This window comes from Aulonocara sp. 'chitande type north' Nkhata Bay, linkage group LG9 (genome assembly GCF_057382095.1).
Source record: "Aulonocara sp. 'chitande type north' Nkhata Bay isolate Kocher_YH1m ecotype deep benthic linkage group LG9, A_spYH_male_GT1.1, whole genome shotgun sequence".
NCBI lineage: Eukaryota > Metazoa > Chordata > Actinopteri > Cichliformes > Cichlidae > Aulonocara > Aulonocara sp. 'chitande type north' Nkhata Bay.
In genome coordinates, this window is record NC_141352.1 from 6,959,217 (window position 1) to 7,062,088 (window position 102,872).

General features: G+C 42.9%; 4 protein-coding genes across 10 annotated transcripts; 2 read left to right on the forward strand and 2 right to left on the reverse strand.

Moving 5' to 3' along the window:
• Window positions 1-11,639: 11,639 nt before the first annotated feature.
• Window positions 11,640-67,467, reverse strand: LOC147321506 (protein NLRC3-like). Of its 7 annotated transcripts, none has more exons than XM_086305496.1 (12): window positions 67,269-67,465; window positions 60,846-62,080; window positions 57,734-57,763; window positions 56,935-57,068; window positions 29,104-29,285; window positions 27,180-29,016; window positions 17,929-18,102; window positions 15,579-15,752; window positions 14,108-14,281; window positions 13,676-13,849; window positions 13,197-13,372; window positions 11,640-13,061 (listed from the first exon to the last, which is right to left on the reverse strand). In XM_086305496.1, the coding sequence occupies exons 4-11, from the start codon at window positions 57,051-57,053 to the stop codon at window positions 13,210-13,212; spliced, it is 2,997 nt and encodes a 998-aa protein (XP_086161622.1). In that variant the 5' UTR covers window positions 57,054-57,068; window positions 57,734-57,763; window positions 60,846-62,080; window positions 67,269-67,465; the 3' UTR covers window positions 11,640-13,061; window positions 13,197-13,209. The 7 variants fall into 7 exon arrangements, 6 of the variants coding, with proteins under 6 accessions (XP_086161622.1, XP_086161626.1, XP_086161624.1 ...); XM_086305500.1 differs by having other exon boundaries at window positions 27,180-29,013; window positions 67,269-67,464; XM_086305498.1 differs by lacking the exon at window positions 67,269-67,465 and having other exon boundaries at window positions 60,846-62,151.
• LOC147321507 (uncharacterized) lies at window positions 42,454-56,532 on the forward strand. Its single transcript, XM_086305539.1, has 18 exons — window positions 42,454-42,673; window positions 42,757-42,919; window positions 43,038-43,230; window positions 44,552-44,653; window positions 45,539-45,610; window positions 45,779-45,880; window positions 46,750-46,821; window positions 46,990-47,091; window positions 47,969-48,040; window positions 48,209-48,310; window positions 49,188-49,259; window positions 49,428-49,529; window positions 50,401-50,472; window positions 50,641-50,742; window positions 50,952-51,057; window positions 55,182-55,340; window positions 55,419-55,475; window positions 55,905-56,532. Exons 1-18 carry the CDS (start codon window positions 42,571-42,573, stop codon window positions 56,150-56,152), a joined length of 2,001 nt encoding a protein of 666 aa, XP_086161665.1. The 5' UTR covers window positions 42,454-42,570; the 3' UTR covers window positions 56,153-56,532.
• Window positions 50,930-55,156, forward strand: LOC147321508 (uncharacterized). Its single transcript, XM_086305531.1, has one exon. It carries the CDS (start codon window positions 53,221-53,223, stop codon window positions 54,892-54,894), a length of 1,674 nt encoding a protein of 557 aa, XP_086161657.1. The 5' UTR covers window positions 50,930-53,220; the 3' UTR covers window positions 54,895-55,156.
• Window positions 67,468-67,796: 329 nt separating the features above from the next.
• On the reverse strand, window positions 67,797-86,819 carry LOC147321509 (uncharacterized). Its single transcript, XM_086305547.1, has 8 exons — window positions 86,703-86,819; window positions 85,932-86,451; window positions 75,905-76,036; window positions 73,910-74,023; window positions 71,932-72,066; window positions 71,652-71,785; window positions 71,513-71,561; window positions 67,797-68,800 (listed from the first exon to the last, which is right to left on the reverse strand). Exons 2-8 carry the CDS (start codon window positions 86,082-86,084, stop codon window positions 68,651-68,653), a joined length of 867 nt encoding a protein of 288 aa, XP_086161673.1. The 5' UTR covers window positions 86,085-86,451; window positions 86,703-86,819; the 3' UTR covers window positions 67,797-68,650.
• Between the last annotated feature and the right edge of the window lie 16,053 nt (window positions 86,820-102,872).

A 102,872-nucleotide genomic window follows, 5' to 3' on the forward strand; every position in this document is an offset into this window, starting at 1 on the left:
TCAAGGATTTTTGATATGAAAGGAAGGTTGGAGATTGGCCTATAATTAGCTAAGACTGCTGGGTCTAGAGATGGCTTTTTGAGTAAAAGTTTAACTACAGCTAGCTTGAAGGCCTGTGGTACATAGCCGATCATTAGAGATAGGTTGATCATATTTAAGATCGAAGAATTAATTAATGGCAGGACTTCTTTGAGCAGTTTTGTAGGAATGGGGTCTAAAAGACACATTGATGGTTTGGAGGAAGTAATTATTGAAGTTAACTCAGAAAGATCAATTGGAGAAAAAGAGTCTAACTTAATATCAATGGTACTAAGAGTACCTGTAGATAATATTACATCTGTGGGATGATTACTGGTAATTTTTTCTCTAATGATAAAAATTTTATTTGTGAAGAAGTTCATGAAGTCATTACTAGTTAACGTTAAAGGGATTGTTGGCTCAACAGAGCTCTGACTTTTTGTCAGCCTGGCTACAGTGCTCAAGAGAAACCTGGGGTTGTTCTTATTTTCTTCAATCAGTGATGAATAGTAAGATGTTCTGGCTTTGCGGAGGGCTTTCTTATAAAGCAGCAAACTATTTCTCCAGGCTAAATGATGATCCTCTAAATTTGTGACACGCCATTTCCTCTCCAGATTACGAGTCATCTGCTTTAGGGTACGTGTTTGAGAATTATACCACGGAGTCAGGTACTTCTGATTAGAGACCTTAGTTTTCACAGGAGCTACAGTATCCAGAGTCGTACGTAGTGAGGAGGTGAAATTATTAACAAGATAATCGACCGCTGTTGGAGCAGCGTTCAGATAGCTGCTCTGCTCTATGTTGGTACAGGGCATTGAAGATGATAACAGTGGGTGGATTACAGCGCTTTCAGAAAGACATCTACTTTGATAAAGTCTACTCTTCACCGCTGTGTAATCAATTATTGTAAATGTAAATGTTATCAGGAAATGATCAGACAGGAGAGGGTTTTCAGGAAACACTGTTAAATGTTCAGTTTCTATGCCATATGTTATGCATATATGCAGTGAACAGGACTGTTCAGCTCCTCATCACAGCAAACAGATGTAGGATCTCTGAGAAAAAACAGCACCAATAAGTTAACAGCAAGGGGAGTAAACAGAATTTATTGCCTTCCAGTAAGAGGAGCGGCTTCAGCTCTTTTTTTTTTTTTTTTTTTTTTTTTTTTAAAAGCTCTGACTGTTAATAATAAACTTGTACTGAAAAAGTTTCTAGACAGATTTCTTTGTGTAGCAAACTAAGAAATCATTCTTAAAAACAAATAGTGCTCTAATCTGGTCAGGAACTGATGTAAGTTTCAAGCACTGAATACTAAATTGAATCATTATTAGAATTTTAACATAGTGGTGTTTGGTAAAGAAAAGATTTTATTGCACCTTAGAGAAAACCTTTGCTCAGTATCATTAGAGGACCTACGTCATGATGAATGTTAAAAAAGTGAAAAAGTAAAAAAGCACGCACGTGCCAATCTCGTGCGTGCGAAAAAAGGTTTTTATTAAAAGTTTTACTTCTTTATTACAGTTGATAATTGTTTTCTTTAAGCTGTTGTCAATTTGTTAACTTTTCAAGCTAACATGCATTTTGTATTTTGTGCAAAAATACTTTTGAGTAAACTATATTTTGAGTCTCAATCGAAGTCATATTCCAAGTCTTGATTTAGTGCTTCTAAGCTTCTGTAAGCTGGCGTACAGCGTAAACCTTCTCAATTAATTTAGGTCCTCCTGCAGTTAGTGGACACCACGCTCCATTGTTATTTAGAAGGAAGTAATATTGCACCACATACTTGTTAATTGAGTGATAACGTTGTTTAATCAATCAATCAATCAATCAATCAATCAATCAATCAATCAATCAATCAGTCTTTATTAATAAAGCACTTTTCATACAAAAAATGTAGCACAAAGTGCTTTACATAGTTAAAAGCAGCCCACCCCACCCTCCAACTCACTCTCCACACTCTCATTAACATAAATGATGTGAATACACACATATCCCCCCCCCCCCCACACACACACACACACACACACACACGCGCACACTTAAAGAGTAAAAATTGGGCTGGGTTCGCATGAGCCAAGTGAGGAAACACTATAACAGGGAGCCATCTGCACCAGGAGCCGGTCACAGACCGCAGCCTCCAGGCTGGGCACACAGCAGGAGGGAGGCAAAGGAGCCCCCCAGCCAAGCTGAGAGGACCCCCAGAGACCCAGCAGCCACGGTCGATCACAGCCCCGGTGCAGAGAGCGCCCTACGAGGAAACACTGGAGATATGCCACAATAGGATATATACAGGGTAAAATGATAAAATAAATAAGAACGGGATACAATATAAATATAAATATAAATAGAGTAAGAAGATTAAAAAATGAATAAGAATAAAATCAATAAATATTAGGTAAAGCCTAAATTAATAATAGAATAACAGGATAGAATAAATAAGCATAAAATAAATAAACACTAAGTAAAAGCTAAATTAAAAAGGTGGGTCTTGAGCCTGTTCTTAAAAACATGTACGTTCTCTGCGGCCCTGAGGTCCTCCGGCAGGCTGTTCCACAGACGAGGACCATACCACTGAAACGCTGCCTCTCCGTGAGTATGTGTCCTGACTTTAGGGACAATCAAAAGGCCAGTACCAGAGGACCTCTAGGTCCGCGAGGGTTCATATGGTAAAAGCAGATCTGAGAGATAAGAAGGCCCAAGACCATTAAGACATTTAAAAACCAATAAAATAACTTTAAAATTGATCCTGAAACACACGGGGAGCCAATGCAGCGATTCTAAAACCGGTGTAATGTGGGCCCGCAAAGCGGAAAACAAAAGCGGTCATTGTTGACTTCAGGAGGCACAGCACTGACATAGCCCCCCTTTACATCAACGGGGAGTGTGGAGAGGGTCCACTTTCTGGTTCCTTGGCATCAATAAAACGTGAAAATAAAAGGCATTGTATTATATTCATTGAGGAATTGGACCACGATGCAGCAGCTACACACAGCACATCTTGATGCATGTCAGGGTTCCTGGGTGTTCACCCAGGGTTTTCAGTTTCATGTTCAGTTTATTCACCTGTTCACATTTCCTGTTTTCATGTTTGCTTCCTGTGTGTTATTAGTTCAGTTATTTTCAGCTTTCTTCTCACCGGTCCCTAATCATCATAATTTGCCAGTGTATTTAAACCGTCGGTTTCTCTCTGTTCAGCGTCGTGTCATTGATGTTGATATTAATGTGGTCTACTTGTGTTCGATTCAGCCAGTCATCCTATGTTCGGTTCACCTGCTCATGATAATAAACACCAGCCTTCACCTACCTGTGAGTCCAGCATTTGCGTCCTCCTTTTCTCACCCACATAGCAACCACTGACCCCGTGTTGTGGACCCAGCGGACTCGGAACATTTTGAGCGGCAGGAGGCAGCGCTCCTTTGCTGGACAAAGGAGCTTAGGGCAAAACAGCAGCTCTTTGTGAGCCCGTCTTCGCAGGGACTCGTCTGGCTCTGGGCGGGCCTCGGGGACGCCGCATTCTTCCGCCCGCTGCCTCTCCTGCATCGGAGCATTCGCCGCGGAGAGTGGGCGTCACTGGCCAATCTTCGGCCGCTCACTCTCTCGCCTCTTCGCTCCTCGCTTGCCCGCCATCCGCTTCACTCCCCAGCCTCTCCGCCATTGCACAGCAACTCTGCCTCCCCCCTCGGCTCAACGGAGGCTCCCGTGCCAGAGGCTCAGCTGTTTACCCCGCCCGCTTCTTCTTCCCAGAGAAAGCGGCGCTGACACCGCCATAAACTGGACTCTGCTGACCAAATCCCCATGGTGAGTGAAGACTGTTTTTCTCCCGCTTCGCTGAACATTAAAAACAATACACTCACCGCCGATCCCTTCGGTTCTTCTCTACTGGACGATGACATAGACTGGGAAAACTGTTTCTGTTCAGCTCCCTCTGAGCTGGGATTTATGAAGAACAATCACTGTACTTCAACACCTCCAAAGACTGTTAAGTTAAAGACTGCGGCAGAAGGGCCAAAACAATTTCCTTTAAATCTGTTATTACGGTTCCTGTGTATGTAAACCCTAGGTCTGCTCATTCCAAGACTGTTTTATCTGAGCCTGCTCTTTCATTGCCCGGTGTTCCTGCTCCAAGGGCAGCTCAGGCCCGGCTTTTCTCCGCACTCGTTTCAGTTCCTCGGGTGGGGAAAGCTGAGGTTCAGCTGGTCCCTATTCGGGCTCCCAGGCTGGCTGAGGCACTGTCAGTACATGCACCCGTACCAGCTCCTCGGGTGGGGACGGAAGCTCCCCAGCCATTGTCGGTGCCTTTTCCAGCTTCCAGGATGAGGGCAGCTGGGACCCAGTCTAACCCCACACCCGTTCTTGTTTCTCGGGTGGGGATGACTGGTGTCCAGCCACCTCCCTTGCCTGTCCCAGCACCCAGGATGAGGGCAGCCAGAATTCAGCCTGACCTCCCTAGAGGCTCAGCTGAGGCTCTCCAGCCGCTGGCCTCACGCTCTGAAGGCTCGGAAGAGCTAGCCTGTCCACCCTCCAGTTCACCATCTTATCCACTCCCTCATCCACCTTTCCACGCCCTAGCATAATCTTTAGTTAGGCTAGCCGACCTAGTTCCAGCTCAAGCACCAGGTTTTCTAGCCCAGGCTGTAGCTTTGTCCCCTTCATTAACCCAGTCTTCAGCTCAGCCATTAGCCTCACCAACCTCTGCTCAGCCATTAGCCTCAGCCGCAGTCCAGTCAATTCAGTCACCTGCTGTTCAGCTTCCAGTCCAGTCAGTCCAGTCCCCTGTAGCTCAGTTTCCCGTTCTCGCCTGTGGTTCAGTCTCCTCCTGTCCAGTCTCCTGTAATCCAGTCTGTCACCCAGTCTTCTCCTGTCCAGTCTCCTGTCCTCCAGTCAGTCCAGTCTCTGTCCCAGTCCTGGGTGTTCACCCAGGGTTTTCAGTTTCATGTTCAGTTTATTCACCTGTTCACATTTCCTGTTTTCATGTTTGCTTCCTGTGTGTTATTAGTTCAGTTATGTTCAGCTTTGTTCTCACTGTTCCCTAATCATCATCATTAGCCAGTGTATTTAAACCGTCGGTTTCTCTCTGTTCAGCGTCATGTCATTGATGTTACACGCCTCTCTGCAGCTTCTCTCCTCCTGCTACCCCCCAAAAACCCATCTCCATAGAGACTGTGTCAGCTCCTAAACAGACAAAAAACAAACTAAAAACCAGCAACAAACAACTTAAACATAAACAATTACAAAGAAAGAACAATAAAGTATCCACATCTGAACCAAAGAGTAAAACAGTGAAATATGGATTATTAAATATTAGGTCTCTCTCCTCCAAGTCTCTGTTAGTACATGACTTAATAATTGATCAACAAATTGATTTACTCTGCCTTACAGAAACCTGGTTGCAGCAGGATGATTATGTTAGTTTAAATGAATCAACACCCCCGAGTCATTCTAACTACCAGAAATCTCGAAGAACAGGCCGAGGGGGCGGTGTGGCAGCAATTTTTCACACCAGCCTATTAATTAATGAAAGACCCAGACAGACTTTTAATTCATTTGAAAGCCTGATGCTTAGCCTCGTCCACCCCAGCTGTAAAACTCAGAAACCAGTCTTACTTGTTATCATCTATCGTCCACCTGGGCCTTACACAGAGTTTCTGTCTGATTTCTCAGACTTTATATCTAATTTAGTTCTGAGCTCAGATAAAAAAATTATTGTGGGTGATTTTAACATCCATGTAGATGCTAAAAATGACAGCCTCAACATGGCATTTAATCTGTTATTAGACTCAATTGGTTTCTCTCAAAATGTAAAAGAACCCACCCACCACTTTAATCACACTCTAGATCTTGTTTTAACATATGGCATAGAAACTGAACATTTAACAGTGTTTCCTGAAAACCCTCTCCTGTCTGATCATTTCCTGATAACATTTACACTTACAATAATTGATTACACAGCGGTGAAGAGTAGACTTTATCAAAGTAGATGTCTTTCTGAAAGCGCTGTAACTAAGTTTAAGAATATAATCCACCCACTGTTATCATCTTCAATGCCCTGTACCAACATAGAGCAGAGCAGCTATCTGAACGCTACTCCAACAGAGGTCGATTATCTTGTTAATAATTTCACCTCCTCACTACGTACGACTCTGGATACTGTAGCTCCTGTGAAAACTAAGGTCTCTAATCAAAAGTACCTGACTCCGTGGTATAATTCTCAAACACGTACCCTAAAGCAGATGACTCGTAATCTGGAGAGGAAATGGCATGTTACAAATCTAGAGGATCATCATTTAGCCTGGAGAAATAGTTTGCTGCTTTATAAGAAAGCCCTCCGCAAAGCCAGAACATCTTACTATTCATCACTGATTGAAGAAAATAAGAACAACCCCAGGTTTCTCTTGAGCACTGTAGCCAGGCTGACAAAAAGTCAGAGCTCTGTTGAGCCAACCATCCCTTTAACGTTAACTAGTAATGACTTCATGAACTTCTTCACAAATAAAATTTTTATCATTAGAGAAAAAAATTACCAGTAATCATCCCACAGATGTAATATTATCTACAGCTACTCTTAGTACCATCGATGTTAAGTTAGACTCTTTTTCTCCAATTGATCTTTCTGAGTTAGCTTCAATAATTACTTCCTCCAAACCATCAACGTGTCTTTTAGACCCCATTCCTACAAAACTGCTCAAAGAAGTCCTGCCATTAATTAATTCTTCGATCTTAAATATGATCAACCTATCTCTAATGATCGGCTATGTACCACAGGCCTTCAAGCTAGCTGTAGTTAAACCTTTACTCAAAAAGCCATGTCTAGACCCAGCAGTCTTAGCTAATTATAGGCCAATCTCCAACCTTCCTTTCATATCAAAAATCCTTGAAAGAGTAGTTGTCAAACAGCTAACAGATCATCTGCAGAGGAATGGTTTATTTGAAGAGTTTCAGTCAGATTTCAGAGCTCATCACAGCACAGAAACAGCTTTAGTGAAGGTTACAAATGATCTTCTTATGGCCTCTGACAGTGGACTCATCTCTGTGCTTGTCCTGCTAGACCTTAGTGCAGCATTCGATACTGTCGACCATAATATCCTATTAGAGCGATTAGAACATGCTGTAGGTATTACAGGTACTGCACTGCAGTGGTTTGTATCATATCTATCTAATAGACTCCAATTTGTTCATGTAAATGGAGAGTCCTCTTCACACACTGAGGTTAATTATGGAGTTCCACAAGGTTCAGTGCTAGGACCAATTCTGTTTACATTATACATGCTTCCCTTAGGCAGCATCATTAGAAGACATAGCATACATTTTCACTGCTATGCAGATGACACCCAGCTCTATCTGTCCATGAAGCCAGATAACACACACCAATGAGTTAAACTGCAGGAATGTCTTAAAGACATAAAGACCTGGATGGCCGCTAACTTTCTGCTTCTTAATTCAGATAAAACTGAGGTTATTGTACTCGGCCCTGAAAAGCCTAGAAATATGGTATCTAACCAGATTCTTACTCTGGATGGCATTACCTTGGCCTCCAGTAACGCTGTGAGGAACCTTGGAGTCATTTTTGACCAGGACATGTCCTTCAATGCACATATTAAACAAATATGTAAGACTGCGTTCTTCCATTTGCGCAACATCTCTAAAATGAGAAATATCCTGTCTCAGAGTGACGCTGAAAAACTAGTTCATGCATTTATTACTTCCAGGCTGGACTACTGTAATTCATTATTATCAGGATGTCCAAAAAACTCACTGAAAAGCCTTCAGCTAATCCAAAATGCTGCAGCAAGAGTACTGACAGGGACTAGAAAGAGAGAGCATATTTCTCCTGTTTTGGCTTCCCATCATTGGCTTCCTGTTAAATCCAGAATTGAATTCAAAATCCTGCTCCTCACATACAAGGTCTTAAATAATCAGGCCCCATCTTATCTTAATGACCTTGTAGTACCATATCACCCTATTAGAGCACTTCGCTCTCGCTCTGCAGGCCTACTTGTTGTTCCTAGAGTATTTAAAAGTAGAATGGGAGGGAGAGCCTTCAGTTTTCAGGCCCCTCTTCTGTGGAACCAGCTTCCAGTTTGGATTCAGGAGACAGACACTATCTCTACTTTTAAGATTAGGCTTAAAACTTTCCTTTTTGCTAAAGCATATAGTTAGGGCTGGACCAGGTGACCCTGAATCCTCCCTTAGTTATGCTGCAATAGACATAGGCTGCCGGGGGATTCCCATGATGCATTGAGTTTTTCCTTTCCAGTCACCTTTCTCACTCACTATGTATTAACAGACCTCTCTGCATTGAATCATATCTGTTATTAACCTCTGTCTCTCTTCCACAGCATGTCTTTTATCCTGTCTTCCTTCTCTCACCCCAACCGGTCGCAGCAGATGGCCGCCCCTCCCTAAGCCTGGTTCTGCCGGAGGTTTCTTCCTGTTAAAAGGGAGTTTTTCCTTCCCACTGTTGCCAAAGTGCTTGCTCATAGGCAGTGTTGGGGAGTAACGGAATACATGTACCGCCGTTACGTATTTAGAATACAAAATATGAGTAACTGTATTCCGTTACAGTTACCGTTTAAAAAGGTGGCATTCAGAATACAGTTACTTTGTTGAAATAAATGGAATACACTGGGGTACTTTCCTGTTTCATTTTGTCGCGGGTCAGGACTGTTTGGGTTTTGTTTGACAGCTACGTTCTTTTGTTCCAGGCGGCAGCGTTACGGTTGCCATGGTTACAGGGCGACGCTCTCTCTCTCTGCGACTGTGTTTCCTGGGTGAGAGAGCGCCTTTTCGTTGTTGTTGTTGTTGTGCTAAGCTAACAGGCAGAATGCTACAAGCATAGCTCTAAAGAATGTAGCATCATGTTCAGTGTAGTCCGTGCTGCTGGGAGAATGGACTGCCATACACGTTATGTGTCTGTGAGCGCTAGGAGGGAGAAAAAGGGGAGTGGAAAGGAACGAGCAGTCATCGAGCATGTAAATATAATAATAACCACTGCAGCCAAGAAGAGTGCCTGACGAGCCCAGTTGTAAGTAAGCTATTAAGACTCGACTGTACACTGTGTTCGTGTTTTCCTCCGAAAACAACAAGTTCCGTTGGAGCAGCCTTTCAACGCCTCTCTCTGTCTGTCGCAAGAAAAGTTGACCCACACAACAAAGTAGAGCTATTTTTCGGCTACCAGCCGACAGGGACCCCGCCGTATTATGCTGGGCTTACACTGTGCGATTTTTTCAGTCACGCGATTCAGCTCCTGCTCAAACTGTACGATTGACTCGCAGGGGTTAGAAGTTCATAGGTCACGATGCAGGGTCTCACACTATACGGCCTGATGCTCTGATGCGACCTGAGTGCTCACACTGTGCGTCCATAAAAATGAAGGTTATAACAGAAATTCTGTCGCTCGCTCTCCCTCTCCGTCTTTCACTCACACAGACACACCACCACCATCAACTTTGCTAAATTGCTAATGAAAAACATTGGTCAGGCAGCTGTGATTGAGCAGCAGTGTCGATCCAACTATTTTCACGGTTGTTGTGGTCGTGATAATTTTGTGAGGCCACATCGAAAGGGCTCGGATGGTTCTACAGGTTGTGCCTCCATCGCTTGTGTCCAGATCACACGCTGCACTGCCGTGCTACGCCGTCTTTTTCGCTGACATTTGTGTTTGCGCGTGCGCAGTGTGGCAAACTGCGGTGACACCCTCACGACCAAGCGATTGATGATCGGGAGCTGGTCGTGAGGTGTCAATCGCTTCTCGTTACCCCACGTATACTACACGATGCACGACGCACGATGAAGGCCAAAATCGGGCCGATCGCCAAAACGATCGCACGACTCAAAAATCGGCTCAAAATGGGCCAAAAATCGCACAGTGTGAGCCCAGCATTAGTCAGAGGTCCCTTTACTACAGTTCGGAGTCGCGGACCTTCAGTAATAGCAATAAATCACACAGCAACAGTACATTCACGTTGTTGTAAAAAGCATGATAATATTGTAGCGGGTCAGGGCTGTACAGTTATGTTTTGTGTATGTTGCCATGGTGACGGGTGACGCCCTCTCGCTGCGACGGTGTGTCCTTCCGGGGTCAGAGGGCGCCCTATGTGTGTTGTGGTTGCCGCGCTGAGCAGTTAGCTAGTGGCAGTGTGTTCTTCTGCAAATGTAATAAACGGCTGTGCTCCCTGGCTAGCTCACGGGAAGCAAGACCAAACGATACCTCCGTCTCCTCCTTGTCTGAACTCGCCACAATATATTAAGTAATCCAAAGTATTCAGAATACGTTACTGTCATTGAGTAACGTAACGGAATAGGTTACAGAATACATTTTGGGGCATGTATTCTGTATTCTGTAATGGAATACATTTTAAAAGTAACCTTCCCAACACTGCTCATAGGGGGTCATATGATTGTTGGGTTTTTCTCTGTATCTATGAAGCGCCTTGAGGCAACTTATGTTGTGATTTGGCGCTATATAAATAAAATTGAATTGAATTGAAGTTGATGTTAATGTGGTCTACTCTGTACTTGTGTTCGGTTCAGCCAGTCATTTCAGTTCAGCCAGTCATCCTATGTTCGGTTCAGCTGCTCGTGATAATAAACACCAGCCTTCACCTACCTGTGAGTCCAGCGTTTGGGTCCTCCTTTCCTCACCCACACAGTACCCACTGACAATTCATCCTCAAGCATCCAGGTAAGTAAATCTCCAAAGGTTGATTCTGCTTATCTGGATGTAGCGTTTTCAGTGGGAGAAACATTTTGTCACTCATCCAAGTGACCTCTTCAGTCTCAGCTGACTGCAAGCTTAACCAATCTTATAAACAGTACATTTGCATAATGACTGAAACCAGCCCAGTGAAGGAACAATGGGCTGGGAGGTCAGTTCCTTCATCAGAATTATGCAAATTCTCATGAGAGCAACAGGACCACTCTCAGCATCGACCAGGTGTGTTTGCTTTTGGAACTGTGTCTTCATTCCACCTACTTCACATACAAGGGTCAGTACTACAGGCAGAAACATGGGTGTGCCATGGGCTCCCTAGTTTCACCCATTGTGGCCAATTTGTACATGGAAGAAGTGGGAAAGAGGGCTTTGTTATCCTACCCTGAAACAACACCAAGCCATTGGTTCAGGCATGTGGATGACACCTGGGTGCATTTTTAAATACATATTTGGCCTTGTATGATAAACATTGTCCATTGGTATCATTTAAGTATAAGAAAAAGAATAAGAATATGAAACCTTGGATAACTAAGGGTCTTGCAAATGCATGTAAAAAGAAAAATAATTTGTATAGGAATTATATAACACAGAGAACTAAGAATGCGGAAATGAAATATAAAGTTTATAAAAATAAGTTGGTATTAATATTGAGGAAAGCCAAGAAAGACTACTATAATAAACTTTTTCAGGAAAACAAGAATAATATTAAGGGCATTTGGAATATTTTTAAGGAGGTATTGGGTAACAAGAACACACCCTTAGATCGGCCTAATTATTTTATTAAGAATAATCAAGTTGTCGAAGACAAGACTGAAGTAGTAAACGAATTCAATTCCTTTTTTCTAAATGTTGGACCTAAAGGTCGTTCTACAAAGTATTGACTCAGGGGGCTGAATAATTACGCACACCCCACTTTGTAGTTATTTATTTATAAAACATGTTTGGAATCATGTATGATTTTCATTCCACTTCTCACCTGTACACCACTTTGTATTGGTCTTTCACATTGAATTCCAATAAAATTGATTCATCTTTGTGGCTGTAATGTGACAAAATGTGGAAAAGTTCAAGGTGGCCGAATACTTTTAACATCCATGTAGATGCTAAAAATGACACATTCCAGATCTTGTTTTAACATATGGCATAGAAAATGAACATTTAAGAATTTTTCTTGAAAACCCTCTCTTGTCTAGTAATTTCCAGATAACATTTAAATTGCCTTGGTAAATCATGCACTTGATGGTGACCTGTGTAATCGGCTTGAAGTTGTTCTGCATTGTTGTTAACAACATTACCACTGAATTCCTGATGAAAGCTCTTAGGGTCCTGTTGATGTTGTATAGTTCTACGCATTCCACTATCGATCTGCATGGTGTTGAGTTTTCCACTCTGGTGTTTCTGCTAATTTCTATCTCTGCCTTTATTGAGCCATATGCCTGTTCATCTTAGCCACTATGATGCCCGACAGGAGCTTCCACGTGGTACTGAAAATCTGAGGCAGGTTATTGGCTGGTAGTTGGATTGGACAGATCCCTTCTGAGGACCCTTGGGGATCAGGACTGCCCACTGTTCAATTAGCTTTTATGGTTGCGTTTAACCATTAGCAGCTACTCTGTGTTGGATGTCTACAACTGTGATGTTACTGGATCCTGTTCAGGGACCTTGCTGTAATCTTCTCCCAGCTCTGCTAGCCACAGGTTGCATCCTTCTCCCATTAGGTCTTCCAGTATTGTTCTGTCTCCAGCCTTGGTGGGGCTTTTCTCATATTGTTCATCTGACACTGAGAGTACACCTTGGATGGTTCAGTGGAGAACATCTTGTTTGTTATAATGGCTTCTATCTCTCTGGTTTACCATTTCAAGTGAATGAGTCTTTGCTTGGCAGTTTCTAAGGCCTCAGGTATTGGCAGCTTGCTGTACCTAGCATTCCTTTTTACATCACATCTTTGTGCAGCTCTGATAGTTGGCTAACTGCCCTCCATGCTACATTGATCTTGGCCTCTAGTTTCATTCTCCATTAAAAGTACTGCTTTTTATCTTGTAGCCAAGCATAGTAGTGATCCCTGCCAACAAGGTGTAGGGTGTAGTTGGTCACGGTAGGGATTTCCCATAATGGTGCATTCACATCTTCTTATAGACCTTACGACTGTAGTTCACTGAATCAAATGAAAGCCTTTATATAAATTTAAATAAAGACATCAAATGACTATCTAAGGGAAGGAAGACAAAATAAAATAATAAGTAATTCTAGGATGTTTGAATATGAACTCAGGGTGGTGATAGGCAGCTTAATGAAGGATGTCTCCTCCTCCATACTCCAGGTTCATGTAAACCTGCATGGATCAAAACAACAAATTACTTTTGGGTCAACTCAGAAATTATTCAAAATAAACATTTGACAAACGACTTTCTGTTGGTGGCTAGTTTTGAAATCTGTCCAAAATAGGCAAGTCTATTACTTTACTGACCTGACCAGAGTCTTTAATGAAGTGCCTTCAGAGACCAAAACATCAGCTTCAGTTCTTCATCAGTTTTCTTTAACTTGTTCAAACTCAGGTCAAGCACTCTTAGGGGACATTGGGTCGAGTTAAGAGCTAAGGACAGATAATCGCAGCCTTTATCTGTAATCTGACAGTTCTTTATCCTGTAGAAGGAAAGATTTTTATTTAACAGTGACTGCTGTTTTTTATAGTCTCCACATAGGGAAAATAGATATTATACCTTAGAGTCTTAAGTCTAAAGTTTTATATATATATATATATATATATATATATATATATATATATATATATGTGTGTGTGTGTGTGTGTGTGTGTGTGTGTGTGTGTGTGAGTGTGTGTGTGTGTGTATATGTGTGTGTGTATGTATGTATATATATGTATATATATATGCAAAATAATTATTCCTGGGATTCAGACTCTGCAAAAGGAGAAATTTGATTTTTTACCTTAAAGTCGTCAGGCTACAATTTCGATTCTCCAGCCCAGCAGACAGAAGTTTTACTCCGGAGTCATGCAATTTGTTGTGGCTCAAGTCTAGCTCTGTCAGACAGGAAGAGACTGACTTCAGAACTGAGCCCAGAAATGTACAGCAGCTTCCTGGTAGTTCACAGTGAGTAAGTCTGAAATTACAGTACATTTATTTACAATTCAGTCACAAAATTTTGCTCGTCATGTAATGTTACTGGCAGTAGTCCTGACTTTTTTAATTGTCTGGTGAGTCTGAGAATAGACAAGTCACTACAGAACAATTTGAAGAATTATTATTAATTCTTTACATTTAGAATTATTGAATAAAGGTTACTATAAAGGAGACCTTTATAGTAAACCTAGATTACTTTGGATGAGATTATAGATATGTGACACTGTCAAACACAGACCTCAAGGTTTCCAGTCTACATTTTGGACTTTCTAGTCCAGCTGAAAGCTGCTCCACTCCTGATTCCTGTAGCTCGTTTTGACTCAGGTCCAACTCTTTCAGATAGCACAAATTGTACTTCAGAGCTGAACCTAAATGAACACAGCTGATCTCTGACAAACTGCAGGACCTTAGTCTGAGTTTATAAAAGAAAAAAAAGGAAAAAATATCAAAAACACAACAACAAATTTTTCTAAGTAAATATTTTTCAAAAAGGTTCTTTTGACATTAAATCTCACCAGATATCGATAACAACGCATCCAATTCACACATGAAAAGATACCAAAACTGAAAATCTTAGAAATATGGTATCTAACTAGAGTCTTACTCTGGATGGCATTACCTGTGCCTCCAGTAATGCTATGAGGAACCTTGGATTCATTTTTGACCAGGATATGTCCTTCAACGCACATACTAAACAAATATTTAGGACTGCTTTCTTAACAGGCCCCTTATTTTATCTTAATGACCTTATATTACCATATCAACCTATTAGAGCACTCCGCTCTCACACTGCAGGCTTACTTGTTGTTCATAGAGTATTTAAAAGTAGAATGGGAGGCAGAGCCTTCAGTTTTCAGGCCCCTCTTCTGTGGAACCAGCTTCCAGTTTGGATTCAGGAGACAGACACTATCTCTACTTTTAAGATTAGGCTTCAAAATTTCCTTTGTTTTCCTTTTGCTAAAGCATATAGTTAGAGCTGGATCAGGTGACCCTGAATCCTCCATTAGTTATGCTGCAATAGGTGTAGGCTGTTGGAGGATTTCCATGCTGCACTGGGTGTTTCTTCTGGACTCACCCTTCTCTCTCCCAATATGTGTTAATAGACCTATCGGCATTGAATAATTAGTTTTTATAAATTTCTGTCTCTCTTCCACAGCATGTCTGTAAAGTCTTTCTTCCCTTTCCCCAACCAGTTGCAGAAGATGATTCTTTTGCTGTTGAAAGGGACTTTTTCGTTTATACTGTCACCAACGTGTTTGTTTAGGGGGTTATATGATCGTTGGGGTTTTTTCCCCTCTGCATGTATTATTGTAGCTTCTAGCTTACAATATAAAACTCTTGTTTTGATTTGGTGCTGTGTAAATAAAAGTGCATTGAATTGAATTGCATGTGTTTATTATTATTTGTTTGTTTATTTATTTATGTTAAGGTTAAATCTTGCTTTTTTCCGCCTTTCTTCTTGTTTGATGCTTTTGGGCAATTTGAAGAAACTGTGAATAATATTTTACATTTTAAAGCCAGCCAGCTATTGTCAACTAATACATTCATATGATAGAGTCTTCCAAAAAGACACAAACTTTTGCCAGCATGTGCATCAAATTCCAGGCTTTTGGTTTTGGGTATACAGTACCTCTTAGTTACCATTTTAGAAATCAAATAAAATTATTTCATGCATATCATTAAAAAAATATCTAAATATTGTTTCAGACCTCAAAGTCTCTAGTCTCCAGTCAGGACTCTGTAATCCAGCAGAAAGTCCTGCCACTCCTACATCATGCAGGTTGTTTCTGCTCAGGTCCAGTTCTCTCAGGTGGGAGGGGTTAGACTTCAGCGCTGAGACCAGAGAATCACAACTGATCTCTGTTAGTCCACAGTTAGCAAGTCTGTTGTTACAGAATAATACCAAGCAGAAAAGGTTAACATTATTATCATGTAAAATTACTCAAATATGCTTCACTGATCAGTAATAGAAGTTGATCTATATATTGTAACAAATGTACAACAAATAAATTGAGGACTTTTTTTGTATATTTGCCTGCACAATTTCAAGAAGAATACTACTCACAGCACAAAAAGTAATGTACTTTCAAACCAAAACTAGAAACTATTAAAAGTAATTTGAAGTGCATCCAGAAAATATTCACAGGGCTTTACTTTTTCCAGCAGTGCAGTCGGTTTTGGGGGAATTGCCAGGAGAGGATGATAGACAGCTGGTAACCTTGGTTTAATCATGCCTGCCCTATTTAAGCAGTACGTCGGGACTCAAATGAGTGGAGAGTTGGAGGAGAGAACCAGCAGCAGCAATGACAGCAACAATGTGCTGGTGGTGGCAACATCACCTGGCAGCCACCCACACAGTGGTTGCTGCAGCTGTTGCCCTTGCCGGTGGGAGTGGGCCCAGGTAGCAGCTCTCAGCTTCCCTGTGACACCGAGGATATCCTTTGAGTAAGTGTACTGAGCAAGGATGATCAAGGGAGGTCAAGAGCTAGTAACCATTGTTCAATCATGCCTTCCCTGTTTAAGCAGCACGCCAAGACTCAGAAGTAGACGAGCAGCAGCAGCAATGACAGCAACAACAACGTGCCGGTTGTGGAAACATCATGTTTTCGAAATTTCTGTGGTTTTTCTGCAGCAATGGCTACATTGCTGCTGGATTATAATCAATTAACCTATCCCCACAAGCTGCATGTCTTTGGACGGTGGGAGGAAGCCGGAGTACCCGGAGAGAACCCACGCAAACACGGGGAGAACATGCAAACTCCACACAGAAAGACCCCGGCCTGATGGTGGAATTGAACTCAGGACCTTCTTGCTGTGCGGCAACAGTGCTAACCACCGTGCCACCGTGCTGCCCTGTATACAGTTTATTTATTTTATTTAATTTAATTTACACAATAAAAAATAAATAAACTGTATACAGTTTATTTATTTTTTATTGTGTAAATTAAATTTTTGTAAAACTAAGGTTCCATGTGTCACTGTTGAAGTGGGGCATTAATCAGTGTGATGCCACTTGTAAACATGTTGCATGTGTGGGGTTTCCCAGCCAGAGCTGCATGGACTCCACACTGGTGAGGCACACTTTCTGTAGCTCCTCTCCCTGTACTAAATTGTACATTTAAATTTGTTGTATTTTTCTTTGCTAAGTATTAGTTCTTATGGCTAAAAGCTCCCAAAGTGTTTTTGATTGCTTTGAACGAGACAAATAGTAATTGGAACTTCATTTTATCTGTTACACCATCCGTTTATGTGGTCCTTACTTGTGCTAAACAGGGATGAGGAGAGGCCTGCTGTTGCTGTGTGACACTGATTTTGCTGCTGCACTTTGTCTTGTATAGTAAATGTATAGGTTTTGTTTTATGTGTATAATGAGTTCATGACCTGAGGCTGCACACTGAATAGTATTTTCAGCCATGTTGAGAAAAGTTAAAGTTGTTTGAATATGTATTGTGTAATTGATCCATCTTAGTGGGGATTTAAATATTACAAGTTATTATTAGTGGCTTCATATTTGTCTCTGTTTTACCCCACTATAACATTTGATTTTAAAGTGGCTGTTGGGAGAATCCACACCGTTGTTTTGATAGATTGTATTTTCTTTTATATATTGTAAGCAGAGCTGCATGGACTCCACACTGGGATGAGGAGAGGCCTGCTGTTGCTGAGTGACACTGATTTTGCTGCTGCACTTTGTCTTTTAGAAATAAATCCAGTTTCCAGCCAGTCTGTGTCTGTCGTCACAACGCAGTCAACCATTTGAAATCTGCTACCCCAAGCTTGTAACATTATACCCAAGAGGGCCTGAGGCTGTAATTGCTGCCAAAGGTGCTTCAACAAAGTATATAGAATTTTGAGGTGAAAAAATGAATTTAATCACTTTTGGAATGTAAGATGACAAAATGTGCAAGTGAAGCACTGTGAATACTTTCTGGATACACTATGTTTTAAACTTGAAAGTCGTAAACACAGGTTTCCACACAGCCCCAAATCACCACTAAAAAGTTATTTGTGACTAAAAGTTGTGATTTATGAGGTTCAAAAGGCAAAAATTAAACTAACACCAGTGTTTTAAGTCGACAGTTTGAACTCTCCAGTCCAGTAGACAGCTGCTTCAGTCTTGAATCCTGCAGTTTACTTCCTGTCAGGTCAAGCTCCGTCAGGTGGGAGGGGTCAGACTTCAGGGCAGAGGCCACAACTTTGTAGTGAGTCTCTGACAGCCAACATTCAGAAAGTCTGAGATTGAAGAAACAATGGAAGTCAGGGATTTATCCTAAATACTAAGGACAGAAAACAAAAATGGCAATCACTGTAAATGGAAAGTTAAAAAAGTGCACTGTGGAGCACTCATAGCTGTTGAGTCATATTTATCTCATGGAAGACCAAAGTGAGTGGATGTCAACGGACACCTACCTACCCACTGTGGCCTCTCACGGTCATGTTTGTTAGTACATTAATAATAAAAAATACACATTATAAAGGATAAGTGGAAGAGAATGAATGGATGGAACATCATAAAGGTAATTGAGCTATAGAAGAATAAATACGTTATCCCACAATGAACAGCAATTAAAGGTACAGTGCCACAAGTGGCTGGTAAGGGCCTTATACTACAATAGAATAGAATAGAATAGAATAGAATAGAATAGAATAGCCAACTTATTATCATTTAGTGCATACACCGGTTACTGCAGGTTAGAACGAAATTTCAGTGCATTTATGTGCAATTAATAGCATGCACAGCAACTATGAAATCGTGATGAAAAACAAAGAAGAGTAAATAAGTTATGAAATAACGAAGTTTGTTAAAAATCAGTCAAAGGAAAGCAGACATTGTGAAGGATTTGTCTTGGGACACATGAGGCTGAGAGAATCTTTTTACTGTCATATGCTAAAAATACAATAAGTATTATATGCTGTCCCTTTCAGTGAAAATAAAGCAATCTAACTATTCACACAGACAGACACCATGTCCAGCTGGTTAGCCACAGGATCTCTGGTCGTCATTCGCAACCACCTTTGGGGATGTATCCCATTTTGAACTCAGAACTTGCCAAGCAAAGACTTCAAAGACCAAGTAAAGACTAAGGCCTCAGGTATGGGAAGCTTGCTATACTTCTTAGGCATCCCTGTCTTCATCACACCTTTCTGCAGCACTAGTAGTTGGCTAACTTCCCTTTGTGTTGCCTTTATCTTGGCCTCTAGTCTCTTACTCCATGGAGGGTACCGCTCGTTGTGGCTGTTGATCTTGTAGCCAAGCATCTCAGTGATCACTGCTGCCGTGGTGTAGATTAACTGGTTGGTTTTGGTGATGGTCGCTGTAGGATTTTTTAGTAGACCTTCAAAGGACACTTCCTACAGTCTTGGTAATCAGCCATGGAGGGCCCAGGTTTCCAGCTTAGTTATAATCCTGCTCTCACACTCAACACCTTCAATGCCCAGATGTTCTTGGGACTTGGTACCCAATCTCAGAGGGTGGGGATAATGACATCGCCCCGCTTACTTGACATCCTGGCTCCCCCTTGCCAGGTGTTAAAGATTCCATGGGTCCCACATACTCTTCATGTTATATCTTCCTATTCTCATTCCTTGACCCCTTTATGCTTACTTGTTCCAGTAGCCAGGACACCAGGACACCTGACATGTAATTTGTTAACCCAGACAATATCCAAGCCTGGCTTCAGTTATATATATCTCACACATATCCGAGATAGGCATGGGAATTAGAGGGGCCTAGCCTGGGGACCCTTACTGGATACATATGCTCTAGTCAAGAGTGCGACCCCCACTGCTTTATTTAATTATTTTTCTTAATCAGAATCAGAAAAAGAATACTTTATTTATCCCAAAGGATTTTAAAGGTTACAGCAGGGAGCTCGCTAATGGCGCATGCACACTTACAAAGGAACCTTCTGACCAAGCTTTACTCAAACATCACATTGGGAAGACATGTCAGAGAGGTAGGCTAATAGGAAAAAACAACAAAAATACATAACATGAGGTCAGAAGAGAAGAAAAAAAAAACTCCACTAAGACTGAGCTCCTAATGGGAGAACAGTTTGAGAACAGAAACGGTGCGTTGGTGGTTCTTTGTGTCTGGGGGTGGGCGTCCGGGTACACACCGGCTCACTCCTTGGCGGCCGCTTATCGGGGCCTGGAGCCTGGGGCTCGCTCGGGCCACTTCGGAGGTGGGGTGCCCCCGGCCTCTCGGCCTGGGGCTCGGTCACTCAGGCACAGCTGGCTGCCGGCGGAGCTCACGGGCGCGTCACTGCAACTCCCCCTGGCTTCTGCTCCGCGGCTGCTGAGTGACCCCTCATCTGGGACTCTCCTCAGCTCTTACTGGGACAGTGGCGCGGCTGCCCCTCTGTTGGTCTTCCTTGGTCTCTTGTGTTCTGGGGGCCTCTGGATGTCTGGAGTTTTGATCTCCTCCATACCTGCTTCATACCCTGGAGGACGGGGCTGTGGCTCCCCACACTCCCTAGCAGATCGTTACATGGAGAAACCTTTGGAATGCAAGCATGCTGATCCACACAGGTATGCACACAGGTGTACCAACGGGTATTCACAGACGCGGACTACAGCTTTCTTGGCTGCTGCCTCAAAGCACATTGTGCGCTGTCTATCTTGCGCGCTGCACAATATCGTTTATTATTTAGTATCTACTGATATCTACTGCTAGCTAGTTTATTGTGATGCTGCCATTTTTTTTTTAGTATGTTGCTCTTTGTTGTTTGCTTTCTCTTCTGTTTTTTTTCTCCATACAGGTGACCCAGGTGTTTTGTTTTCTTTGTTTGTTTGTTTTTTGTTTTGTTTTTTCTTTCTTCCCCCCCTTCTCACCGTCTCTTCTCCCCTTTGGTTTTCTTTCTCTCCCTCTCTTTCTTTCATTCTTTCCCCCTGTCCTATCCCACAGTCATGTCTGTCCCGTTTGTAGCAACTGAAAATAAAATAAATTCATAATTATAATAAAGGTCAATCAAATGGACCAATATGGCAAGGCCATGATGATCCACTTGGTAAAATAAATCCGCTTGGCATCTTTCTTGGCCTTAAGACAACAATTCTGATGGCTAAAGATCCAAACGGGACACAAAAAAAAAAAAAAAAAAAAAGAGAACAGAAAAAAAACACCCCAGCACAAAAAGCACCTAACTGTCAATACACCATAGAAACACAAGACGGGCAACAGGAGTGGGTAAGGGTAAGAGACAGCCAGTGTAGACAGTGCATCCGGTCCTGCAGCATGTCTGCACTGGTCCAGTTGACCTGCCATCTGCCCCGGGAGGGAACCAAAGCATGGGAGGAGGCGTTAGATTCGGGGGAGTGGGGGTGATAGTGAGGGTGTATCAGTATCAGTGTACATGTTTTGTGCGTGTGCGTGTATCCCATGCTCAGCTGAGAGAAAGTGTCACCACGCCCGGTTAAGCGAAGGTCAACAGTCTCCAGTGGACCCAGGTGGCCTTGAAGGAGGTACAAAGAGTTCTGACAACAATCCTGTTATCATGGAGAATTTTGTTGTTCTAGTCAGCTTCGACCATGGCAAGCCTTCAGCTGGCGCCACTGGGATAGTTGCATGAGCGAAGATGGTGAATGTTTGGGTTTAGTGCGAACAACTGCATCCAATTTTTTACAGTTGGTCTAATGTCCATCACTGGTCCCCAATTCTCTCAATTCCCATTGTTCTTCTCCAAGATCTTATCCATATTGCATTCAAAACACAGTCTGAGTACTCACAGCCCTGCCAATCGTCTATCATGTTGGCCAGCCTTATGGGATTTTGAACAGCTGTAGCCGCTTCTTGTTCTTCAATAAGCCAGGTCCGAGCCAGCTCCAGTCAGCCAGAAATCTGTTATTGTGGTTCCGCATTGGTAGATGTCCTCCATCGAAAGTGTCACCAGACACACGACGCAACCGACCATTGAGTATCCGGCAGCAAACGTGTCTGCAGGACAATCGGACTCTCCCAAGCCCAGGAGAGTGTCAATTCTGTTACGGGACCAGTTGATCAAATCCATAATTATTTAGATTTTAGAGAACAACACTGAGAAACTCCTTCAGGGATATAGTTAGACTGGAACCCATCGCCAGATCGTCCTGTCTCAGGAAAACCAGGGCCATCACATATGTCCCCTTACATCCCGCCCATCACCTGTTTGACCCACTGGCCTTTGGTCAGCGCTTCCAGACTCACAAACAGCTTCTTCCCCTGGCCCATTCGGACTGTAAACAACACTACTAAAGAAAACTTCACAGAGCAAAGCACAACATTCAACTACTCGTTAGCCTCAAGACAAAAACAAAAAACATAACAAGTAATTTACAAAAACAAATTAATGGAAAGGCTGATCAATTCTAAAACAACATTCTTTGAACACATGAAAGTCAGATCAACCTCCAAGATAATGGATGGAAGAACAAAAGATGGAGCGGACACCTCTAAATGTCAAAAATGACACCACAACAGAACTGTCAGATAGAGCAGGGCGATATGGCCAAAAATATTTATCACGATATATATTTGACAATTTGCGATAATGATATAACTGACAATATAATTGATGCGAGACAAAATACAACTCCACAACTTTACTAGCGCAAAAAAAACCCCATCCATTTATTTTCACTTAAACAAGCAGCTGTTTTTTTTATGTGCATTAAAGCTATATAAAAATTTAACAGTGAAAATGCATATTCCTTGCTGAAAGTTTAACCAAAAGGCATTTCCAGTAGAAATGGGCTGACATATCCTGAGCATAACCATATATAATGTCCACTGAAGTTAAAAAGAGGTGCTTTGCTACATTAAACTGCAGTGTGCCAAATAAAAAAGGTCAAATATGTATTTTTCGGACCATAGGGTGCACGGAATTATAAGACACATTAAGCGAAACAAAGCAGTCAGATAAATCAAACTTTATTGAACTCATTCTTCTTGCTTCCTCCACTTCTGTACTATTGATTCATTAATGCTGTATTCTATCACAGCTGCTCTATTCCCATGTTGCAGTATATTAATGGCTAACTTCGTAATGTGGATGGATTATCTCAGTTGTTCTCCTGACTGAAGTTTGGTCCGTTTACAGCATCCTGCCGTGCAATTGCATTTGTCCCTAACCACCAGGAACCCTCACGTTAACTTTTATCGAGGGGAAAAGTGTTAGCGTTGATTCCTCCAGCTTCACTGTTTATATTATGCTAACATAGCTGCTAACATAGCTGTGTCGCTAGCGATCACGTAGCACATCATTATATACCAGCTAGCCCAACTTCAGTAACCCTACAAACGTCACTGCTGTTTAGTTTCCTGTCTTCATGTATGTTGGAAGTGATAGCAGAGCAGTACGTTTGAATTTTTTCAGAAATCTCTCAGTCAGAACATGCTTTATCATGCTTAGGTAACTAGCGAAACTAGCGAGCTAACTTCCGCTAGCTTCCTGCTAACTTCTAACTTCGTTAAATGTAATAAATTCTTTTTTCATGGATGCCTGGATGTAGAGCTGGGCGATAGAACGATAACAATATGTATCGCGATATAACTTTTACTCGATAGAGAAATTAAGCTATCGCGATAGACCTCGCTGCGCTTGTCCTCTTAAAAAAAAAAAAGGTCAGCCAATCCAAATTAAGTAGCGCAGAGCCGAACCAATCACAGCCGCAGCGTCACGTCGCGTGACTTGTTACGTACAGCACAAGTGCCAAGCCGCACGTGTGTTTGTTTGGGAAGCAGCCAGCGGGTAATGGAGCCAGCGCGTAATGGAGGAAATGAGTGTGCCGACTAGAAAAATCAACCGAGCGTGACCTTAAGAGAAAACAGATGATGGTTCCAATGCCGGAGAGATTGTCGAACGGAAGAGCCATAGAAGCTCCGTAGTGTGAAGGTATTTTGGCTATTTCAAGTCTGACAAAAAATAGAGTAGCGTGCACTGTAAATTGTGCCGAAAACAAGTCTGGAAATACAATAAACTGGTGCATGCGTCACACTGTGCGCCACGTTATTGTTTCGGTGAAATGAATTTCTACAATACTGTTACTGTTAATTCTACTCTCTGCAGTGTTTTAAATGCTTACATATATACACAGTTACTGTCCCTCCACACATACGACTCGGTTCTGCTTCTATGCCCCAGCTTTGTTTACTTTTTCCCACCGAGGCTTCTAGACTTCTGATTGGCCAACATTTCTGCACGGTTAGGAATCTAGCGCCACCTGCTGCTTTGGCATGTTCATAGCAGCGTTTTCCTTCATTTCTGCCTTTATGTGTGGACGGGATTATTTTTTAAAACGAAAACGGAAAATCTCAGTTTTCAAAAATACCCGTGTACGTGTGGACGTAGCCTCAGTCTCTGACTGGAAGCGCTGATTCGTCATTCGGCTTTTGTCAGACTAAAGTAACTGTTAAAACTGTTTGAAAAGATAAGCTATACAACAAGGAGAGATTGAGAATTTCCTTTTAGTTCTCAGTTTATTTGATATTGACAAAAGTTAGTCAGTTTTGTCTGTTCTTCTGTAAAACAAACTAAGATTTATTTTTAGAATTAATATTTTGTTTCTAAGTGGATTTGACAATTTAGTCTGTTTCGTTTGTTCTATTTTGAAACTTAAACGCTTTAGCAGCTGCCTTTTGTGTAGTTTGCAATATTTGCCTTTATTTATCTGAAAAAGTCTCATGTTCCTTAAGTACATCTACCCTGTTGAACTTATTATGAGAAATAAATATTTAAATCAAAACAAGCTGCTGATTATTTCACATTTTACTTGTGAGCAACGGCACATTTAAATCTTACAAATATAGTTATTTGGCTTATATCGTGATAGATATCGTTATCGACTGAAATGAAAAAAACATATCGTGATATGAAAAAATCTCATATCGCCCAGCTCTACCTGGATGTCAAACTTCATAGTTACACCTGGTAAAGCAGCAATGCTGATCGTTTTATTAAAGACGAAAGAATTTAGACAGTTTTTAGCTCTCTCAGCTCTCAGCGAAGGCGGTCGCACTTCTCCTCTCCTCCTCACCCTTATCTTCCCTGCTTGCCTCTATGTCCTCGTCTTGTCTTGCGTGCATTACTTTCCCTGGAACAGTCTCTCACTGTCGTTCTCTAAACCTAAAAGACAATTATGGATTTGATCAACTGGTCTCTGAGTGCTATTGACACCCTTTTCTCAACGAGAAGTCGGGGCTCGGGAGAGCCTGAGTGCCCTGGAGGGACTTTCCCTGCCGGTTACACGATGGACGGGTGGCAGAACTGGAGGACTGTGTGCCTGGCGGGACTGTCGATCGAGGACGCTGAAGATATCTACCTATTCGGAACCATGATAACAGGGTTCATGCTGATCGGCGTTGGCCTAGCCCTGCTTTATCAGAGAAATAAGAGAGCGGAACCGGCTGTTCAAACCCCCACATGGCTGCCCGCTGGATTCGAAGCGCCGGGACGAGGTGCGACCTCTCACAGCGAACGTAATATGGTCAACACCTTGGAGACGCTTACTGCTGCTGTGAAGGCTCAAAACAACACCATTGAGCGTATGAGGGGAAACATCAGAGAGAGGCCTGCTCAAAATGACACCCTTGAGCGACAGTTGGAAAACATCGCAGAACGGATCACTGCAGTTGTGAAGTCTCAGAATCAAAAGACTGACAACACCTTGGAACTGAAGTTTGATACCATCATGGGGAGGCTCGCGGCTCTCCAACGCGAAGTTGAGGGACCAGTCTCAGAGTGCTAAAATTCGAGCTGCTCACAAAACAGAAATCAACAATATTCAACATTCGGACACCACGGCGCCAGCTGCAGGCCCAAGGCTGGAGCCCACCAAAACAACTCCCTGATAACGACTGTGTGATGACTATTCTTCCCGTCCCATGAAGGCCACCTGGGTTGGCTGGCAGACTGTTTACTTAGCCTGATAGTGCGAAGGACACTGTCTCCGCTGAACTCTGGACACACACACACACACACTTACACTGACAAGCACTCACTCATCCCCCTCCCTTTCCAACGCCTTCGATGCTTGTGCCCTACCGGGGAAGATAGCAGTCAACTGGACCAGCGCAGATGCTGCAGGACCGGATGCGCTGTCTACGCCGGCTCTCTCTTACCCTTTACCCGCCCCTGTTGCTTGTCTCGTGTTTCTATGGTGTATTGATAGTCATGTGCTTTTGTGCTGAGGTGTTTTTTCTGTTATCAAACTGTTCTCCCACCAGGAGCTCAGTCTGAGTGGAGTTTTTTTTTCTTCTCCTCTTACCTCATGTAGTGTATTTTCGTTGTTTTTTCCTATCAGCCTACCTTTCTGACATGTCTCCCCAATGTGATGTTTGTGTAAAGTTGGTCAGAAGGTTCCTTTGTGAGTGCGCATGCGCCATTAGCGTGCTGCCTGCTGTAACCCCTAATTTCCCTCGGGATGAATAAAGTATTCTGATTCTGATTCTGATTTTAACTCTCAGTGATGCTGCAGTGTTCGTTTGACTTTGGAACCTGAAGGGAAAGGAGTTTAGGACCCAGATCACTCCCAGATTTACGAGCACCTTAGTCCGACAAATACGGCAATAACGACGGCCCGCTTGCGTGTTCTACAAAGAAAAATGTGCTTTGGTGGGTATCTGATGGACAAACACCAAATCACTTCCACATCACTGAAGTTTCACCATTTTTACAAACCAATTCTGGTTCATCTGTTTCACTCAATCGGCCATGTGCGTATGAAAACAAAGGCGCGTTTTACCCATATTCTATCGCGATATTTCATTTTCTTATCGTTGCCTAACATTGTATCGGTATTACCGTGAACGGTACAATATGGCCCAGCCCTACTGTCAGATGTACAGGAAGATATTACTCTCCCAGTCACTAACATGTACCAAAGCTTCACAAGACACATAGACAGTGATCTAAAATATTGTGTAAACTCAACAGACCCAGGAGGAATATAAAACCCGTTTATGTGAAGCCTATGCAGCTGCATGTCACGGCTGAAGAGCAAACCAAAGGCAGGAGGAAATCCATTCTATACTCCACAGGTTCAGATTTCAATTATTCCAAAGAGCTTTAACAAAATTCCTTATTTACCATTAAGAAAAGAAGATTTTGTATGAAAATGACCAAAAAAAACCTTTTCAACGTTTTTGTTGAAACTTCAAATTAAAGCTCAGAATCTGAAATTATCACACTATTTTCATTTTAAATAAATTTAGTGTGAAGAGAACAAACTATAAAGTTGTGTCACCATTCACATACTTCTAGACCTTAGAGTATATATCAGACAGCTGATGGCATCTTTACAGTTTTTAGGATGATATTAACATCTGGACTCACCGAGCCTTCCTGCAGTTTCTCACAGCCGGAATAAGCCTTAGTCTACCCTCCCATGATGTGTTGTATTCATCCAGGTCAAACTCATCCAGAACCTCCTCTGTCATCTGTAGCATGTAGGCCAGAGCTGAGCAGTGGATCTCAGAGAGTTTCTTCTCTGATCTGTTCTCTGACTTTAGGAAATCCAAGATTTCCTGATGTACTGAGAGGTCATTCATCTCCATCAGACAGTGGAAGATGTTGATGATTCTGTCAGGAGAAATAAACTTAGCTTTCATCTCCTTCAAGTTGTTAATGATTCTCTCAATAACTTCTGGACTGTTCTCTGTCTGACCCAGCAGACCACATAATATTATTTGGTTGGACTCCAGACATAGGCCATACAGGAAGCGGACAAACAGGTCCAGGTGGCCATTTTTACTCTGAAGAGATTTGTTTAGGCCCATGTGCAAAAAGTCAGCTACAGATGTGTAATACAAGTCTTCATCATAATCCTCATCATCATCTTCCTCCTCTTCATTCATTTCATCTTCCAGGAAGTCCTCCAGCACCTCCGTCTTCCTGTTAGTGAAACAGTGGAACATGTAGACAGCAGCCAGAAACTCCTGAATGCTCAGATGAACAAAGCAGTAGACTGGTTTCTGGAAGATCACACACTCTCTTTTGAAGATCTCTGTACAAACTCCTGAGTACACCGAGGCCTCTGTCACATCCAGACCACACTGCTCCAGGTCTTCTTGGTAGAACATGATGTTTCCTTTCTCCAGATGTTCAAACGCCAGCCTCCCCAGCTTCAGAAGAACTTCCCTGTCAGCCTCCGTCAGCTCCTGTGGACTCGTCTCATGTCCCTCGGGGTACTTGTTCTTCTTCCTCTTTGTCTGAACCAGCAGGAAGTGTGAGTACATGTCAGTCAGGGTCTTGGGCAGCTCTCCTCTCTGCTCTGTAGTCAACATGTGCTCCAGAACTGTAGCAGTGATCCAGCAGAAGACTGGGATTCTACACATGATGTGGAGGCTCCTGGATGTCTTCATGTGGGAGATGATTCTGCTGGACAGCTCTTCATCACTGAATCTCCTCCTGAAGTACTCCTCCTTCTGGGCGTCAGTGAAGCCTCGTACTTCTGTTAGCCTGTCAACACATGTAGGAGGGATCTGATTGGCTGCTGCAGGTCGGGAAGTTATCCAGACGAGAGCCGAGGGAAGCAGATTCCCCTGGATGAGGTTTGTCAGCAGCTGGCTGACTGATGACTTCTGTGTGACATCAGACAGCAGCTTCCTGTTGGTGAAATCCAATGAAAGTCTGCTTTCATCCAGGCCGTCAAAGATGAACAAAAGCTGAGAGACAGCCAGCTTCTCTGCTGTGACCTTCTGTAATGTTGGATGGAAAACATGGAGCAGCTCCAGAAGACTGTACTGCTCATCTCTGATCAGGTTCAGCTCCCTGAATGAAAGCAGAACCACCACACTGACATGTTGGTTCTCCAAGCCCTTTGCCCAGTCCAGAGTGAACTTCTGCACTGCAAAGGTTTTTCCAACACCAGCCACGCCGTTGGTCAGAACCACTCTGATGGGTCTCTGTTGGTCAGGTAAGGCTTTAAAGATGTCCTGGCACCTGATTGGAGCGTCATGGAGGGCGTCCATCTTGGAAGCTGTCTCCAGCTGCCTCACCTCATGTTGGGTATGAACCTCTTCACTCTGTCCCTCTGTGATGTAGAGCTCAGTGTAGATGGTGTTGAGGAGGGTTCTACTTCCTGTTTCATCACTTCCTTCAGTCACACATTCACATCTCCTCCTCAGACTGATCTTATGTTTATCTAAAGCCTCCTGCAGATCAACATCTGCTGAAAGACATGATAATATTTAAGACCAAAAAGGAAGAAAACTTCAATGTTTGAAAAATCTATTAGTAGACAGATGTTCAATCTTACTATGTATACAGCTCCTCTGTCCAGTTGACTGCAGTCCATTGCTCGATCTTTCTCCATTATGGGGACAGGAGTCATCTTCTGTGTGTCCACAGCTAGTAGAAACGGGATGTTTCAGGACATCCTGACACAAAGCACACATAGGCAGCTGCTGACCCCCACCATCAGGACTCCTGTTATTGTCTCTGTGAAAATTCAGGAAAAATAAAAACTATGTCCAGATGAACAGAATCAAATTTTAGGGATTGGCTTACCTGGATGATGAGCATGCATCAGTATGTTTTATATAGTATTGCCAAATGTAATAATGCACTTTTATTTAATCTAAGATAGCACACATAAGCTCTGATGTATTTAAGTGATTCTCACAATAGTTACTATTCTTCAATCAGTCCAGGGCTGACTGGAAGCTCTTGGTGGCACTGTCACTTGGGGTTCGCTCTCTGCAGTAGAGTGTCACTTCCTGTTCCACCCACTGGGGTCAAACTCTTGTAATTGCCGATTCTGTTCTCAGACATGTGAAGCTAGAGACACCAGCAACCATAGACAATTGTCTTCCAGGGGCCAGAGCAGGCAACATTGAGGAAAATTTAAAACTGCTGGCTAAGGGTAAACGTAAATTCAGTAAAATTATGATTCACGGCGGCAATAATGACACCTGGATGTGGGCTCCATAGATAATTGGCAAACCTTCTGGATGAAACCTGCTCTTGTTAGGAGAGACGGCATCCATCCCACTTTGGATGGAGCAGCTCTCATTTCTAGAAATATGGACAAATTTATTAAACCCACCATTTGATTGAACATGAAAAAAAAAAATCACAAAGAGAGAACAATACAGTATCCACATCTGAACCAAAGAGTAAAACAGTGAAATGTGGATTATTAGATTAGATTAGATTAGATTAGATTAGATTAGATTAGATTAGATTAGATTAGATTAGATGAAACTTTATTAGTCCCTCGGGTGGGTTCCTCCGGGAAATTCAGTTTCCAGTAGCAAAGCACCGAAAGAAGTTGCATGTTACAGATACATTAAGGGGAATGAGAGTAAGGATATAAGTATAAATACACCATATATACACATATACACATATATAGATACAGAATATACAATATGGATAAATAGGATTGCTCATTTGAGTGAGTATATTGCACAGTGATTATTGGACAGTCAAATATAAGAAAAAAGACAAAACAAAAACAAAAAACAAATATTGCAAATATTGCACAGTGTAGAGAAGCACCTACAGCTCAGTTGTTCCCGCCCTTCCTTGTCCCCCTGTCTCCCCTCCCTCTCCCCTCCAGTGAGGAGTTAAACAGTCTGATGGCGTGTGGGACAAAGGAGTTTTTAAGTCTGTTGGTTTTTGACTTTGGGAGAAGCAGCCTGTCGCTGAATAGGCTCCTCTGATTGTTTACGACCGTGTGCAGAGGATGCCCGGCATTGTTCATAATGTCAAATCCTTCCCAAATCAAAAACCCTGGATTAACGGAAATGTTCGCGCGGCACGGAACACCGCCTTTGCCTCCGCGAACACATCGGACTACAAACACGCACATTACCAACTCCGGAAGACGATCAAAGCAGCCAAACGTGAGTACAGGGACAGGGTGGAGCAACAGTTTGACAACCCTCGGAGTATGTGGCAGGGACTAAACACGATCACAGACTTTAGAGGGAAAACCAGCACACCGCAGACCACGGCCTCTCTGTGTGAGGATCTAAACGTATTCTACGCTAGATTCGACACAGCGAACACCATGAGACCGGACAGTGTGCGCACCGCGGATGACGTCAGTGCGCACACTGTGTCTGAGGAGGATGTGCGGAAGTGCTTCAGGAAGGCGAACGCACGCAAAGCTACTGGTCCGGACGGGATTCCCGGCCGCGTCCTCAAGTCATGCGCGGCTCAGCTGGCTGGAGTGTTCACGCACATCTTCAACCTTTCCCTCTCTCTGTCTGTAGTCCCAGCCTGCTTCAAAATGGCCACCATCGTCCCTGTACCCAAATCCTCCACCATCTCCTCATTGAACGACTGGCGACCTGTAGCCCTGACCCCCATCGTAAGCAAATGCTTCGAGAAGCTGGTCAGGGACTTCATCTGCTCTGCACTACCCGACTCACTGGACCCTCTACAGTTTGCATACCGCCACAACAGGTCCACTGATGATGCCATAGCCCTGACACTACACACTGCCCTGTCACACCTGGAGAAGAGAGACACGTATGTGATGATGCTGTTTGTAGATTACAGCTCAGCATTCAATACCATCGTTCCCTCGAAGCTGGACAGGAAACTGCAGGATCTAGGACTGAGCAGCTCCCTCTGCAGCTGGATCCTTAGCTTCCTGTCTGACAGACGCCAGGTGGTCAGACTGGGCAGCATCACCTCATCCCCCATCACACTGAACACTGGTGCTCCACAGGGGTGTGTACTGAGCCCTCTCCTGTACTCACTCTACACCTACGACTGCACAGCCACTAACAGCTCCAACATCATTGTGAAGTTTGCGGACGACACTACAGTGGTGGGTCTTATCACCAACGGTGATGAGACGGCTTACAGGGAGGAGGTCAGCGCCCTGACCCACTGGTGTCAAGACAACCATCTCACCCTCAACGTCGCAAAGACAAAGGAGTTGATAGTGGACTTCCGGAGGTGCAGAGAAGTACACACCCCCATCACCATCAACGGCGCTGCTGTGGAGAGAGTGAGCAGCTTCCGGTTCCTTGGTGTACATCTGGCTGAGGATCTTACGTGGTCAGTACACACAAACAAAACAGTGAAGAAGGCGCAGCAGCGCCTCTTCTTTCTCAGGAGACTGAAAAGATTCGGCATGAGCCCCCGCATCCTCAGGACCTTCTATCACTGTGCCATTGAGAGCATCCTCACTGGATGCATCACCACCTGGTATGGCAACAGCACCGCCTACAACTGCAAAGCTCTCCAGCGAGTAGTGCGGTGCTCTGAACGGATAATTGGAGGTGAGCTTCCCTCCCTCCAAGACATCTACAGGAAGCGGTGCCTGAGGAAAGCGGGGAGGATCATCAAGGACTCCAGTCACCCCAGCCATAAACTGTTCAGACTGCTTCCATCAGGAAGGAGGTTCTGCAGCATCCGGTCCCGTACCAGCAGACTGAGAGACAGCTTTTTCCATCAGGCCATCAGACTGCTGAACACGTCATAGACACCTCAGCTTCACTACTGGAACTTCAACATTATGCACTCCACACTGTATATAAATGCCACTTGTTTTGCACATATTCAACTCTGTATATTTTATATATTTTATTATTATTATTATTATTTATTTTAATTTCTTTTTACTATTTAATTTGTAAAAATGTGTATACACACACACACACACACACACACACACGTAGGAAAATATTTAGTATACACATCCAGAAATGCATACACTATTATATATTGTACATATATTTATTAGTTTCAGGTTGGCCATTCTTGTATTTTGCTCGTTTGTGTTGTTGTGTTTGCACATCTCTGTTGCTTGTGGGGCTCGCACACAAGAATTTCACTCGCATGTGCTGTGCCAGTGTGCCTGCACATGTGATGTGACAATAAAAGTGATTTGATTTGATTTGATTTGATTAATGTCCATCAGTTTCTTTAAGGTCCTCTTCTCTGCCACTGTCACCAGAGTGTCCAGCTTCATGCCGACCACAGAGCCAGCCTTCCTGATCAGTCTCTCCAGCCTGCATGAGTCCTTCTTTGCTGTGCTGCTCCCCCAGCACACCACAGCATAGAAAAGTACTCCAGCAACCACTGACTGGTAAAACATCCTCAGGAGCTTCCTGCAGATGTTGAAAGACCTCGGCCTCCTGAGGAAGTACAGTTGGCTTTGGCCTTTTTTATACAGGTGCTGCGTGTTGCATGACCAGTCCAGTTTGTTGTCCACCCACAGCCCGAGGTACTTGTATGTGTTGACCACCTCCACCTCCTCTCCCTCTATCTGAACTGGCAGTGGACCTAGGGCTGCTCGATTATGGCAAAAATGATAATCACGATTATTTTCACTGAAATTGAGATCACGATTATTTGACGATATTTATTTAACCCTTTAAGATCTACCATAGAACCAAGTCCGCCACAGCTTTTAATATTTTTTTTACATGCTGTAGTGCCATTTGTGGGAGCATTTCAAGTTGCTATACATCAATACAACTGTTATAGCCCATATTTTAAAAATGTGTATGTATTAAGTCCATAGTAACTACATTAATTGCAAAAAAGTGCAATAAACTACAAAAAAATTGAAAATCGTTTTTGTTTTTTTTACATATATTTCTACTTGGAGAAATTTAAGAGGCTTATCCCTCAAAACTTTAAATACAAAAAAGTTGCAAAAAATAGTTTACAACAACAGGAAATTTATTTTGAGTGTCTTCATAGTTTTATTTTTGGAGATACAGCAATTTTTATATACACTGCAGGAAAAACAAAAAAACAATCCTATGATGCAAATTTGCAAAGAATGTGCATGTGCATCAAAATAAACTATTTCCAGCAGTGCAATTCAAGTTCTAAGGCCTACAAGTAAAAAACTACATTTTCCGCGAAAATGACGTCACTTGCGATAGTTCGCGTTGACGTCTTTTTCAATGTGGGAAGTGTTAAGAACAGCTGATCGGATCGGCAAAGCGTGTTTCTGGAATATTATGTTTTTGTTCCTGCAAGCGCTTTTTATGCAATTTTTGCAAAGCTATATGTGGAAGGAAACCGTGACCTAGGATAAGCTGATGGCATAAGATGTAAGTACAACTCCTCTGGTTTCATATGGAAAAAAATTTATTGTGCTAGCTTAGCGGTTCAGGTTCTACAGGGATTTAAAAATAGTTATACAAAACGAGCATGCTGCTCTGACCGGCTTTAAAGGGTTAACAATAACAATGTATTGAATAATTACTTTAAAAAATAATATAAAATAGTGTGCAAATACTGATAACAGTGCAAATGTTTGCAATAAAATAAATAAATAAATAAATAAATATTGTACTATTCTTAGTTAGCGTATTGTCTGTCTTGTCTTAATGTTGGTTTAAAATGGAGCACTGTAACAAAAAATAATTTCCCCTAGGGATCAATAAAGTATTCTGATTCTGATTCTGATTCTGATGATTCTGAAATGAAAAATGTAAACTTTGCAGTGTTGTTCTGTGGTGCAGCTACGACACCATAGCAAAGTTTACACACTGTGTCTACTTGATCCACGTCTGACTCCACGAACCCATAATGTTTCCACACCACTGAAGTTTTTTTTTTTTTTTACCTCTCTTTTCAACCAACGGCAGTCCACTCCTTTCCAAATAACTTCTGCTTAGCTTTCCGAGCTTCCCTCGGGTCCTCTTAATTGTTGTGACGCGTGTTCGAAATGCAGAGCAGTGCGCTTGATTTGCCACACGGAGCAGCGCGAGAGTAAAGCATGAGGGAGGGGCTAATAATCGGCTCAGTCATTTTTAATGATCGTTGAAAGCCCAGATCGTAATCGTGATTAAAATTCGATTAATTGAGCAGCCCTAAGTGGACCTGGTCTGGACCTCCCGAAATCCACAACCAGTTCCTTGGTCTTTGAAGTGTTGAGTTGCAGGTGGTTTGTGTGACTCCATGTGACAAAGTTCCTCACCAGGCTCCTGTACTCCTCTTCCTGGTCATCTCAGATGATGGGGTCCACCTGCATCCTGTTTAGTTTCTCCTGGAGCAGACAGGGCCGGAGGAATCTGCCTGGATGATATCAAGGAACCAGGCTCCACGGCGCCAAAACAGCAGAGACTAGCAATGTGGGAGAGGGCCGGCGCAGATCGCCGCAGACAGGGAGTGGACCAGCGGCGGATAAGAGAGAAGCTACGGAGCTTCCATCGGGCCCCACCGGGGAGCATCCAACTCTTGTGACTGAAATCAAGAGGGTCATTACGTCTCCACTGGAGCTTTAAAGTGAGGCATCCTGCTCTCATGCAGAGAGGAGGACTTCATATTACTCCTTAGTAAATCTACCAAGAATTTGAAAACTGTTTTGCTCAGGATTGTATAAGCTGAATTCTATATTTAAGAATTAAATATTTTATTGTTACTATTTCAACCAGTTCATCAAGCACTCCAATTATGAGCCTGCCTAAAGTGATTATTTTACTTTTATTTTTACCTGAGAAGGAATACACTTAGGCTTTTTACTTCTCAAATGACATGTGTTCCTCTGCTCTCCATGTATTCTGTGAAGAGTCTTTTTGCAATTACTCCCTGAGCTTGTTAAAGAAGGAACTTTATACCGGTTGGGTAACCCTGGCTTCAAAGAAGGATACTGGTGCTGGGTATTTTCCCTGACACTGATGAGAGGCCCTCGACTGGCACGAGGATTTCCTCTCAACTTGAGGTTTCACCTGAACTTCGGATTTGGAAGTCTTTGGTTTTGTTTTTTCGGTTTACTTGTTCATTGTTCTTGTTCATTTTCTGGTTAGCATGGGTGATGTTGCACAAAGGTACACAGACTGAAAAAGTTATATGCATCATCAGGAAAATAAAATAATGACGCTAAATGTAAAAGGGCTACATAATCCGATTAAAAGGAGTAAAATAATAGCTAAAATGAAACGTGAGAAGCTGCAGGTAATCTTTTGGCAGGAGACACATCTATCTTCTTTAGAACATGAAAAATTAAAAAATTTGGTTTCCAAACTACCTATTACTTGTCTCATAAATCAGGCCACAAAAGAGGAGTAGCCATACTGATCCCCAATGCTGTTAACTTTGAATTCTATTTAGAGGTAAAGGACAAAGAAGGGAGGTTCATTTTGGAAAAGGGTAAATTAGAAGAGGAGGAAGTAACATTATTCAATGTATATGCCCCGCCAGGAAGCTCCAAATCTTTTTATGAGAAGTTATTCGATTTAGTGGTCTTGAAAACACGAGGAGTTCTTATTTTTGGTGGCGACCTTAATGTTCAACTCCAACCAAAACTGGATGCATCCAACCACCGGCAAAAGAAAAGTTCGAATGCCATTAGGGTCCAACATGCTTACAGAACTGGGTTTGATTGATTTGTGGAGAGCCTCTCATCCAGGTGAAAAACAATTTACCGTAATTGTCGGGCTATAAGCCGCTACTTTTTGCACAAGCTTTGAACCCTGCGGCTTTTAGTCAGGTGCGGCTTTTCTATGGATTATCCATGATTTTTGTCATATCGTAAGACGATTTGTTTTGTTTGTTCCGCTGTTGTACGGCACTACGTTGCCTGGCGGAAGGGCATGTGATCAGACACACAGTATCGGGGTTCAAGAGTGGTATGTTGGTCACATGTCCATCCGCCAGGCAACATAGTGCCGTACAAGTAGCGCGAAAAACAAACTTCAAAGTAGCGCCACGCGTTCAGCGGGAGGCGTGGATGACGAGCGGCAATAAACTTGCGAAAAGCAAGTTATGCTCAACTCCACCGGTGGAATCTGACAGCGTGGAAAAGTGTGAAAACATTCATGATCACCAACGGATTTCGAAGGGCTGGACTGCTGCATGATGGAGAGGACACCGCCACGGCCCTTCTGAGGGTGTTCGACTCTGACACTGACAACGACGATTTGTTTGGTTTTGAAAGTGACAACGAAGGAAAGAAGCTGACAGTGGATGACGAAGCCATCCTGAGCCTGTTCGTATCCGACACTGGAGAAGAGGACTTTGGTGGTTTTAGTGCGCAGGAAGATGGTGGTGAATGACTGACTTTTCTTGAGCCTAAAAGGTAGTCCGAATCTATTTTTCCGGTGTGCTGTAGGTTATTGTTATGTACTACATTTGTTACTCATTTATGAAGCACAGTACATGTTTCGTACTTGTAATTACCGCTACTTTTACATATACCTAAAAAGTTGTGCAAATATGTACCCATAACTTGTTTTTCAAAATATTAATAAAAGGGGTGTGTCTCCAAACAGCCATCTCTTTCCTGACAATTCCCTTTGTGCATATTCTCTTACATATGATAAGTCAACATTGAAACACCTGCGGCTTTTAGTCAGGTGCGGCTAATGTATGTACAAAACAGGATTTTCCCCTGATTTTAGCTTGTGCGGCTAATATTCAGGTGCGCTTTGTAGTCCGGGAAATACGGTACCTATTATTTTGCTCACTGTTCTGTATATACTCGAATTGACTACTTTTACCTCTCTGGGGACATCTCAGGCCCTCCAAGGTTTGGAGGCCTATCTCCCCCTACCACCACTTCCCCTGCCAGTGGCGGACTCCCTCAGACATCGGTGCGTTGGTGGTTCTTTGTGTCCGGGGATGGGCGTCCGGGTACACACCGGCTCACTCCTTGGCGGCCGCTTATCGGGGCCTGGAGCCTGGGGCTCGCTCGGGCCACTTCGGAGGTGGGGTGCCCCCGGCCTCTCGGCCTGGCGCTCGGTCACTCAGGCACGGCTGGCTGCCGGCGGAGCTCACGGGCCCGTCACTGCAACCCCCCCTGGCTTCTGCTCCGCGGCTGCTGAGTGACCCCTCATCTGGGACTCTCCTCAGCTCTTTCTGGGACAGTGGCGCGGCTGCCCCTCTGTTGGTCTTCCTTGGTCTCTTGTGTTCTGGGGGCCTCTGGATGTCTGGAGTTTTGATCTCCTCCATACCTGCTTCATGCCCTGGAGGACGGGGCTGTGGCTCCCCACACCCTCTAGCAGATCATTACATGAAGGAACCTTTTAAAAACAAGCGCGTCCATGCTCACAGGTGTACACACGGGTGATCACACCCACAAACTACACCCTTTTTGGCTCCTACCTCAAAGCACACTGTGTTCTGTTGATCTTATGTGCTGCACAATAATGTTTAATATTTAGTATTTACTGTCATATTCCCATATATCATTGTGATGTTGTTTATTCTATTACTCTTGTTCTCTTCTGCTTGTTTTCTTTTTTCTTTCTCAGCAGGTGATCCAGGTGATTGATAGATGCATTTTATTTTCTTTTTCTTTTTTTTTTTCTGCCCGTTCTGTTGGTTTTTGTTTTTTGCCCTTCTCCCCCGTCCCTCTTCTCAGCTGTTTCTCTTTCCCTCTTTCTTTCTCCCCTTCTTTCCCCCAGTCAAGTCTGTCCCATATTCAGTAAGTGAAAATAAAATAAACAATAAAAGGTGAATCAAATGGACCATTACGGCAAGGCTGGGATGGTCAATTTGGTAAAGTAAATCCGTTGGGCATCTTTCTTTACCTTTAGACAACAATTCTGATGGCAAAAGAGCCAAACGGGACAGGCAAAAAAAAAAAAGAAAAAAAAAAAAAAGAATTGACTACTTTTTTATGTATAAATCATACTGGCATAAGGTTGAAGATTGTAAAATAGTGGTCAGAGATTTATCTGATCATTCACGTGTGTACCTAACCCTGCACCGTACTCGGACTAAACAACGGAAAAATACACTTTGGAGACTCAACACCAGTATTTTGAATGAGAAATCAGTACTAACACAAATCCAACAGGAATTTGTGCGTATATCTCCATTTTTTGGATGGGAAATTGCTCGGCTTACTACCGTTAGAGGGACACACAGCTGGCGAAATAATGTTTGAGAAGATTTCAGCTCTTTTTGAGGAAAATGGTCTGGATATGAAGCGTGTCTGTATACTTGTGACGGAGGAGGCTTCATCCATGGCAGGAAAAGTGAGTGGTCAGCGAAATATTTATTTTAATTTGAAAGGGAATTATCAAAATGTTTTTTTGTTATTATTATTATTATTTCAAATGTGCAAAAAATAGTTCAGTTATAGCTCCCTTTTTTTTAAATGGACCTTTTGGTGTGCATTTGTGATTTACAGGGGAAAAAGAATAAAAAAATTACTTGTTTTTCAGTACAGTTGTGTGGGTTTGAAATTGATCATGATCTGCTGCTTACTGGCTTCAAAAAAAAATATCTGGCCCAGATAAATTCCTCGGTTTGAAAATCTGGCCCAACTAACTTCGTAGTTGAATAGCCATGATATAGGCCAATATCCGTCCTTAATGTGGACTATAAATTATTTGCTTCAATATTATCTAAGAGACTGGAATCAATTATTCCGGAGCTGATAGACTTAGATCAGACAGGCTTTGTTTCAAATAGACAGACTCAAGATAACTTAAGGAGAACATTACAAGTGATGAACCACATAACATAGGAAATATTAGTGCAATGTTGATTAGCTTAGATGCCGAAAAGGCTTTTGACTTGGTGGGTTGGGAATATCTATTTAGGGTACTAGCAAGAGATGGCTTCATTAAATGCCTATGTTGGAGAGGCTGTGGCTCGCCCATGGCAAACCATTTCCATGTCTTCTGGGCCTGCCCAAGAATCCAGCCATATTGGGGGGAGGTGGCCATTGAGATAAACAAAATAATCAGGATAAAAATGGACTATTCATTTGTTACCTTGTATCTTGGCAAGATACCTAAGACACTTCCACATAAAGATAATTATTTATTGAAAATACTTTTGGCTAGCAGCAGAAAGGCCATAACCCGAAGATGGCTAAAGGCCAATCTTCCAACTCTGGCCCAGTGGCATGGGATAGTGAAAGAAATTTTTGGAATGGAGATGCTTACGTTTGTCCTTAGACTGGAGCTGGAGAAATTCAAGAAGCTCTGGGAAAAATGGATTGTGTATACCCTTTGTACGGAATAATTATAAATGACTGTATTCTCATACTGTAAATAAATAAATAGAAAGTAAAAAAAAACAAACTTAAATACTGATCCGTATGTGTAGGTTTACGGTACATATCAGCTTTTAGATGTCCCCCATTACTGATGGAAATCTCACAGTCTAAGAAGGCTAACCTGACACTTTTCATATCCTCCCTGGTGAATTTGATGTGTCGGTCAACCCTGAAATGTGGTACGTCCTGAGATTTGATTTTCAGCCAGGTGTCATCCACAAATCTGAACCAATGGCTTGGTGGTGTTCCAGGGTGGGATAGCAAAGCCCTCTTTTCCACTTCTTCCATGTACAAGTTGGCCCCAACGTTATGCCCTTGTATATGGAATATGTGGAATTAAGACACAGTTCCTAAAGCAAACACACTTGGTCGATGCTGAGAGTGGTCCTGTTGCTGAGATTGGGGTCATCCAGTAATCTCTTACTAACTCCCTCCAACGCGGAAGTGAAGAGAGATGTAACGTCGTACGAGACCATGGTTTCATGTGCCTCCATGACATCTCTCACCTTCTCAACAAAATCCAAAGTGTTCTGGATGTGGTGCTCAGAGCTGCCCACCCACGGGTTGAGGATCGAAGCCAGAAAGCCATTGTTTCCTCTTAGAGATGTTATAGGTGACTAAGTTGATCATACAGACAATCGGGCTTAAAGGTATATGTATATATGTAGATATATATGTATCGTCGGTAAACCATACAAACTTGGTGTAGCTTCCCCTGCGTATAACCTGTGGTATGAGATCAATCAATAGGATTGTCTTGTTCTAACTGCTTCAGACAGTCTATCACCCTCTTCCTGTAACCACTTCCTGGGTCTCGTTTCAGGGGCTCTTAAGTATTTTTGTCTCTGAGCAGTGACAACGTTTTCTCATGATAGTCTTTCTGGTTTACGCACACCGCATGGGTGTAATTAGTTGCTGATTGCATATTATTTTCAACATTTTCCATAGTTACCGACTCTGTCACGGTTCTGGGTCCGTTGGACCCAGTATTTTGAGTTTATTATATTTCGGTTTAATTCTGCTTCATGGATTGTTTTCTTATTCTCGTAGTGATGATGATTATTATTAGTTTCTTGTTTCTGTTTATCCGTGCTTAAGGATTTGTTCTCAGTTATATCTCACGTTTAGTTTAGTTCAGGTTCCATGTGTCATTCTGTCTGTCTGTCTCTCAGTGTAAAGTCTGCATGCTTGTTTAGTAATCCATGTTTCCTGGTTTATTGTGAAAGTCTTTGTCTTATGTTAGTGTGTGCAGCTTGGTTCCCCCCGTCTCGTTAACCCTGATCTCTCCCAGCTGTGTCTCCCTCCTGTTGCCCATTCGCTGATTACCACCCTGTGTATATTAGCCCTGTGTTTTCCTGTGCTCAGTGTCGCATCGTACCCTCAGATCCTGCCTGTGTGTTCCAGTTAGTGTTTTCATGTTTGGTTTCTGATTTGTTGGTGCCAGCAATAAAGCTGTGGTTTTCAGTTATATTTCCGTCTGAGAGTCCTGCACTTGGATCCACATCTCCACCTGCCCGCACACAGAGCCCTGACAGACTCGGGTTTTTACAAATGTTCAGGATGTTGACAATTAATACAGGATAATACAGAGAGGCTTATGATGAAATTCACTTGTCAAATTCAGTCTGAACTTTCTGATTTGGACTTGAACAGCAGGATCAATGCCTTTTCTCTAAGCAGTGCCAGAAGAAAGTAAATGCTTTAGGTTGAACTTTTTTCGCTGCAGTTAAATTTTGATTAATATGTTCATATTGTAATTTACAGTATGAAATTCATATGTTCTGTTTTTGGAAGCCACTTTGCTTTTCTGTTTGACTAAATTCTACTTTCTTAGGACAGGCGTTTGCAACCCTAACGCTCGTGTGAATACATAAGTGCTTCTGCAGCCATGACAAAAAGGGTTTCAAATTTCCATCACTGCTAATAGCAGCTGCAGCCAGAAAATACCTTTGACCCCACAGAATCAGTGATTGAACCTTTTTTTTTTTCCTTTTTTTTTTTCACAAAACGACAAAAGATGATGTATGCACAGTGTTTGGGAGTAACGGAATGCATCAACCGGCGTTACGTATTTAGAATGCAAAATATGAGTAACTGTATTCCATTACAGTTACCATTTTAAAAGGTGCTATTCAGAATACAGTTCCTTTGTTGAAATAAATGGATTATGCTTTATGGACTGTTAGTGAGTCTTTGAAGAAGTAAAACGGCCCCAGCGTTTGTCATTGAGTAAATAAAATAGGGCTGACGACTAACCGCGTCAACGCGATAAAGCGGGCTAACCCGTGTTAGGATTTACTCGGTGTTAAAGCATTATTGTGGCTTAAACGTGTTAATGCCGACATCGCGACTAACGCGATTAACAATTAAACCAGCGCAGTCTGAGTCAAAATCCCTGATGTCGCTGTTAGCTAATTTCGGGCAGTTTGTCCAATGTCTGTCATTCTGCTGACAGCCCTAAAATAAAAGCAAGGGTATAAGTGTATTTAGTCGTGTATTTATTTATATGCCTGAAGAAAAAACTTCTTACAGTTTTGATGCCTAAGCTTTCTCAGTACTTGTATCACTCTCTGCAGTCGCCATTACAGAAATGTCACATGTCGCCATTTTGAGTACTAGGCCTTTAACATTTTAAAAGAAGGCATAAATTAGCACTATGAATAAGTCAGCTGTGTTTATGCTGTAAACTACACTACTGCTAGTTCTGCTACTACTGATGATGATGACAATGATGACGATAATCGTAATACTTTATATGCTTTGGTAATACAGCCAATCGTACAGGAGAACATGCGAAGGAGACGCATTCCTCCACGGGAGGATGCAGTCTGTCATGTTTCTGCTGGAAGGGACAAACTGGGACTTGATATCCACTACATAAATGCCTTCAAAGGTAAGTTGGTCTTTAGTTTGGATTAGATTTGGAGTTTGTCACTTTGTCTTTTGTCACTCACTTGGTATGCCTCTGCAATTCAGGTCGGGGCATTTTCACGACTGTTCCATTCCAAAAAGGAGACTTTCTTTTGGAATACAGAGGTAAACTCATAACAAAAGAAGAATGTGAGCGGAGACACAGAGTTTATCATGACAGCCTGAAGGTGTTCATGTTTGAATTCAAGTTTGATGGAAAACTCTGGTGGTGCGTATTATATCAGTGTAGTTTGATTAAGATTAAATGACACATTGCTTTTGATTTATGAAAAAAAAAGCTTCCTAACTAACTAGTTAAGCTAATACTTTTTTGCCTAACCCCACAGTGTGGATGCATCTCAAGAAGATGGGTCATTAGGCAGACTTGTCAACGACAACCACATCAGTCCAAGTGCTAAGATGAAAATATTAAATATCAATGGAAAGCCCCATCTATGCTTATTTGCAAGCAGAGACATAAGTCCAGGCGAAGAAATAGACTATAATTATGGTGACTCGGATTGGCTCTGGAGATGCAAGGTATTTCTACAATTGTACTTTTTGGAACTGATAAATTGCATACCCTAAGCCATTTTTACATTTGTACCTACTCAAATTGGCTTAACGTGACTTAGGGCATCTAGTTTTTCACTGAAATTGAGTATCACCTACTGTGCCTGGGGTAACTATAGCAATGCAGCCGAGCATCCAGTGATATAAATGCCACAGCAAGCATGGACGTCAAGGTGACAAAATGCCTGCTGCTCAGTCTATACTTTAGTGTTCAATTCAGGGATCACGCTGTTAATTTTGGTCGCTATTTCAAACATTTCAGAGTTTCAAAAATGATGGCTTGGATTTTCACGAAGGAGGCGCACTCATAACTTATCGAGTGACACCATTGACCAGCCACCTGGTGGCATTCAGTCTATGTCAAATTTTCTGATCACTTTGGATCACTTGGAACCTTGGTGCAGTAGTTACTGAAAAACTACATGGTACTATAACCTACTGGAAAAACAGGGGTAGGTACTAATGGAAAACAGGCAATTGTGATGGCTGCCACATCAAAGCCCTCTAAAAGCACTAAAAAAATATCAGCAGGTATGCAGAAATAAAAAATGGCTTTCGGTTTCTAAATTTTAACAGTGATTGATGTTTAATGTGATTCTACACAGCAAAATCTCCAGTGTTAAATTAACACTGGAGAGTGTCTATAAGGGTCCACACCTCTGAGTGTTAAATACAACACTGTTGAGTGTTAAATTAACACTTTTGACAGTGTTATATGTTTAAAAGTAACCTAGTCAGTTTTGAAGATTAACAATGGCTAACACTGAGCAGTGCTGATTTTCTAACACTGGAAAATAACTCAAAATGTTAGAAATATTCCAGTGTTAGAAAATCAGCACTGCTCAGTGTTAGTCTTTGTTAATCTTCAAAACTGACTAGGTTACTTTTAAACATATAACACTGTCAAAAGTGTTAATTCAACACTCAACAGTGTTGTGTGGACCCATATAGACACTCTCTAGTGTTAATTTAACACTGGAGATTTTGCTGTGTAGCCTCTTTAGTTAGATTCATTTTAAATTTTGTCCCTTGAAGATAAATGGGCCCTAGTGACAGTTCGTTGCTGCTACAGGTGATTGTTTTACTCCTTTAGCAATGGCTTAAAAAATAAAGAAATCACACTGACTATTTGTCTCTTAATCATAGGGCCTTAAATTCTCTATACATGACAGTGAATATTTTAAAGACAATAGCTTGAAACTTATCTTTCTCATACAGTTTATTTAATGTTTCAAAAGCCTCTTCAAAAATGCACTGTATATTCATTCTCTATCTGTTACACACGAAGACTGAGACCAGCCAGATTCAGAAGACTGTGAGCTGCCTAAAGCCGCAACCAAACAGCTTTCCAAACAATGATCTGGACCTGAAACATCCAGAGCCTGAAAGGGTAAATATAATCCAGTGTACCACTTAATGAACTAATAATTTAATCTATCATCATTCTTTATGGATGCTGTGTGTGTGTGTGTTTGGCAGTCACCTGGGTGTGATGTGATTTACATGGACCGTGGCTTGTAGGTCCTTTTCATTGTTTCAAAGTGCAAGTCTGGATAACATCTGAGTGTGTGTGTGTGTGTGTGTGTTAACCACCCAAATGTGACTTAGGAGGACCACACTGTTATTGGGGGACTCCGTCAAAGTTTGCTTCATGGTGACATCACTCTGGTTTTAGGAGGGGTCTTCTCGTATGTCTTGACAGTTTGACCTACAGCATGCAGAGCTGACTGCATGTGCTTTGTTTCTATGTTGAAATTTTTTGAAACTCAGGCTTGAACATTAAGATAGATAGTACTATACAACTTCTTAACTTGTTTTAGGCACTTTTTACTGCTGTAATGCATGGGCTCTCTCTGGCTGTGTACTCTGGCTTCTTCCCACAGTCCAAAGATGTAGCTTATGGGGTTAGGTTAACTGGTGATTCTAAACTGCCCTTTGGTGTGAATGCAAATGCTTGTCCTTCCATGTTAGACTGGCGATCTGTCCAGGTTGTACTGCCCTATGGTAGCTGGTATAGGCCCCAAAACTGCTACCCCACAATCCTGATAAGGATAAGTGGAAGAGGATGGATGATTGCAAAGGAATCAGTTGTTAATTATTGTAGCCAGTATTTTTTTCAGAAGAAAACATTTCTTGAGTGGAAAGCCGCCCCCCCCCCCCCACACACACACACACACACACACATGCAAATTAAAGACAGAAGCACAGGACTGCCCAGTACAGTTGCAAGAAGAGCACTTGGTCTAATCTTTGTGCCATCTTTTCTTTGTTGCAGGATCTTGATGAAGAAATGCCTCAGCAAGGCTCAGAAGCCATGCATTCTTCTTCAGTGCAAGATTTTGAAGAGGTAACATTGACCTAGGACAGATTTTAATGAATGTTTCTCATGCACGATGTGTACCTTACGCTATTTGCCGATAGTGAAATGGTCTATTCATCCTCTTGAGTGATGCATTTTTAGTAACTGTCAGATTACTGTTCTTTTGTCTTCATTCTCTATCTGTTACACACGAAGACTGAGACCAGCCAGATTCAGAAGACTGTGAGCTGCCTAAAGCCGCAACCAAACAGCTTTCCAAACAATGATCTGGACCTGAAACATCCAGAGCCTGAAAGGGTAAATATAATCCAGTGTACCACTTAATGAACTAATAATTTAATCTATCATCATTCTTTATGGATGCCGTGTGTGTGTGTGTTTGGCAGTCACCTGGGTGTGATGTGATTTACATGGACCGTGGCTTGTAGGTCCTTTTCATTGTTTCAAAGTGCAAGTCTGGATAACATCTGAGTGTGTGTGTGTGTGTGTGTTAACCACCCAAATGTGACTTAGGAGGACCACACTGTTATTGGGGGACTCCGTCAAAGTTTGCTTCATGGTGACATCACTCTGGTTTTAGGAGGGGTCTTCTCGTATGTCTTGACAGTTTGACCTACAGCATGCAGAGCTGACTGCATGTGCTTTGTTTCTATGTTGAAATTTTTTGAAACTCAGGCTTGAACATTAAGATAGATAGTACTATACAACTTCTTAACTTGTTTTAGGCACTTTTTACTGCTGTAATGCATGGGCTCTCTCTGGCTGTGTACTCTGGCTTCTTCCCACAGTCCAAAGATGTAGCTTATGGGGTTAGGTTAACTGGTGATTCAAAACTGCCCTTTGGTGTGAATGCAAATGCTTGTCCTTCCATGTTAGACTGGCGATCTGTCCAGGTTGTACTGCCCTATGGTAGCTGGTATAGGCCCCAAAACTGCTACCCCACAATCCTGATAAGGATAAGTGGAAGAGGATGGATGATTGCAAAGGAATCAGTTGTTAACTATTGTAGCCAGTATTTTTTTCAGAAGAAAACATTTCTTGAGTGGAAAGCCCCCCCCCCCCACACACACACACATGCAAATTAAAGACAGAAGCACAGGCCTGCCCAGTACAGTTGCAAGAAGAGCACTTGGTCTAATCTTTGTGCCATCTTTTCTTTGTTGCAGGATCTTGATGAAGAAATGCCTCAGCAAGGCTCAGAAGCCATGCATTCTTCTTCAGTGCAAGATTTTGAAGAGGTAACATTGACCTAGGACAGATTTTAATGAATGTTTCTCATGCACGATGTGTACCTTACGCTATTTGCCGATAGTGAAATGGTCTATTCATCCTCTTGAGTGATGCATTTTTAGTAACTGTCAGATTACTGTTCTTTTGTCTTCATTCTCTATCTGTTACACACGAAGACTGAGACCAGCCAGATTCAGAAGACTGTGAGCTGCCTAAAGCCGCAACCAAACAGCTTTCCAAACAATGATCTGGACCTGAAACATCCAGAGCCTGAAAGGGTAAATATAATCCAGTGTACCACTTAATGAACTAATAATTTAATCTATCATCATTCTTTATGGATGCTGTGTGTGTGTGTGTTTGGCAGTCACCTGGGTGTGATGTGATTTACATGGACCGTGGCTTGTAGGTCCTTTTCATTGTTTCAAAGTGCAAGTCTGGATAACATCTGAGTGTGTGTGTGTGTGTGTGTGTTAACCACCCAAATGTGACTTAGGAGGACCACACTGTTATTGGGGGACTCCGTCAAAGTTTGCTTCATGGTGACATCACTCTGGTTTTAGGAGGGGTCTTCTCGTATGTCTTGACAGTTTGACCTACAGCATGCAGAGCTGACTGCATGTGCTTTGTTTCTATGTTGAAATTTTTTGAAACTCAGGCTTGAACATTAAGATAGATAGTACTATACAACTTCTTAACTTGTTTTAGGCACTTTTTACTGCTGTAATGCATGGGCTCTCTCTGGCTGTGTACTCTGGCTTCTTCCCACAGTCCAAAGATGTAGCTTATGGGGTTAGGTTAACTGGTGATTCAAAACTGCCCTTTGGTGTGAATGCAAATGCTTGTCCTTCCATGTTAGACTGGCGATCTGTCCAGGTTGTACTGCCCTATGGTAGCTGGTATAGGCCCCAAAACTGCTACCCCACAATCCTGATAAGGATAAGTGGAAGAGGATGGATGATTGCAAAGGAATCAGTTGTTAATTATTGTAGCCAGTATTTTTTTCAGAAGAAAACATTTCTTGAGTGGAAAGCCCCCCCCCCACACACACACACACACACACATGCAAATTAAAGACAGAAGCACAGGACTGCCCAGTACAGTTGCAAGAAGAGCACTTGGTCTAATCTTTGTGCCATCTTTTCTTTGTTGCAGGATCTTGATGAAGAAATGCCTCAGCAAGGCTCAGAAGCCATGCATTCTTCTTCAGTGCAAGATTTTGAAGAGGTAACATTGACCTAGGACAGATTTTAATGAATGTTTCTCATGCACGATGTGTACCTTACGCTATTTGCCAATAGTGAAATGGTCTATTCATCCTCTTGAGTGATGCATTTTTAGTAACTGTCAGATTACTGTTCTTTTGTCTTCATTCTCTATCTGTTACACACGAAGACTGAGACCAGCCAGATTCAGAAGACTGTGAGCTGCCTAAAGCCACAACCAAACAGCTTTCCAAACAATGATCTGGACCTGAAACATCCAGAGCCTGAAAGGGTAAATATAATCCAGTGTACCACTTAATGAACTAATAATTTAATCTATCATCATTCTTTATGGATGCTGTGTGTGTGTGTGTTTGGCAGTCACCTGGGTGTGATGTGATTTACATGGACCGTGGCTTGTAGGTCCTTTTCATTGTTTCAAAGTGCAAGTCTGGATAACATCTGAGTGTGTGTGTGTGTGTGTGTGTGTTAACCACCCAAATGTGACTTAGGAGGACCACACTGTTATTGGGGGACTCCGTCAAAGTTTGCTTCATGGTGACATCACTCTGGTTTTAGGAGGGGTCTTCTCGTATGTCTTGACAGTTTGACCTACAGCATGCAGAGCTGACTGCATGTGCTTTGTTTCTATGTTGAAATTTTTTGAAACTCAGGCTTGAACATTAAGATAGATAGTACTATACAACTTCTTAACTTGTTTTAGGCACTTTTTACTGCTGTAATGCATGGGCTCTCTCTGGCTGTGTACTCTGGCTTCTTCCCACAGTCCAAAGATGTAGCTTATGGGGTTAGGTTAACTGGTGATTCAAAACTGCCCTTTGGTGTGAATGCAAATGCTTGTCCTTCCATGTTAGACTGGCGATCTGTCCAGGTTGTACTGCCCTATGGTAGCTGGTATAGGCCCCAAAACTGCTACCCCACAATCCTGATAAGGATAAGTGGAAGAGGATGGATGATTGCAAAGGAATCAGTTGTTAATTATTGTAGCCAGTATTTTTTTCAGAAGAAAACATTTCTTGAGTGGAAAGCCCCCCCCACACACACACACACACACACATGCAAATTAAAGACAGAAGCACAGGACTGCCCAGTACAGTTGCAAGAAGAGCACTTGGTCTAATCTTTGTGCCATCTTTTCTTTGTTGCAGGATCTTGATGAAGAAATGCCTCAGCAAGGCTCAGAAGCCATGCATTCTTCTTCAGTGCAAGATTTTGAAGAGGTAACATTGACCTAGGACAGATTTTAATGAATGTTTCTCATGCACGATGTGTACCTTACGCTATTTGCCGATAGTGAAATGGTCTATTCATCCTCTTGAGTGATGCATTTTTAGTAACTGTCAGATTACTGTTCTTTTGTCTTCATTCTCTATCTGTTACACACGAAGACTGAGACCAGCCAGATTCAGAAGACTGTGAGCTGCCTAAAGCCGCAACCAAACAGCTTTCCAAACAATGATCTGGACCTGAAACATCCAGAGCCTGAAAGGGTAAATATAATCCAGTGTACCACTTAATGAACTAATAATTTAATCTATCATCATTCTTTATGGATGCTGTGTGTGTGTTTGTGTTTGGCAGTCACCTGGGTGTGATGTGATTTACATGGACTGTGGCTTGTAGGTCCTTTTCATTGTTTCAAAGTGCAAGTCTGGATAACATCTGAGTGTGTGTGTGTGTGTGTGTGTGTTAACCACCCAAATGTGACTTAGGAGGACCACACTGTTATTGGGAGACTCTGTCAAAGTTTGCTTCATGGTGACATCACTCTGGTTTTAGGAGGGGTCTTCTCGTATTTCTTGACAGTTTGACCTACAGCATGCAGAACTGACTACATGTGCTTTGTTTCTATGTGGTTTGAAACTCAGGCTTGAACATTAAGATAGATAGTACTATACAACTTAACTTGTTTTAGGCACTTTTTACTGCTGGTAGTGCATGGGCTCTCTCGCTGTGTACTCTGGCTTCTTCCCACAGTCCAAAGATGTAGCTTATGGGGTTAGGTTAACTGGTGATTCAAAACTGCCCTTTGGTGTGAATGCAAATGCTTGTCCTTCCATGTTAGACTGGTGATCTGTCCAGGTTGTACTGCCCTATGGTAGCTGGTATAGGCCCCAAAACTGCTACCCCACAATCCTGATAAGGATAAGTGGAAGAGGATGGATGATTGCAAAGGAATCAGTTGTTAACTATTGTAGCCAGTATTTTTTTCAGAAGAAAACATTTCTTGAGTGGAAAGCCCCCCCCCCACACACACACACACACACACATGCAAATTAAAGACAGAAGCACAGGACTGCCCAGTACAGTTGCAAGAAGAGCACTTGGTCTAATCTTTGTGCCATCTTTTCTTTGTTGCAGGATCTTGATGAAGAAATGCCTCAGCAAGGCTCAGAAGCCATGCATTCTTCTTCAGTGCAAGATTTTGAAGAGGTAACATTGACCTAGGACAGATTTTAATGAATGTTTCTCATGCACGATGTGTACCTTACGCTATTTGCCAATAGTGAAATGGTCTATTCATCCTCTTGAGTGATGCATTTTTAGTAACTGTCAGATTACTGTTCTTTTGTCTTCATTCTCTATCTGTTACACACGAAGACTGAGACCAGCCAGATTCAGAAGACTGTGAGCTGCCTAAAGCCACAACCAAACAGCTTTCCAAACAATGATCTGGACCTGAAACATCCAGAGCCTGAAAGGGTAAATATAATCCAGTGTACCACTTAATGAACTAATAATTTAATCTATCATCATTCTTTATGGATGCTGTGTGTGTGTGTGTTTGGCAGTCACCTGGGTGTGATGTGATTTACATGGACGAAGTTTATTAGTTGATATCTGCAACTGAATTGAAAACACACCTTTCCAACTGTCCAAAACAAATAAATGTTGCAATATTTTGCTAACAGTGTCACAATCATCGTCTGGTGTGCACAACAATATCATCTTTGGACAAGTGCATTCAGTGTGTGGGACCGGTTTCCTCCCTCAAGTGGCTTGGCTTTAAGTGCAAAGGTGAGACATTTAGTGAATAGGTACAGTGTATAGTAAAAAGCATTAATAGAGTTCAACAAGTTAAGACGTGCTGAAATGAACACTGCTCCCTTTTTAATTAATGGGTGGTCACGTCTAATTAAAGAAATGCAGTATTACCTCATTGGTGCAGGACCTTGTAAAAATGGTATACTTGGGATTGTCCTCAATTCCCCATTCCATAACATAAACTGCTCAAAATAATAAAGGGAACACTTAAACAATGCGATGTTACTCCAAGTCAGTCACACTTCTGTGAAATCAAACTGTTCACTTAGGAAGTAACACTGACAACCAGTTTCACATGCTGTTTTGCAAATAGAGTAGACAACAAGTGGAAATTATAGTCAATTCACCATAATAAAGGACTGGTTCTGCAGGTGGTGACCACAGACCACTTCTCAGCACCTATGCTTTCTGGCTGATGTTATGGTCACTTTTGAATGCTGGCGGTGATTTCATTTTAGTGGTAGCATGAGACAGTCTACAACCCACACAAGGGGCTCAGGTAGTGCAGCTCATCTAGCGTAGCACATCAATGTGAGCTGTGGCAAGAAGGTTTGCTGTGTCTGTTAGTGTAGTGTCCAGAGCATGGAGGTGCTACCTGGATGTGGAGTAGGCCATAGGAGGGCAACAACCCAGCAGCAGGACCGCTACCTCCACCTTTGTGCAAGGAGGAACAAGAGGAGCCCTGCAAAATGACCTCAAACAGGCCACAAATGTGCATCTGTCTGCTCAAATGGTCAGAAACTGACTTCATGAGGGTGACTTGAGGGTCCAGCATCCACAGGTGGGGATTGAGCTTGCAGTCCAACACCATGCAGGATGTTTGGCATTTGCCAGAAAACACAAAGTTTGGCAACTTCAGCACGGGCACCCTATGCTCCTCACAGCTGAAAGGAGGTTCAAACTGAGCACGTGACAGTCTGGAGATGCCGTGGGGAATGTTCTGCTGCCTGCAACATCCTCCAGCATGATCATATTGGCAGTGGGTCAGTAATGGTGAGGGGTGGCATTTCTGTGCCTGCCAGAGAGCCTGACTGTCATTGGGTAACAAGATGAGGTCCTCGGACCCTTTGTGAGACCACATGCTGGTGCATTTGGCCCTGGGGTCCACCTAATGCGAGACGACACTGGGCCTCATGTGGCTGGAGTATGTCAGCAGTTCCTCCATGACAAAGGCATTGATGCTATGGACTGGCCCGCCTGTTCCCCAGACCTGAATCCAATTGAGCACATCTGGGACATCATGTCTCACTCCATCCACCACAAACTGTCCAGGGGTTGGCAGATGCTTTAGTCCAGGTCTTGGAGGAGATCCTTCAGGAGACCATCCGCCACCTCATCCCGAGCATGCCCAGGCATTGTAGGGAAGTCGTACAGGCATCTGGAGGCCACACACATTCAACTACACACTTTCATGCCACTCAACTACCTAAAGAACAAAGTATTTAATAAGAATAATTCCTTCATTCACATCTGGGATGTCCTTTTTTGGGGGGGGGAGGGGGATTAGCAGTGTATGTGTAGTCATTAAAATATCCTTAATGTGAACAGTTTTGTTTTTTTTTGTTTTTTCAGCATTTGACATTACTGCAATGCTTTGACAAAAAACTACTTCACTTAAATAGAACTGCAAAGCTAAATTAAGTCTATCAAAATGTGTTTCAGTTTGTTTAGGGGTCTGGCACAAATCTTGCCTTGCAAAATTGGCAAATCAGAATTGCCACCAGTCAACACAGGTGTGTATCCCATTCATATTTGGCTTGACTTTTTTTCAGTTTATTTTTTACCTGTCTAAAGTATTGATCAATTAAAAAAACTTTTGTTCTTACATTCCAGAAAGAAGAAATTTCTGAATATTCAGGGGAGGATGGATTGCCACATTCAGTTCTGGATCAAATATCAAGCGATGATGATGGCAACCACAGCATATCAGAAGAAGAATATGTGCCAGATTCAGAGTCATATGATGAAGATTCAGATGAAGACATCTCATTATTGCCAAGCACATCAAAAGGTCTGCTATGCCAAGATGACATCTCCAAAGCGCATGAACAATCAGATTCAACGAATTTAATCCACAACTTGACAAAGGACAAGCCACAAGATAAAAGTGAGCTTTGCGAAACTGAATCAGAAAAAATGACTTTAAGTAAAAGAAATTACTGCTATTTTTGTGGCAAACCACAAGCTAAAATTTCCCGCCACCTGAAAACGCACAAAACGGCTCCTGATGTTGTGCATGCATTTTCCCTGCCTAGAGACTCAAACGAGCGTAAAAGTCTGTTAGAGAAATTGAGAAATAAGGGAAATTTTAAGCATAATGCTGCAGTTTTGCATGGTGGAGTGGGACCACTGAAAGTGAAGAGAAGACCCAAGATTAAAGCAGTAGAGGGAAAGTTTGCTCATTGCTTTTATTGTCAAGGGATGTATGTTCGCAAGGATCTTTGGAGACATGTCCGCAGATGTCCTAACAAACCAAAAGATGACACGGATAAAGAACCTGGAAGAACCAAAGTACTCGGCCTGGCTTTAACTCTGGAGTCTCAGTGTTATCCGCAGGTGTCAAGTGGAGTCTGGAAGGTTCTTGCTGTTATGAAACAAGATGAGATTGCCTCAGCTGTGCGAAATGACTTTACTGTTATTCAGTTTGCCCAGTCCCTCTACAATAAACATGGACAAGACCCTACAAAGTATGATTATATACGACAGAAGCTTCGTGAAGCGGGACGTTTGTTGTTGTGTCTGCGCACAGAATTCTCAGTGCATAACATGGAAGAAGCTATTAAGCCTGCTAATTTCCAGAGAGTTGTGCAAGCAGTAAAGAAAGTTTCAGGTTTTGATGAAGAGACACTGTCATACAAAACTCCAAGCCTTGCGCTGAAACTGGGACATACACTGCATAAAATGTCTGACATTATCCATTGTCGTGCCCTCATGACAGAGGATGAAGCCCTAATCAAGTCCACTGATGCGTTCAAGAAGTTGTATGTCTCCAAATGGTCTGAGATGGTGTCTCACCGTGCCTTGAACACATTGAGTGAGGCAAAGTTTAACAAGCCATCAACATTGCCCTTTACAGAAGATGTTCGGATTCTCCATCACTACCTTCAAAAATCTGCAGAAAGTGCCTTTTGCAGCTTGGAGAACGAAGCCACAGCTCAGAATTATGCCCAACTTGCACAAGTTACACTCTCACAAATCATTGTGTTCAACCGAAGACGTTCTGGAGAGGTTTCAAAGATGCGCCTCAAAAGTTTTCTTGAAAGAGACAAAACAGCACTCCACACAGATGTTGCCATGGGGCTCTCAGAAATGGAACAGAGACTCTGTAACTATTTCTGTAGAATAGAAATAATGGGAAAAAGGGACAGAAATGTTCCAGTTCTGCTAACACCAAGCATGCTGGATGCTCTGTCACTACTGGTTAGTAGGAGGCCTGACTGTGGTATTTGTGCCACTAATATCTACCTCTTTGCAAGACCCCGATCAATGAGTCATTACAGAGGAATGGACTCCTTGCGTGTTCATGCACACCAGTGTGGAGCAAAGCAGCCTGAGTATCTAAGATCGACACAGCTCAGAAAACATGTTGCCACACTCTCACAAGTCCTTAATTTGAAAAACAACGAACTTGATCAGGTTGCAGATTTCCTGGGTCATGATATCCGCGTTCACCGCGAATTCTACAGATTACCAGTTCCCACAACACAGCTGGCCAAGATTTCCAAACTGCTTTTAACACTGGAAAAAGGACAACTTTCCCAGATCCAGGGGAAATCACTGGATGAGATCAAAATAGAAGGTTTGTATTGAAAGGAGCAAATATTAGGGCAGTAGTTGAATATTATGCTTTATCAACCGAATTAAAACCTAAAAGCACAGACCATTCTGTTAAATGTCCATGATTTAAGGTTCTTGAAGTCTATTGTTTCATCACTTTGCAACATTTGGCAAACTGCAGAGTGGTGGCCTTAAATAGTAAAACTATGTACTATAATTTCCAGTATTTGTTCTGTATTTTGTCATATCTCGTTGTTAATGTGAGGTTTTTGGGGGGTTTGTGTTTGGTTTTTTGGGGGGGTTTTCCCACAATTTCTCAGATGAAATTGCATTAAGTGATGCTGAAACAAAGGACAGTGAAAGTGAATCAGATGATGATGACACAGCACTCACAATGTTGGCGTGTGGCACCAGTGAGCCTGTACATGCAGTAGCTGATTCCACAAACACAGCGCAGCTCCAAGACACTGTAGATTGTGGTAAGTTACCACTAGCTTGGTTTCTGTGGATAAAATGTTTGTTACAAATATTAAAACTTAATCAAATTGTGTAATCAGCAGATGAAGGACCACTCACAATGCCTGCAGCAAGTGAGACTGCTGCTCCCTCTGAAGGTAAGGGGTGCAGTTGGTTCTCTAAGCTTATTATTGTTTCATCACTTTGCAACATATGGCAAACTGCAGAGTGGTGGCAAAAAGTCACTTGGATGAGTGACAAAATGTTTCTCCCACTGAAAACGCTACGTCCAGATTAACAGAATCAACGTTTTGGGATTTACTTACCTGGATGATTGAGCATGCATCAAGAGACTTTTATTCAACTTTTTATTCAGTCTTTTATTCACAGCGGAACACTAAATGTCTCATTTTAGAAATTTGATAAATTTTCAAAGAGAATTTTAGCTCGTTTTGATATTGATGGTAGCAACACATTTCAGAAGTTAGTACAGGGTAGCATCCATTCTTTTAACCACCAAATGTTTTTTGTTTTTTTTGTTTGGTTTTTTGTTTGTTTTAACTACTACTACTTTATATATCTTCCAGAGAAAAATGCTGCTCAATCCCACAATTCCCGAAGAGCTCCCAAAAACATGTGGTCCAAGGCTGAGGTTGCTGCAGTGATGAGGCATTTTAAAGACCACATAAACGAAGGGAAACTAGCCACCAAAAATGAATGCAGTCATTGCAAATTGGTAGAAGATCCGGTGTTGGCAGGAAGAACAGTTCAAAACATAAGAGATTTTGTAAGAAACAGAGGATTAACTGCAAAAAGGCAGAAAAAAATGAACTAAAATAACTGTTTAGAGAGCTGTGGTTTTACATCTTGGTCAGATTGCCAATTGTTGTTAACACTGATGTTCTGTTTAAAGAAAAAAAAGTTCTTGTTAAATACAGAAGTAGTTTGTATTTCATAATTTTTACATTTAATTTATTTAGGGTTTTTTTTGACGGGTTATATTTAAAATAAAAAATTATAAATGCATATTTTCTCCCCTTAATATTTACCTTTAAACTATTAAAATTCATTTTAAATGTTTTTAATTTTTCTGTTTTCTATATTTTTATATTTCTGTGGGAAGCGTGGGCATTTTTGTCCATAGATTTCTTTTTTTATTTATGGTTAAAATTAATGTTCAGATCCAAGAACACTAATAAAATGATGTTCCAGTAATCCTGTGTCCTGTCAGATGTGTATTCATGGTAATGATGAGCTATTTACATATTACATCATTGTCCCTTTAAAGACCCAATATTGTTTTTTTTGGACCTCATAAAACACATTGTTGTCAAGTGGACAATGTCTCCAGAAAACACAATAGAGTCTGGTTGGTGTGTATCAGTGTATCTAGACTTCTATAGGGAGTGTATGAGGTCTGAAGTGACCCAAATTTTTTTCAGATTTTTTCGAACACTTTAACCTCGCTCCCTTGGCTCTAAGTCCTTTCAAAAGGGTAGTCCACTTAAACCACCACCGGGCGGATTGACGTAGTATAGTCCCGCCATACCACATAGACCCGTATGTGTGTGTGTGTGTGTGTGTGTGTGTGTGTGTGTGTGTGTCAAAAACACTTACTTTGGTTCAGCACTGAAGTATGGAGATTCTTCTTTGGAACAATCACTCTTCACTGCAACATAGCTGCATCCTGGAAACTCTGCTGGTCCCTCCTCTTTCTTCACATCATTTCTTTTCATCTTCCCTGAGTCAGCCTGAGAGGGAAACCGACTGTGAGTGCCAAACAGAAAGTCTCTGACGCTAACAGGTGGGGCTCTGTGATTGGTCCACTTGAAGTGACTGAACCAATGAATAAAGAGCAGGGTTTGTTTATCTTCACCCAACAGCTGCCTGTCTCCTGTCCAATCACTGATGCAGGATTCCTCAGCCCACTGAGATCTTTGTGAATACAGAAACTGTCATCTGTTTCACTAAACAAGTTTTAGCCCCTCCCCTTTTTTAGAAAGCTTTCTTCTAATTGGCTGATCTCACAGAGGGGTTAAACACAAAGTGCACTGACGATATACGTCTGTCGCCTCTGCGTGACACTAAACATATGAAAGACTGTGAGTCTGTAAAGCAGTCTGATCTTTGAGCTCACAGGCAATCCTGGGTTTTCTTACTGATTACGTATAACACTGAGCTCCTTATTAGAAGCTCTGGACATGTTTGATATGAACAGAAAACAGGAGAAGAACAGATCCACAGAGACTCACAGTCAAGTTTGATGTTGGTGCCAGGAGCTGACGACATCACTGATAAAAATCTGCTGTTAAACATGAGCGAAGGAGGGGTGTGATATCGACGGGGTGTGTGTGTGTGTGTGTGTGTGTGTGTGTGTGTGTGAGTGAAATAAAAAGAAAGCTGAGAAAACACTAACCTGCGTCCTCTAAGCTCATGTGGCAGCTCCCTTTAGTCCAGGAAGTGATTCAAACATGTGTTCAAACAGTTAGAGCATGGGGGAGGGGCCATCAACAGCAGGAGGAGGCGGAGGTAACCAGGCAGTGTTTGTATTAGTGGCACAGACAGACTCGAGCATTCCTTCAAAGGCTGACGGTTATCAATAAAATGCAGACTTATTTTACTTACTTTTATTCACCCACTCGTATAACCAAACACCAACAAAGTACAAAACATGGGAATAAACACATTAAACCTCATCTTTATATAAATTAGTATAAACAATTTGTGATCATTTGCATAATGAATGCATATTTGTTTCATGAGTACCATCACCACAGGAGAAGAAGAATGGAAAGGCATTAAAGAAGAAAAAAAATAATAGAAAGTACACAAAAAAGATGTACACGCCCTGTACTACCATTGTTTTTGTCAATGGTGACCATTCATCCATAAATCTGTTTAGCAGTAATTTTTCCCATAATTCCCAATCTTCCCTCAACCTCTCCAACAAACAGCACCGAGCAGGGCAGAGATGATAGAGACACATAACAAAACGTACCTCAACGTTTATAAAATATATACACTTCACGCAACAAACACAGCAGTACTGTTCATCCAAAATACTTTACCTGTTCATCTGTTTAGAGGCAGTCACCCTCTACAAAGTAGGCAATAGAAAGAACATATATGTCTTTGTATTTTCCATCTTTTCTACAGATATTAAAAAGTTTGTACAGAGTGTCTGTACCTTTGCCAACTCTGCTCTGATGAAATTTCAGATTAATTTTTCAGATGTGACAGTGGGATTGTGAAAAAACCTTGGATATCAATGAAGCTCCGCCTCCTACAGTTTCCTGTACTTCAGGTTAGTCGAACAGAGCGCCTGTTGCTTGTTGAGGAGTCATCAAGATCAGGTATGTAAAGAAGAGTTTTTTTCATTGTCATCAGAGAGTTTTATGCTAACAGTCACAGTTAACATTTGAAAAGACAAATGTTCATTTACATTGAACTTGTTTTCATAATCTAGCTGAATAGATGTTCATTTTCATGGTTCAACTGTAGAACATGTCCTTTAGTGTTGGTGAAAGATGTTTGGGATGAAGATTAGAGGACATAACATTAAACTGAAGCTATAAAATCCTAACATGTGAAAAAGTATATATCATGTGTGTAAGAACACTTATCGAGACATTATACTTTGTAAGTATTTCAAAATCTGCCATGAAACTGTTGGAAAAACCACAAAAGTGTATTTAAAAAAAGTATTTATATAGTCTTTTTTTTTTCTTGCCTGTTCCGTTTGGCTCTTTTGCATCAGAATTATTGTCTAAAGGCGAAGAAAGCTGCCCAACGGATTTACTTTACCAAATGGACCGTCCCAGCCTTGCTGTAATGGTCTATTTGATTCACCTTTTATTGTTTATTTTATTTTATTTTCACTTGTTAAATGCAGACTTGACTGGTGAAAAGAAAGGGAAGAAAGAAAGGGAAAGAAAAACAGCAGGTAAGAGGGATGGGGATAAAGTGCAAATAACAAAAAACAACAAAATAAGCAGACATAAAATACATATATCAATCACCTGGATCACCTGTTGAGAAAGAAAAAAGAGAAAGCAAGCAGAAGAAAAAAAAAAGAGCAACATAATAAACAACATCACGATGATCTCTGGGAATGTAACAGTAAATATTAAATATTAAAGATTATTGTGCAGCACGTAAGATCGATTGCGCACAGTGTGCTTTGAGGTAGGAGCCAAAAAGGGTGTAGTTTGTGTGTGAGAGTCCCCGTGTGTACACCTGTGAGCATGGATGCGCTTGTATTTAAAAGGTTCCTTCATGTAATGATCTGCTAGGGGGTGTGGGGCACCACAGCCCCGTCCTCCAGGGCATGAAGCCGGTATGGAGGAGATCAAGACTCCAGACATCCAGAACACCTCAGACCCTCAGAACACAAGACACCAAGGAAGACCAACAGAGGGGCAGCCGCGCCACTATCCCAGAAAGAGCTGAGGAGAGTCCCAGATGAGGGCTCACTTGGAGGGCCTGAGATGTCCCTAGAGAGGTGGCGTCTGATACCCAACCTGACATATAGACACAGACATATAGGCACACACAGATACAAACATCCATTCCCACCCTCATGCTCTCATATGCAATTACTCAACACTCACCCAACATGGAGACAGACATAAAGAGACACTGTACACACAATCACACTCCGCAAGCGTACTCTAAGCCCCAGGTCTACGTACCCTTGCCCCCCGGGGGGGGGAACTGCACCTAGACCCAGGTGGTGTTACCCTTTTTCCTGGGGTGGAGAGAAGCAGACCCCGATCGGGCGGCCATCTCCTCCTCCTAGCCCCCCGCTCCAGCAGGCCGCAGAGAACGGGGGTGTGTGAAGACTCCAAACCTCCCTCAGCCCGCTCAAATGTAGTGTTGATGCATGTGTGTTCTAAGGTGCATTTAAAACCCAGGAGGGCTTGGAGCCACCTGCCAGAGAGCAGCAGGTAAGCGCATAGCCCCTCCTGATAGCCCTCGATGTCTACATGTATTTAAAATTGAGAGGTGGGCAATGACGCCAGGGGTCAGGTTGTAAACCCTGATGGTCTTTTGGATACCCTGCAGTGTGCCCACCCCAAGATCCTATATGTATGTGTTATGAGAGTGTGAGTAATGTGAATGTCTAAGTTGTGAGATAAAATTGAGGCAGAGAAAGCCAAAAGGGGACAGAGGGGGGGATGCCTCTCCTGCACCCTGGTGACACACCTTTACCCCAAGGCCCTGCATGTGTGGGTGATTGTGGTGGAGCGGGAAGAGGGAGGCAGCTGGAGATGGGGAGGGAAGGGAGGGGCACAGAGCCCGGGACAGCCCACCCGACCCCACCACAGAAAAAACTGCACCCACCCCATCATCCACTCATCTTCCAGACTACACAGGACAATAGATGCCCGGGCTGAGATCTTCCTCCACCTCTCCTATATCTCCCGAAGAGAGGAGACCTCCTGCAACATGTAACAGCCTCCCCCACCAGTTGAAGAGTCCCCCAGGTGGCTAGATGCACAGATGTGAGAAAAAAGTATATTCCTTACTGTTGGGGGGAAGGGAGCGCCATGCATCGCAAAGACCAAAGTCGCTCATATACTGTTTGATTATATTTGTGGACTGCCAATTACACTGAGTTCCCGCTGTATTGAGCCTATCCATTTCTTCATTAGTCGAAGGTTGAGGTCGCCTCCAAGAACAAGTGTGCCATCTAAGTGTTCAGAGAGTGCACTGAAAAAAACGTGAAAGAATGAGGGACCATCAACATCTGGACCATATACACTTGCAATACATAGCTTTTTTATCAAGTATAGATAGTTTAATGATTAAGAATCTGCCCTCTGGATCTATAACTGTATCGAGTACCATGAAATTAATATTTTTATGTATTAAAATTGCTACTCCCCTTTGTCTAGAATTATAACAAGCTGAGAACACATTGGGAAACTCAGGTGTTTTAAGTTCATTCGAACCTCTAAGAGGTCTGTGGGTCTCTTGTAAAAGGACAACATCTGCCTGTAGTTTTTTGAGTTGGTTAAATATTTTTAACCTCTTTTCTCTGGAGCCAGCTCCATTTATATTCCATGTAATGAACCTCAGTGCACCCATAGATGTGTGTGTATAACTAGGGATGTACGCTTTGTGTGTCGCTTAGACAGGTGGAAAGAATACATCACTTGTTCATAAATAAAGAGAAGGAGAGAGAGAAAAAAATGTGTGGCGAGATGCTCCCTGAGTCTGACTACGAGTCTGACTAGAGTGACGGTGTAAATTCTGCTATGATATCACACTTAAGATGCGATTTGATACTGGTAAGTTAAACAGATGTTAATGCAAGTTAGTGTGAGTGGATAGGGAAAGGGTGTAGCGGATTCTTATCTGGTGTGAGGTTAATACAGCCACGGAGTGATGTTGGGGTCTCGGTGGAGCTGTCCGTCCACGTACAGCCGGTCCACAGCGATGACAGCGCGGGAGCCCTTCTGGATGAAGCCGCGTCGGATTGGGAAGAGGACCCTGCGTCGCTCCAGGATCTCTTTTGGGAACTAGTTGTTTACGCTGAAGTCCGTTCCTTTTAATTCCCTGCCACGACTTTTCACCTGTTCCTTTTGTTTGAAGTGGCTGAATTTGGCCACAATAGGACGTGGTCTCCCGGTCGCAGCCCGCATGGGGCCGATGCGATGTACCCTATCGAAGGCGATGTTCTTCACCATGTCCTCCGGCAGCTTTAGGTGGGTTTTGATGAAGCTTTTCACCGTGGTCTCCGTGTCTTCTCCAGCGGCTTCTGGAATACCAGAAAATACAAGATTATCATGCATGCCACAAGCTGGTAGATCAATAGCTGTCTCTTTTATTTATTTATTTTTTCTGTTTAGCTGGGTAACATTGTCTGTGAGACATTTCACCGACTCCCTTAGCGTGGCATTTTCAGCAGCGAGGGTTTCCACCTGCTGCTGGCTGAACTCCAGGGATTCTCACAAGGATTTAAATTCCTGGTGAAGAATCTCCACCAAGGACAGGCTTGCATCAAAACTGGACAATCGCTTGTCGATTTACTCCAGTATGTTGGCAATATCTTTGTCTGCTGGCGATGTTGTGCCGGGGGAATCTGCCGGGCGACATTTTTTCGACGACGGCGTCTCAGATTTGGCCAGGGAAGATGCACTCTGAGCCTTCTTCATTACGAGATCCTGGAAGCACTGATTGATGTCATCTTGGAGAGCCTCTAAACTCTCCCCGCTGTTCTCCAGGGTGTTGGAGATGATTTAGACAAGTATTGTAAGTTATAAGACAATTGATAAGTGTATTTGGTAATACTGAGGCTTAAAGGAATTTGTTCAATTCTAAACTACCATTCGCTTTAATTTTCTGCCAAAATCTCCGGCGTCTGACGTCAGTTACAACATGAGTCGCTTACCTTGTCCGTCACTTACCTCAGGATCTCACTCCCTTCCATTCCTAAATATGTGTGCGACTGAGAGTTTGGAAAAATGTGACTGAAATATGTGAATTGTTTTTCTGTATTTGTTTGTGACTGTATTGTGAAAAGATGGCGCCGGTGAGGTCGGCTGCCGTCACGACTGCTCCGACCACCTTTTCTTTGTTTTTGTTTTTCAAGTTAGTTTTCAGAGTTTTTAAATCGGCAAAATCATCACCATTGGGTACATTAGGTATGACAGTGACACTCTTGTTTCTATTGGTATACAATGTACTTACAATTCGAAGTTTTTAACTCTGGATCCGAGCTGGCCGAGTGAGATCTTGAGGGAGAACAAAGGACAAGACGCGAAGTGGCGGCCGCGAGGGAAACGAGCCGGCGTCAGGAACAGGCTGAGAACTCGTGCACACCGCACACCTCTGCCTAGCATCCTGCTTGCCGCGTTACAGGACGCACTCGACGACGCAGACTGGGGCATGTTCAGGAACAGCTCCGATGATGACGTCAACGTGTTTACGGAAGCGGTTGTGGGATTCATCGGGAAACTAGCGGATGATACCGTGGAGACAAAGACTATCACAACGTTTCCCAACCAGAAGCCGTGGGTGGATAAAACCATCCGCGACGCTCTGAGAACCCGCACCGCTGCTTACAACACGGGACTCACGACGGGGGACATGGACCCGTACAAAACCGCATCATGGCCCCCCCACACCCTCTAGCAGATCATTACATGAAGGAACCTTTTAAAAAAAAAACAAAAAAAAAAACAAGCGCGTCCATGCTCACAGGTGTACACACGGGTGATCACACCCTCAAACTACACCCTTTTTGGCTCCTACCTCAAAGCACACTGTGTTCTGTTGATCTTATGTGCTGCACAATAATGTTTAACATTTAGTATTTACTGTCATATTCCCATATATCATTGTGATGTTGTTTATTCTATTACTCTTGTTCTCTTCTGCTTGTTTTCTTTTTTTCTTTCTCAGCAGGCGATCCAGGTGATTGATATATGCATTTTTTTTCTGCCCGTTCTGATGGTTTTTGTCTTTTGCCCTTCTCCCCTGTCCCTCTTTCCCTCTTTCTTTCTCCCCTTCTTTCCCCCAGTCAAGTCTGTCCCGTATTCAGTAAGTGAAAATAAAATAAACAATAAAAGGTGAATCAAATGGACCATTACGGCAAGGCTGGGATGGTCAGTTTGGTAAAGTAAATCTGTTGGGCATCTTTCTTTGCCTTTAGACAACAATTCTGATGGCAAAAGAGCCAAACGGGACAGGCAAAAAAAAAAACAAAAAAAAAAAAAACAGCGTCATATGATGTGCGGAAGGCGGTGAAAGAGGCGAAGCAGCGCTACGGGAGGAAACTAGAGTCACAACTCCAACAGAGTGACTCTAGGAGCCTGTGGCGGGGACTAAGGACAATAACGGACTATAAAGCACCAACAACCGGTATGACGAACGCGGCCGTGACTCTGGCAGACGAGCTGAACACTTTCTATGCTCGCTTCGAGGCTGCAGCTAAGGACTCCAACGATGCTAGTGCTAGCGGCGCTAACGGCTGCAGACAGGAAGATACTGCCAACACCGGAAACGTGCTCGTCATCTCCGAGCATGAAGTAAGGAAAGCCTTCAAGAGAGTGGAGGAGTCCAAACCGTCATCAAACAGCTCTACAGACACAAAAACGTGAAAATATAAACAACCAGACTATCAGCAGTGATTTAAGTACTTTAAGACCTGTGTGAAAATCATTTACAGTATATATCACAGAATTTAAGGCCTTTATAATCACAGAGCATACAGAGAAAAGTACTAAACTGAATCAATTTCAGCTTTTGTTTCTCATGATGTATATTGCATCAATAATTAAATTTCATTATCTGTATCTTTACCACACATGTGCCACACATCGGACTACAAACACGCACATTACCAACTCCGGAAGACGATCAAAGCAGCCAAACGTGAGTACAGGGACAGGGTGGAGCAACAGTTTGACAACCCTCGGAGTATGTGGCAGGGACTAAACACGATCACAGACTTTAGAGGGAAAACCAGCACACCGCAGACCACAGCCTCTCTGTGTGAGGATCTAAACGTATTCTACGTTAGATTCGACACAGCGAACACCATGAGACCAGATAGTGTGCGCACCGCGGATGACGTCAGTGCGCACACTGTGTCTGAGGAGGATGTGCGGAAGTGCTCCAGGAAAGTGAACGCACGCAAAGCTACTGGTCCGGACGGGATTCCCGGCCACGTCCTCAAGTCCTCAGGCTCAGCTGGCTGGAGTGTTCACACACATCTTCAACCTTTCCCTCTCTCTGTCTGTAGTCCCAGCCTGCTTCAAAATGGCCACCGTCGTCCCTGTACCCAAATCCTCCACCATCTCCTCATTGAACGACTGGCAACCTGTAGCCCTGACCCCCATCGTAAGCAAATGCTTCGAGAAGCTGGTCAGGGACTTCATCTGCTCTGCACTACCCGACTCACTGGGCCCTCTACAGTTCGCATACCGCCACAACAGGTCCACTGATGATGCCATAGCCCTGACACTACATACTGCCCTGTCACACCTGGAGAAGAGAGACACGTATGTGAGAATGCTGTTTGTAGATTACAGCTCAGCATTCAATACCATCGTTCCCTCAAAGCTGGACAGGAAACTGCAGGATCTAGGACTGAGCAGCTCCCTCTGCAGCTGGATCCTTAGCTTCCTGTCTGACAGACGCCAGGTGGTCAGACTGGGCAGCATCACCTCATCCCCCATCACACTGAACACTGGTGCTCCACAGGGATGTGTACTGAGCCCTCTCCTGTACTCACTCTACACCTACGACTAGCCACTAACAACTCCAACATCATTGTGAAGTTTGCGGACGACACTACAGTGGTGGGTCTTATCACCAACGGTGATGAGACGGCTTACAGGGAGGAGGTCAGCGCCCTGACCCACTGGTGTCAAGACAACCATCTCACCCTCAACGTCGCGAAGACAAAGAAGTTGATAGTGGACTTCCGGAGGTGCAGAGAAGTACACACCCCCATCACCATCAACGGCGCTGCTGTGGAGAGAGTGAGCAGCTTCCGGTTCCTTGGTGTACATCTGGCTGAGGATCTTACGTGGTCAGTACACACAAACAAAACAGTGAAGAAGGCGCAGCAGCGCCTCTTCTTTCTCAGGAGACTGAAAAGATTCGGCATGAACCCCCGCATCCTCAGGACCTTCTATCACTGTGCCATTGAGAGCATCCTCACTGGATGCATCACCACCTGGTACGGCAACAGCACCGCCTACAACCGCAAAGCTCTCCAGCGAGTAGTGCAGTGCTCTGAACGGATAATTGGAGGTGAGCTTCCCTCCCTCCAAGACATCTACAGGAAGCGGTGCCTGAGGAAAGCGGGGAGGATCATCAAGGACTCCAGTCACCCCAGCCATAAACTGTTCAGACTGCTTCCATCAGGAAGGAGGTTCTGCAGCATCCGGTCCCGTACCAGCAGACTGAGAGACAGCTTCTTCCACCAGGCCATCAGACTGCTGAACACGTCATAGACACCTCAGCTTCACTACTGGAACTTCAACATTATGCACTCCACACTGTATATAAATGCCACTGTTTTGCACATGTCTCACTCTGTATATTTTATTTTATTTTATTTATTGTTGACTCTATTTAATTTGTAAAATATGTGTATACACACACACACACACACACACACACACACACACACACACGTAGAAAAACATTTAGTATACACATCCAGAAATTTTTTTTTGCATATACTATTATATATTGTACATATATTTATTAGTTTCAGATTTAGCCATTCGTATATTTTGCCTGTTAATGTTATTGTATTTTGCACAACTGTTGCTTGTGAAGCTCGCACACAAGAATTTCACTCGCATGTGCTGTACCAATGTACCTGCACATGTGATGTGACAATAAAAGTGATTTGAGATACTGTAGGTTCAGTGAATGCTTACATTTCACTGATTAGAATATACTGGACATTCAAAGCTAAGATTCAGCGCACTGTGTTTAGAGGCTGGGATTGGATGAACTCATCATATATACAACCTTTGATCATCATTTATGTCCAGTTGAGAATTAATCTGTGCACTCACATATTAAATGAACTGAAATCAGTAGTGTGATCTCCAGTCTTGATATATTGAATGAGAGAACTGACAGCTGTTATTTTAATCAGCCTGTCTCAGTTGTTTTAACTCTTAAGTATCACAAAATAATGTGGTAACATCTGGACTGACGAGTTTACTGTCAGCATTTTAATCCTAGTTTAAAGGCTGTAGGCTGCAGCCGTTGCTCTAACACTGTATGAATGTAACAGGGCTCAGTGCTGGTTCTAATAGCCTGACCTGCTTCCAGCTTTATTTGTGAAGAGCACAGCAGCTTACAAAACACGTAGCTAGCTCGTACAGCTGCGACGTAAAATTTTCATAAGCTAAAATGACCTTAAAATAACGGGGCTACATGCGGTGATGCTAGCGTTAGCCATGTTAGCACGTTACCTTCACAGGTGGTCAGACTGCCTAAACAGGCACTCAGTCAGAGGTTGGGCTCTCTGTTTCGCTGCAGGGTCCCTTCATCCTTCACATATCCGTGTCGAGCCGAATGTAAATCCCGAGGCTGAACGGCCTTTGTACAAGCACACAGGCTTCTCAGCAGGGCAAAGCTATGAGCTAGAAAAATCCAGGCTGGCAGGCAGCCAACATCTGTCCAACCAATCAGAGAGTTCCTTACATCCCACAGTGTGGCTAATTTGAATAGCAGCAGGATTTTTAAAATGAAGTTGTTAATCCAACTGCTAATCCACATGTTAATCCCTGAGCGAACAGGGAAATGGATTTTGAAATGCAGTTTATTAAAGTGCAATTCGAAAAAGATTTTTGAAATGAAGTTTATCAAAGTGGAATTTGAAAATGTTTTTGAAATGAAGACTTAAAAAGCATTTTAAAAATCAGTTTATTAAATTGGAATTCAAAAATGAATTTACAAATGCAGATTTTGTTCTACAATTCATTATTTAAGCACAGAATTCTTTATTTCGATGCGCGCGGCTCTTGTGGTCCTCCATAGTAGAAATGTGAGATAACAAGAAACTAAAACAATCTTCTACTTTGTTTTTCTGAACTTGTAGAAATGTCACATGCATATGTGGTTATGCAGGTATAGATTTACTTAAATATAACCAGTCCATATATTGGTCAACTGTGACAGTTGAACTCTATCTCACTGAGTAAGGAGACTAGTTAGAACCTGAGCAGAGGGTTAACATATGATGTCAGTATTATCTAAAGGTCTTTGGAAGAGCTATAAAAGGGGTAAATGCAGTGCCAAGTTCTGCATAATCAATACAGTTAAAAGAAATATCCAGTTCAATAAATTCAGATGAGCAGAAATATGACAGGAAGTGTCAGTGAATGAGTCCTAAGCACAGGGATAAGAACCACTAGCTGATCGTATTCATCTGGATCTTGTTTGATGATGTAAGATCAGAACATGAGGACTGACTGGGCTGAGCCTGTTTCCTGGGGAAACTGGTCGGAGGGTTAATAGGTGCTGGACCATACTGTCCAGTCCACTTATCAGTGCTGGCAGTCATGTGTGAACCTCTTCAGGGATTCAAAGTTACTTCTCTTTAAGAAAAATTTTACTAGTCTACATACATCCATTTGGACACATGCTCAGTCATCTCAGTCACCTGCCCCTGTTCCAAGCCCACAGGTTGTTTAAGAACAACAAAAGCCCCGCCTCGCACAAATCACTGGGGTGGCTATAAGTCCATTCTGCAGCTCTAATGTAGTTTAAAAACTCCTGCTCCCTATTCAACACTTTAAGTAGTTAAAATGTATTGAAAAAGTTCTAAATCCATTTCTTATGTTGTTACAAGCTACCCTGCTCTCAGGTAGTTAAAAAGTGCACCGAGCCCGCCCTCCAGCACCTCCTTCACTGGTTTTAGCAGCGGGTTGTGGACAATGTGAAGTCCTTTATCCAGAGGATGGCAAGCAAGCTTCTCCAGCCGGGACAGCTGGTGCATCTCCTGAAAGTAACCATTGTGTTTATCACCAATAAAGTCATCACTATTATCATTATCATCATCAGTATCATCGAAGTCATCACCATGCTTCCAGCACCACTATCACCATTATTAGTAATATTATCACAGAATTGTGAAAGAGACTGAAGGTTATGGAGAGACAGATAGACATACATCTTATGCTTCATTATACCTAACCCTTTACATGGTGTTAGGGTCCAGGTTTAATATTGGAAAGAAATAGCTGCGCAGTGTTAGCAGTGCCATGAATACGTCCATTTAAAAATCTGCATCTTGCATTTATTCAGGTTACCTTTGTCTAATATTAACATTTGTTTAAATAAACACGTCAGTGTGTCCTTAAAAAGGTGGGGAAATAAAGAACGGAGCAAATACGTTTTTCATGGCATTGAACTTGAAATACATGTGAGAATTAAGCGTTAGCGTGAGAAATGCTGTTGTGTGAATGTGGATATGTATACAGACTAGAGATGGCATGATACCACTTTTTTATGTCCGATACCGATATCATAAATTTGGATATCTTCCGATACTGATATGAATCCAATATAGTGTTTTTTTTAATCAATAAAACTGTTTTTTTAATATCTTGCTGCATTTTGTATAAGTTCATACTTGTTAGGGGTTGCTGAGTGGATGTGGAGAGGAGGACTCAAATGCAGGAGTCACGGTGAAGATGCAGGGTGTTTATTGTGAGGGAGGAATGACGAAAACAGGAGATGGCTGGCTGGCTGGCTGGCTGAACGGCTGACTGATCTGGACTTGGAAGGCAAACAAGGTGCATAGACAGCAGTGACAACATTAATGACACAACGCCGACCCGGAGAGAACTGAGGACTTAAATACACTGGCTGAACAATGACTGATAGGTGACAGGTGAGTGAGCAGCTGAACACAACTGAACTAACGATGCATGGAATAAGAACTAGAACATAATGCACACAGAGTAACGTAACACAAAACAGGAAGTGGAACGTACAGAGGATAAACAGTGGGCATGAACTGAAAATACTGGGTCAACGACCCAGAAACCCTGACAATACTCAAGTTTAAAAAACAAAACACTAAAGCCATTCTGTTATACCTGTATGCAAAAAATACACTGCACCCAAAATATTTCATAGTCCAGCAACACTGATCAACTCAATAAACTTAAACCTGCACCATCCTCCCTATTCTGGTATTTTAAAGAGTACTTAGCAGAAATATTAAACAACCTAACTAATAGGGTTGCAAACTCCTAGCAAAAAAATATAGGGAACTACCCCCCACCCTCAGCCTCGTGATGCTTAATTGATGTAATCAACTTTAATTTAATGCACGTGTAAAAAAAAAATGCACAGAAATCAATTATTTTTCTACAATAATTAAATAGATTCAACATCTTTCTTCAACAGAATTGCAGACTGCACAGATGGTACCTTCCCAAAGGAAAAAGTACTATAGCTTAATAGGGTATATTAGACTTAACAGTTACTATATACAGTAATGGACTTCTATTCATTTTACATCAGATTAAAACTTTGGGTGTAAGAGTCAGATAATTATTTAATAAAAGCAAGACATTTTAAATGAGAATAAGAAAGGAAAGTATGTCTTTGTGCCCCCCTTTCCCTGTTAATGCCCTACCTATCCATCTGGCTAAACCTTGCTAGACCCGCCCCTGCACAGTTACCAGCTGTCATCTACGTAGAAAAAGATCCTGGTGGAGAAAGTAATATTAAATAAATTCTATCAACAGCTTATCAAGCTTAAACGTGCTGCTGTTGTTCAAATGCTGGTTTCCTCTTTCTGGTGCAAAGTGGGCCAAAAACAAAGAAGAGAGACGGACTCGACAGAAAAGCCGATCAGCTGATCATTGATCAGTTTCATGATTGAAGTAGCAGCAGGAGAGCGAGAGAGAATGAGAGGCAGTCGCTCCATATATCGGTTGATAAGCTTAAGGTGGGAATGCTTTACATGTTTGTTTACATGTTTGGTAGCGAGACTCCAAATACTCAACCAGACCACTGACAGGTCTCACACGCCACAGCTGCTCTATCACGTTACGCATACTGCTCCGACGTGCTATGGTTATGAGCTGAGTTACGGCATGTCGCAAGTTTTGTGAGGTGCTTTTTTGATATTTAATGGTTCAGATTACATTTTTTGTTTCTCTCCAATATCCGATCCAGTAATTTAGGTCAGTATCGGACCGATACCAATACGTAATATCGGACGGATACCGATGTAATATCGGATCGGCCCATCTCTAATAGAGACACGCTTGAAAGCTTTTGCTGTTGAAGTAGAGTGGACCAAAAAGTTGACACAACATGCAGAGAGTCTTTTTCCTTTTTCTGAGAAAGACTGCCTGTGAGCTCACCTTTCACGTAGCCATGCTTCATACAGTTCTAGGGTAATGCGCACAGGGCAGGGTGAAATAAACTAGAGTTAGAATAAATTAATGGTGAAAGTGTTGAACTAATTTTCATTGATAATTTCTGTTAGCATCTGTTAGCAGGTTTAAAGACAGGCAGGCTGATCACAAAGCTTTAATGTGAAGCCTGGATTGGAGCCCTGTACTGGAGATGCCAGGGCACCAGTTGTCATCAATATCATAATCACCATCATCTCTGAAGATATCGATGACCATTACTATCAAAATGATTAGTGTCATCATCATCATCATCCTTCACCAGTGGAGCTGTTTACCTGTGGAACATCCTTGATGTCGTTAAAGTCGAGATTCAGTAACTCCAACCTGAAATCAAATCAAATACAAATGTGATACACACACGCCACTCCAGTGGGGCGGAGTTACGTGGATTTGGTTACCTGGTGATGTGGTTACCTGGTGAGGCAGCAGAGGGCCTTGGGCAGTGAGTGGATGCTGTTTCCCTCCACAATGAGAATTCTGAGCTCCACCAGAGCCTGAATGTTCTCTGCCAGGTTCTCTAGACGGTTAAAGGCCAAGTGAAGGAACACCTGGGGATTTTAAACATATTAACTAATCCTCTCTGAATCTTCTACAGGTAGTTGTACTGAATAACCAGACTACTTATTCCAGAGTTTAGCACACGTAAACATACACAGTATTTCGAATTTGTGATATTAGCCCCACATGAACATACCAGAGCCTTCATGTTGTAGACACAGCCCGGGATGTGAGTGATGAGGTTGTGACTGAGGTTGAGCTTCCTCAATTGGGTCAGATTAGAGAGAGAAGCCGGCAGCGATGACAGCTGGTTGTTGGCTAAACTCAGCACCTAGAACAGGTGGTTTAGATAACCACATATATTACTCCTGTTTTCCACTGCAAATCCAGTAAACCTCAGAATAAGTGGATCAAAAATACCGTTGTCTTATTTTTAGGTGTATCCAAAATCTTGTGTTGCACTGTTTAGCTCCAAACCAAAAGCAAAGCAAACTTTGTGCTATTTTAAGGGAAAAGACTTGCTGGAAAATATAGTGTATAGTGTATGATAGTTAAGGACCTTTAACTGACAATCATCTGTTCTGTTGTTTCCTAAAGGTCTCTTTATTCTTTTGTATTCAGTGGCATTGTTTCTGTTTATGCCATGGTTTCGGACATATTGGGTTTGTTTTGTTTTTAATTTCCTTTCTTCCTTATTAAGGACGAAACCATCTAGGTCAGGAGGAGTTCAGGACCAGCAGGATGGTAAGCATGCAGGAGCAGAGTGGCATGGACAAAATGAGAAAGAGCAAGAAGCTGAGATGATAGCTGGCACTTCAGCACATTCATTTCATGTGCCAAGCTGCATATGATGTGCTACCCAGTCCAGCAAATCTGCACATCTGTGACAAGAGTGAGCACCAACATGTCTTCTATGCCCAAAGGAGAATATCCTAAAAAGCCTTTTAGGAGGGCCACTGCCTCCGGCCAATGCCAGGACCAGTTGCTGAAGTGTGTGGTAAATGCATTTTCAGTGCAGATCTGCAGCCAAAGGAAAATCTCCTTTGTTAGGGCTGGAGAGAAGCCTCAGTTAAACTCTTGACCATAGGGGATGAACTCCAGTCCTCGAGAGCCAGTATCCTGAAACTTTTCCACGTGTCCCTGCTGCAACGCACCTCAATAAAATTGGTAGGTCATTAGCAAGACCCTAGCAAGACACTATAGACCTCTCTAAAGTACCAAGAACATGTAAATCAGTGCCAGTGGAGCAGCTTGAGAACAAACAAAGTGGTAGGCCATCACTTCTGCCACTGAAGCCGCAGAAAGAGCCTGCAGGTAGATTTGGATCAAAAGGATGGGTCCTCACTTCATGACCTCAGGAAACATCACTGATGATGTGTCCCCTGTGTATGCATCTACAAACCACTTCTCCGTCATTTTGGATGTGTGACAATCCAGGATCAAGTGAATGAGACCCAAGTCACACAGACCTAGAAACTATTCTATGGCAATCATCTGTTGTGAGGGAAAATGAGTATTCCCCACATGTTTGGCAAAAATATCTGCATAATACCCACAATTTAAATGGAAATGAGAGACTTGTCCGCAAATACTGTCCAGGTATTCTTCAACCAATCGTGGAACAGACACAAAATGGAAAATAGGGTCCCCTTCTAAGTAAAAGTTACCCCTTTTTTAAATATAGTGGCTGCAGTTCTGACAAACAACTTTTATTTTGAAGGCAAACGTTCCCCATTTCTGGTTGAAAATTATGCACTACTGAGTATTTGCAGGCAACAAAGAAAACTACAGACAACTGTAGCAACCAGAGCAAAACATGAGGAGCTTTTTGTATCAGCCACACTATAAATGTGGCCAACCTTTCCTCCAGTTGCTGAACAGAAACCACACCCCACAAACACCAGCTGAACCCAAACTATTTAGTGCATCTTAGTGCATAAAGTGCATCAAGTGACGAAACGTTTCTCCCACTGAAAACGCTTCGTCCAGATGAACAGAATCAACTTTTGGAGATTTATTTACCTGGATGAATGAGCATGCATGAAAACGTCAAGCATATTTACCTGCTAAAATAAAACCTGCACAACATTTTAAAGAGCTGTTTTCAGGAGCAGTGATCACAGTAGCAATGTCAGTAGCACTAAAGTGAGAAGCTGAAGAATTTTCAGCAGTACCTCCAGCTGTGTGCAGGCGCCCAGCTCTTCAGGAACCTCTTTAAGTCTGTTTCTGTAGGCAAATAAAACTCGGAGTTTCCTCAGCTGACCGATCTCTGGTGGCAAATTGCTCAGCTGCACACACACAACACACAAATAACACCAGGAACAAGCATCTTACCATAAATATAAGGAAACAGATATAAGAGAAGCCATTCCAGGAAATAAAGTGAAAGATGTTAGAATTAAACTCTTCACAAAGTGCCCTGAAATCCAGATTGAAATATAGAATAATTATAGACACAGGGTGTCACGGTTCTGGGTCAGTTTGACCCAGTATTTTGAGTTGTTATGTTTTGGTGTGTTTTTGCATTTTGGATTCTTTTCTTATTATGATGATAATGATGATTATGACTCTATGTTTCAGTTATTCTTGTTTAGGGATTAGTCCGTAGGTTTTGTGTTCTCATGCTTATTGCAGGTTTAGTTCAGTGTCTAGTCTGTCTCTCAGTGTCGTGTCTGCGTCTTTGTTTAGTGGTGTCTTGTTTCCTGTTTTACTCTGAAGGTTCATGTTCCTGTCTTATGTCAGTGTTTCTAGCGTTGTTCCCCCTGTCTCATTAGGTCTTATTCCTCCCAGCTGTGTTCCCCTTCTGTCTCTAATTCCTTGATGACTTCCTCAGTGTTTTTAAGCCCAGTGTGTCTTCGTGTCAGTGTCGTGTTGTCTGTTAACATTCCTGTCATTCTAGCTACACGTCATGAGTCATAGTTTTTCAGTCTCTCTTCTGGTCATGTTCTCATAGCCTTTCATGTACCAGTCCAGAAGACTGTCTTTTGCTTTTTCATGTCATGTGCGTACCTCTTAGTTACAGTCCAAGTCAGTCTTAGTTTTTCTTAGTCTTTAGTTGTTTCCCAGTTTAGGCCCTTTGTTTAGGTCATTGCCATAGTTTATGTTTGGTTCTTTTTGCTTTACTGTTTACCGGCCCTAATAAAGGCTCACTTTAAGTTCAGTAAACGTTTTGCCTCCTTCGTCTGTGTCCGCACCTGGGTCCTCCAAACACCCTCCTCACAGTCTGCCCTCGCAGACCGTGACACAGGGAAAATAAAACTCTGAATAAGAGACTTTATCAAGTGTTGAGGGCTGAAAATTTCCTGTTTACAAAACATTTCACAAACAGGTTTAGCTTACAGGTTAAGCAAGGCTAACAGCATATGACAGAAACAGCCTGCCATGCATGCTGGCACTACTCAGGGCTCATTATGCTGCTGAAGGTTGAAGGAGGGTGGAGGCAGAAACTGGATCCTGGTAGATTTCAGTGGGGATTAGAACTTTTATTTATCCAGGACACTGAGCAGCTGCACAGGAGGAGGAGGCAGAAGGAGGGATTGAAGGAGGTCAGTACCTCATTCATAGGTACATTACATGACTTTTACTTTAAATTAAACACATGAACATCAATATGCTCTCACTGGTGAGCTCGTGAAAACACCTGGATAACACCTCCTATTACTGAATAAAAGATTTGGATGTTTATCAGGCTTCAGCAAGAGACTCTCATGGTCCATCATGGGAAATGTAGGATCTAGTGTTTGTGGAATAGTATGTCTGTCCTCTCCCCTGCAACACCTGTTCTCTAATAAGATGATATAATTTCATGGAAGAGCTGTTTTTAAAATCACCGCATTAAACGGTTTAACAGGGTTCATGAGTGTTTCCTTAGTTTTTTTGTACAATAAAGGGTTACTGTTGATCAACATGAGGGATAAATATCTATGTGTGTGTCGTGTTACATGAGTGTTTTCTTGTGTAACTTTGTATTTGCTTTCATTTCCATCCTCATATGTTCTACCATAAAATAAACATCTGGTTTATAAAAATTTTAGCATCAAACGTTTGAATTATTCTGTAACCATGTGGGAGTCAGTCTTTGAATGAATCCTGACAAACTCCTGCGATGTCATATGTTAAAACTAAAATGGTTCAGTGGAGGAGGAATGTCAGGTATCAGGTGTGTTTACCTGGTTACCCCACAGATTGAGGACCACCAGGTTAGACAGCAGAGCCAGCTGAGAAGGAAGAACAGTCAGGCTGTTGAGAGACAAATTCAGCTTGTCCAACTCCAACAACTCCCACAGTTCATCTGGAACCTCCTGTAGAGTGAAACAGAAAAGGAAGCTGCTGCTTTCCACTCAGAATTCACCACACAGCTGGAAAAGTTCTCACAGCACTGTTCTTTAGTGTACATATTTAATTTTTTTACATCACAAAAGACAGAAAATGCAGCTGACATGTGGAAAGCCTGATGTTTGAATGCTCCTAAATGTTGCTCGATAAAACAGCTTAATCATTTAAAATAATAATTAATATTTCAACCAGTTACCAATAATATGGCCTAAATGTGTCACGGCCAGGCGAATCAGCTGCACGCTGATCAGCCCTCTCTGTTTCTCTCCCTCTCTTCCTCTTCTCTCTCGCCGGGGCGGAACTCACTGTGGGTTCACGCCCTCGGGAGATGAGACACCTGGGTCTCATTAAGGGGAGCAGCATTTAAGCCAGGAGGTGACTGCTGTTCGTCGCTGGATCGATGTCTACCACGCGTTAGTGAAGTCAAGCTACAGCAAGTTTAGTTAAGAGTGTTTCCCTCTGTGCGTCGTTCTTAACCCTGTCTCCCTGTCCACAGAGCTTCCTGGATTTTTCCCCCGTGTGATTCCCGTGTGGCAGTGTCGGAGTGTGAGCCTGTGATCGTGTGAGTGGATATTCTGAAGAACGCGTCCTTTCCCTTGGACTTCCCTGGAGACCCCTTCTCCCCCCACTCCGCTGTATATAACCCCCCCCTGCACATTCTTGTATATACACCTGGTGACTTGTAAATAAACCCTTCTTGTGAGCATCAGAACCGGAGTCCTGCGCTTGAGTCCTCCTCCAAACCGTAACAATAACGATCCAGCCATCATGGACTCAGCGGACTCAAATCCCACCCAGCAACCCGTCCTCACCCCGGAGGCAATTCTGGAACGCCACGAGCACATGCTTCGGCACATAAATCAACAACTGGCCGCACTCACTCAAGCCCTCGCTCAACGTCTACCGTCGGTAAGCCCACCCTCACCCCCTCCGTCTGTTTCTCCTGAGCTATCGGCTCCAAATCCATCTGCAGCCGCTCCGCCTGTTTCCCCCACGCCGGCTTCCACAGAACCTCCAGAGAGATCGTTACCAGCGCTGGAGCCTTTCTCGGGTGAGTTCAATAAATGTGGTGGATTTTTGACTCAGATCACCCTACAATTCCGTCAGTTACGAAGAACATATGAGACAGATGGGGCCAAAATCGCCTTTATGGTTCAATTGTTACATGGGCCGGCATTAAACTGGGCGCAAGCTGTTGTAAGAACAGCCCCAGACATTTCTTACGAGGACTTCCTCACCAAATTTAAAAGTGTTTTTGAAAGAGGCACCGGAGCGGAGGCGGCTGCCCACAGACTGTTAAATTTGAAGCAGGAGAGGCGGTGTATGGCGGATTTTTCGGTCGAATTCTGGACCTTGGCCGAAGAAACTGGCTGGGGGCAGTCGGCATTGATACAGTGGGGCAAAAAAGTATTTAGTCAGCCACCAATTGTGCAAGTTCCCCCACTTAAAATGATGACAGAGGTCAGTAATTTGCACCAGAGGTACACTTCAACTGTGAGAGACAGAATGTGAAAAAAAAATCCATGAATTCACATGGTAGGATTTGTAAAGAATTTATTCGTAAATCTGGGTGGAAAATAAGTATTTGGTCACCTCAAACATGGAAAATCTCTGGCTCTCACAGACCTGTAACGTCTTCTGTAAGACGCTTTTCTGTCCCCCACTCGTTACCTGTATGAATGGCACCTGTTTGAACTCATCATCTGTATAAAAGACACCTGTCCACAGCCTCAAACAGTCAGACTCCAAACTCCGCCATGGCCAAGACCAAAGAGCTTTCGAAGGACACCAGGAAAAGTATTGTAGACCTGCACCAGACTGGGAAGAGTGAATCTACAATAGGCAAGCAGCTTGGTGTGAAAAAATCAACTGTGGGAGCAATCATCAGAAAATGGAAGACATACAAGACCACTGATAATCTCCCTCGATCTGGGGGCTCCACGCAAGATCTCATCCCGTGGGGTCAAAATGATCATGAGAACGGTGAGCAAAGATCCCAGAACCACACGGGGGGACCTGGTGAATGACCTGCAGAGAGCTGGGACCAAAGTAACAAAGGTCACCATCAGTAACACACTACAACGGCAGGGAATCAAATCCCGCAGTGCCAGACGTGTTCCGCTGCTGAAGCCAGTGCATGTCCAGGCCCGTCTGAAGTTTGCCAGAGAGCACATGGATGATACAGCAGAGGATTGGGAGAATGTCATGTGGTCAGATGAAACCAAAGAAGAACATTCTGGTATAAACTCAACTCGTCGTGTTTGGAGGAAGAAGAATACTGAGTTGCATCCCAAGAACACCATACCTACTGTGAAGCATGGGGGTGGAAACATCATGCTATGGGGCTGTTTTTCTGCCAAGGGGACCGGACGACTGATCCGTGTTAAGGACAGAATGAATGGGGCCATGTATCGTGAGATTTTGAGCCAAAACCTCCTTCCATCAGTGAGAACTTTGAAGATGAAACGAGGCTGGGTCTTCCAACATGACAATGATCCAAAACACACCGCCCGGGCAACAAAGGAGTGGCTCCGTAAGAAGCATTTGAAAGTCCTGGAGTGGCCTAGCCAGTCTCCAGACCTCAACCCCATAGAAAATCTGTGGCAGGAGTTGAAAGTCCGTGTTGCTCGGCGACAGCCCCAAAACATCACTGCTCTCGAGAAGATCTGCATGGAGGAATGGGCCAAAATACCAGCTACTGTGTGTGCAAACCTGGTAAAGACCTATAGTAAACGTTTGACCTCTGTTATTGCCAACAAAGGTTATGTTACAAAGTATTGAGTTGTATTTTTGTTATTGACCAAATACTTATTTTCCACCCTGATTTACGAATAAATTCTTTACAAATCCTACCATGTGAATTCATGGATTTTTTTTTTCACATTCTGTTTCTCACAGTTGAAGTGTACCTCTGGTGCAAATTACTGACCTCTGTCATCATTTTAGGTGGGGGAACTTGCACAATCGGTGGCTGACTAAATACTTTTTTGCCCCACTGTAAGTACTCTCTTGAATAATATTTGTAATGAGTTAAAGAGAGAGTTGTTGATGAGAGATGTTCCTAAGACCCTGTCTGATGTGATTACACTATGTGTGAAGCTGGATGAGCACCTACGGGCGCGTCGGGGAACCGGAAACTACATTTCCCAGAGGCCCCCGGGGCGCATGGAGACGTCAGGTGGGGGCACGCCTAGCGGCAGTCACTCATTGGACAGCATGGAAGAAAGTGAACAGCCCATGCAACTGGGCCGCTCCAGACTGTCGTCCGAGGAGCGGTATCGTCGCTGGAGAGCTGGTGAGTGCTTTTATTGTGGCCGCAAGGGCCATATTGCCATGGATTGCCAGGCGCGGCCAAAAGACAGCGCCCGCCAGTAGCGAGGAGTGTACGGGTGGGCGAGGTCACCTGTTCTCAGTCTCCTCCTCGTCTCATGATTGCGGCTAAGCAAACGGTTCGTCTCAAGACTCATTCTCTCGACGCTCTGATCGATTCCTGGGCAGAACAGAATTTTATTGATTCCTCGCTGGCGCTAAAATTAGGTTTTAGCACGGAGCCTCTGTCTCATTCACTCAAAGTCACAGCCCTTAGTGGCCAGCGTCTTCCAGACATTACTCATGTCACAGAACCGATTTCCCTGTCTCTTTCTGGCAATCATGTTGAAACCATACAGTTGTACGTCTTTAAAGCCCCATTCACACCACTAGTCTTGGGCTATCCCTGGCTATGTCAACATAACCCTGTGATTGATTGGAGGAAAGAAAGTATTTCGGGGTGGGGGGAGGAGTGTCACATGTCCTGTTTAAAAGCCGCCACCCCCGCCATGAGCCTACCACCCAATAAAACTATTTCAAAACCGCCTGATCTGTCCTCCATACCGTCTGTTTATCACGACCTGGCGCAAGTGTTTGGTAAAGATAAGGCACGCTCCCTTCCCCCTCACCGGCCGTACGATTGTGGGATTGACTTCCTCCCAGGCGCGCCGCTCCCGACCAGTAGGTTGTATAGCCTGTCTCGACCGGAGCGGGAAAGCATGGAAAAGTACATCAATGAGTCATTTGCCCCTGGTCTCATTCGCCCCTCGTCCTCACCTGTTGCCGCTGGTTTCTTTTTTGTCACCAAGAAAGATAAAAGTTTACGGCCCTCTATTGACTATCGCGGCCTCAATGCCATCACAGTTAAAAACAAGTATCCCCTCCCTCTGCTGAGTTCCGCGTTCGAGCTTCTCCAGGGTGCCACCATCTTCACAAAGTTGGACCTGCGCAACGCCTACCATCTGGTGAGGATTAGGGAGGGAGACGAGTGGAAGACTGCTTTCAATACTCACCTGGGCCATTTCGAATATCTTGTGATGCCTTTCGGTCTCACCAATGCTCCAGCTGTGTTTCAGGCTCTCGTGAATGATGTGCTCCGAGATTTCATCGACCATTTCGTTTTCATTTACTTGGATGACATCCTCATCTTCTCCCGATCTGCAGTGTTGGGGAGTAACGGAATACATGTACCGCCGTTACGTATTTAAAATACAAACTATGAGTAACTGTATTCCGTTACAGTTACCGTTTAAAAAGGTGGTATTCAGAATACAGTTACTTTGTTGAATTAAATGGATTACACTGCGGTACTTTCCTGTTTCATATTGTCGCGGGTCAGGACTGTTTGGGTTTTGTTTGACAGCTACGTTCTGTTGTTCCAGGCGGCAGCGTTACGGTTGCCATGGTTACAGGGCGACGCTCTCTCTCTCTCTCTGCGACTGTGTGTTTCCTGGGTGAGAGAGCGCCTTTTCGTTGTTGTTGTTGTTGCTGTGCTAAGCTAACAGGCAGAATGCTACAAGCATAGCTCTAAAGAATTTTATGGATTTTATGGATTTTATGGAATTTTATGAATTTCATGGGCAGTGTAGTCCGTGTTGCAGGGAGAATGGACTGCCATACACGTTATGGGTCTGTGAGCGCGAGGAGGGAGAAAAAGGGGAGTGGAAAAGTACGAGCTGTCACTGAGCAAAAACGGGAGCTGGAAGCATGTAAATATAATAATAACCACTGCAGCCAAGAAGAGTGCCTGACGAGCCCAGTTGTAAGTAAGCTATTAAGACTCGACTGTACACCGTGTTCGTGTTTTCCTCCGAAAACAATAAGTTCCGTTGGAGCAGCCTTTCAACGCCTCTCTCTGTCTCTCGCGAGAAAAGTTGACCCAGACAACAAAGTAAAGCTATTTTTCGGCTACGAGCCGACAGGGACCCCGCCGTATTAGTCAGAGGTCCCTTTACTACAGTTCGGAGCCGCGGACCTTCAGTAACAGTAATAAATCACACAGCAATAGTACATTCACGTTGTTGTAAAAAGCATGATAATATATTAAGTAATCCAAAGTATTCAGAATACGTTACTGTCATTGAGTAATGTAATGGAATACGTTACAGAATACATTTTGGGGCATGTATTCTGTATTCTGTAATGGAATACATTTTAAAAGTAACCTTCCCAACACTGCCGATCTGTCGCCGACCACAAACGCCATGTCAGCAAGTCCTTCAGCGTCTCCTCGAAAATCGTCTCTTTGTTAAAGGGGAGAAGTGTGAGTTTCATGTCTCAACTGTTTCCTTCTTGGGCCATGTCATCGATCGGGGTAACCTCAAGACTGATCCCGCAAAGGTTCAAGCCGTTGTCGCCTGGCCAACCCCTTCCAACCGTAGACAGCTTCAAAGCTTTCTGGGGTTCGCGAACATGTATCGGCGCTTCGTTCGCAACTACAGTAAACTGGCCCTGGCTCTGACCCGTCTTACTTCTCCCAAGGTTCCCTTCTGCTGGGATGAGCTGGCTCAACGAGCATTTGCCCATCTGAAGGACCACTTTGCCTCGGCGCCCATTCTCGTCCAACCCGATCTCGACCGGCAGTTCATTGTGGAGGTGGACGCCTCGGACGCTGGAGTGGGGGCGGTGCTTTCCCAGCAGCAAGGAGGTAAGCTGCATCCCTGTGCCTACTTTTCACGCCGTCTCACCTCTGCAGAGAGCAACTATGATGTGGGAGATCGAGAGCTACTAGCCATCAAGCTAGCCCTGGAGGAGTGGCGCCATTGGCTAGAGGGCGCTGCCCAGCCATTTGTGGTCTGGACCGATCACAAGAACCTGGAGTACATTCAATCGGCAAAACGCCTCAACGCCACGCAAGCCAGGTGGGCCCTGTTTTTTACTAGATTCCAGTTTACAATCACTTACAGACCCGGTTCCCGTAATGTCAAGCCAGACGCCCTCTCACGCCAATTCGCCGCCTCCGAAGACGCAACTCGGGACTCTCCCATTCTACCGCCCACCTGTGTAATCGGGGCCCTGACCTGGGAGATCGAGTCGGCTATTCGAGAGGCTCAGCGGACAGAACCAGACCCTGGAACGGGACCTCCAGGGTTGCTCTTTGTCCCCTCCTCAGTAAGGTCACGAGTGTTACATTGGGCTCATACTGCCAGATTCACCTGCCACCCGGGGGTCCACCGCACTATTACCTTCCTCCAACATTTCGCCTGGTGGCCTTCCCTTGCCAAAGACGTCCGCGAGTACATTTCCGCATGCTCGACCTGCGCTCAAAACAAGAGCGTCCATCAACCACCCTCTGGCCTCCTTCACCCTCTGCTGACTCCGAGTCGCCCTTGGTCGCACATCGCTGTTGACTTTATCACTGGTCTGCCCGTCTCGTCAGGTAACTCTGTTATTCTCACCATTGTGGACCGCTTCTCCAAAGCTGCTCATTTTGTCGCCCTCCCTAAGCTCCCCACTGCTCTAGAGACCGCCCGGCTGCTAGCTGACCACGTGTTTCGCCTCCATGGAATCCCCACGGACATTGTGTCAGACAGAGGACCGCAGTTCACGTCACGTGTCTGGAAGGAGTTCTGCAGTGCCCTCGGAGCTCAGGTCAGTCTCTCCTCTGGTTTCCACCCACAGACAAATGGCCAAACGGAGCGTGCTAACCAGGCGCTCGAAGCAGCTCTCCGGTGCCTGGTCTCCACTAACCAGTCAACTTGGAGCGAGCAACTGTCATGGATTGAGTATGCTCATAACAGCCTTACCTCCTCTGCCACCAGTGTGTCCCCTTTCGAGGCGTCCTTGGGCTATCAACCGCCACTCTTCCCAGCCGTCGAGGGTGAGCACTTTGTTCCCTCTGTCCAACAGCATCTTCGGAGGTGTCGGCGCGCCTGGAGAGCGACTCGGGCCTCCCTTCTCCGCACAGTGGAACGCAATAAGCGCCTGGCGGATCGCCACCGGACCCCTGCTCCCACCTACACACCTGGACAAAAGGTTTGGCTGTCTACCAGATTCATCCCACTCAGGTCTGAATCCAAGAAACTGTCTCCCACTTTCATCGGTCCCTTTGAAGTCGACTCTGTGATTGACCCTGTCTCTGTCCGCCTTAAACTTCCCCGGAATATGAAGATCCATAACGCCTTCCACGTGTCGCAGGTGAAGCCGTGTCTCTCTAGTCCTCTGTGCCCTCCTTCCGGATCCCCTCCACCCGCCCGGGTCATTGATGGCCACCCGGCTTTCACCGTTTCGAGGATCATGGATGTCCGGCGCCGGGGGCGCGGTCTGCAGTATCTCGTGGATTGGGAGGGCTACGGGATGGAGGAGCGTTCTTGGATCCCGCGGGCGGCCCTCTTGGATCGGGGTATGGTGCGGGCGTTCCATGCGGCTCACCCTGACAAGCCTGGGGGTCGCCGGGAGGCTCCCGTCAGGGGGGGGTACTGTCACGGCCAGGCGAATCAGCTGCACGCTGATCAGCCCTCTCTGTTTCTCTCCCTCTCTTCCTCTTCTCTCTCGCCGGGGCGGAACTCACTGTGGTTTCACGCCCTCGGGAGATGAGACACCTGGGTCTCATTAAGGGGAGCAGCATTTAAGCCAGGAGGTGACTGCTGTTCGTCGCTGGATCGATCTCTACCACGCGTTAGTGAAGTCAAGCTACAGCAAGTTTAGTTAAGAGTGTTTCCCTCTGTGCGTCGTTCTTAACCCTGTCTCCCTGTCCACAGAGCTTCCTGGATTTTTCCCCCGTGTGATTCCCGTGTGGCAGTGTCGGAGTGTGAGCCTGTGATCGTGTGAGTGGATATTCTGAAGAACGCGTCCTTTCCCTTGGACTTCCCTGGAGACCCCTTCTCCCCCCACTCCGCTGTATATAACAATATAACACCCCCCCCCCCCCGCACATTCTTGCATATACACCTGATGACTTGTAAATAAACCCTTCTTGTGAGCATCAGAACCGGAGTCCTGCGCTTGAGTCCTCCTCCATACCGTAACAAAATGTCCTCTCCTGTTGAAGCCAGCTCATATTTTCATTGTTTTAAAGTCATCAGTATTTATTAACACGAGCCCAAAACATACTGTGCTGTACTGTGTGAGGAGAAAATGCCCATCGTTTCATCACATGGTGTGATTACTGTATGAAAAGTCACTGATAAATGTCACGCTGGCACTGATCTAATGCTTGTTCACAAATGTGCCAGTGTTCATTTTGACAGATGAAGAAGTTAAAAAGAAGTTAAATATTTAAACTTGGGTCAGTGTCTTATGAAACAAATCTACAGTTAAAATATGTTTACACACTGCCAGTCAAAAGTTTTAGAACAGCCGAACTTTTGTCCAGTTCAAGTCATTCAATCCAATGAAAAGCTGAAATTGTACAAAGGTAAGTGGTGAACTCTCAGAGGTTAAACAAAGGTAAGATTACCCAAAACTGAAAAATAACGTGCATTTCAGAATTATCCAAAAAAAAGGCCTTTTTCAGGGAACACAACATGGGTTAACAGTTTAAAGCTGTTCTGCAGTAATGGAGGTTGATCAGGCGATGAAAGCTGGTGCTACTAACTCCTACAGGTGGTTCTGGATTACTTACAGCCCCCTCTGTCTGCATAAAAGCAGTGTTGGACCACATTGTGGTACCATACCCTCATCTCTCTGCTGTTTGTGCTAATGGACGCTCAAGGTGGAGGCGACCGTTGGTTGAAGACTGAATGGGGATGGCTATATATTGGGACCACCCTGACGCTTGCTACCTTTAATAAAATATTTGATTGTTGTAAAACCACAAACCCTTGGCAGCGTTGATCTTTCCTTGGGAGCAGGGAGTGGGGCCGTTATTCGTTTTGAGGGTTTTTTTTGGTTGCCTCTGGGTTCCCCCCAGGTGGGGGTGTAACAAGTTCATGATTTCTTTTTTAACTGCAACTGCTTGTTTGTACTATGCTTTCAGTTCAGAGTGCAAAGAGATATTAAAATGTATAATTTCTAATAAAAAAAAACTTCTAAACCTTTTGACCTGAGTGTATATAACAGGGATCTCATCACGTGTTGCGCAGTATTCAAAACTATAGTTAGTGGGTGAGGTTTCAATTGGTTCTGTGTTACCAGTGGTATTCAGTTCAATTCAATTCAGTTTTATTTATATAGTGCCAAATCACAGCAAAAGTTACCTCAAGGCGCTTCATATTTGAAACTAAAATCTCTGCAGTGATTCAAAGAAAACAATCCTAAGTGGATTTGCACTTGCTCATAGGCAGCAAGAGTTGGAAAGCAAACAAAGGAGTTTAAATAAGTGAAGATTGATTAAGGCTGGCATGAGGAACCAGATGCTGTCATATCTGATCAGATCATATCTGAATAATTGACTGCGTTCCCAGAAGGATGAAAGAGGTGTTGATCACAGTGCAGGCTGATGATGGAGCTTCAACCTGCATCTGAGATAACACTTGGATCTTGGATCTCATAGGGCTAAACTCTGAATGTACAAGTGTAGACACCAGGATGTGTGCTTGTACATTATTAATTGAAACCACAGAGATGGCAGCAGTGGCCATTTGTACCTAAAAGCAGGTGTTGCTGTCATACCTTCAGACCTCGGCGAGCCAGGCTCAGAACATTGTATCCAAACTGTTTGACGGTGAATCTTCGTATTCTGTCTGCTGATGTCAAACTGTCTTCCCTCCCTTCGCTCCTCCTCTTCTCCTCCTTCATCTCTTCTGTACACACTATTCCTCCCATCTCCCACGTTCCTTGTTCACAGAGTTCAGAGAACACAGCTGATTAGTTTTCAAAAACTCAACCAGCTGTGTGGTGATGAAACCACATGTTTCTCTGCTGTGGGACAGATATTACATGTGATTGTGTTCAGAGGCCAGAACCTCTTGTCTAGGTGTTGTTCTAATGTTTCAAATTAATTTCTACAATACAGATGTTGTGATGTGATGTTCAGGTATCTTTTTTTCCTAACAGGCCTCAGATCAACAGATGTGATCAAGGTTGAAGACAGCTGTTTTTCCAGTGTCTGTCCAGATGTTTTTCTGCTGTTCAGAAGTTTCTTAAATGTCCACTCTCGTCTCTGGGACCAGTCAGTTGCATTTCTTGCCTCCTGTAGGTTAGAAACAGATTTAAAATCCACACACAGTGGGCAAGATCGCATTGCACGTGTCACCAATTTTCTAAGTAAATATATTTCTGAAGGTGCTGCTGACATGAAATTATCACCTGATGTTGGTAACAACCCATCCAATCCTCACATGCAAAGAAATCAAACCACAGATGTCCATAGATTATGTGTAATAATGAGAAATGACACAATACTTGAAGAAAAAACCCATTACAGACACTTTGATATCCTACCTCACATCTGGACATGTTTCAGCAACGCAGAGCAGAAGGATCAATGCCTATTGGCAAAATCATGGCATAAACAAGCGGCTGTTTATCTGGCACTGACAGAGAGACGGACATCAAGCTTGAGAAAAGGAAGGAAGTCTATTTAAGGAAGAATGCGCACACACACACACACAGCTGCTCCTGTCAGTCTGCTGCACACTCTCTGACACCAAACTCCATAATCAGGTCATTTCCAAAACAACCATGTGAAACTAAATGCAAAGAGTCTAGTTCCACCTACATGTAACAGCTGAATGTGATTGCATTCCTACAAATGAGTTAAATGTTAATTTATTGTTAACAAAAGTAAGAGAGTCCTCTACCTTGTCTCTACATCACCTCTGTCCTCCTGGCTGTGACCCACATATGAATCTTAATGTTCCACGAAGGATGATGTGTTAGGAGGACAGAGCAGAAAAGAGACAGCCAGAGAAAATCAAGAGCGTAATAATTCTAACTAGCACATATCAATAGTTGGATCCAGGCCTTAACTACACTGTAAAAGAAAATTGTAATATAAAAGTATTTAACTGTGTATTTTACAGTTTTGTACTGTTCTTCCAGAATATCATCAAATTCACATAAATAGACTGTGATTTTAAATTTCAAATGTAAATTAACGTAAAATCACTGTAAATGTAATAAAACATAACTTTCTTTTTTTCTAAATGTATTTGTCTGTACATATGCATATTATTTGTATGTTAAAATACATTCACAAATGCATCATAATTTCACAAATATTTGTCTGTTATTTGAAAGATTGAACTGTTAAATTCAAATGTAATGCTATGGAAAAATATATAAAATGATTCTTATAAATTTTTTTTAAATCAAATAATTATTATTATTATTGCTATTTAGGGTGATCGTGGCTCAAGAGTTCGCAGTTCGCCTTGTAATCAGAAGGTGGCCGGCTCGATCCCCGGCTGGGACACTCTCGGTCGTTGTGTCCTTGGGCAAGACACTTCACCTAACACCTACTGGTGATGGCCAGAGGAGAATTATAAAGTGGAATTTTAAAGCGCTTTGAGGGTCTCATAAAGCGCTATATGAATGCAATCCATTTGTCATGGGCCTGGCTCTGTGACCCAGGGATCATGTGTTCTTTTTTGAGTATTTTTTTGAGAATATTATGAGTTTTATTTGTCTTTCTTAATCGTTTATGGTTGTGGTGTGATCTGCTCCTCGTTCCTTGTTTCCCTGTGTGTTGTTGTGTCAGTTTTGCTGCCCCACCAGGTCTGGAGAGTCCCTGCCTTGGAGCCAGCCACACCTGTGATAATAACTCACCTGTTGCTGATCTGCCTAATCAAGGGGCTCTACTTAAGAGAGCAGTGGAGCAGCAGTCGGCGTGGGATCGTTAAACTAGAAATACAGTTAGTGCGGAGCTCGTGTTTTCAATACTTTCTTGTTGGAATGGTTAACGTTAGTGATGGCCAAATGAAGCTTTCCGAAGCACTGAAGCTTGTATTGAAAAACGGTTCATTACTCGAAGCTTTTCAACACAGTCCTCTCCGGTGACATCTGGTGGTGAAAATTTTGAAGAGCAGCTTGAATCTGCAAAATAAAACGGACTGCTCAATCATCACTGCTCACTCAAGAGTGGAGTTCTCTCTGATATTGGGCCACCGTTCCGTTGCTTTGAACATGTAATTGGTTTTGTTTTCTCGATTGGGGGGCTGAAAAAAATGTAATGCGTATTTGCGTAATACATTTTGATCAATAAACTTTCCCTATTTAAACATGCACTATGGTGTGGCCTTTCTTTGCTCATAACTCCTTGATGTTGGTAAATACAATAAGTGAGCAATATATATAATATACATATGAGAATGCACAGCACATTATGGAGTATGCCCCTGCTGTGAAGTCCTGCCTCCATCTACTTGTCATTTAATCACTGGACAGCTGGACAGGTTCATACAAAATATTAGATGAGGCCAATTGTCCTATACATATTTTTGACCTAGGGGTGGGATTGATTGTGAACTGGAAAGGGAAAATGCTTAGGAAGCTGAGTACGGCTGCATCGTCACTGATTTGTAGAATCATTTTTGATTCGATACAGGATCCGATTCAATTTGATTGGAATCTGGAAAGTTTTGCCTCAGTCAGAAATATTACAATTCTGATCATTTAACAGTATATATCCATAATTTCGTATCTATTAAAAGAAAGCTGACACACGTGAGACTTAATTAGAGATGTAAACAGAGAGTTATGAAACCTGCAGCTGCAGAAGCCAGCGAAAAAAAAAGAGGCAAACACAGCGCGGACCCGACGACACACCAAAATCTGATTCTGACGCGTCGGGTCCGCGCTCTGTGTTCACGTTTGTATGCAGAATTCGTAAACCTGCTCCCAGTTACTGTTTTAGCTGCATGGTGTTTGACGACATGTTGTGAGGTTTAACCTGAGATGCTGGCATTTCAGGCATAATAACGTTAATTTACAAATCGACACGGGATTTTAATGAATCAATATCACTTTATTCAATTTAGCATGGATTGTAATCAGAAAGGCGATAATCAAAACCCACCCCTAATCAAGAACTTGCAAAGTAAAAACATGATCTATGTCAGGTAGCCCTTTTGTTATTTACAGTTAAAAAGAGGATTAGTGTTACTGTGCGCTGGCTGAGTCTGTTTCTTTTCTTAGAAATAGTTTCTCCTGCCCTGGAGAAAATCCACTTGCATGGAACAGAAGAGGCTGTGGAGTGCAGGAACCACACTGCAAGCTGGTAGATATGCAGGTATTCCTGGGTCCTGCAGACTATCACCTAAAAACAATAAACAAAATGATTTTCTAAACTGTAGCAATGTAATGTACGTATAGTGTCAAATACATTTTTGTAGTCTTCATTAGCTTTAATTCACATGGAAGTGTTCCTAAAGTCATATGCTGTAATGATATTTACATTATGAAAACATGATTTTGGACATTTCAAGTTTTTCACTTCGGCAGATAAAATGAATTGAGCAAAATCAACTCAAAATATTCCCACACGCCAGAACGTCCTCTCTTCCTCGCTGGCTCCATATCTGTCAGTGGAATGATCACCTCGTCACTATCTGTCACCATCAACACACTCCACGAATCCATTGGATAATTCACTTCCTTATATCCGTTTGAATCAGGTACCGAAGCAGTTACGTGCGTAATGAAGCTTCGGACGTCACTGGTCACGTGACTTGTGCCAAACAAAGCAAGCCTCGACACAGTGCTTCTGAACCAGTGTGTTGTTTTTTTCGACACACGTTCCGGAGCGTCAGCTTCAAGCGGGCCATCACTAGTTAACGTGTTTAGTCGGCCAGTGGATGGGGCAGTACTCATTGTGGCATCTCTTGTTTCCAGGGTGATTACGGAAACGTGTGGAGGGAGCAGTAAACAGTTGAACACTGGCACCAAGGAGGACGAAGCACAACCACGCATCACGGAAAGGAATCACGGTACAGGGGGAATTGGGAAAGCACACACTGTGGACTGTTGGCACTGTTCTGTTAAATAAACTCACTTTCTCCATTCTAAAAGTCTAGCATTTGGGTTCTCCTCAGCCAACCCTGACACCATTATTATTTAAACCAACTGTTAACTGCATATTTCTGTACAAGTATTATTATTCATATTGCCGCATTCATTGACCTTGTTTATAGGTAATTTCATTGTTTAATCACATTAAAATGTTCCTAATTTAATGTTTAAAAGCACTTGAAAAAGGCAAAATCCCATGTAAAATTAGGGCAACAAACCGTATTTCTATGAGAAAGTTATTTTATGGTATTATTTTGGCGCCCCAGCTGCCGGAATATTACTGTTTTTTTAGGATTTCTTTTTTTACGGTCTACTCTGAATCTGTGATCTGTCTGCAACCACATTTAAAAAGTAACTTAAAATGCATTTAGTTCATTTCTAGAGTGTAAAAGTCATTTTAGCATCCCCTTTATTAAATATAAACATTATCTAAGAGATAGAATAGAATAGCCCTTTCTTGTCATTGTACGTGTACAACAAAATGTTGAGGTTTAAATTTATCATCCTAAATGTTTATATGCTGATTATATTGCTATATATAAGAAAGGCCTAACTCTGAGTACACTCTGTGCCAAAAAGTGCTGACAGGAAACTGCATGCTTTTGCAGAAGCGTGCTTTTGCAGCTAGAAAGTGAAACCAACTAGGCCTTGATCGAAACTTAAAGTGTGGTATGACGTAGAGAGCAAGTATATAAATAACTAGGCTTTCGTTTGTGCTTCAGTGCTGGGGTTGTGTGTTTTGTCTTAAGGTCTACATATCTGGATATGTAAAATAAAGATCATTTTTTAAAGTAAAAGGACCACTTTTGAGCCGTGTCTTTCTTGGCCCTAAAGAATCCAAAAGAACCTAATTTAATATGGGTGCTCCACTGTCCTGCTCTCCTTGTGTGTGTACGCTACACAATTCAGCAGTAGCCTAACTCCACTTGAAATAACGCGCGAAGTCAGGATGTAGCGTCCAACTCCTTTTAATTAGTAAGTATTTCACAGTAAGTTGTTAAGTTGTTGCACAGCAACAAGAATCACTGTAGTTGCCTTGGACAACTCGTCAGCTGTGAGAGGTTTACGGCACCAATGCCAACCATTACACCCGTTGGTTCCTTGGCTGCTTGCCTTAAAAGAACAAACCACATGGATGAGTGTTGCAACTCCTCTCCGTATAGACTTCCAGAAAGAGAATTTCGTGAATCTCTCACAACCCAGGGACTTGTCCTTTTGACTTGTAACACAGGTGGTAACTTGTGGTCGTATCTCAACATCTGCGTCTGGGTTGATAAGCTCAAAGGTCTCATGTTGCTCGCTGCTTGGCTGTGATTTGTATAGAAATGTTGGACCCGTGAACCAGTTGGTTGTGGTGAGCTGTGAGGCTTGAATGGACCTAGAAGCATGGTCAGCTGGGTTATGCTCCGTAGGTACATACTGTGATATTATTCTGTTATCATATGTTACCTTATATATGTAATCAAAGTAGTTGAAGTATGATACTGCTGTAGATCATATTATACCCTTTAACATAGAGTGTGTGAGCTGTATGTAGTTTAGTTCTCATTATACTTTTGAGTTAACAGAACATATTCACATATTAGTTCATTAGATAAAGGTGCATCACTCTGTATCCTTGATCTGCTGGGAATGTGTTACACTGTTTTCTTGACATGTTCTATTGTTGAATCATGAAGAGAAGGAGACTCTGTGTCTAAGACAGGGGAGATAGACAGACCACATTCCATACCCCCCACCTTACAGAAAGCAGAGAAACAACTGCCGAGGTCATAACTTAGGCGCTGTAACAGAGAAAGAATGTGATGTTTTGGCTTTGACGACTAGATGGGGGCCGCTAGGAGCTATAAAAGGCTGTGTAACCCGTCACCATTTTGAGACTTGCTGTGACCCTCTTCAGGCATGTCTCCCCATCATGATGGTCCTTATGCTCTTAAGTGTTGAATTGTATGGAAATAAATGATTGTTGATTGAGCATTGATACACCGAGTATTGTCCTTCCTCCAGCCCAAAGATTCAAAGAATTGGGAGATTTCAACAACTTGGTGCAGTGTGACCCGGATACTTGGTGTGCTGAGGAGGTGTAGATTTGGCCTTTGGTGAGATCGTGGGGCAAGGTGAACAGAAGGCCGGCCTAAAACAGAAAGGTAAGCACAGCCTGTTGTATTATAAATACCAAATGTGCATATTGGGCTTTCCAAATTAATCTGTTCACTGAGTTACACGTATTTTCACAGTAAATTTGTCGGTGTCTGGTTTTTGGCGCAAGATACTAACAACATAAGTTGAGGCTGAATTCCAGTGTGTTAAATAAACTTCTTCTACCGAGATACTAATAACATACTACGTTGGACTAGTTGCAGTAAACTGCTTCTACCGAGATACTAATAGCATACTACGTTGGACTAGTTGCAGTAAACTGCTTCTACCGAGATACTAATAACATACTACGTTGGACTAGTTGCAGCCACTTTACCTTCCACATTTAATTTTGTCTAATACTGGCTTCTGTAGCAATAATACATTAGAATTTCTTCTGAAGACGCGGCCATTAGTTCAGTACATTGAAGTCGAGGTTTGAAGTTTGTTTATGGTGTCGGTTACGTCCTGGCTCTTGCCGGCTATGAAATAGAAGTTGATTTAAGGAAAAGCAGATGCTGGCTCACGGTGCAGTTGAACGCTGGCAACGCGAGAGCGAAACACGTCCGTAGGTTTGGTTTATGATACAGCCGTGTTCCGGTGGTGCGGCCGTGAAGTGCAGTAGTGGTTGGTGCTAGTTTTAGTACATTGGATAGAGGTTTGACGGTGGTTTGTGGCGTCAGTCGAGTTTTAAGGGCTGCGGTCATAAAACAAAGTAAAATTTTACTTGCCAAGAAGTACATAGAGCAAAACCTGGTTTATGATGTCAGGTATAACTTCGGGGATGCAAGCATCACTTTTATGATGCGACTTTGCCCCGTTGTGGTGGTCATAAGTGCAGAGAAAGGGGTATTTTGGTCTATGGTGCAGTGTGCTTTAAGAAGATCTAACAGTTGAGCTCAGAGGTTTCTGTGTAAAATTCCCGCTGAGGAAAAGTGTTGTGTGTGTGTGTGTGTGAAGGCGCGCTCTGAGTGAGTGTGTGCGAAGCTGCGAAGCGCGCTCTGGGTGCTGTCTTGTGTGTAAAGCGCGCTCTAGGTGTTGTTTTGAGTGTGAGTGAGGCGCGCTCTGAGTGTGTTTTTTGTGAGTGTGAAGCGTGAACACAGTGACAGTGATGGTTGATGTGTTTGAATAGGAGGACATTAGAGCAAAGACACATTTTAGGATCAAAGGTTGATGCCTAGTGTACCTGTGGAAACTAATTTTGTTCATGGTTTGGCAACCCCCCTGTCTGTAGACGTGCAGGCAGGTTAAGTGCCGAGGTGGCGACTTGGGAACCGAGGACTCCCGCTTAGCTATGGAAAAACACTGGAACGACCGTGTAACCACGGGTTCACATTTATTCCGGACTAGAACAAGACACATTTTGCGAACAAAGGTTGAGTCTAGATTAGTAAAGAAATATAAAAAAAGGTTGAATTCCTCGTTTCAGTGGTTTGAAATTTTTGTGTGCCTGTCCCCTGACGAGTGTGAAATTAAATAAAGAGGGAATTTGGAGCCACATAGAGATAGACGGACATGCTCTTAAGTGTTGAATTGTATGGAAATAAATGATTGTTGATTGAGCATAAATACACCGAGTATTGTCCTTCCTCCAGCCCAAAGATTCAAAGAATTGGGAGATTTCAACAATACCTACACTGATTCGGTTGTGTGGACTGGTGGATTCTCTGAACCCTGTTGTGGACGTACACATAGAAACATTTGGACTGATTATGAATGTAGCCCAGCACCACTTTACTGTCACAGCAGAAGGTGATCGCATCAATTTGGATATCGATCTCTTGAACGATAAACTCAGCAATTTCTATGGCTAGCACTGTCGCACACAGCTCCAGTCTTGGTATGGTAATAATAATGGATTGGATATATATAGCGCTTTTCAAGTCATCCAAAGTGCTTTACAATGGCACTGTTCATTCACACACTGGTGGAGGAAAGCTACGGTTGTAGCCACACCTGGGGCAGATTGACAGACACGAGGCTGCCATATTGCACCATCAGCCCCTCTGGCCAACACCAGTAGGCTTGTCCAAGAACACAACGACCAGGACAGAGAGCCTGGGGATCGAACCGGCGACCTTCCGGTTACAGATGCACTTCCCAACCCCCTGAGCCACGGTCGCCCAGGTTCAAACCCACATGAACCTGGTCATTTGCATCTGTTGTCTTGAGGTACGCCACCGCACCAATCACTTTGGTTGAAGCGTCTGAAAAGATGCATATCTCTCTACGACTGGCATTGGTTCCATCTAAGCTCAACTCTCTCAGCAACGACTTGCCTTGAACAGCCACAGGAGTGACGAAGCCGAGAGGGTCAAAAAGACTGTTTATGGTGGAGAGAATCCCACGTCATGTGAATGGCTTGTCACTGACTGACACTTGGAAGGTGAATGTGTCCCTTTTAACATCTCAACTCAATCCAAGGCTTCGCTGTGTGGGTACTGCGCTTCCATCCAAGTAAAGATCTTTAATGCCCTTAGCATGATCTCCTGCAGGGAAGGCTTTCAAGACGTCAACGCTGTTGGACGTGATCTTGTGCAGTCTCAGGTTTGACTCAGAGAGAGATGCTTGGGTTCTCTGTAGCAGAGAAATTGCCTCCTCCTCTGTGGATGTGGGAACAAGACCATCGTCTACATAGAACTCGCATTCCACAAAATGTCTGGTGTCTGACCCGTACTGCTGTTCTCCTTCCTTTGCAGCTCTTCTGAGACAGTATATTGCCACAGCTGGAGAAGGTATGTTGCCGAATACATGAACCCTCATCCTGTATTCAACAATGTCTTTGCTGGGATCATTATCTCTATACCACAGAAAGCGTAAGTAGTCTTGGTGGTCTTCTCTCACGACAAAACAATGAAACATCTGTTCGATGTCAGCCATGATTGCTACTCACTCTCTCCTGAAACGAATAAGGACTTCCATTAGACTGTTATTCAAGTCTGGTCCGTTGAGTAGCACGTTGTTCAGCGAGATGCCATTGCATTGTGCGCTTGAGTCGTGCTTGCTCACGATTGTTGGGCAAAGGTGGTCTGGGGGGCCTGAAGGGAAGAGGAGCCACCCAACTATTTGACTCGTCCTGAAAAACCTCATCACCCATTATCTGCAGAAACTGTTCGTCCTCTATGGAGAAGGCCCGCTTGTCATCATCCGCTGTTCTTGCAAAGACTGTGTTGCCGAGTGAGTCATCGTCCATTGCAGTGCTACGGCAACTGTGTGAGAGTCCCTTGACTTGACTGGAGTTGACCATTTGCTTGAGATGGATGTGGCTCGTACAAGGTCTGAACAATGATGGTCTTCCGTCTTCCAGTATGTTCATTTTATAACAGTGGACAATGGGCTTATGAACCTTTCCCAAACACACATCACCTACTAAGACCCATCCAAGGTCAAGCCTTTGAGCGAAGGGTGCATCACCAGGACCGTTGATCTGCTGCCTCACCTTGTGAACCTGGAGAATTTCTCTCCCAAGCAAAAGCAGGATCTTGGCATCATTATCAAGAGGCAGGATTTTGCTAGCAAGGTTCTTGAGGTGCAGGTGATGGAGGGCAGCTTCAGGTGTCGGTATTGCATCACGATTTACTGGTAAGTCGTCACATTCGATCAGTGTTGGTAGCGCAAGGCTAACTTCACCATTTACTCCTTCAATCAAGGGTGATCGTGGCTCAAGAGTTGGGAGTTCGCCTTGTAATTGGAAGGTTGCCGGTTCGAGCCCCGGCTTGGACAGTCTCAGTCGTTGTGTCCTTGGGCAAGACACTTCACCCATTGCCTACTGGTGGTGGTCAGAGGGCCTGGTGGCGCCAGTGTCCGGCAGCCTCACCTCTGTCAGTGCACCCCAGGGTGGCTGTGGCTACAATGTAGCTTGCCATCACCAGTGTGTGAATGGGTGGATGACTGGATATGTAAAGCGCTTTGGGGTCCTTAGGAACTAGTAAAGCGCTATATAAATACAGGCCATTTACCATTTTACTGCTTCGATTTGATAGCCATTTGCTCTCCTGCCGGAGGTTGCGGCTAAGCCAGCACAAGTTTTCAGGATGTAGGGGTATGAGCCAACTTCGATTCCGAATAAGTTGAAGAACTCTGACCTGGCTAGAGACTTGTTGCTCTGGTCATCGAGCATACATTTTGATGGCTTGTTGTGGGAACTCTTCAGGGTAAACCTTAACAAGACATATCTTGGAACAACATTTTGACCTGGCGAAATCGCCACAGAGGGCTTGCAACTGGTTCTGGGATGGTGTCCTCTTTTTCCGGCTCCCCGCCGTCACCTGTTGGGGGACTTGAGGCCTTGGTGGACAGTTGTGGTGGACCAGGATGAAGAGCTGTGATGTGCTTGTCACTGTTGCACGATGGGTTTGATGCCACGGGCGGTATCCAGGTAAGCTAAGCCGGGCAAGTAGCCATCCTCTTTTGCTGAAAGTAATTCCATCAATAGATCTCCAGGATCCCTTAACCTGTAATTGTCCTTGTTTGTTATTTTAGGAAAGCTGTCCAACTTCCTAAAGAGAGCACTTTCGATGACTTCTGGAGCACCGTAGCATTCATCGAGCCTGTCCCAGACCATTTTGAGTTGTCAATATGAACTGCTGTTAGGCGCTTGACATATGCAGAAGATTCCTTCCCAAGCCACTTTGAAAGTAAATCCAGCTGTTCACTTGCAGTAAGGTCCAAACCCTTAAGCTGTTTTCATCTTTCTGGGCTCTTTAATCATCTTGAAATTACAATGTCAGAAAAAGAAAAAGTGTTCTAAAAAATCTGGTTGGATTAAAATACATAAAAATCATGTTTAAACAACGAAACATTTTGATGGGTATAATTTCTGTGGAAACTGAATCCAGAAATGACTGTGTTGAGTCTGTTCCTTCCCATTCCCTACAAGGCCACCTGGGTTGGCTGGAAGACTGTTTCAGCTGAACTATGGACACGCAGTATACATATACTGATACTGATAAGCACTCACCGACACATCACCCTCCCTATCCAACGCCACCTCCAACGCTTACCTCCCCCATGATGTGGACATCGGGTCAGCTGGAGGCGCAGTCGAAGATTACAGCAGTCCCAGATCAGATGTACACACTGGAACCCTTTCCCATGTTGCTTGTCTGTGTTTATTGTGTTATGGTGTGTTGATACCTGTGCATTCCTGTATTATCCTTTTGTGTTGCACATTTCGATGCTTTTTTCCTCGTTACCTGGCCTGACCTGTCTCCCCAATGTGATGTTTGTATTGTATTTACGGTCGGCAAGGTCTGTCATCTCGGTTTTGGGCAAAAGACCTGCAACTGACAAATAAAGGCTATCTCATCTCATATCTTAATGGTATTGGAGAAGGCAGATATCCATGCTCTGTATGACTCTGGATGATCGTCAAAGTGGGTTAAGCCAGTGCACACGAGCTCTTTTCGTGCCAGTTACTTCGCCATGTCCATCATCACTGAAGAGTCTGGAGGGTGTGTATGAGAAGTGTTGGGATACTAAGGAAAAGTTAGCTCTGGTTTAGGGTAGGGCCTATTGCTCTTTTTTTCTTGCAGGAGTTCCACACTGTTAACTTGGAGGTGACCATTTATGTCTGGCTGAGCTGATTGGGTAGAGGTGTGAGCAGTTTGGTATGCATGCGTTAGAATAGAATAGAATAGAATAGAATAGAATAGAATTCAACTTTATTGTCATTGCACATGTCACAGGTACAGGGCAACGAACTGCAGTTTGTATCCTTCCAGAATTGCTTTAGCCATGATATAGATATATTACAATATATATTAGCAATAATATAGATATGTAAGTATATTACAGAAATGGGTTTATTATGGTATGTAATATGTACACGGTATGAAGTATGTTATGAATATGCTATAACTATAAGTATGTACAGGCTGTAGTGAGTACAAGCTATGTACAGACTATGAACAGGATATAAATATGAAAAAAAACTATACAGAATATGAAATAAAGAACTATACAGAAATATGAGATACACAGCTATACAGAAATGGGAACTATGCAAGTTGTACAACAACCTTGGAACTTGGTTGTGGCTGGAAAGATGTGGGCCATGAGTCTTTCACGATATACTCATCTTTAATGATGTACTTAGCCGATGGTGGAGGGCTCTTCTCGATAGGATGCTCTGATATTGAGAGATTGACTGGTTCATTACGTTGGTTAAGCTGCATAGTTTGGTCTCTCATATAGTCGCTTACACGTTCATGTGTAGGCCTACTCTGCACCATAACTGGGAGACTTTTCCAACTAGGATGTGCTTCAACCTCTATCTCTGCTGCTGCTTCCAAAACTTCTGCTTGTGCAATTGTGGCTGCAGCTCCCTTTTCCAGATTTAAGGCTTTGAGATTAGCTTCTAATCTTGCTTTGTTGACTTTAATGCTGATCTCTCTCTGTGCGAAGGCAACATGTGCACGAGCAGCTTCTTCCTTGGCTCTCGCGTGTGCTGCTGCTGCACTGACATTTGATCTACTTGAATATCTGGAAACTGAACCAGTGCTTTTAACTGATGCTCCGTCTTGAGGAGGCTTTGGTTTGTTTTGTTTTTTTGTTTTGTTTTTGTTTTTTTTTGTTTTTTTATTGATTAGCATTCAAATATCTCAGTAAAAACAGAACAAATATCTACCACAAAGCAAGAAAGCATGAGACAAGGCTAATCAAAAGGTATTGGCTGAAGCATTTGCTTATTACGCCAACCCTTTTCACAAAATATCTTTTTGCATGCAGCTCGAAGCAAATAATAAAACAAAGCAAAAACCAAACAAACAAACAAGAAAAACAAAAAAAACTTTCCACCTTAGATAAGTAACTACATCAAAGCAAAAGAATCAAGAGGGTTTTTTTTGTTTTGGTTTTTTTTGCTCTTTTCATTCTTGATTTATATATTTTTCTAATACTCTATTTTTAAACATATTTTTAAACAAGGAAAATGAACTACACCTTTTTAAATCACTGTCATAACTATTCCACAGGTTAACTCCTCTAACAGAAACACATCTCTGCTTTATATTTGTCCTCATCTTGTTTTTTTTAAAGAAATCTGTTCCCCTTAAGTCATATTGACTCCCTCTGACTTTGAACAGCTTCTGAGTACTGGGGCAAAGCAAGTTATTTTGTGCTTTATACATTATCTGTGCCATTTTATATTCAACTAAATCATAAAATTTCAGGGTATTCAGATTAATAAACAAAATGTTAGTTGGTTCTATATAGTTTGATTGGTTTATAATTCTTATAGCTCTTTTTTTGTAACTTGAAAATAGGAAGAGTGTTCGTTTTATATGCATTACCCCATATCTCCAGACAGTAAGTCATATATGGAAGCAACAGAGAACAATAAAGTCTGTATAATGATTTTTTGTTCAGTACATGCTTTGTTTTATAGAGAATAGCAATGGTTTTTCACATTTTTGTTTTCACATGGTTTATATTCAATTCAATTCAATTCAATTTTATTTATATAGCGCCAAATCACAACAAAAGTCACCTCAAGGCGCTTCATAGATACAGAGAAAAACCCAACAATCATATGACCCCCTATGAGCAAGCACTTTGGCGACAGTGGGAAGGAAAAACTCCCTTTTAACAGGAAGAAACCTCCGGCAGAACCAGGCTCAGGGAGGGGCGGCCATCTGCTGCGACCGGTTTGGGTGAGAGAAGGAAGACAGGATAAAGACATGCTGTGGAAGAGAGACAGAGGTTAATAACAGATATGATTCAATGCAGAGAGGTCTGTTAATACATAGTGAGTGAGAAAGGTGACTGGAAAGGAAAAACTCAATGCATCATGGGAATCCCCCGGCAGCCTACATCTATTGCAGCATAACAAAGGGAGGATTCAGGGTCACCTGGTCCAGCCCTAACTATATGCTTTAGAAAAAAGGAAAGTTTTAAGCCTAATCTTAAAAGTAGAGATAGTGTCTGTCTCCCGAATCCAAACTGGAAGCTGGTTCCACAGAAGAGGGGCCTGAAAACTGAAGGCTCTCCCTCCCATTCTACTTTTAAATACTCTAGGAACAACAAGTAGGCCTGCAGAGCGAGAGCGGAGCGCTCTAATAGGGTGATATGGTACTACAAGGTCATTAAGATAAGATGGGGCCTGATTATTTAAGACCTTGTATGTGAGGAGCAGGATTTTGAATTCAATTCTGGATTTAACAGGAAGCCAATGAAGGGAAGCCAAAACAGGAGAAATATGCTCTCTCTTTCTAGTCCCTGTCAGGACTCTTGCTGCAGCATTTTGGATTAGCTGAAGGCTTTTCAGTGAGTTTTTTGGACATCCTGATAATAATGAATTACAGTAGTCCAGCCTGGAAGTAATAAATGCATGAACTAGTTTTTCAGCGTCACTCTGAGACAGGATATTTCTAATTTTAGAGATGTTGCGCAAATGGAAGAAAGCAGTCTTACATATTTGTTTAATATGTGCGTTGAAGGACATGTCCTGGTCAAAAATGACTCCAAGGTTCCTCACCGCGTTACTGGAGGCCAAGGTAATGCCATCCAGAGTAGGAATCTGATTAGATACCATATTTCTAAGATTTTCAGGGCCGAGTACAATAACCTCAGTTTTATCTGAATTAAGAAACAGAAAGTTAGCGGCCATCCAGGTCTTTATGTCTTTAAGACATTCCTGCAGTTTAACTAATTGGTGTGTGTTATCTGGCTTCATGGACAGATAGAGCTGGGTGTCATCTGCATAGCAGTGAAAATGTATGCTATGTCTTCTAATGATACTGCCTAAGGGAAGCATGTATAATGTAAACAGAATTGGTCCTAGCACTGAACCCTGTGGAACTCCATAATTAACCTCAGTGTGTGAAGAGGACTCTCCATTTACATGCACGAATTGGAGTCTATTAGATAGATATGATACAAACCACTGCAGCGCAGTACTTGTAATACCTACAGCATGTTCTAATCGCTCTAATAGGATATTATGATCAACAGTATCGAACGCTGCACTGAGGTCTAGCAGGACAAGCACAGAGATGAGTCCACTGTCAGAGGCCATAAGAAGATCATTTGTAACCTTCACTAAAGCTGTTTCTGTGCTGTGATGAGCTCTGAAACCTGACTGAAACTCTTCAAATAAACCATTCCTCTGCAGATGATCTGTTAGCTGTTTGACAACTACTCTTTCAAGGATTTTTGATATGAAAGGAAGGTTGGAGATTGGCCTATAATTAGCTAAGACTGCTGGGTCTAGAGATGGCTTTTTGAGTAAAGGTTTAACTACAGCCAGCTTGAAGGCCTGTGGTACATAGCCGATTATTAGAGATAGGTTGATCATATTTAAGATCGAAGAATTAATTAATGGCAGGACTTCTTTGAGCAGTTTTGTAGGAATGGGGTCTAAAAGACACGTTGATGGTTTGGAGGAAGTAATTATTGAAGTTAACTCAGAAAGATCAATTGGAGAAAAAGAGTCTAACTTAATATCAATGGTACTAAGAGTAACTGTAGATAATATTACATCTGTGGGATGATTATTGGTAATTTTTTCTCTAATGATAAAAATTTTATTTGTGAAGAAGTTCATGAAGTCATTACTAGTTAACGTTAAAGGGATGGTTGGCTCAAAAGAGCTCTGACTTTTTGTCAGCCTGGCTACAGTGCTGAAGAGAAACCTAGGGTTGTTCTTATTTTCTTCAATCAGTGATGAATAGTAAGATGTTCTGGCTTTGCGGAGGGCTTTGTTATAAAGCAGCAAACTATTTCTCCAGGCTAAATGATGATCCTCTAGATTTGTGACATGCCATTTCCTCTCCAGATTACGAGTCATCTGCTTTAGGGTACGTGTTTCAGAATTATACCACGGAGTCAGGTACTTCTGATTTGAGGCCTTAGTTTTCACAGGAGCTACAGCATCCAGAGTCGTACGTAGTGAGGAGGTGAAATTATTAACAAGATAATCGACCTCTGTTGGGGTAGCGTTCAGATAGCTGCTTTGCTCTGTGTTGGTACAGGGCATTGGAGATGATAACAGTGGGTGGATTATATTCTTAAACTTAGTTACAGTGCTTTCAGAAAGACATCTACTTTGATAAAGTCTACTCTTCACCGCTGTGTAATCAATTATTGTAAAAGTAAATGTTATCAGGAAATGATCAGACAGGAGAGGGTTTTCAGGAAACACTGTTAAATGTTCAGGTTCGATGCCATATGTTAAAACAAGATCTAGAGTGTGATTAAAGTGGTGGGTGGGTTCTTTTACATTTTGAGAGAAACCAATTGAGTCTAATAACAGATTAAATGCCATGTTGAGGCTGTCATTTTTAGCATCTACATGGATGTTAAAATCACCCACAATAATTATTTTATCTGAGCTCAGAACTAAATTAGATATAAAGTCTGAGAAATCAGACAGAAACTCTGTGTAAGGCCCAGGTGGACGATAGATGATAACAAGTAAGACTGGTTTCTGAGTTTCACAGCTGGGGTGGACAATGTTAAGCATCA

Coding starts and splice junctions, on each gene's coding strand:
- LOC147321509 (XM_086305547.1), bottom strand. CDS start 86,084: ATGGGAGGAATAGTGTGTACAGAAGAGATGAAGGAGGAGAAGAGGAGG. Junction 76,037..85,931: donor TGGCTCGCCGAGGTCTGAAG/GTATGACAGCAA, acceptor TTCACTCTACAG/GAGGTTCCAGATGAACTGTG. Junction 72,067..73,909: donor GCGCCTGCACACAGCTGGAG/GTACTGCTGAAA, acceptor CACCTGTTCTAG/GTGCTGAGTTTAGCCAACAA.
- LOC147321506 (XM_086305496.1), bottom strand. CDS start 57,053: ATGAAAAGAAATGATGTGAAGAAAGAGGAGGGACCAGCAGAGTTTCCA. Junction 18,103..27,179: donor AGAAACTGCAGGAAGGCTCG/GTGAGTCCAGAT, acceptor CTTCAATCTCAG/ACTTTCTGAATGTTGGCTGT. Junction 15,753..17,928: donor TGTCGACTTAAAACACTGGT/GTTAGTTTAATT, acceptor CTGTAACAACAG/ACTTGCTAACTGTGGACTAA.
- LOC147321507 (XM_086305539.1), top strand. CDS start 42,571: ATGCGAAGGAGACGCATTCCTCCACGGGAGGATGCAGTCTGTCATGTT. Junction 42,920..43,037: donor TTTGATGGAAAACTCTGGTG/GTGCGTATTATA, acceptor CTAACCCCACAG/TGTGGATGCATCTCAAGAAG. Junction 46,822..46,989: donor CAGTGCAAGATTTTGAAGAG/GTAACATTGACC, acceptor TTACACACGAAG/ACTGAGACCAGCCAGATTCA.
- LOC147321508 (XM_086305531.1), top strand. CDS start 53,221: ATGACTTTAAGTAAAAGAAATTACTGCTATTTTTGTGGCAAACCACAA.